Raw genomic sequence first — 141,245 nt, forward strand, 5'->3', positions numbered from 1 at the left:
TTCAGAAAATTCTAAAGAAAAAATCATAAAATTTTACAAAAAAGGAAAATCCTTTAAAAGTAGGGTTAATACCCTAAAAAACCCCAAACTGGTACACTTGTGACAAATTTACCTCAAACTGGTATACTTGTGATAAATTTACCCTTTGTTAATTTTCGTTAAATTTTATTATCAAATTATTAAGTTAAATGACACGTGACAATTTCAATTTAGGATTTTATGTTCTGTTTATCACAGTTTACAATTTTTGTGATTTTTTTGTATTAATCCAATTTAGCGGATGGTATATTAGTCACAAAATTACTAGTTTGAGATTTTTTTGTAGTCAAATAAATTAGTTTATGGTAAATTTGTCATATATGTACCGGTTTAAGGTTTTTTTATAGTTAGTCGGGGCAAATTTGTCACGGGTGTGCCCAGTTTGGGGTTTTCATAGTCAAAAAAATAGTTTTGGGTAAATTTGTCACAAGTGTGCAGTTTGGGGTTTTTCAATGTATTAACCCTTAAAAGTATTAAAACCCAAAATTTAGACAAGCCTTTAGAGCTTTACAATAGGATTCTTTATTTTGGATTATCTTTCTTTTCCGAATAATTTTAGGATGCTTGTGTGTTTTCTTTGTGATTATGCATGGTTGCCCTTTTCAATATCTTGGATGTCATATTCTTTTGTTTTATAATGGTTGGAACAAAACCTAAAATTCTTCGAGCGTTAATCTTAGGACTAACGTAATCAAGTTTTTGAGTCTAGAATCTCTAGTTGGATATTTTACTAGGTTTCCAGTCAACACCAAAATGCTAGTGGCCACTCTTCAGTCAAATTTCTTCAAAGTGAATGAAAATTCGAAAATGTGCGAGGTATGAACTCGGGAGATCTTGCATCAATGAAAGACTGTCAATCCAAGATTAATAATACCTCTAAATCTGAAACTCTTTCCCAGAGGAGTTAAGTTGTGACACTACTTTAACAAGACGAACGAGGGGCGTGAGTACTTACTGAGTGTTGCATTACATAATCGAATCAACTTGACGATGCCTCATTAACATGCACATATAAAAGCCCCTTTCTCTTCTTGACCCTTTCCTTTCTTCTTTCTTCCCTCTTCCTTTTTCCGAAATTGCTTGCAGCCACTCTAAGTGAGAGAACTCTCGCTTTATGCCATTTTCCCTTTTTTTTTTTTACTTTTCAATCATTTTTTTATTTAATCAATGAGTTTGTCAATGGCCACATTTCCAATATGAAAGGGGGATGGGAGGTGAGGTATTCGAATCCCCACATTTTCAGGAGTTGGGGTGGGAACAATTTAATTTAGTGTGGATTTCGACCCACCTTTTGCAAGAAAGTAAGACAAAAGTTTAAAAGTGAGAGTAGGAATATAATATGATCACAAAAAAATAAAAATAAAAACCTTTTTATTTATTTATTTTTAATAGAAAAGGCACCTCCTCTTTGACTTGGTCAAAGAAAATGTCCCGCTATTACAGGATCTAGTTTACTTACTTTTCCTGGTCCAGCTCACAATTTCCCATTTCCTCTTTCTTTGTTCCTCCTCTTCTTCCTTCCTGTTTATGTTGCGGCACGGTGAAGTCCAACGCCTCAAATCCAGTCGCAACCCAACAACGATGGCCACGGGATTTGCTTGGATGGTTGTTTTCCAGCAATGTCTGAGGCGGTAAAAGGATTAGTTTCGGTTCGTGGTGTTGGTTCATGGCCTTTGGCATCGCGGTCGGTGGTGGCTATGGATTCTTGATGGTGGTTCCAAGCGATGGTCATTGTGGTGGCGCGACGGATGGTGGACTGCAGCAGACGATGATGGCAGTCGAAACAATCTGGGTAGTGCGACAAATGGAAAATCCCATGGTGGCGGCAGCTTGTTTCTTTCATTTACGGTGGACGCTGGTTGTGGATGAAGAAGAAGATGGTGATGATGGTATGTGAGTATGGTGGTTCAATGATGAGTGGCGCCCGGCGATGGTGACGGCGCGGTGGTGGCATTGTGTGTTTAATGTTTACAGAGAAGACAGACGGTGGTGAACATTGGTGTGCCGCCATGGGAGAAATGGCAGCACTTCAGCTTGTTTAGAGAGTTGACAATCAATTTGATATGCACATGGTGCGCACAGCTGAGATGCAGAATTTATCCTCAACCACAAATGAAGTACGAAGGAGAAAAATATGCTTCGACACGTTTCGATTTGGAAAAGAAAAGAAAAGAAGAATTAATGCAATGACGGAGGTTTGCAGATTGAGAACACTTTCAGAAGAAGCTTCTCAGTTTGGTTTTTCACTTCCGGAACTGGAGAACGCTTTTAGCAAGAGTTTTTATTCCATTACAGATGACAACGAAGTACAAGGCATGGTAGTCCAACTGAAGATAAACTACAAGTGATCCTATATACAAAAATTAATCGAGAGGCTTGTATCACCAAGGCATGAATCTTTTGGTGAATTTGAAGGTTGAAGATTTGGCACTAATCTCTGCGTGGTTGCTTGTTGATCCAGCCAATGGAGTGGCTGAAATTGGTATCTCTCCGGCTGGTTCAGTCTCTCCCTGTGCTCATTGCTTTCTCCTCTGTGACTATATTGTATCACTCTAAAACCTTAGCATATTGTATCAATCCAACCAATACAATACTCCAAAAAGTACACGAGAGTATTACCTTTGATCTGGCTGTTGATTCAACCAATGGTGAACCTTCTGGTTTGATATCTCTCTGGCTGAAAATTCCTGCACCTTGAGCTTTTCTAACCTCGGATCTTTGTATTTGCAAGAAATTCCTGCATTCCCAGCCTTTTTTGGATGCTGTCTGTTTTGCAGAGACGATCTCCCATCCATCCAACTCACTCTCGGTACAGCCCTTTTATCCCTTCAGAACACCATCGAGTGATTTGTTTGTTGATGTCAGCCAGTTCTCCTCTAGAATAGATCCTTTATGCAAAAGGATGCGTTGGGCATAAGAACACCCGGAGGAAAAGACCACATGCTAATAAATAAATAAAAATGATTGCATGACGATTTTAATGTATTGTAAGAATAATAGTTTATTTTAAATCATAAATGTGACAGCCCAAGTGACGGTGCGTGGGGAGGAGAGATGATGGTGCATCCGCGTCTCGATCCCAGACGTGTGCTGGGAGGTGACTCGTTTTTTTGGGGTAGTATGATATGCTCCAAGAGGAACAAAACCGCATGGGTTGAATAAAACGGTGAGGACTTAGTATTCAAAACGGACACATTATGTTACAAGTGTCCATAATGTGTTCCATGCCCCTTTATCACGGAAATAAGTGCCAAATCCTGAACATGTTTCATGATTGAAGTACATGTAAATTTCGTTCTCGAAATTTTTTAAGGAGGGTAGAATGTAATATTAGGTTAGTGGGCCCCAAAAGAAGAAATAGAAAAAGAAGTTAAAAAGTCAATAAAGCAAAGAGAAGAGGGGAGAGGGCTAAGTTAAATAGAAGCTGAGGGATCTTTGACCAGAAAGAAAAGAAGAAGAAGAAGAAGAAGAAGAAGAAGAGAAAGGGGAAGAATGGAAAGGGGTTTTGGCACGTGCATGCCTCGGATGCCTCGCCAAGTCGACTTGACTCCATAACGCAGCACCTGGTAAGGAATTAGGCCCCTTGTTCGTTCAATTGAAGTAATTTTTTAGTTTATGGCTCAAATTCAGAATTTTTGGAAAATCAAGCGGCAAAGTCTGATTTTGGAGTTGTTGAGCCACATATTTTTGCAAGCATGGTAGTTTAGGGTGTTGTGGATTTTATGGATCATGATTTGAGCTTATGGTTTGTCCATAACAAAATTCCAAAGTTTCCCGCACACAATGAACAGTATGCGTACAGCAGCTTTGAGTCCATATTTTGTCATTTTTCGGCTTAATTTTAGGACGGTCAAGTTGAGATTTTTGTAATATGTGTCAATGGCTCTCTATTGACTATAAGTATGTTCGGATCAGGGTTCGGAGGATAAAGTTAAGGCGCAATCAAGTTTTGCGCTTAAATTCCGCGTTGCGAATGGCTTAAACAATTACCTTGGTTATGCGATTTGTTAACGTGTAGAAGCCTTAGTTGTTTAGATTTTAACATTATTCCTCAGCTATTTGATAGGGCCTTGAGTTTAACAATACGAGTATTGTTTGCCATTTGATTATAGACGACGAGGTGAGTGGTATTATATCTTCTTTGGTGTGTGTGTGTGTGTTTATATATATATATATATATATATATATATATATATATATATATATATATGTATATTGAATCGAGAAGAGCATTTTTATTGCATAAAAGCCGAATCGAGCAATTGCTACTCTTTGATTGATTTTGAATGTTTGAAAAGCGTATTATACAAAGTAAGTGGAGAAATATATATGAAATTACTTTGTAACTAATTTATGGAAAGGTTTATGATGATTTGAGAAATTGATATGAAATGAATGATGGGTTATGCTGCAAATGTTATTTGTTTGGTTTAAGATATTGATTTATGAATTGGATTTTTGGTATTGGAGAATGGTTATTTATACTCAATATAACTGTGAACCCAGTGAGGGGTTTTTGAAGTATGCATACCAAATTTAGGATATCCTTCTGGGCCGAGCCACCAACTTTCTAGGTAGAGACTTTGCCAACGGGAGAATCTTGGTCGTCTTGTCATAAGGCGTTGTGTCGTGATCATGGTTAGATATTGAGTAAGAGATTGATCGATGAATGGACCATCGACGTGTGTTTGATATGAGATGAATTAATCATGTATTTTTTTATGGAGATTATTCAATGGACTCGACCATTGATACTTGACTTTTGATGGTGATTTAAATGAGTTTTCCATATTAGTATAAAGCTTTGATGATAAAAAGAAAAAAAAAAACTCTTATATGATTTGATATGTATTTTAAATATTGAATTGATGCTATGAAGTTTGGTATTGCTTTGTATACATGCACAATGGTTATTCAATCTACTTAGAAGATATATACTACTCATTGTGCTATTGTTGCTCATCCCACTCCTCCTTTAATCTTTTCGGGTTCCTCGATTAGCGGCGAATAGAGTGAGTGCACCGTTGGTGAGAAACTTTTGGGGAGTTTTATTTTTATTTTCTTTGGTATGGTTTAAGAAAGTGGTGCACATGATCCTTGCTAGTGGTTGGATTGTCTGAGTTTTAAACGTATATCTCTATTTAGTGGATTATAGAAACTCTGATGTTGCAACCAATTTGTTGATTTATCTAATATGTATATATATGGTTTAAGATATATATATATATATATATAAGTTGATATCAATTTGTTGGTTGCGTTTGAGGTTGTGTCCTTCGTGTGGAAGGATGGCCACGCCATCCCCATTCTTTGTAGTTTTGGGGTGTGATAGTAAAAATATCAAATCATAAATAATTATAAATTATTTTTTTATGACCTAGAAAACCCGTCTTTCCGTACCAACACGGACAATGAGATAGGCTCGGGGTAACGGGGGTAAACCCCGGGGCGACGCTAGCGGAGGACCCACCACCCTAACGTCGCACTTAAAATCCCATGCGGCCAGCGGGATTCGAACTCCTCTCCTCTAGCAAAGGATCATAGGAGCACGATCCAACCAGCCACCGCGGGCGATGGTTTATAAATTGTTGTGAGACTCACTTTTTCAAAAAAAAAAATGTAGTGTTATTCTCACAGTATTCAGAAGTGTCATGCTAGCAAAATCTTGAAAAAAAAAATGGAATATAAGAGGGAGGAAAAAATAAAATAAAAAAGGCAATGAAAAGGAAAGAAAAAGACAAACTTAAGGAGAGAACGTCTTGGAATGCGGGGCTGAAGGAAAAAAAGGTAAGTGGGGGAGTTGGATTAATTGGGTTGGGTTTGATTTGGTCTCATGGGCTGGAATTTGAGTGGACTGCTTTAATCTTCATGGGATCAATTCAAAGTGGGCCTTGGCGCATTTTTTTGCCCAACCCGCACCGATAGGGTCCGGGTTGGTTTGGTTGGGCCGGGTCTCTTGGCCCGGTCCGAATTTCTTTTCTATTAATATTAAAAGTACTAATATTAATAAATAAATACAAAAAAAAAAAAAAATTTAAAATTCGGGAAAACGTTAAAATATTTGAAAAATAAAGAACTCATGAAGATTTATAAAATTCCGAAATCTATTTAAAAAATTTAGAAAATTCATAAAATCATTAAAAATCGAAAATCTATAAAATAACAGAAAATTAGAAAAATCATTAAAAATTCAGAAAATTCTAAAGAAAAAAATCAGAAAATTTTAGAAAAAGGAAAATCTTTTAAAAGTATTAAAACCCAAAATTTAGACAAGCCTTTAGAGCTTTACAATAGGATTCTTTATTTTGGATTATCTTTTCTTCTTCTTCTTTTGGATAATTTTAGGATGTTTGTGTGTTTTCTTTGTGATTATACATGGTTGCCCTTTTTCAATATCTTGGATGTCATATTCTTTGTTTTAGAATGGTTGGGTTCCAACCTAAATTCTTCGAGCGTTAATCTTAGGATTAACATAATCAAGTTTTCGAGTCTAGAATCTCTAGTTACATAAATAATAAGATATTTTAGTAGGTTTTCCAGTCGACACCAAAATGCCAGTGGCCACTCTTTAGTCAAATTTCTTCAAAGTGAATAAAAATTTGAAAATGTGCAATGTATGAGCTTGGGAGATCCTATGTGAACGAGAGGCTATTAATCCAAAATTAACAATACCTCTAAATCTAAAGTTCTTTCTCGGAGGTGTTAAGTTGTGACATTACTTTAACTAGATGAACGAGGGGCATGAGTATTTACTTAGTCTTGCATTACGTAATCGAATCAACTTGACGATGTCTCATTGACATGCACATATAAAAACCCCTTTCTCTTCTTGATCCTTTCCCTTCTTCTTTCTTTCCTCTTCCTTTTTCCCGAACCGCTCGCGGCCACTCTAAGTGTGAGAACTCTCGCTTTATGCCATTTTCCCATTTTTTCTAACTTTTCAACCGCTTTTTATTTATTTATTTATTTTTTTAATAGAAAGGGCACCTCCTCTTTGACTTGGTCTAAGAAAATGTCCCGCTATTACAGGATCTACTTTACTTACTTTTCCTGGTCCAGCTCACAATCTCCCATTTCCTCTTTCTTTGTTCCTCCTCTTCCTCCCTCTTTTTCTTCCTTCCTGTTTATGTTGCGGCCCGGTGAAGTCCAACTCCTCAGATCCAGTTGCAACCCAACAACGATGGCCACGGGATTTGCTTGGATGGTTGTTTTCCAGCAATGTGTAGGGCGGTAAAAGGATTAGTTTCGGTTCTTGGTGTTGGTTCATGGCCTTTGGCATCGTGGTTGGTGGTGGTTATGGATTCTTGATGGTGGTTCCAAGCGATGGCCAGTGGTGGTGGCGTGACGGATGGTGGACTGCAGCAGACGATGATGGAAGTCGAAACAATCCGGGTAGTGCGAAAAATGGAAAATCCCATGGTGGCGGCAGCTTGTTTCTATCATTTACGGTGGACGCTGGTTGTGGATGAAGAAGAAGATGGTGATGAACTGATGATGGTATGTGAGTATGGTGGTTTAATGATGAGTGGCGGCTGGCAATGGTGACAGTGCGGTGGTGGCCTTGTGTGTTTAATGTTTACAGAGAAGACAGACGGTGGTGAACGATGGTGTGCTGCCATGGGAGAAGTGGCAATCGCTTCAGCTTGTTTAGAGAGTTGACAATCGCGTCAGGTGCAATTTGATATGCACATGGTGCGCATAGCTGAGATGCAGAATTTATCCTCAACCACAAATGAAGTACGAAGAAAAAAAAATATGCTTCAACACATTTCGACTTGGAAAAGAAAAGAAAATTTAATGCAATGACGGAGGTTTGCGGATTGAGAACACTTCCAGAAGAAGCTTCTCAGTTTGGTTTTTCACTTCCGGAACCAGTGAACACTTTTAGCAAGAGTTTTTATTCCATTACAGATGACAACGAAGTACAAGCCATGGCAATCCAACTGAAGATAAGCTACAAGTGATCCTATATACACAAATTAATCCAGAGGCTTGTATCACCAAGGCATGAATCTTTTGGTGAATTTGAAGGTTGAAGAATTGGCAGAAATCTCTGCGTGGTTGCTTGTTGATCCAGCCAATGGAGTAGCTGCAATTGATATCTCTCTGGCTGGTTCAGTCTCCTCACAATGCTCATTCTTTTCTCCTCTGTGACTATATCAATCGCTCTAAAACCTTAGCATATTGGATCAATCCAACCAATTCAACACTCTAAAAGTTCTCGAGAGTATTACCTTTGATCTGGCTGTCGATTTGACCAAAGGTGAACCATCTGGTTTGATATCTCTCTGGCTGAAAATTCTGGCATCTTGAGCTTTTCTAACCTCGGATCTTTGTATTTGCAAGAAATTCCTGCATTCCCAGCCTTTTTTGGATGCTCTGTCTGTTTTGCAGAGACAATTTCCCATCCGTCCAACTCACTCTCGGTACAGCCCTTTTTTCCCTTCAGAACACCATCAAGTGATTTGTTTTTTGATGTCAGCCAATTCTCCTCTAGAATAGATCCTTTATGCAACCTAGATGCTTGGTCATGCTGCAATAACACATTGCACGAGATCAATTGTAAAGAGGGAATAAGCGAGCCATTCGCATTTTTGCAGGAATAACAAGGGGAGGAATAGTGAATCTTTGTTCCCTTTATGGTCAATCATTTATGGCAGCTTAAACTTTCAAGAAAAGAAAAAATAAACAATTTGTCTAACACGGTTAATTAGTCATTGCATTCTGCTAGTCTTTTCTATCTTGACAAGATAGGTGCCATTAACTCAAACCACCCAAGTAATTTTAAAAAAGCACAAAGTCAAAAAAATTAATACTTAGACACAATGGGTGTAGAAGCTTCTTTTACCTTTGCTATGGCTATTGATCCATCCAAAGGAATATATACTGATTTAATATTTCTGGCTGCCAGATCTTCCTTTCTAAGCTTTTCAAGTCTCGATTGTTCACCTTTGCAGTAATTTCTTACACCCTCATGCCTTCTTGGAAGCTCCGTATGTTTTGTGGAGGAGACATGTAAGCTGTCAAACCTATTCTTGTCGAAGCCTTTCTTTTTGTGTAGAGGAGCAACTCCATTGAGAGGTTCAACTATTCCAATTCGCACATTATCCACTAGCGCAACATGTTCATTATGCGACTGCAACAAGACATTGCGTGAATGAGATCAACTGTATCAGAAGAAATAACTGAGCTGTAGTGCACGCTCAATCTCCTGATGCATGGGAGGTTTCATTTTAAAAGTGCGTAGAGTCTGCTACATTTTGAGCTTTTCACTTCTCTGTGACGACATTCTTTGACATATCATGCTTCTTTAGTTTATGTTACAGGGAAGCAACAGAAAATGAAGAAACAAACAACATGGTTCTCTCACCTTTGCTTTGGCGGCTGAGTCATCCAATAATACACAATTTGGTTTGGTATTTCTGGCTGCAAGTTCCTGCTTTTTCACCTTGGAAAACCTCATCTTTTCATCTTTGCTATAAATTCTTACAGTTGCAGGCTTTTCCAGAGGATCCATACGTTTTGGGGGAAAGACATTTGAGCAGTTGGACTCATTCCCATCAAAGCTTTTCTTTTCCACTGGAAGAACTTCTCCACATCCACGGGGTAGTTCAATTGCTAGTGTTTGCCCAGTCTCCTCCAATGCATTTTTGTTCTGTGAGCTAGATGTTTGGCCATGGAGAGTTTCAATTGTTGGTGTCTGCCAATTCTCCACCATAGCACGAGCATTACGTGAGCTGGATGTTTGGCCATACTGCAATCAACATATTGCTTGAGATCAATTGAACCAGAGGGCTGACTAAGGCATGATCCTGGTCTTATGACAAACATTAGTGGTTTCATTTCTAAAATTGTCTGGAAGCTATATTACATTATGATTTTCCGCTTCTTTCCATGGTCTTGTTTGTTATTTCAGGGCATTAACAAGCAAATCCCAATAATCACGTTTTGCAAAACTAACCAGTGGAGGAACCATGGAAATCTTTGTGCAGTCAGTGATTGTTCCTCTCAAGTTAGGCATTGAATTTGGTTTCTCTATGGCTAGTTCAATTCCTTTGTTGTGATTGTTCTGTGGTGATTTTGATGCAGCACAGTGCTCTCTGCTTTTTCCTAACTCCCAATGTTTGTAAAACATTCTATCTTATATGCTTATACAGAAGCAAATAATTAAATCAACTGGAGACTCTTGAAACTCAGAATTGTCCTACTCTTTTCTTTTGAATTTCGCTAACAATATGAAAACCTTGCCATTAACTTTACCAGCAAACTCAATGCAAAAAATCCTAACTTGAAATTAATAATCAGATATTACGAGTGAATTTAGAAGCTTGTTTCACCTTTGCTTTGGCTTCTAATTCATCCAGAGTAACACATTCTGGTTTGATATTTCTGGCTGCAAGTTCCAGCTTCTCCACCTTTTCGACCGTCGATTCTTCATCAGTGCTGTAAGTTCTTGCAATTTCAGGCTTTTTTGGAGGCTGCATATGCTTCGGGGAGGAGATATGTAACCCATTGAACTTATGCTCAATGAACCCTTTCTTTTCATCTAGTGAAACTACACCATGGAGTGATTCGATCATTTTTGCTCGCTGACTCTTCATCAGAACAGCATGTTCATCATCTGAGCTACATTTTGGGCCATACTACAATGCAGGAGATGAAACACATCGAAAGAAAATGAATGGCTGAGGCATAATCTTAAACAGTAAAGCTCATGACAAACATCCAAATTTTCATTTAAAATGTGTCTGGAAGCTGTATTATATGTTGATATGTTCCGCTTCACTTCTCTGATGTGATATTATTTAATCTGGCAATATTCTTCTTTGGCTGTTTTTTTGCCATTCTGGTACATATCTAATTGAAGGTTAATAGGGCATGAGGAATTTCCCTGATATCTCTCTTTTCTATGTAAGTTTTTCTTCCCTATATATAATAAAGGTGAACAAGCTGTATAACCAACTGAAACTTCAGGAATAGAATTTTGACCTGTGTTTGCAATTGATCTCTGTCAATGTAGCTAACTTGCAACTCGTTGGATTCATCAATACAAACAAATACATCATCGTCCCATGAGAGGTCCGCAAAAGATGAACTTCCGAAATTTCTACCATGTAAGTCACGTTGGGAGTTGACATTTTCTGATTGGAAAGAAGTCTGCGGGAGAATTGATGTAATGACTTGAACTCGGTTGTCCCGCTGAAGTGAGGGCTCCGTTGCTGAGTCTACCAGAATCCATGTCTGTTTTGAAAAGTAAATAGGTTAATTATGGACATACTTCACAAATCATGTCCATGAACAAAACATTTTTTTCGTTCTCACTTCTGGACATGAGTTCTCATGTTCAGGTTGACGAAGGTCTGACTGCAAGTCAACCAAGCTAATTGATGAGTTTTCCACTGCCCGAATTGAAGGCTGTTTTCAAAAGTAAAAAAGGCTAGTTATGGACATGCTTCACAAATTATACCATGAACAGAACATTTTTTTCATTCTCACTTCCGGAAATAAGTTATTGGGTTCAGGTAGATGAAGGTTTGAATCCAAGTCAGCCAAGCTAATTGATGAGTTTCCAACTTCCTCACTCCACATCTGTTTTCAAAACAAGGAAGATTAGTATGGAACATGCTTCACAAATTATGCCCACGAACAGAATATTTTTTCATTCTCACTTCCGGAAATGAGTTATTGTGTTCAGGTTGATGAAGGCCTGAATCCAAGTCCATCAAGCTGATGGCTCCACCATTTAATTGCAGGGCTGAAAAATCAGACTCTTCAATTCCTTTGTGCTTTAAGTGACAGATGACGTAGTTCTTGGTCGGCTGTCAGACAATCATGTTATTGGAATCCATAAGACCTGATCTTATCCTACTTAATTTCCAGAATCCTACTCCATTACAAACTTCAACAATGGAAAATGAGGAGGAACAGAATCATTGCATTTGGCTAATCGAAACTTTTGAATTGGATGCTTCTGCAGATTATTACAATAATAATGAATGTAATAAACTAGAAGAAATAAACGAGGGACAGATTATGTACAGCGTGTGCAAACAATTCATTGAGATTGTCAGTCAGGAGATGATATTCGTGGATGACCCAGTTGGTCTTGGTGCCCTTAGAGCCCCGACCTTCATGAAAGACCAGTGTTTTCTTAGTACCAATCGCTCTGTTCCTGTCTCCAGCCTTGATAGTCCTATCAACACCAGTCTTTTTCCAAAATCCCAATGGAGTCGATCTTTGAATTCGTGGCGTTTGTGGACAGAAGAACCACCACTCTTGAACTTTGTCATCAGGAGGAACGATTGATTTCTCTGTCAAGTACAATTTGAATCTAATTAATGATGAACTTATCCCTTTCTTTTCCTACAGCCGAAAGATGCATAGTGAACTTGTACACAGTCAAACTTCGATTCCATCAGCAAATTCCGCAAAATATTCACTGATTCATAGACTATTTTACCGCAATCGTCACACAACTCTAGGACAACATGATGCCACATTTATAAGTACTAGATATCCATTACGATGCCATAACTGGCCAAAAACGGACAGGAAAAAATTATAGCAGCGTCTCGTTCTTTACCCTCGAATATTTTTGGTAATTCCCAAGGCTCCCACTTGCAGATATCGACCTCGGGAATGATGCAGATGTTGCCTCTGGATCCGAGCACTTTCAGCTTCAAGTAATGATCGACCAGTTCCTCATCGGTCGGGTGGAACCTGTATCCGATCGGCAGATTCTTTGGGATGATCACAGCTGCCATCTTCTTCTAGTTCTGTTACTTCCCTCGCGCGAGGGCGAATTTACCAAAGTTCTGGGAAAACAGAATGAACGAGCTTCAAGGCCTCGCGCTTTAAGTCTTCATCAAAGTCTTTCCCTTCTCTGAGAAGTTGCCTTACGTCATTCTTTTTTTTTTCTGCATTTTGGGGTTTGCCGTTGGAATTCCACCCTATCGCTTAAGGACTATTCAAAGATTCTCCTATCGCTCTCAAATGTCACACTATCCACTAAAACTCTGTCCTAACTTTCTGCATCACGTAGAAAGCCTGTGTCATTTATTTTCTCTTTATTGACAAAAGTATAAACGATGTAATTATAATACCTTGACCGAGTCAAGAGTGGTCCCGGAGAAAAAAAGAAAGAAAGGATAAGAAAAGAAATAGATTGAAAAGTCTAAGGAAGGGACCATTGGAGGTTCGTCTCAGTAACCACCCTTCCAACTTAGAAGGGGGAGATGAGGTCAAATCCTCACATTTTCATGAGGGATTAGGGTGAGGACAATTTCATTTCAGGGAATTCCCACGTTCTGTAAGAAGACAGGATAAAAGTTTGAGAGTGAGTGTTATAGTAGGATTATAGTATGACCGACTAAAAAAAAGATCTACAAAAGGGGAAAAATTAGTGCTTTGAGATGTCATTTTCAAGAAAAATAGTGATATCTTCAGGTGTTGGCTCAAATGGGTTGGAAATCCTTTCTCACCATTCAGTACAGAAATGGCTTTTTGCCTATGGATTTTACTTCGAAATGACTTGCTAGGCTGATGGTGGTTTTTGAGATCTAGTTTACTTACTTTTCCTGGTCCAGCTCACAATTTCCCATTTCCTCTTTCTTTCTTCCTCCTCTTCTTCCCTCTTTTCTTCTTCCTTCCTGTTTATGTTGCGGCACTGTGAAGTCCAACGCCTCAAATCCAGTCGCAACCCAACAACGGTGGCCACGGGATTAGCTTAGAAGTCGATCTTGATCTCTAAGGTGATTTCGATATATTAGCCTTATAAGTGTAGATCTTTGATATTAGGTATGTCTGAAGAGGAATAAAGCATTTCACGTTGATAGTTGGCTCATAACTCCTTTGAATTAGGGCTTCGACAATAGCCCCCGTCTCGGATGTATCCACAAGATGAGATATCGAATGCTTGCTGCTCATCCCAATATTGACTAGCTATAGCCATACGTAGCTGACCATGAGTAGTAGTACGCTTGATGGGCGTGTGTCGATCATAGACCACGGGCTCCTACATGGGCCACACTTCAATTGTTGACATTCATCTAATTTGGTAGGTAACATACGTCGACAAGAATTTCATGTCGCATGCATCATATTTGCCAATTCTCTTCCTTCAACATGTCTTGACCTGACAAAATTTTCACTTTTGCTCATTGTTATTTACTTAGCGTCGGCTTGGTTTGTTAAAAATTAGTGCTTCTGAAAAACATTTTCAGAGAACTCATTTTTTTTTATAAAAGTAACAATATTTATAGTGTTCGCATGAAATTGAGTTGGAAATCATTTCTCACCCTTTTTCATGGAAAATGGCTCTTTGCTTATGGATTTTCCTTCCAAATGACTCTCACTAGACTGGTGGTGGGTTTTGAGATTTGTCACACCCCAAAACCAACAAGGGGTATGACAACATGAGAAACTTTTAATCCAACTATTTAATATACATATATAATCATATATGTGTTATTTCATTTCAACAAATTTTATTCAATTTTGAAAATGCTCATTTAAATCATCCTCACAATTCAAGCATCAATGATCAAATTTATTGATTAATCTCTAATCAAAAACCATATAAATGGTCTATTCATAATCCATCTTATATCAAAATATACGCCGATGGTCTATCCATTAAATAATCTTTTACTTAATAGCAAACCATGATCACGACAGTGACAACACAACGCCTACTGACAAGGCAATCAAGATTCTTTCCTTGGTAAGGTCTCCACTTACAAATTCAATGGCTTGACCCAAAAAGATATCTTAAACCTGGTATGCATACTCACAAGCCTATCAATGGACCAACATCGATATTGAACACCAAACCTACATCCTCCAATATCTAGAAATACAATCCATAAATTAATCTCATAATCCACATTACATTTCACAAACCAATCATATAACCTTTGTAATTCAATTCATCTGAAATTAATAGTTTTTTTTGTAAAGCATTTACATATTATTTCATAAACCGAATTCACAAATTGATATGTACAACCTTTTGTAATGTTTTTCATAAAATGCTTCTTAAATTATCTTATAACTCATTCCATAAAACAATTCGCAAAGCTATACATATATATTATTTCACAATACCTTTCATAAAACCACTCTCGAATCATTCTCAAATATTAAAAGGTAGTAATTGTCTAATCTAGACTTTTAAACAATAAACATGCTTGATTACTCGTAAGATACTTAAATATTTATTTCTTTCAAGACATGAGTTTACAAATCCATAAAAGAGATAGCATTACTCATTTGGATGTGCCCTTAACCAAATAACAAGGCACAATCAAATTAACGAACTCGCAATCCTATCATATAAGCAAGAAATAACATCAAAACTAAGTGAAACGCTATATCAATTATGGCACGGCTAAACTAAGCCTAAATGCCAATAAAATAACTCTCACGCATCAACAAATCGCTTACTTGAAGCAATTATTCAAATCTAAATGTAATGTAAAACTTGCTCACAAACTCTAAAATTTCGTTTCGACAAAACCGTTGCTTCAAATGACCATCAAACCCACTACTAAAAAATTGGATTATACAGCTCAAGTTTCCCAAAATTCCGATTTCAAGCCCTAAACTCAAAAACTATTTGTTGACATCTGAATTTTTGTCAACGTTTTAAATATCCATTTATTTTTCAAAAATATAAAAATTTATATTAAAAAAAGAGAGTAATAAATGATAAAAAAAAATGATGAAGTCGTGTGGGCCGTTATGTCCGGCCCACTTAGCGACTTTCAGCCCTCTAAGGGTGCATTTGATCAGTATTCCCAAAGGGCTTTCGGCCTCTAAAGTCCTTTAAAAAATCTTTGGATCGTTTGGCGATCATTTTGAAATAACTTTTAAGTGAAAGTCAGTATTGGAAAATCTAAAAGCCCAATGCTAATAGGAACTAGTTTTGAGTTTTCAATATTTTGCCAAATGCTGAAACTTATTTTTTATTCCAAAATTATCTTTACTCATTCTTCAAATTTTTATTCTGCCATCATTATTATTTTTAAAAATACCAAATAATGCTAAAAAAATCACACACACACACAAATTCTAAAACAATTAAATATATTAGGTCTTCTAAAAATATTATTTATATATTTGATTTTTAGCATATGTATTTGATTTTTTTAGTATTATTGTCAAAATTTATATTTAAAAAGTTGCATACATTATTTTTTTCAATTCTAAACAAATAAAAATTAAAAAATTCCAATGAAGAGTTTGCTTTTTAGCATTATTCTCAAATTTATATTTAAAAAGTTACATACATTATTTTTTCAATTTTAAACAAATAAAAGTTAAAAAAATTTGATGAAGGATTTGATCTTTTTTTTTTTAATTATATATGTATTTGATTTTTAGCATTATTGTGAAAATTTATATTTAAAAAGTTGCATGCATCATTTTTTTTTCAATTTTAAGAAAATAAAAATTAAAAAATTCCGATGAAGGGTTTGGTCTTTTAAAAAAATTATATATGTGTTTGATTTTTTTAGTATTATTGTCAAAATTTATATTTAAAAAGTTGCATACACCATTTTTTTCAATTTTAAAAAATAAAATTAAAATATATATAATATTAATTATCCATAGAGCTTTTCAAATGTATTTTCTACCAAATAGCATTTCTCTCAAAGACACTTCTCAAAGCATAATTTATCAAACGACTTTTGTATTTGCCTAAAGTGCTTTAAGCTAAACTGTTTTGTATTTTCCTAATAAGCTTTCAAAATATTGAACCAAACGCATCCCAAGCCTGTTCGCCTCTCTTATCTTTATTTCTTTCTTGGAAAAAAAGTCTTAAATGGTCCCTAGACTTCTACTTCACGTGTAATCTCGTCTCTGAGCTTTCGATTTGCTCAATTTGCTCATTGAACTATCGATAAATGTCGATCTAGTCTCAACTATTTGAAAATTGACAAATTTCGCCATTTCGTTCGTTAAAGTTAATAGAATTGGACATTTTGGTCTTTTTCTTTTTCTTTTTTTTTTTCTTCTTCTTCTCTCTTCCCTCCGCTGACCATGGCGAAGCCAGCAGAGGGAAGAGAGAAGAAGAAGAAAAGAGAAGAAGAAAAAGACCAAAATGCCCAATTCTGTTAACTTTAACTAATTGAATGACGAAATTGGTCAATTTTTAAATAGTTTGGATTAGATTTGATATTTATCGATAGTTTAGGGACCAAATTGAGCAAATCGAAAACTCAGGGATGAGATTACACATTAAGTAGAAGTCCACCATTTGTGACATTTTCCCTTCATTTATATACATTTATAATGATATGCTGTTTATATTTAAAAAATGTACATGATATGATGTGAATATATCTAACTTTAATACTGCGACTCATCAAACAATGAATATGATATAAAAGAATCTCAAAATTTTATATCCTATCCTATCTAATCCTATCTCGATTAGAAATCCCTAGGACGACCAAATATAGTTTATGAGAGAATGTCTTGGGAATGTGGGGCTAAAGGAAAAGGGTAAGTGGGGTGAGTTGGATTAATTGGGTTGGGTTTGATTTGGTCTCATGGGCTGGAATTTGAGTGGACTGCTTTAATCTTCATGGGCCAATTGGGGATCAATTCAAAGTGGGCCTTGGCGCATTTTTTGCCCAGCCGCATCAATAGGGTCCAAGTTGGTTTGGTTGGGTTGGGTCTCCTAGCCCGGTTCGAATTTCTTTTATATTAATATTAAAAATACTAATATTAATAAATAAATTAAATAAATTTTAAAATTCGGAAAAACGTTAAAATATTTGAAAAATAAAGAATTCATGAAAATTTATAAAATTCCGAAAACTATTAAAAGAATTTAGAAAATTTATAAAATCATTAAAAATCAGAAAATCCATAAAATAACAGAAAATTAGAAAAATCATTAAAAATTCAGAAAATCCTAAGGAAAAAAATCAGAAATTTTAGAAAAAAAAAAGGAAAATCCTTTAAAAGTATTAAAACCCAAAATTTAGACAAGCCTTTAGAGCTTTACAATAGGATTCTTTATTTTGGATTATCCTTTTTCCGGATTATTTTAGGATGCTTGTGTGTGTGTGTGTGTGTGTGTGTGTGTGTGTGTGTGTGATTATATATGGTTGCCCTTTTCAATATCTTGGATGTCATATTCGTTGTTTTAGAATGGTCAGAACAAAACCTAAAATTCTTCGAGCGTTAATCTTAGGACTAATGTAATCAAGTTTTCAAGTCTAGAATCTTTAGTTGCACAAATAATAAGATATTTTCCTAGGGGTCTAGTCGACACCAAAATTCTAGTGGCCACTTTTTAGTCAAATTTCTTCAAAGTGAATAAAAATTTGAAAATATGCAAGGTATGAACTTGGGAGATCCTGTGTCAATGAAAGGCTGTCAATCCAAAATTAATAACACCTCTAAATCTAAAACTCTTTCCCAGAGGTGTTAAGGTGCGGCACTACTTTAACTAGATGAACAAGGGGCATGAGTACTTACTAAGTGTTGCATTACATAATCAAATCAACTTGACGATGTCTCATTGACATGCACATATAAAAACCCCTTTCTCTTCTTGACCCTTTCCTTTCTTCTTTCTTTTTCTTTTCCTTTCTTCTCTCTTCCTTTTTCCCGAACCGCCCGCGGCCACTCTAAGGGCGTGCATGACAAAATTTATGTTTTTCGATATCTCGTTTTTCTGTTAGGAACAAGTTTGGAACATAAATCCGTTTGGTAACGCAATTTGATTTTCTATTTTGAAACAGATTTATGTTTGAAATAGAGAAATTGAAGAAATGAAAATTTGGAATGTTTAACTTCTCGGTTTACGAAATAGAAATCGAAACTAAAATCAAACCATATAAAAAAATCTTGCACTTTCTTGCTAACTTAATTCACTCATAAACACAACTTCACAAATTATTGCTAATTTTCTTTTTCTTATTTTGCTCGTTTTTTTTTTTTGCATTTTTTTTTGATAACTTCCTCTTTATATATGAAAGGAAATTGAATGGGTCCCCAATTTTCAAAAACGACCAAAGTTCTTAAATGCTTACTTAAAAACAATGGGGCTCGTTCCTCCTAGAAAATGTACGCGCATGGTTAGTTGAAGAAAAAGTTTTTACGTAATAGATGAATAAAAAACGTGTCTATAAATTTAACCTTATTCTTTTACAGATTCAAGATTCTTGCAAAATCAAAATAATTAAATTGTTACACAATCTTGAATTTTAATTTAAAGGCAAGACATTCAAGAGAATCTCTCTCTTTGCTATGCAAGGGCCATTAAAGGTTCATTGAGCAATAATAAAGAAATTAGGGATGAACAACTGGATTGATTCAATTCGAGAATCAAAATAAACCGACCTTCCCCCGATTGGTTCCTAATTATAAACATTACTTTAAGGTAGAATTATCATATATTCCTTTACACCATTAATTTTATTTTATTGATAATCTTGTATAATACTAGTTTTTGATAAAATGACAAGGCTGTATATGCGTCATTGATGGCACCCATATTCATGCTTAGCATGATACACATCGAACCTATGCAAGATAGGCTTGCAAATGATACATTGACCGAGGAGGAAACCAAATAAATACGCTTAGAAAAACAATTGCTAATAAAATGGCAATGGATAATAATATGCCGGAAATTCCATAAAATTGTATTTTCAACTTTTGTAATGTATTAGTATTATTTCGATTATTATTTTGTATTTGAGGATTTCCCATGTTGTTTTAGTATTATTTCGACTATTATTTTGTATTTGAGGATTTCTTATGTTGTTATCTAATCAATTTCTATTCCTAGAAATAGAAATTTGAGTCGTTATCAAACGGGTTTCTTTCTTTTAGAAACTTGTTTGGGGAATAGAAATTAAGAAATTGATTTTGCCAGAAATCAATTTCTGTTTCAAAAATTTTGTCATGCGCAGCCTAAGTGAGAGAATTCTCGTTTTATGCCATTTTCCCATTTTTTTTATAACTTTTCAACCCCTTTTTATTTCTTTTCTTTTTAAATAGAAAAAGGTACCTCCTCTTTGACTTGGTCAAAGAAAATGTCCCGCTATTACAAGATCTAGTTTACTTAGGACGCGCATGAAAACTATTATATTCCAGAAATAGTTTTTGAAACAAAAATAGATTTTTTTTATTTCTATTTTTAAAAGAGTTTCTAAGCAAAAATAACTGTTTGATAACGGACACAAAATTTCTACTCTAAAAATAGAAATTCCTTTGATAATGACATAAAATTTATTCTTTTTGGATGGTGGCGGACCCAGCGGTGTGCAGCGGCGATCGGCGACAGCGACAAATTCTCATTTCTGTTCTAGAAATAGAAAGTATAAAATTTTTACTTTTGATTTCTACTCCAAATCTATTTCTGGAACAAGAATTTATTTCAGAAATAGAAAAATGAAATAATTTTACCAAATGAATTTTTATTCCAAAATTGTTTCTGGAATAGAAAAATTATTTCTGGAACAATTTTTTTTTTTTTTAATCATACACCCCCTTACTTTTCCTGGTCCAGCTCACTATTTCCCATTTTCCTCTTTCTTTGTTCCTCCTCTTCTTCCCTCTTTCTTCTTCCTTCCTGTTTATTTTGCGGCTCGGTGAAGTCCAGCGCCTCAAATCCAGTCGCAACCCAACGACGATGGCCACGGGATTTGCTTGGATGGTTGTTTTCCAGCAATGTCTAAGGCGGTAAAAGGTTCTTGGCGTTGGTTCATGGCCTTTGGCATCGCGGTCGGTGGTGGCCATGGATTCTTGATGGTGGTTCCAAGCGATGGTCATTGTGGTGGCGGCGTGACGGATGGTGGACTGCAGCAGACGATGATGGCAGTCGAAACAATCCGGGTAGTGCGAAAAATGGAAAATCCCACGGTGGCGGCAGCTTGTTTCTTTCATTTACGGTGGACGCTGGTCGTGGATGCAGGAGAAGATGGTGATGACGGTATGTGAGTATGGTGGTTCAATGATGAGTGGCAGCCGGCGATGGTGACGGTGCGGTGGTGGCATTGTGTGTTTAATGTTTACAGAGAAGACAGACGGTGGTGAACGATGGTGTGCTGCCATGGGAGAAGTGGCAGCGCTTCAGCCTGTTTAGAGAGTTGACAATCGCGTTAGGTGCAATTTGATCTGCACATGGTGCGCATAGCTGAGATGCAGAATTTATCCTCATCCATAAATGAAGTTTGAAGAAAGAAAAATATGCTTCAACACGTTTCGATTTGGAAAAGAAAAGAAAAGAAAATTTAATGCAATGACGGAGGTTTGCAGATTGAGAACACTTTCAGAAGAAGCTTCTCAGTTTGGTTTTTCACTTCCGGAACCGGTGAACGCTTTTAGCAAGAGTCTTTATTCCATTACAGATAAGTACAAGGCATGGCAATCCAAGTGAAGATAAGCTACAAGTGATCCTATATACACAAATTAATCGAGAGGCTTGTATCACCAAGGCATGAATCTTTTGGTGATTTTGAAGGCTGAAGAATTGGCACTAATCTTTGCGTGGTTGCTTGTTGATCCAGCCGATGGAGTAGCTGAAATTGATATCTCTCTGGCTGGTTCAGTCTCCTCCCTGTGCTCATTGCTTTCTCCTCTGTGACTATATTGTATCACTCTAAAACCTTAGTATATTGTATCAATCCAACCAATACAATACTCCAAAAAGTACTCGAGAGTATTACCTTTGATCTGGCTTCTGATTCAACCAAAGGTGAACCTTCTGGTTTGATATCTCTCTGGCTGAAAATTCCGGCATCTTGAGTTTTTCTAACCTCGGATCTTTGTATTTGCAAGAAATTCCTGCATTCCCAGCCTTTTTTGGATGCTCTGTCTGTTTTGCAGAGACGATCTCCCATTCGTCCAACTCACTCTCGGTACAGCCCTTTTTTCCCTTCAGAACACCATCAAGGGATTTGTTTGTTGATGTCAGCCAATTCTCCTCTAGAGTAGATCCTTTATGGAACCTAGATGCTTGGTCATGCTGCAACAACACATTGCACGGGATCAATTGTAAAGAGGGAATAAGCGAGCCATTCGCATTTTTGCAGGGATAACAAGGAGAGGAATAGTGAATCTTTGTTCCCTTGGTGGTCAATCATTTATGGCAGCTTAAACTTTCAAGAAAAGAAAAAACAAAACAATTTGTCTAACACGGTTAATTAGTCATTGCATTCTGCTAGTCTTTTCTATCTTGTCCTAAAGTACAAGATAGGCGCCATTAACTCAAACCACCCAAGTAATTTTAAAAAAGCACAAAGTCAAAAAAATTAATACTTAGACACGATGGGTATAGAAGCTTCTTTTACCTTTGCTATGGCTATTGATTCATCCAAAGGTATATATACTGATTTACTATTTCTGGTTGCCAGATCTTCCTTTCTAAGCTTTTCAAGAAGCTCCGTATGTTTTGTGGAGGGGACATGTAAGCTGTCAAACTTATTCTTGTCGAAGCCTTTCTTTTTGTGCAGAGGAGCAACTCCATTGAGAGGTTCAACTGTTCCAATTCGCACATTATCCACTGGCACAACATGTTCATTATGTGACTGCAACAAGACATTGCATGAATGAGATCAACTGTATCAGAAGAAATAACTAAGGTGTAGTGCATGCTCAATCTCCTGACCCATGGGAGCTTTCATTTTAGAAGTGCGGGGAGTCTGCTACATTTTGAGCTTTTCACTTCTCTGTGATGACCTTCTTTGATGTATCATGCTACTTTGGTTTATGTTACAGGGAAGCGACAGAAAATGAAGGAACAAACAACATGCTTCTCTTACCTTTGCTTTGGTGGCTGAGTCATCCAATAATGCACAATTTGGTTTGATATTTTTGGCTGCAAGTTCTTGCTTTTTGACCTCTAAAAACCTCATCTTTTCACCTTTGCTATAAATTCTTACAGTTGCAGGCTCTTCCAGAGGATCCATACGTTTTGGGGGAAAGACATTTGAGCAGTTGGACTCATTCCTATCAAAGCTTTTCTTTTCCTCTGGAGGAACTTCTCGACATCCATGGGGTAGTTCAATTGCTAGTGTTTGCCCAGTCTCCTCCATAGCATTTTTGTTCTGTGAGCTAGATGTTTGGCCATGGAGAGTTTCAATTGTTGGTGTCTGCCAATTCTCCACCTTAGCATGAGCATTACGTGAGCTGGATGTTTGGCCATACTGCAACCAACATATTGCTTGAGATCAATTGAACCAGAGGAGCCAACTCAGGCATGATCCTGGTCTTATGACAAACATTAGTGGTTTCATTTCTAAAATTGTCTGGAAGCTATATTACATTATGATTTTCCGCTTCTTTGCATGGTCTTGTTTGTTATTTCAGGGCATTAACAAGCAAATCCCAATAAGCACGTTTTGCAAAATTAACCAGTGGAGGAACCATGGAAATCTTTGTGCAGTCAGTGATTGTTCCTCTCAAGTTAGGCATTGAATTTGGTTTCTCTATGGCAAGTTCAATTCCTTTGTTGTGATTGTTCTGGGGTGATTTTGATGCAGCATGGTGCTCTCTGCTTTCTCCTATCTCCCAATGTTTGTAAAACATTCTATCTTATATGCTTATACAGAAACAAATAATTAAATCAACTGGAGACTCTTGAAACTCGGAATTGTCCTACTCTTTTCTTTTGAATTTCGCTGACAATATGAAAACCTTGCCATTAACTTTACCAGCAAACTCAACGCAAAAAATCCTAAATTGAAATTAATAATTAGACATTACGAGTGAATTTAGAAGCTTGTTTCACCTTTGCTTTGGCTTCTAATTCATCCAGAGTAACACATTCTGGTTTGATATTTCTGGCAGCAAGTTCCAGCTTCTCCACCTTTTCGACCCTCGATTCTTCATCAGTGCTGTAAGTTCTTGCAATTTCAGGCTTTTTGGAGGCTCCATATGCTTCGGGAGGAGATATGTAACCCATTGAACTTATGTTCAATGAACCCTTTCTTTTCATCTAGTGAAACTACACCATGGAGTGATTTGATCATTTTTGCTCGCTGACTCTTCCTCAGAACAGCATGTTCATCATCTGGGCTACATTTTGGGCCATACTGCAATGCGGGAGATGAAACACATCGAAGGAAAATGAATGGCTGAGGCATAATCTTAAACAGTAAAGCTCATGACGAACATCCAAATTTTCATTTAAAATGTGTCTGGAAGCTGTATTATATGTTGATATGTTCCGCTTCACTTACCTGATGTGATATTATTTAATCTGGCAATATTTTTCTTTGGCAGTTTTTTTGTCATTCTGGTACATATCCAATTGAAGGCTAATAGGGCATGAGGAATTTCCCCAAAATCTCTCTTTTCTATGTACGTATTTCTTCCCTAAATATAATAAAGGTGAACAAGCTATATAACCAACCGAAACTTTAGGAGTAGAATTTTGACCTGTGTTTGAATTTGATCTCTGTCAATGTAGCCGACTTGCAACTGGTTGGATTCATCATCCCATGGGAGGTTCGCAAAAGATGGACTTCCGAAATTTCTAACATGTAAGTCGGTTTGGGAGTCAATTTCTGATTGGAAAGAAGTCTGCGGGAGAATTGATGTAATGACTTGAACTTGGTTGTCCTGCTGAAGTGAGGGCTCCGTTGCTGAGTCTACCAGAATCCATGACTGTTTTGAAAAGTAAATAGGTTAATTATGGACATACTTCACAAATCATATCCATGAACAAAACATTTTTTTTTGTTCTCACTTCTGGACATGAGTTCTCAGGTTCAGGTTGACGGTCTGACTGCAAGTCAACCAAGCTAATTGATGAGTTTTCCACTGCCTGAATCAAAGGCTGTTTTCAAAAGTAAAAAAGGCTAGTTATGGACATGCTTCACAAATTATACCATGAACAGAACATTTTTTTCATTCTCACTTCCGGAAATAAGTTCTCATGTTCAGGTTGATGAAGGTTTGAATCCAAGTCATCCAAGCTAATTGATGAGTTTCCAACTGCCTCACTCCACGTCTGTTTTCAAAACAAGGAAGATTAGTATGGAACATGCTTCACAAACTATGCCCATGAACAGAACATATTTTCATTCTCACTTCCGGAAATGAGTTATTGTGTTCAGGTTGATGAAGGCCTGAATCCAAGTCCATCAAGCTAATGCCTCCACCATTTAATTGCAGTGCTGAAAAATCAGACTCTTCATTTCCTTTGTGCTTTAAGTGACAGACAACGTAGCTCTTGGTAGGCTGTCAAACAACCATGTTATTGGAATCCATAAGACCTGATCTTGTCCTACTTAAATTCCAGAAACCTACTCCAATACAAACTTCGACAATGGAAAATGAGGAAGAACAGAATGATTGCTTTTGGCTAATTGAAACTTTTGAATTGGATGGTTCTGCAGATTATTACAATACTCAAATGAATGTAGTAAACCAGAAGAAATAAACGAGGGACAGATTGCATACAGCATGTGGAAACAGTTCATTGAGATTGTTGGTCAGTAGATGATACTCGTGGATGACCCATTTGGTCCCGATGCCCCTTTTGCCGTGACCCTTATAAAAGACCAGTGTTTTCTTAGTACCAATCGCTCTGTTCCTGTCTCCAGCCTTGATAGTCCTATCAACACCAGTCTTCTTCCAAAATCCCAATGGAGTCGATCTTTGAATTCGTGGCGTTTGCAGATAGAAGAACCACCACTCTTGAACTTTGTCATCAGGAGGAATGATTGATTGCTCTGTCAAGTTCAATTCAAATCTAATTAATGATGAACTTATCCCTTTCTTTTCCTACGGCCAAAAGATGCATAGTGAACTGTACACAGTCAAACTTCGATTCCATCAGCAAATTCCGCAAAACATTCACTGATTCATAGACTATTTTACTGCGATCGTCACAGAACTCTAGGACAACATGATGCCTCATTTATAAGTACTAAATATCCATGACGATGCCATAACTGGCCAAAAACGGACAGGAAAAATGAATAGCAGCGTCTCGTTCTTTACCCTCAAATATATTTGGTAATTCCCAAGGCTCCCACTTGCAGATATCGACCTCGGGAATGATACAATTAACGCCTGTGAATCCTTGCACTTTCAGCTTCAAGTAATAATCGACCAATTCCTCGTCGGTGGGACGGAATCCGTATCCGACCGGCGGATTCCGTGGGATGATCACAGGTTCCATCTCCTTCTAGTTCTGTTACTTCACCCGCGCACAGGCGAACTCACCTCAGCTTCAGGGCCCCGTGCTTTGCGGGTCTTCATTAAAGTCTTTCGCTTCTTTGAGAAGTTCACTTGCGTCATTTTTATTTTTTTTATTTTTGGAGGTGCCGATATATTCCATCTTATCGCTTAAGGACTGTTTAAAGATTCTCGTACCACTTTAATTTCACACTGTTCACATAAACTTTCTTGCCTAACTTTCTGCAATACGTAGAAAGCCTTTGTTATTTATTTTCTCTTTATTTACAAAAGCATAATCAATGTAATAGTAATATTTTGACCAAGTCAAGAGTGGTCCCGGAGAAAAAAGAAAAGAAAAGAAAAGAAAGGAAATAGCTTGAAAAGTGTACAAAAGGGGAAAAATCGGTGCGTTGAGATGTCATTTTTAAGAAAAATAACGATATTTTCAGGTGTTGGCTCAAAGTGGGTTGGAAATCCTTCCTGTTTATGTTGCGGCATAGTAAAGTCCAACGCCTCAAATCCAGTCGCAAACGCGATTTGCTTAGAAATCGATCTTGATCTCTAGGATGATTTCGAAATATTGGTCTTATAATTTGAGTAATTGAAAGTTGTATTAGAGAGCTATGGTATACTAATTTATAGTGAAATCATTTATTGGATGTAACTCTAGCTTTAAAAGTAATCTAAGATAAAATATTATGTCTCAAATTTTCTTGCTCGTTTTTACTTTGTACTTTTTGGTAATTACACGTGGAATCCTAATACCCTTGAACGAGACTGAAGAGATGGACTTCCCTATAGAGAAGAAAAAGCCTTTCTATTAGTAAGGGCTTCATTAACATAACAGAATAACAGTCTTTTAAGGTGAGTCACAAATTTTTGAAAAAATGAGTCATACTATAATTTGATGATTATTTGTGATTTGATTTTTGGATGCAGAATAAATTATTATTGTTATAGTATATTGAAAATCTGTCATGTAATCATTTATCAATTAAAAGTATAAGTACAAGGCGATAGTTCCACTTTTGCCCTCCCCGGAGAGGAACGTGGGGTTCCAGGTCCATAAATGCTGCTGTCTTGGGAGCGAAATAAGATTTTTTTCTCTAATCGATGTGCTTTTCTTATTAAACTCTGGCCTCGTTTCGTCCCCTCGCAATCACAAATTTAGGTAGGGGTTGGTGAGGGATGGATTATCCAATCCGACCAGCGTGTCAACTGGTTCGGGTTCCGGTTCCGATTCCGATTCCGTCATCTCCAAACATTACATGGGACCCCAGCAACGGGACAAAAGGCCAAAGGGTGGAAGAATGGGTGGTGGTGGTTCATTTCCTCCTCATTCGCATTTTGTATCTTTGTGCTTTTTCACATACTGTCGTTTTGGCTCTCCTAAAAGAGCAAAAAAAAAAAAAAAAAAATCCTGACCAGGAACGCACTGGGAATCGCCACCCAAATGCCCGGATCCGAAGGCCCGGTTGCTCGGCCGGCGCGTGGGACCTACCCGGGCTCGGAGTGGATTGGAATTTTAGTAAGATATGAAATCCTCCGCATGTGGAAGGAAGCTAACGAATGTCTTTGTTCGGTTAATCACCAAACATAACAACGATGGATATATAGTGAAATCCAATCTCATGGCATGTTTGGTGAATCTAGAGTGGGATTATGTAAAAGAATGGATAAGAGTTTTGAATAAATTACTCGAAAAAGTGATAGAGGATTTAAATGGCGAGGTGCGGCTTTATCTAATAAGTTAAGTTTTTAAAATGATTAAAGGTTGTTTGACAATTTTTTGTAGAGAAAAGAGAATAATATTGGAAGTATGGAACGATGGCCACTGCCCTGATGGTCTCTATTAATGATTGCCACTACCACCATAGTAGATCACCTTTGTTCTGGCAATCACGTCACAACAAAAAATCTACAGAGACAGAGGGAGCAAGAGCCAAGAACGGGAAACAAAGAGAATCGTTACTACCGCGATGGTTGGATGAGTTATTGAGCAATGACATGCTAAATAGCACCGATACTAATATGTGATACATAACACGACACGCTGACAAATCATTTATAAAAAAATATAAAATTCCAATACGTTAGGATACATTGTATATTAAATATATATTTTTAAATATACATAATAAATTATCATTTTAATGATTATTTCAATCAAATTCACTAATAAATAAATAAATAAGCCTAGAATGAATTTAAACTAAAAAATTAATACATCATTTATTAATATCATTTATTGTTTTAGTTTGACAAATTCAATTCCATTCTAATAATTCATAAAATTTGAAAGGAAAAAAATTAATTCACATTCTAGACTTGCGTGTCAAACATGTTGAAAGAGAAGAGAAAAAAATTGAAGAGTGAATTGTGTATCACATGAAGTAAAAGTCAAAAGAGAAAAAAAAAATTACTAGGTTTTCATGCTTTCCCCATTAATTATTTTTGTTATTTTTTTTATTGTTCACACACACACACACATATATACATATATATATATATATATATATATATATATATATATATATTTGAAATTTTTTGAAATTGACTTCATGTGTCAGAATCACTTATTAGAAACTCACATGTTGGAATTCCAACTCAAGTGTTAGAGAGTATTGGGAAAGTTAACTAGATGTCGGATTTTCTGATATGTATTGACAGAGTATTAGAGAGTGTCTGAGAGTGTCAAAGAGTATTGAACACATGTCAGGGTATTCAAGACGATACGAAAGCTTTTGGAGAGTGTTGATGTTTCCTAGATGACATGTATTGTATATTCAGTGTCCACCAAGGACTAGCTGGTTTAAGGTCATTACATATACATTTGATGCGATAATGTTTCACTAATTTGTTGCGACAGTGAAATAACTTTTACCGAAAGTCTTTTTTGCTATATATAGAGGAGATAACATCTATGACAATTCCAAACAAAAAATATTACAGGTTTAGGAGGAAAGTAATTAACATATTTCAACGGAATTTAATCAATAGTGAAGTATATAGATAGAGACAAAATATCAAAAGTAAATCGATGACAAAACACCCATAAACTACAACAAAGATACATATTGGAATTTAACCGATGAAGAAGTATATGAAAACTACAGTAAATATATATGCCGTAATTTAATTGACAATGAAATATCTAAAGACTACATCTAAAACTATGATGCATTAATTGAAAGATAATGTATTTTGTTTGTTTTAGTGGGGTTCAACAGTACAATAAAAACTAGTATTTATTTGTTTCACAACATAACTAGCTATATGCAGCTTTTCATCAGTTTCTTTTAATTCAATATCTTCCTCTCATCACGAACTTCTCATCTCCAAGTAGTTATTAAATTCATATAAATGAATAACATCCTAATCATATATGTGATGCAACTAGCTACAACAACACTTAATCCACAAAAGCAGAAAAACCTTTCTATTAGTGAGGACTTTGTTAGCATAACAGTCCTTAAGATGAGTCACAAATTTTTGAAAAAAGGAGTACTATAACAATTTTATAATTATTTGTGATTTGTTTTTTTATGGGACAAAATAAATTATTATTCTCATTGTATATTGAAAAACTATCACATAATTATTTATCAATTAACAAGTGACGAGCACAAGGTGATAATTCCACTTTTGCCCTCCCCGGAGAGGAACGAAGGGTTCCGGGTCCAAAAAGGCTGCTGCCTCAAGAGCGAAACAACATTTTTTTCTCTAATCCATGCGCTTTTCTTATTAAACTCTGGCCTCATTTCTGTCGCGACCCGACCTCGCCGCCCTCGAATCCCTCATCATAAGGTCAGGTTTAGGGGTACTTGATCTCGAGATCGCAAGCTCTCCCAAGCTCGTACCCCGCGTGACAGTAGGTTTGTCGCGATCCATACCCACATAAGCGACACACCTAAAAAAAGGAGTCGAATGTGGATATCGAATTTAAGGGTACTTTTACCATGGTAGCCCTCTCGATAGTACGCTTCACCCATTAGGATGGCATCACTTCATCCTTTGGGCTACTCCCACATCAAGTATGCTAAACCATAGTGAATTTCATCGAAACTCATACCCCGCGTGACAACGGATTTATTTATACGATCTACTTATTTATGACAACCTAAAAATAGACGGAGTCGCCACTAGCCTTAACTTTGGGGGTCGGCTAGAAACCCAATCGAGGGTCGGGAGTGTTCCTCGATTCCTACGCAACCGAGATATCTAGGTTCGGGGACTTGGGTTACGCTAATATTGCTATTAGCGCCCTTTCGGTACCTAATCAGTATGTTGTATTTTTCCTAATATGTCAATGCGTTTCTCTTTACATTTTCGGGATCATCAATTCCTAGGCTAAGTGATCATGCATGGTTGATCATTTTCATTCAATTCTATTTCTAAAAAATGAAAAGAAAACAATCAATGAAATTGAAAGCACAAGACATGAAGTAAACAATCAAGAGAAATTAGTAAACCTAATCATGCAATTCTAAAGAATATAAAAGAGAAAACAATCGAGAAAGAAAGGAAACCCGCAACTCGTCGGGCTTTATACAATGCATAAAACCCGAGACATATGTCGGAAAAATGGGTATTACATGAAAATGGTCGGAATGGACATCGACCTTCACCCTCTTCGTGCTTTCTCCATTTTCGGGATCTTAAGCTAAACCTAATCTAATAAACCTATAACTAGGTATATGCAGTGGAAGGAAACAAACAAACATATCAAAACATCAAAACATCAAAGAACTGGACATTATTAGAGTTCAAAAATGGTGACTAAAGTCATGAAGTCTTTACACCAAATTCTAAGTGAAATCCCAAGATTTAGCATCATTATGTATTACACCTAAATTATCTATCTAACGATCACACACAAAGCATATAACATGACAAACATTCAAGCCATATGACCTTGGTCCTCAATTAACCCAAAACAATGAATGAACCAACTAAAGATCATTTATTCCAAAACATGCACCATTGAATTCACTTAACATATGTATTTAAGGCAAACGGAGCAATCAATGTGTAACCCACATGATACCTAAAACCGCTTTGTAGACAATTGATAAAGGATGTCATTCCATGAAGGAAGCACCTCAAGATTCCTAACGCATGAATTTCTAAAAATATTAAGAACATGAACAAGTCATTCAAGAATAGATCATAGTAGCATGTCACACCGTCATTCTACAACATATTGAAAGCAATTTGGACAAATCTACTATTTCATCTTAAGACTAACGACAACTAGCCACAGAAAGGACAGCATTGCAGTTCAAGACAAATTCCAAATTTCAAAGCTCAATTTGAAAAAAGGAAAGGCAGGGCAAATGATGGGCAAATTAGACAAACTAGGCATCGTTAGAAAGCTTAAGGTGTCCTTTACGAATTCCTATTAGGTGACAATTGCAATTTAGGTCTTTTTCTAGCTCAAGCAAAGCCATTTGTATAAATGGTCAGATCAGATCATAACAAGCAGAACACATCAGCAGATTAGTGCTCTTTGCAAGAAGCATCAGACAGGGCAAATGATGACCAAATCGCACATATAATATGTCATTAGAAAGCTTGAGAAGTCTCCTATGAATCCTTAGAAGGTCATGAACACAATTGAAATCATTTTCTAGCTCAAACGAAGACATTTAGCAAAGAGGTCAGATCAGTAACAGAAATAACCACACAGACCAGAACAACTTTTCAGATTCTGGAGTAGACTTTTAAAAAAGATTTCATGTGGCTAATGATATCGGATCAGGACGTATTATAGCTCGTTAGAAAGATAATCAAACCATCTTTGACTTTCATGAAGACATCGAGCACAGAAAACCACAACAACCAGCTCATATCAATTCATTTTGCACAGAAGGTCATCCGAAACAGAGAAACAAATATTTGGCAGATTCTGGACCTAACTTTGGACAGGCAAAAACCATATTAAATGAAGTCCGATTAGGGAATTTTATAGATCATTGGAAAGATAATCGAACCATCTTCAACCTATATGAAGACTTCGAACACAGACAACCACAGCAACCCACTCATCTAATGTCATTTTGCACAGAAGGTCAGATCAGAACACAGAACACAATAAACAACACAGGTTCAGTAACAATGGCACAATGAGTGGCATCAGATCTATATACTCGGTAAATCAACTTCTAAGAAATGTTTCATATCAACACGTTTTCAGATATGACATTATCATAACCTATTTCTCGCTCATGCTTTTGAGGTATTTCATCAAACACTTCACGTACAACAAAACGATTAACTGAAGCTATGGAACGGGACTGAAGCTATGTTCTCATCTAACATTCTAAAATCAATATTAAAATCACAGAGCCATCACAAGTCATCTAGTTACAGCTCAGATCTTAAGTGAATCACACCTGAACTACGTGAACGTGATTCTTCTACAAATCTTTTTGCAACAGAGCAGGAGAGAGGGGAATGAGTTTACCTGGTTTATTAGTGATACGGATACTGATCGAGCCAGAGACAGAGAGTTGAGCCGAGGCTTCCAACTTGGCGTGAACCCGAACCACTGTATCTCGAGCTCCGGAAGGGCGCGATTCACAACGAGGGCGTTAGATCCAACCGAGAGAGCGATTACCAGAGAAAACGAACGAGAGAGGGGAAGGTCAGAATCCAAGACCCGAACGGATTGAGAGAGAGAACGGAAATTGAAACCCTAACGGATCGAGAGGGATAGAAGAAGAGCTCACCGATCCCGTGAACCCGATCTAGAGAGAAAATCAGTTAACCGTCGTCGTCGTCGCAGCTATCTCCGATCCTCCCCGGTTGACTTCGGATCGAATCAGATCAGGCGAACAAAATCACGGGCGTCATTGCCGATGTCACCAATCCTCGACGGTTTGCTTTGGATCTAAATCCACAGTGCCGAGAGATCCAGCGAAAAACCAAAGAGAGTGCGAGCGAAAACAGAGCTTCCAATCTCCAAATCTTGAGAGCGATTGATCGAAGACCAAGAGAGATTCTTCTGGATTGAGCGTGAGAGAATCGATCAAGAGGGAGACCGATTCCGAGAAAGCCAGCCGTTGATCCAGCAAGAAAGAATCAAATCCTGCGAGCCTCTACCCCTCCGATCACGCGCCCAATGGAGGAAAACCCTCACTGTCCACCCCCAGCTTCAAAGAGAGAAGATCGAGCCAAAAAGGAATCGCCGGTCTGGCCAGAGGAGTTGGCCGTTGTTCCGTTCGGTTGCCCTCAGAGAATCCGCGAGGGAGCCCCCGAGAGTAGAGAGAGAGAGAGAGAGCGGGAACTCCCAGAAAAAAAAGAGAGCGAGCGCGGGAGGGAGAGAGTCCTTTAGCGAAAAAGAGATCCCCTTTTTATATTCTTTTTTTCTTCTTTCTTTTATTTTTTCTTTTTCTCTCCTTTTTATTTTTTCCGTTTTCCTTTTATTTCTATTTTTTTTTTTCTTTTCATTTCATTTTTTTCTTTTTGTTTTGTTTTGTTTTCTTTTTTTTTTTCTCTTTCTTTTTTTCTTTTTCTTTGTTTTCTTTTCATTTTCATTTTCATTTTTTATGTTTTCATTCATCCATTTTTTAATCTTTTTGGCTCTTTATTCTTTTTCTCTCTTTTTTTTTCGTTTTTCCTTATTTCTAATTAATTTTTTATCTTTTCATTTCAAACAATTTTTTTTTTTTTTTTTTTGCAGAAATGAATGTTTAAAACGTCGACAAAAATTTCGAGTGTCAACAATTTCGTCCCACGCAATCACAAATTTAGGTAGGGGTTGGTGACGGCTGGATTATCCAATCCGAATGGGGCGTGTCGATTGGTTCAGGTTCTGGTTCTGGTTCCGGTTCCGGTTCCGGTTCCGGTTCCGCCATCTCTAAACGTTACGTGGGACCCCAGCAACAGGACAAAAGGCCAAAAGGGGGAGAATGGGTGGTGGTGGTTCCGTTTCCTCCTCCTCATTCACATTTTGTATATTTGTGCTTTTCACGTGCTGTTGTTTTGGCTCTCCCAAAAGAGAGGGGAAAAAAGAAAATCCTGACTTGGAACGCACTTGGAATCGCTACCCGAATATGCTCGGATCCAAAGGCTTGGTTGCTCGGCCGGTGCGTGGGACCCGCCCGGGCTCGGAGTGGATTGGAATTTTAGTAAGATATGAAATCCTCTGCATGTGGAAGGAAGCTAACGAATGTCTTTGTTCGGTTAATTAACCGAACATAACAGCGATGGATATATAGTGAAACCCAATCTCATGGCGTGTTTGGCCAATCTAGAGTGGGATTATGTAAAAGAATGGATAAGAGTTTTGAATAAATTACTCAAAAAAGCAATAGAGCATTTAAATGGCGAGGTGCAGCTTTATCTAATAAGTTAAGTTTTTAAAATAATTAAGGGTTGTTTTTACAAATTTTTGTAGAAAAAGAGAATAATATTGGAAGTATGAAATGATCACTGCTGCTCTCTGATGGTATCTATTAATGATTGCCACTACCACCACAGTAGATCGCCTTTGTTCTAGCAGTCACGTCGCAACGAAAAATCAAGAGATAGAGGGGGCAAGAGCCAAGAAAGGGAAACAAAGAGAATCGTGACTACCGCAGGATGGTTGGATGAATTATTGAGCGATGACATGCTAAGTAGCACCGACACGTTAACAAGCCATCTTTAAAAAATATATATATAAAATTTGAGAATGAGTGTTATAGTAGGATTATAGTATGACTGACAAAAAAAAAAAGTCTACAAAAGGGGAAAAATTAGTGCATTGAGATGCCATTTTCAAGAAAAATAGTGATATTTTCAGGTGTTGGCTCAAATGGGTTGGAAATCCTTTCTCACCCTTCGGTACGGAAATGGCTTTTTGCCTATGGATTTTACTTCGAAATGACTTGCTAGGCTGATGGTGGTTTTTGAGATCTAGTTTACTTACTTTTCCTGGTCTAGCTCACAATTCCCGTTTCCTCTTTCTTTCTTCCTCCTCTGCTTCCCTCTTTTCTTCTTCCTTCCTGTTTATGTTGCGGCACTGTGAAGTCCAACGCCTCAAATCCAGTCGCAACCCAACAACGGTGGCCATGGGATTAGCTTAGAAGTCGATCTTGATCTCTAAGGTGATTTCGATGTATTAGTCTTATAAGTGTAGATCTTTGATATTAGGTATGTCTGAAGAGGAATAAAGCATTTCACGTTGATAGTTGGCTCATACCTCCCTTGAATTAGGGCTCCGACTATAGCCCCCATCTCGGATATATCCACCACAAGATGAGATATCGAATGCTTGCTCCTCATCCCAATATTGACTAGCTATAGCCATACGTAGCTGACCATGAGTAGTAGTACGCTTGATGGGCGTGTGCCGATCATAGACCACGGGCCCCTACATCGGCCACACTTCAATTGTTGACATTCATCTAATTTGGTAGGTAACATGTGTCGACAAGAATTTCATGTCGCATGCATCATATTTGCCAATTCTCTTCCTTCAACATGTCTTGACCTGACAAAAATTTCACTTTTGCTCATTGTTATTTACTTAGCTTCGGCTTGGTTTGTTAAAAATTAGTGCTTTTGAAAAACATTTTCAGAGAACTCATTTTTTATAAAAATAACAATATTTATAGTGTTCGCATGAAATTGAGTTGGAAATCGTTTCCCACCCTTTTTCATGGAAAATGGCTCTTTGCTTATGGATTTTCCTTCCAAATGACTCTCACTAGACTGATGGTGGGTTTTGAGATTTGTCACACCCCAAAACCAACAAGGGGTATGACAAAATGAGAAACTTTTAATCCAACTATTTAATATACATATATAATCATATTTGTGTTATTTCATTTCAACAAATTTTATTCAATTTTGAAAATGCTCATTTAAATTATCCTCACAATTCAAACATCGATGATCAAATTTATTGATTAATCTCTAATCAAAAACCATATAAATGGTCTATTCATAATCCATCTTATATCAAGATATACGCCAATGGTCTATCCATTAAATAATCTTTTACTTAATAGCAAACCATGATCACGACAGTGATGACACAACGCCTACTGACAAGGCAATCAAGATTCTTTCCTTGGTAAGGTCTCCACCTACAAATTCAGTGGCTTGACCCAAAAAGATATCTTAAACCTGGTATGCATACCCATAAGCCTATCAATGGACCAACATCGATATTGAACACCAAACCTACATCCTCCAATATCTAGAAATACAATCCATAAATTAATCTCATAATCCACATTACATTTCACAAACCAATCATATAACCTTTGTAATTCAATTCATCCAAAATTAATAGTTTTTTTGTAAAGCATTTACATATTATTTCATAAACTGAATTCATAAATTGATATGTACAACCTTTTGTAATGTTTTTCATAAAATGCTTCTTAAATTATCTTATAACTCATTCCATAAAACAATTCGCAAAGCTATACATATATATTATTTCACAATACCTTTCATAAAACCACTCGAATCATTCTCAAATATTAAAAGGTAGTAATTGTCTAATCTAGACTTTTAAACAATAAACATGCTTGATTACTCGTAAGATACTTAAATCTTTATCTCTTTCAAGACATGAGTTTACAAATCCATAAAAGAGATAGCATTACTCATTTGGATGTGCCCTTAACCAAATAACAAGGCACAATTAAATTAATGAACTCTCAATCGTATCATATAAGCAAGAAATAACATCAAAACTAAGTGAAACTCTATATCAATTATGGCACGGCTAAACTAAGCCTAAATGCCAATAAAATAAGTCTCACGCATCAACAAATCGCTTACTTGAAGCAATTATTCAAATCTAAATGTAACGTAAAACTTGCTCACAAAATTCTAAAATTTCGTTTCGACAAAACCGTTGCTTCAAATGACCATCAAACCCACTACTCAAAAATTGGATTATACAGCTCAAGTTTCCCAAAATTCCGATTTCAAGCCCTAAACTCAAAAACTATTTGTTGACATCTGAATTTTTGTCAACGTTTTAAATATCCATTTATTTTGCAAAAATATAAAAATTTATAATAAAAAATTAATAAATGATAAAAAAAAAAAATGATGAAGTCATGTGGGCCGTTATGTCTGGCCCACTTAGCGACTTTCAGCCCTCTAAGGGTGCATTTGATCAATATTCCCAAAAAGAACTTTCAGCCTCTAAAGCCCTTTTTTTTAAGAAAATCTTTGGACCGTTTAGAATCATTTTGAAATAACTTTTAAGTGAAAATAGTATTGGAAAAGCTAAAAGCCCAATGCTAATAGGAACTAGTTTTGAGCTTTCAGTATTTTGTCAAATGCTAAAACTTATTTTTTTCTTTCAAAACTATCTTCACTCATTCTTCAAATTTTTTATTCTACCATCGTTATTATTTTTAAAAATACCAAATAATGCTAAAAAAATCACACACACACACACATATATAAATTCTAAAACAATTAAATATATTAGGTCTTCTAAAAAAATTATTTATATATTTGATTTTTTTAGCATATGTATTTGATTTTTTTAGTATTATTGTCAAAATTTATATTTAAAAAGTTGCATACATTATTTTTTTCAATTCTAAACAAATAAAAATTAAAAAACTTTGACGAAGAGTTTGCTATTTTTTAAAAATTATATATATATATATATATGGGTTAATACCTTGAAAAACCCCAAATTGGTACACATGTGACAAATTTACCCCAAACTATTTTTTTGACCACAAAAAACCCTAAACTTGTATACCTTTGACAAATTTACCCTAAACTGGTACACTTGTGACAAATTTATCCTATGTTAGTTTTAGTTAAATTTTCTCGTTAAATTATAAAGTTAAATAACACGTAACAATTGACCGGTATATCAATTTGAGATTTTACACTCTAATTGTCACAGTTTATAATTTTTGTGATTTTTTTGTGGTATTAATCTATTTTTTCGGAGGGTATATTAGTCACAAATTTACCAGTTTGGGGTTTTTGTGGTCGAATAAATTTGTTTGGGGTAAATTTATCATAAATGTACCAGTTTAGGGTTTTTATAGTTAGTCGGGGTAAATTTGTCACAGGTGTACCAGTTTGGGATTTTTCATGGTCAAAAAAATAGTTCGGGGTAAATTTGTCACACATGTACCAGTTTGGAGTTTTTTAAGGTATTAACCCTATATATATATATATATATATATATATATATATATATATGTATGTATTTGACTTTTTAGTATTATTCTCAAATTTATATTTAAAAAGTTACATACATTATTTTTCAATTTTAAACAAATAAAAGTTAAAAAATTTCGATGAAGGATTTGATCTTTTTTTTTTAATTATATATGTATTTGATTTTTTTAGCATTATTGTGAAAATTTATATTTAAAAAGTTGCATACATCATTTTTTCAATTTTAAGAAAATAAAAATTAAAAAATTCCGATGAAGGGTTTGGTCTTTTAAAAAAAAATTATATATGTGTTTGATTTTTTTAGTATTATTGTTAAAATTTATATTTAAAAAGTTGCATACATATTTTTTTTTCTCAATTTTAAACAAATAAAATTAAAAATATATATATAATATTAATCATCCATAGAGCTTTTCAAATGTATTTTCTACCAAATAACATTTCTCTCAAAGACACTTCTCAAAGCATAGTTTATCAAACAACTTTTGTATTTGCCTAAAGTGCTTTCAGTTAAACTGTTTTGTATTTTCCTAATAAGCTTTCAAAATATTGAACCAAACGCATCCTAACCCTGTTTGCCTCTCTTATCTTTATTTCTTTCTTGAAAAAATGTCACAAATGGTCCCTAGACTTCTACTTCATGTGCAATCTCGTTTCTGAGCTTTCGATTTGCTCAATTTGCTCCTTGAACTATCGATAAATGTCTGATCTAGTCTCGACTATTTGAAAATTGACAAATTTCGTCATTTCGTTAGTTAAAGTTAACAGAATTGGACATTTTGGTCTTTTTTTTTTTTTTTTTTTTCTTCTTCTTCTCTCTTCCCTCTGCTGACTCGGTCAACGAAGGGAAGAGATAAGAAGAAGAAAAAGACCAAAATGCCCAATTATGTTAACGGAATGACGAAATTGATCAATTTTCAAATAGTTTGAATTAGATCGGATATTTATTGATAGTTTATGAACCAAATTGAGTAAATCGAAAACTCAGGGACGAGATTACACATTAAGTAGAAGTCCATGGACCATTTGTGACATTTTCTCTTCATTTATATATATTTATAATGATATGCCATTTATATTAAAAAAATGTACATGATATAATGTGAATATATCCAACTTTAATATTGCGATTCATCAAACAATGAATATAATATAAAAGAATCTCAAAATTTTATATCATATCCTATCCAATCCTATCTCGATTAGAAATCCGGACGACCAAATGTAGCCTATGAAAGAATGTCTTGGGAATGTGGGGCTAAAGGAAAAAGGTAAGTGGGGTGAGTTGGATTAATTGGGTTGGGTTTGATTTGGTTTCATGGGCTGGAATTTGAGTGGACTACTTTTATTTTCATGGGCCAGTTGGGGATCAAATCAAAGTGGGCCTTGGCGCATTTTTTGCCCAACCTGCATCGATAGGGTCCAGGTTGGTTTGGTTGGGTTGGGTCTCCTAGCCCGGTCCGAATTTCTTTTATATTAATATTAAAAATACTGATATTAATAAATAAATTAAATAAATTTTAAAATTCGGAAAAACGTTGAAATATTTGAAAAAAAAAATAAAGAATTCATGAAAATTTATAAAATTCCGAAAACTATTAAAAGAATTTAGAAAATTTAGAAAATCATTAAAAATCAGAAAATCCATAAAATAACATAAAATTAGAAAAATCATTAAAAATTCAGAAAACCCTAAGGAAAAAATCAGAAATTTTAGAAAAAAAAAAAATGAAAATCCTTTAAAAGTATTAAAACCCAAAATTTAGACAAGCCTTTAGAGCTTTACAATAGGATTCTTTATTTTGGATTATCCTTTTTCCGGATTATTTTAGGATGCTTGTGTGTGTGTGTGTGTGTTTTTTTTTTTTTGTGATTATACATGGTTGCCCTTTTCAATATCTTGGATGTCATAGTCGTTGTTTTAGAATGGTTAGAACAAAACCTAAAATTCTTCGAGCGTTAGTCTTAGGACTAATGTAATCAAGTTTTCAAGTCTAGAATCTTTAGTTGCACAAATAATAAGATGTTTTCCTAGGGGTCTAGTCCACACCAAAATTCTAGTGGCCACTCTTTAGTCAAATTTCTTCAAAGTGAATAAAAATTTGAAAATATGCAAGGTATGAACTTGGTAAATCCTGTGTCAATGAAAGGCTGTCAATCCAAAATTAATAACACCTCTAAATCTAAAACTCTTTCCCAGAGGTGTTAAGATGCGACACTACTTTAACTAGATGAACAAGGGGCATGAGTACTTACTAAGTGTTGCATTACATAATCAAATCAACTTGACGATGTCTCATTGACATGCACATATAAAAACCCCTTTCTCTTCTTGACCCTTTCCTTTCTTCTCTCTTCCTTTTTCCCGAACCACTCGCGGCCACACTAAGTGAGAGAACTCTCGCTTTATGCCATTTTCCCATTTTTTTTAAAACTTTTCAACCCCTTTTTATTTCTTTTCTTTTTTAAATAGAAAAGGCACCTCCTCTTTGACTTGGTCAAAGAAAATGTCCCGCTATTACAAGATCTAGTTTACTTTGAGCGCGCATGAAAACTATTATGTTCCAGAAATAATTTTTGGAACAGAAATAGATTTTTTTATTTCTATTTCTAAAAGAGTTTCAAAGTAAAAATAACCATTTGATAACGACACAAAATTTCTACTCTAAGAACATAAATTCGTTTGATAACAATACAAAATTTATTCTTTTCAGATGGTGGTGGACCACCAGGTGGCGGCAAGCCGGCGGCAATGGCAGCGACAAATTTTCATTTATGTTCTAGAAATAGAAAAGTATAAAATTTATACTTTTAATTTCTACTCCAAACTTATTTCGGAACAAAAATTTATTTCAGAAATAAAAAAGTGAAATAATTTTACTGAACAGTTTCTATTCTAGAATTGTTTCTGGAATAGAAAAATTATTTCCGGAACAATTTTTTTTTTTTTTTTTATCATGCACCCCCTTACTTTTCCTGGTCCAGCTCACGATTTCCCATTTTCCTCTTTCTTTGTTCCTCCTCATCTTCCCTCTTTCTTCTTCCTTCCTGTTTATTTTGCGGCTCGGTGAAGTCCAGCGCCTCAAATCCAGTCGCAACCCAACGACGATGGCCACGGGGTTTGCTTGGATGGTTGTTTTCCAGCAATGTCTGAGGCGGTAAAAGGTTCTTGGTGTTGGTTCATGGCCTTTGGCATCGCGGTCGGTGGTGGCCATGGATTCTTGATGGTGGTTCCAAGCGATGGTCATTGTGGTGGCGCGACAGATGGTGACTGCAGCAGACGATGATGGCAGTCGAAACAATCCGGGTAGTGCGAAAAATGGAAAATCCCACGGTGGCGGCAGCTTGTTTCTTTCATTTACGGTGGACGCTGGTTGTGGATGAAGGAGAAGATGGTGATGACGGTATGTGAGTATGGTGGTTCAATGATGAGTGGCAGCCGGCGATGGTGACGGTGCGGTGGTGGCATTGTGTGTTTAATGTTTACAGAGAAGACAGACGGTGGTGAACGATGGTGTGCTGCCATGGGAGAAGTGGCAGCGCTTCAGCCTGTTTAGAGAGTTGACAATCGCGTTAGGTGCAATTTGATCTGCACATGGTGCGCATAGCTGAGATGCAGAATTTATCCTCATCCATAAATGAAGTTTGAAGAAAGAAAAATATGCTTCAACACGTTTCGATTTGGAAAAGAAAAGAAAAGAAAATTTAATGCAATGACGGAGGTTTGCAGATTGAGAACACTTTCAGAAGAAGCTTCTCAGTTTGGTTTTTCACTTCCGGAACCGGTGAACGCTTTTAGCAAGAGTCTTTATTCCATTACAGATAAGTACAAGGCATGGCAATCCAAGTGAAGATAAGCTACAAGTGATCCTATATACACAAATTAATCGAGAGGCTTGTATCACCAAGGCATGAATCTTTTGGTGATTTTGAAGGCTGAAGAATTGGCACTAATCTTTGCGTGGTTGCTTGTTGATCCAGCCGATGGAGTAGCTGAAATTGATATCTCTCTGGCTGGTTCAGTCTCCTCCCTGTGCTCATTGCTTTCTCCTCTGTGACTATATTGTATCACTCTAAAACCTTAGTATATTGTATCAATCCAACCAATACAATACTCCAAAAAGTACTCGAGAGTATTACCTTTGATCTGGCTTCTGATTCAACCAAAGGTGAACCTTTTGGTTTGATATCTCTCTGGCTGAAAATTCCGGCATCTTGAGTTTTTCTAACCTTGGATCTTTGTATTTGCAAGAAATTCCTGCATTCCCAGCCTTTTTTGGATGCTCTGTCTGTTTTGCAGAGACAATCTCCCATCCGTCCAACTCACTCTCGGTAAAGCCCTTTTTTCCCTTCAGAACACCATCGAGTGATTTTTTTGTTGATGTCAGCCAATTCTCCTCTAGAATAGATGCTTTATGGAACCTAGATGCTTGGTCATGCTGCAATAACACATTGCACGAGATCAATTGTAAAGAGGGAATAAGTGAGCCATTCACATTTTTGCAGGAATAACAAGGGGAGGAATAGTGAATCTTTGTTCCCTTGGTGGTCAATCATTTATGGCAGCTTAAACTTTCAAGAAAAGAAAAAACAAAACAATTTGTCTAACACGGTTAATTAGTCATTGCATTCTGCTAGTCTTTTCTATCTTGTCCTAAAGTACAAGATAGGTGCCATTAACTCAAACCACCCAAGTAATTTTAAAAAAGCACAAAGTCAAAAAAATTAGTACTTAAGACACGATGGGTATAGAAGCTTCTTTTACCTTTGCTATGGCTATTGGCTCATCCAAAGGTATATATACTGATTTACTATTTCTGGTTGCCAGATCTTCCTTTCTAAGCTTTTCAAGAAGCTCCGTATGTTTTGTGGAGGGGACATGTAAGCTGTCAAACTTATTCTTGTCGAAGCCTTTCTTTTTGTGCAGAGGAGCAACTCCATTGAGAGGTTCAACTGTTCCAATTCGCACATTATCCACTAGCGCAACATGTTCATTATGCGACTGCAACAAGACATTGCATGAATGAGATCAACTGTATCAGAAGAAATAACTGAGGTGTAGTGCACGCTCAATCTCCTGACCCATGGGAGCTTTCATTTTAGAAGTGTGTGGAGTCTGCTACATTTTGAGCTTTTCACTTCTCTGTGATGACCTTCTTTGATGTATCATGCTACTTTGGTTTATGTTACAGGGAAGCAACAGAAAATTAAGGAACAAACAACATGCTTCTCTTACCTTTGCTTTGGTGGCCAAGTCATCCAATAATGCACAATTTGGTTTGATATTTTTGGCTGCAAGTTCTTGCTTTTTGACCTCTAAAAACCTCATCTTTTCACCTTTGCTATAAATTCTTACAGTTGCAGGCTCTTCCAGAGGATCCATACGTTTTGGGGGAAAGACATTTGAGCAGTTGGACTCATTCCCATCAAAGCTTTTCTTTTCCTCTGGAGGAACTTCTCGACATCCATGGGGTAGTTCAATTGCTAGTGTTTGCCCAGTCTTCTCCATAGCATTTTTGTTCTGTGAGCTAGATGTTTGGCCATGGAGAGTTTCAATTGTTGGTGTCTGCCAATTCTCCACCATAGCATGAGCATTACATGAGCTGGATGTCTGGCCATACTGCAACCAACATATTGCTTGAGATCAATTGAACCAGAGGAGCCGACTAAGGCATGATCCTGGTCTTATGACAAACATTAGTGGTTTCATTTCTAAAATTGTCTGGAAGCTATATTACATTATGATTTTCCGCTTCTTTGCATGGTCTTGTTTGTTATTTCAGGGCATTAACAAGCAAATCCCAATAAGCACGTTTTGCAAAATTAACCAGTGGAGGAACCATGGAAATCTTTGTGCAGTCAGTGATTGTTCCTCTCAAGTTAGGCATTGAATTTGGTTTCTCTATGGCTAGTTCAATTCCTTTGTTGTGATTGTTCTGGGGTGATTTTGATGCAGCATGGTGCTCTCTGCTTTCTCCTATCTCCCAATGTTTGTAAAACATTCTATCTTATATGCTTATACAGAAGCGAATAATTAAATCAACTGGAGACTCTTGAAACTCGGAATTGTCCTACTCTTTTCTTTTGAATTTCACTGACAATATGAAAACCTTGCCAATAACTTTACCAGCAAACTCAATGCAAAAAATCCTAAATTGAAATTAATAATTAGACATTACGAGTGAATTTAGAAGCTTGTTTCACCTTTGCTTTGGCTTCTAATTCATCCAGAGTAACACATTCTGGTTTGATATTTCTGGCAGCAAGTTCCAGCTTCTCCACCTTTTCGACCCTCGATTCTTCATCAGTGCTGTAAGTTCTTGCAATTTCAGGCTTTTTTGGAGGCTCCATATGCTTCTGGGAGGAGATATGTAACCCATTGAACTTATGTTCAATGAACCCTTTCTTTTCATCTAGTGAAACTACACCATGGAGTGATTTGATCATTTGTGCTTGCTGACTCTTCATCAGAACAGCATGTTCATCATCTGAGCTACATTCTGGGCCATACTGCAATGCAGGAGATGAAATACATCGAAGGAAAATGAATGGCTGAGGCATAATCTTAAACAGTATAGCTCATGACGAACATCCAAATTTTCATTTAAAATGTGTCTGGAAGCTGTATTATATGTTGATATGTTCCGCTTCACTTACCTGATGTGATATTATTTAATCTGGCAATATTTTTCTTTGGCAGTTTTTTTGCCATTCTGGTACATATCCAATTGAAGGCTAATAGGGCATGAGGAATTTCCCCAAAATCTCTCTTTTCTATGTACGTATTTCTTCCCTAAATATAATAAAGGTGAACAAGCTATATAACCAACCGAAACTTTAGGAGTAGAATTTTGACCTGTGTTTGAATTTGATCTCTGTCAATGTAGCCGACTTGCAACTGGTTGGATTCATCAATATAAACAACTACACCATCATCCCATGGGAGGTCCGCAAAAGATGGACTTCCGAAATTTCTAACATGTAAGTCGGTTTGGGAGTCAATTTCTGATTGGAAAGAAGTCTGCGGGAGAATTGATGTAATGACTTGAACTTGGTTGTCCTGCTGAAGTGAGGGCTCCGTTGCTGAGTCTACCAGAATCCATGACTGTTTTGAAAAGTAAATAGGTTAATTATGGACATACTTCACAAATCATATCCATGAACAAAACATTTTTTTTTGTTCTCACTTCTGGACATGAGTTCTCAGGTTCAGGTTGACGGTCTGACTGCAAGTCAACCAAGCTAATTGATGGGTTTTCCACTGCCTGAATCCAAGGCTGTTTTCAAAAGTAAAAAAGGCTAGTTATGGACATGCTTCACAAATTATACCATGAACAGAACATTTTTTCATTCTCACTTCCGGAAATAAGTTCTCGTGTTCAGGTTGATGAAGATTTGAATCCAAGTCGGCCAAGCTAATTGAATAGTTTCCAACTGCCTCACTCCACGGCTGTTTTCAAAACAAAGAAGATTAGTATGGAACATGCTTCACAAATTATGCTCATGAACAGAACATCTTTTCGTTCTCACTTCTGGAAATGAGTTATTTTGTTCAGGTTGACGAAGGCCTGAATCCAAGTCCATCAAGCTAATGCCTCCACCATTTAATTGCAGTGCTGAAAAATCAGACTCTTCATTTCCTTTGTGCTTTAAGTGACAGACAACGTAGCTCTTGGTCGGCTGTCAAACAACCATGTTATTGGAATCCATAAGACCTGATCTTGTCCTACTTAAATTCCAGAAACCTACTCCAATACAAACTTCGACAATGGAAAATGAGGAAGAACAGAATCATTGTTTTTGGCTAATAGAAACTTTTGAATTGGATGGTTCTGCAGATTATTACAATACTCAAATGAATGCAGTAAACCAGAAGAAATAAACAAGGGACAGATTGCATACAGCGTGTGGAAACAGTTCATTGAGATTGTTGGTCAGTAGATAATATTCGTGGATGACCCAGTTGGTCTTGACGCCTTCAGAGCCGTGACGCTTATAAAAGACCAGTGTTTTCTTAGTACCAATCGCTCTGTTCCTGTCTCCAGCCTTGATAGTCCTGTCAACACCAGTCTTCTTCCAATATCCCAATGGAGTCGATCTTTGAATTCGTGGCGTTTGCAGATAGAAGAACCACCACTCGTGAACTTTGTCATCAGGAGGAATGATTGATTGCTCTGTCAAGTTCAATTCAAATCTAATTAATGATGAACTTATCCCTTTCTTTTCCTACAGCCGAAAGATGCAAAGTGAACTGTACACAGTCAAACTTCGATTCCATCAGCAAATTCCGCAAAACATTCACTGATTCATAGACTATTTTACCGCGATCGTCACAGAACTCTAGGACAACATGATGCCTCATTTATAAGTACGAGGTATCCATTACGATGCCATAACTGGCCAAAAACGGACAGGAAAAAATGAATAGCAGCGTCTCGTTCTTTACCCTCAAATATTTTTGGTAATTCCCAAGGATCCCACTTGCAGATATCAACCTCGGGAATGATGCAGACGTCGCCTGTGATTCCGAGCACTTTCAGCTTCAAGTAATGATCGACCAATTCCTCGTCGGTGGGACGGAATCCGTATCCGACCGGCGGATTCCGTGGGATGATCACAGCTCTCATCTCCTTCTAGTTCTGCTACTTCACTCGTGCACAGGCGAACTCACCTCAGCTTTGGGGAAGCAAAGTAAACGAGATTCAAGGCCCCGTGCTTTGCGGGTCTTTATTGAAGTCTTTCGCTTCCTTGAGAAGTTCACTTGCGTCATTTTTAATTTTTTATTTTTTGAGGTGCCGATGGATTCCATCTTATCGCTTAAGGTCTGTTTAAAGATTCTCGTTCCACTTTAATATCACATTGTTCACATAAACTTTCTTGCCTAAGTTTCTGCATTACATATAGAAAGCCTTTGTTATTTATTTTCTCTTTATTTACAAAAGCATAATCGACGTAATTGTAATATTTTGACCAAGTCAAGAGTGGTCCCGGAGAAAAAAGAAAAGATAAGAAAGGAAATAGCTTGAAAAGTCTACAAAAGGGGAACAATTGGTGCGTTGAGATGTCATTTTTAAGGAAAATAACGATATTTTCAGGTGTGGGTTCGAAAGTGGGTTGGTAATCCTTTCTCACCCTTTGGTACGGAAATGGCATTTTGCCTGTGGATTTTGCTTCCAAATGACTTGCTAGGCTGATGGTGGTTTTTGAGATGTCAATTTCCCATTTCCTCTTTCTTTGTCTGCTTCCCTCTTTCTTCTTCCTTCCTGTTTATGCTGCGGCACTGTGAAGTCCAACGCCTCAAATCCAGTCGCAACCCAACAACAATGGCCACAGGATTTGCTTAGAAATCGATCTTGATCTCTAAGGTGATTTTGAAATATTGGCCTCATAATTTGAGTAACTGAAGGTTATAATAGAGAGATGCGGGATGCTAATTTATAGCAAAATCATTTACTAGACGTAGCTCTAATTCTAAAAGTAATCCAAGGTAAAACATTATATCTCAAATTTTCTTTTTCATTTTTACTCTTTTTTTTTTTTTTTTGTAATTACACATGGAATCCTAACACTTATGCCCTTGAACGGGACCAAAAAGATGGACTTCCTTATGGAGAAGGAAAAGCCTTTCTTATACCCATTGAATTAGCAAGGGATTTGCTAGCACAACAAATCTTGAAATAAGCCACAAATTTTTTAAAAAAAGTGAATCTCACAACAATTTTATAATTATTTATAATTTAATTTTTTATGTTTCCAAATAGAATGGGACACGTAATCATTTCTTAATTAATAGTACAAGCACGAGGCCATAATTCCACTTTTGCCCTCCCCGGAGAGGAATGAAGGGCTCCGGGTCCAAAAAGGCTGCTGCCTCAAGAGCGAAACAACATTTTTTCTCTAATCCATGCGCTTTTCTTATTAAACTCTGGCCTCATTTCGTCCCCTCGCGATCACAAATTTAGGTAGGGGTTGGTGACGGCTGGATTATCCAATCCGAATGGCACGTGTCGATTGGTTCAGGTTCTGGTTCTGGCTCCGGTTCCGCCATCTCCAAATGTTATGTGGGACCTGAGCAACGGGACAAAAGGCCAAAAGGGGGGAGAATGGGTGGTGGTGGTGGTTCCGTTTCCTCCTCCTCATTCACATTTTGTATATTTGTGCTTTTCACGTACTGTTGTTTTGGCTCTCCCAAAAGAGAGGGGAAAAAAAAAAATCCTGACTTGGAACACACTCGGAATCGCTACCCGAATATGCCCGGATCCGAAGGCTTGGTTGCTCGGCCGGCGCGTGGGACCCGCCCAGGCTCGGAGTGGATTGGAATTTTAGTAAGATATGAAATCTTCCGCATGTGGAAGGAAGTTAACGAATGTCTTTGTTCGGTTAATCACCAAACATAACAACGATGGATATATAGTGAAATCCAATATCATGGCGTGTTTGGTGAATTTAGAGTGGGATTATGTAAAAATAAAAATTAGAGTTTTGAATAAGTTGCTCGAAAAAGCGATAGAGAATTTAAATGGCGAGATGCGGCTTTGTCTAATGAGTTAAGTTTTTAAAATAATTAAGGGTTGTTTGACAAATTTTTGTAGAAAAAAAGAATAATATTGGAAGTATGGAACGATCGTTGCTGCCCTGATGGTCTCTATTAATGATTGCCACTACCACCACAGTAGATCGCCTTTGTTCTAGCAGTCACGTCGCAACAAAAAATCCACAGGGATAGAGGGGGCAAGAGCCAAGAAGGGGAAACAAAGAGAATCGTGACTACCGCGCGGGATGGTTGGATGAGTTATTGAGCGATGACATGCTAAGTAGCACCGACACGCTAACAAGTCATTTTTAAAAAAAATATAAAATTTCAACACGTTAGAATACATTGTATATTAAATGTATATTTTTATATATACATAATAGATTATCATTTTAATGATTATTTCAATCAAATTCACTAATAAATAAATAAGCCTAGAATGAATTTAAACTAAAAAATTAATCCATCATTTATTAATATCATTCATTGTTTTAGTTTGACAAATTCAACTCCATTCTAATAATTCATAAAATTTGAAAGAAAAAAAAGCAAACAATTCATATTCTAGACTTGCGTGTTAGATATATTGAAAGAGAAGAGGAAAAAAAATTGAAGAGTAAATTGTGTATCACATGAAGTGAAAGTCAAAAGAGAAAAAAATACTAAGTTTTTATGTTTTCCCCATTTATTATTTTTATTTTTTTATTACACACACACATATTTTGACTCCTCATTTATTGAAATTTTTTAAAATTGACCTCACGTGTTAGAATCTCTTGTTAGAAAGTCACATGTTAGAATTCCAACTCGAGTGTTAGAGAGTATTGGGAAAGTTAACTAGATGTCGGATTTTCTGACATGTATTGACAGAGTATCGGAGAGTGTTTAAGAGTGTCGAAAAGTGTCGAACACGTGTCAGAGTATCCAACACGATACGAAAGCTCTCGGAGAGTGTCAATATTTCCTAGATGACATGTATTGTACATTCAGTGTCCACCAAGGACTAGTTGGTTTAAGGTCACTACATATACATTTGATGCGATAATGTTTCACTGGAATTTGTCGTGACAGTGAAATACCTTTTATCGAAAGTCTTTTTTTGCTATATAAAGAGGAGATAGCGTCTATGACAATTCCAGACAAAAAATATTACAAGTTTAGGAGGAAAGTAATTAACATATTTCAATGGAATTTAATCAATAGTGAAGTATATAGATAGAGATAAAATATCATAATTAAATCGATGACAAAACACCCATAAACTACAACAAAGATACATATCAGAATTTAACCGATGATGAAGTATACGAAAACTACAGTAAATATATACGCTGTAATTTAACCGACAACTAAATATCTAAAGACTACATCTAAAACTATGATGCATTAATTGAAAGATAATGTATTTTGTTTGTTTTAGTGGGGTTTTACAATAGTGGGGTTCAACAGTTACAATATTAAAACTCGGGGATGGTATTTATTGTGTTGCCAGGGGTTTACGACGCGTTTGTTGGCTGCAAGTCGGTTCTTTCAACAAAAAAAAAAAAAAAACAATACAATAAAAACTAGTATTTATTGTTTTCACAACATAACTAGCTATATGCAGCCTTTCAACAGTTTCTTTTAATTCAATATCTTCGTCTGACCACCAACTTCTCATCTCCAAGTAGTTATTAAATTCATATAAATGAATAACATCCTAATCATATCCGTGATTGCAACTAGCTACAACAACACTTAATCCACAAAAAGTGGAAAAGCCTTTATATTAGCAAGGGCTTGCTTTGTTAGCATAATAGTCCTTAAGATGAGTTACAATTTTTTTAAAAAAATGAGTCATACAATAATTTTATAATTATTTGTGATTTGATTTTTTATGATACAAAATAAATTATTATTTTCATAATATATTAAAAAATTATCATGTAATCATTTATTAATTAACAGTATGTGCACAAGGCGATAATTCCACTTTTGCCCTCCCTGGAGAGGAACGTGGAGTTCCAGGTCCATAAAGGCTGCTGCCTTGGGAGCGAAATAAGATTTTTTTCTCTAATCGATATGCTTTTCTTATTAAACTCTGGCCTCGTTTCGTCCCCTCGCGATTGCAAATTTAGGTAGGGGGTTGGTGACGGATGGATTATCCAATCTGACCGACGTGTGTCGATTGGGTCGGGTTCCGGTTCCGGTTCTGGTTCCGCCATCTCCAAATATTACGTGGGACCCCAGCAATGGGACAAAAGGCCAAAAGGGGGAGAATGGGTGGTGGTGGTTCCTTTCCTCCTCCTCATTCACATTTTGTATATTTGTGCTTTTCAGGTGCTGTCGTTTTGGCTCTCCCAAAAGAGAGGTAAAAAAAAATAAAAAAATCCTGACCTGGAATGCACTCAGAATTGCCACCCGAATATGCCCGGATCCGAAGGCCCGGTTGCTCGACCGGCGCGTGGTACCTGCCCGGGTTCGGAGTGGATTGGAATTTTTAGTAAGATATGAAATCTTCCGCATGTGGAAGGAAGCTAACGAATGTCTTTGTTCGGTTAATTACCGGACATAACAGCGATGGATGTACAGTGAAATCCAATCCCATGGTGTCTTTGGCGAATTTGGAGTGGGGTTATGTAAAAGAATGGATAAGAGTTTTGAATAAATTACTCGAAAAAGCAATAGAGGATTTAAATGGCGAGGTGTGGCTTTATCTAGTAAGTTAAGTTTTAAAAATAATTAAGGGTTGTTTGACAAATTTTTGTAGAAAAAGAGAATTATATTGGAAGTATGGAACGATCGCCGTTGCCCTGATGGTCTATTAATGATTGCCACTACCACCACAGTAGATCGCCTTTGTTCTGGCAGTAACGTCGCAACAAAAATTCCACAGAGATAGAGGGGGCAAGAGCCAAGAAGGGGAAACAAAAAGAATCGTGACCACTTGGATGAGTTATTGAGCGATGACATGCTAAGGAGCACCGACACAGTACGCAATATGTGAGATGACACGCTGACAAGTTATTTCTAAAAAAATAGAAAATTTTAATACGTTAGGATACGTTATATATTAAATGTATATTTTTATAAATACATAGTAAATTATCATTTTTATGATTATTTCAATCAAATTCACTAATAAAAAAAAAACCTAGAATGAATTTAAACTAAAAACATTAATCCATCATTTATTAATATCATTTATTGTTATAGTTTGACAAATTCAACTCCATTCCAATAATTTATAAATTTTGAAAGAAAAAAAAAAAAAAAAAATACACATTCTAGACTTGCGTGTTGAATTTGTTGAAAGAGAAGAGAAAAAAAAAACTTGGGGAGTAAATTGTGTATTATAGAAAGTGAAAGTCAAAAGAGAAAAAAATACTAGATTTTTTTTGTTTTCCCCATTAATTATTTTTATTATTTTTGTTATTTTTTTACATATATATATATTTTGACTCCTCATTTATTGAAATTTTTTAAAATTGACCTCACGTGTCAGAATCACTTGTTAGAAACTCGCATGTCGGAATTCCAACTCGAGTGTTAAAGAATGTTGAGAAAGTTAACTAGATATTGGATTTTTAGCAAGAGTTTCCATTCCATTACAGATGACAACGAAGTACAAGGCATGACAATCCAAATGAAGACAAGCTACAAGTGATCATACATCCACAAATTAATCGAGAGGCTTGTATCACTAAAGTATGTACCTCGTTGTGATTTTAAAGGTTGAAGGATTGGCATAAATCTCTGCGTGCTTGGTTGTTGATCCAGTTAACGGAGTTGCTGAAATTGATATCTCTCTGGCTGGTTCAGTCTCCTCCCTGTGCTTGTTGCTTTCTCCTCTGTGACTATATCAATCACTCTAAAACATTAGCATATTGTATCAATCCAACCAATACAATACTCTAAACAGTACTCGAGAGTATTACCTTTGATCTGGCTGTTGATTCAACCAAAGGTAAACCTTCTGGTTTGATATCTCTCTGGCTGAAAATTCCGGCATCTTGAGCTTTTCTAACCTTGGATCTTCATATTTGCAAGAAATTCCTGCATTTGCAGCCTTTTCTGGATGCTCTGTCCATTTCGTAGAGACTATCCGCCGTCTGTTGAACTCATTCTTGGAACCACCTTTCTTTCCCTCCAGAGGAATAACAACATCGAGTAATTTGTTTGTTTGTATTAGCCCATTTTCCTCTATAATATGATCCTTATGCAACCCAGATGCTTGGTCATGCTGCATGAGCACATTGCACAATATCAATTGTAAAAGAGGGAATAAGCGAGCCATTCACTTTTTTGCAGGAATAACAAGGGGAGGAATAGTGAAAATCTCTGTTCTGTTGGTGGTTAACAATTTATGACAGCTTAAACTTTCGTGAAAAGGAAAAAGGATTTTGTCTAACATGGTCTATTAGTCATTGCATTCTGCTAGTCTTTTCTATTGCCTTGTTCCATGCGCCATTAACCCATCCAAGTAATCCACAAAAGCACAAAGTCGAAAAATTAATACTTTGATCCAATGTGTTAATTAGAAACTTCGTTTACCTTTGCTATGACTGCTGATCCATCCAAAGGAATATATACTGATTTGATATCTCTGGCTGGCAGATCTTCCTTTCTAAACTTTTCAAATCTCGGTTTTTCACCTTTGCAGTAAATTCTTACTCCTGGAAGCTCCATATGTTTTGTGGAGGAGAAATGTAAGCTGTCAAACTTATTCTCATTGAAGCCATTCTTTTCGTGCAGAGAAGCAACTCCATTGAGTGGTTCAACTGTTCCAATCTGTGGATTATCCACTAGCACAGCATGTTCATTATGGGACTGCAACAAGACATTGTTAGAATGAAATAAACTGAATCAGAGGAAATAACTGAGGTGTACTGTAAGCTCAATCTCCTGACACATAGGAGCTTTCATTTTAAAAGTGCATGGAGTCTGCTACATTTTGAGCTTTTCACTTCTCTGTGATGACCTTCTTTGATATATCATGTTACTTTGGTTTATGTTACAGGGAAATGACAGAAAATGGAAAACCAAACAACATGCTCCTCTCACCTTCGCTTTGGTGGCCGAGTCATCCAATGATACACAATCTGGTTTGATATTTCTGGCTGCGAGTTCTTGCTTTTTGACCTCTAAGAAACTCCTCTTTTCATCTTTGCTATAAATTCTTACAGTTGCAGGCTTTCCCAGAGGATCCATACATTTCAGGGGCAAGACATTTGAGCTGTTAAACTTATTCCCATCAAAGATTTTCTTTTCCTCCAGGGGAATATCTCCACATCCACGGGATAGTTCAATTGTTCGTGTTTGCAGAGTCTCCACCACAGCATTTTTATTCTGTGAGCTAGATGTTTGGCCTTGGAGTGTTTCAATTGTTGCTGTCCTCCTATTCTCCACTGTAGCATGATCATTACGCGAACTAGATATTTGGCCATACTGCAACCAACATATTGCTTGAGATCAATTGAATCAGAGGAGCCCACTAAGGCATAATCCTAGTCTCATGACAAACATTAGCAGTTTCATTTCTAAAATTGTCTGGAAGCTATATTACATTATGATTTTCTACTTCTTTGAATGGTCTTGTTTGTTATTTCATGGCTTCACCAATCAAATCCCAATAAGCACGTTTGCAAGAATTACCAGTGAAGGAACCATGGAAATCTTTGTGCAGTCGGTGATCGTTCCTCTCAAATTAGGCATTGAATTTGATTTCTCTATGGCTTGTTCAATTTCTTTTTTGTGATTGTTCTGGGGTGATTTTGATGCAGCACTGTGCTCTCTGTTTTTTTCTACCTGCCAATGTAAAACATTCCATCTTATAAGCTTATACAGGAGTAAATAATTAAATCAACTGGAGACTCTTGAAACTCAGAATTGTCCTAGTCTGTTATTTTGAATTTCACTGAGAATATGGAATCCTTGCCATTGACTTACCCATCAAACTCAATGCAAAAGATCCTAACTTGAAATTAATAATTAGACACTAGGAGTGAATTTAGGAGCTTGTTTCACCTTTGCTTTGGCTTCTAATTCATCCAGAGTTACACATCCTGGTTTGATATTTCTGGCTGCAAGTTCCAGCTTCTTAACCTTTTCGACCCTGGATTCATCAGTGCTGTAAGTTCTTGCAATATCAGGCTTTTTTGGAGGCTCCATATGTTCCGGGGAGGAGATATGTAACCCATTGAACTTATTCTCAATGAAGCCTTTCTTTTCATCTAGTGGAATCACACCATACAGTGATTTGATTGTTTGTGTTTGCCAACTCTTCATCAGAACAGCAAGTTCATCATCTGAGCTATGCATTGCACCATACTGCAATGCAGGAGATGAAACATATTGAAGAAAGATAAATGGCTGAGGCATAATCTTAAACAGTTAAGTTCACGACAAACATCCAACTTTTCATTTTTAAATGTGTCTGAAGCTGTATCATATGCTGATATGTTCTGCTTCACTTCTCTAAGGTGATCTTATTTGATGCGTAACAGCGCGTCACCTCCAATATTCTTCTTTGATAGAATTTTTGCCATTCTGGTACATATCTAATTGAAATTTAGGGTATATTTGTTTGAGTGAAAGAGTTTTCCACAAATTAGTTTTCCGGACTTTCACTCGTTTGGTTTGCCGAAAATGATCAGTCAATGCACTATTTATGGTCAAAGAAAATATACATGCTTAAAGTTAGGAAAGTTAATTCCCTGACCTGAAATGGGGAAAATATTTTCCTGGAAAAGAATTTGTCGTAAAACATTTTCTTTTGTCAGAAATGTTTTCCCAAAACAAACATACCATTAATAGTACAATAAAAATTTCCCAGAAATTTCTGTTTTCTGAATCTGTTTTTCCCCTAAATATAGTAAAGATGAACAGGCTATATAACCAACTGAAACTTCACGAAAAAAATTTCTAACCTGTGTTTGCATTTGATCACTGTCAAAGTAGTCAAATTGCAACTGGTTGGGTTCATCAGTAATAGCAACTCCATTGTCCACTGAGAAATCTGCAAAAGATGAACTTCTGATGTGTGTAAGCTCCATTGTTTGCATTTGATCAATGTCAAAGTAGTCAAATTGCAACTGGTCGGATTCATCAGTAAAAGCAACTCCATTGTCCACTGAGAAGTCTGCAAAAGTTGGACTCCTGATATGTGTAGGCTCGTCAACCCATGTTGTTGCTTCTGAAAACGAGTTCCCATGTTCAGGTTGCTGAAGGTCTGAGTGCAAGTCAACCGAGCTAATCAGTGAGTTTCCCACTGCCTGAATCCAAGACTGTTTGCAAAAGTAAAAAGGTTAGTTATGAACATGCATCACAAATTATTTCTATGAACAGAACATTTTTTTCATTCTCACATCCTCAGTAGAGTTCTCGTGTTCAGGTTGATGAAGGTCTGAATCCAAGTTGACCAAGCCAATCGGTGAGTTTCCCACTGCCTGAATCCAAGGCTGTTTTCAAAGTAAAAAGGTTAATTATGGAGATGCTTCAAAAATTATGTCCATGAACAGAACATTTTTTTGGTTCTCACTTCCGGAAACGAGTACTCATGTTCAGGTTGATGGAGGTCTGAATCCAAGTCAATTAAGTTAATCGATGAATTTCCCATTGCCTGAATCCAAGGCTGTTTTCAAAAGTAAAAAAGATTAGTAAGGAACATGCTTCCCATATTATGCCCATGAACTGAAAATTTTTTTCGTTCTCACGTCTGGAAATGAGTTGTGTTCAGGTTGATGAAGGTCTGAATCCAAGTCAATCAAGCTAATGGCTCCACCCTTTAATTGTAAGGATGATATGTCGGACTTCTCATTTCCTTTGTGCTTTAAGCGGCAGAGGACGTAATTATTGGTCTGCTGTCAAACAACCATATTATCTGAGTCCACAAGACCTGATCCTATCCTACTTAAATTCCAGAATCCTACTCCATTACAAACTTTGGTAGTGGAAAATGAGGAAGGACAGTATCATTGCTTTTGTTTAGTTGAAACTTTTGAATTGATGGTTATGCAGATTATTTCAATACTCAATGAATGTAGTAAACCATAAGAACTAAATGAGGGACAGATTGCGTACACTGTATGGAAACAGTTCATCCAGATTGTCGGTCAGTAAATGATATTCGTGTACAACCCAGTTGGTCTTCATGCCCTTAGAGCTCCGACCTTCATGAAAGACCAATGTTTTCTTAGTACCAATTGCTCTGTTCTTGTCTCTTGCCTTGATAGTCCTATCAACACCAGTCTTCTTCCAATACCCCAGACAAGTCGATCTTTGAATTCGTTGCATTTGTGGACAGAAGAACCACCACTCTTGAACTTTGTCATCAGAAGGAATGACTGATTGTTCTGTCAAGTTCAATTCAAATCTAGTTAATGAAGAACTTATCCCATTTTTTCCTACAGACAAAAGATACATATCTTATAAAGTGAGACATCACCATTTATAACATTAAACTTAGATTCCATCAGCACATTCTACAAAATATTCACTGATGCATACACTATCCTACTGCAATTATCGTAGAACTTTTGGATAACATGATACCGCATTTATAAGTATAAGGTATCCATCACAATGCCATAACTCGCCTTAAAGGACAGGAAAGATGATAGTAATATCTTGTTCTTTACCCTTAAATCTTTGTGCTAATTCCCAAGGCTCCCACTTGCAGATATCAACCTCAGGAATGATGCAGATGTTGTCTATGAATCCGAGCACTTTCAGCTTCAAGTAATGATCAACCAATTCCTCATCAGTTGGGTGGAATCTGTATCCAACTGGCAGATTCTCTGGGATGATCACAGTTACCATCTTCTTCCAATTCTTTTACTTCACTCGTGCACAAGCGAACTCACTTCAGTTTGTCAAAGCAAAGGAATGAGCTTCAAGACTTTTGCACTTTGGGGGTCTTAATTGAAGTCTTTCCCTTCTTTGAGAAGTTGCCTTACTTTTTGTCCTATTGCTTTGTCTGCTTTTTGGTGGTACTAGTGGATCCCATCCTATCACTTAAGGACTATTTAAAGATTCTCATATCACTCTGAATTGTCACATTGTTCCCTAAAACTTTCTTGCCTTATTTTCTGCATTACATAGAAAGCCTTCATTATTTATTTTCTTCTTATTTACAAAGTATAACGGATGTAATTGTATGAGAAACCATATCTTTAGAGCCATCTGAATGCATTCACAGTCCAATAAAAAATAAATTCATTTCTATGAAATCACAGGATCTTTCTTGGGGGATATGCAAAGAATTTATCACTAACTACAACAGAAGACTTTTCACTTTTATTTAGACATACCTAATTTAAATTGAGCTCACAATCAGTTTCTGCCAATGGAAGTCCCAAATGAACATCAAACAAATGAACAACGCACCATATTCTTACCAAAACCAAAAGAAAAAAGAGGGCTACACTGTACAGGGTCTCCAAGTGCCAAAGCACAACTACCACATCCAAGTGGTATTTATTAGTTGAAAGATATGCCAGTTTATGACTGATTGTAATTGTAATTACCTTCCTCTAAACCTCGAACAGAAGAAAACCAACAATATACATTATCAATATGATCGCAGGGAATTTGAGAATATACAGTCTCACTCTCATCGATGAGTAGATTATTCGCGATGCTTCTGATTAAAGAGATCATGGTCATCAACTGGAGAAATTGGAAAGATTGGGATGTCCAAAAAGACAGCTTCAGCACAAGGACAAATGTAAAGTCACTAGATATGAGCGTTATCTATTACTGATATGTGCATAAATTCTTGAAAAGTGTTACGATGAGGTGAACTTCAGCAGCAAAAAATCATATTTTGTTATGCTCTTCTCAGCTGACTTGAAATATCATCATCAACTCGCATTACAGATTCTGGGCCAAAAGAAAATGATAAAGTAGCGTGACAGATACCGTTGTAGAATTACATTACAAGAGAGATAAATGAGAACATAAGATAATGCTACCGGGGAGAACTGGAAATATAACTGATCTTCAAACTTCAAGGTTGAGTCTGACTTTTTCTACTGTATATTCTTGAGCTGAGAACAGAAGGTCTTCATGTGACTATGCCCTGGAGCTGAGAACTCTTCATTAGATACTTGCATTCTTTCATCAGCATCCCCACAAGAAAGAAAGATGCTCATCATACTACGTTGTTGGACTAGTCGATGTTGTTATGATAATTAAGGTGAAATAGCTATGACCTATTTGGGGGAGGAATAATAGAGAGGTAAAATTTAGCCTCTAATGCAAAGCTCATTGTGTTTACAATAAGCGTACTGCCTTTGTTGAAATTATCTTCAACAATGTAATCAAACGTAGGTTGACTTCTCTGCAGTATATTAATCTTTTCATAATAGTATGATCTATCCCTCATATCCAATGTCACCTCAGAAATATTCAACATCATTTATTATCAGCCTTCTCATCTCGTATTCCATAGGAAGGGCAAAGACAGATTATCTGATCACATGAAACAAGGAATCAAATATTAGTTTTGGCCATTGTGGAAATGTAGCAAAATGCATCAATCATGCTCCTCCATGTCAGTATAGTATCCAAAGCATTGACAACCATATCGTAATCTACTAAACCTAAGACAGTATTGAGGTCAAGTACACCAGTATCACCCAATGATTGATCAAAATGGAGTACTCATGGAGCAAATATATTGTTTTGCTTCCCACTATAGCTCAGGTGATGAGGACTAAGAACATAAGAGGTTTTTCAGAAGAATCAAACAGAAAAAGGACTCAATATGATAGGAAAAACTGGAAAAAAAGAAGAAGAAAAAAGAATATGATTACCGGTGTAAGGAAGTATGCCACAGAAAAGTAGCATTTAGGTGATATTCGTGCATGATTCCTACCCGTGTTTTCTACAGAAAAAACACGGGTAAATCGGGAATCTGCTATTTGTTCTTCGTTTTGGCTTCAAGTAATGATTGACAAGTACTTTGGTAGTGGCCGGCTTAACAGCGAATCCTGCAGAGGAACACTCCATGGCTATCTCAGTTTCTTCCATCTCATGTTCTCCGCAACAAGGAAAGAAGCAGAGATAAACGTTTGAGCTAGGGTGGGGAAGTTTTGATGTCCAGTCTAAGAGGAGAAGAGATGAATTTATACTGTACTGGCATTATGGTTTGAGAGCCATGCCTGGGTCGGTCTGATGCCGTCCTTTTCGACTTCTTTTCCCTTTCTTTGAAAGTTACCTACAAGCTTTTTCTTAGATATTTATCATTTTTTATATTTTTATTTACTTATTAGGGCTCTTCATCTTCAACTTGCTTCTCAAGTCCGAGAACTTGCTGAAGAAGTTAGAGATTCAGTGCTGGCCCTACCATGTCACGCTTCAGGTCAATTTATTCGCCTACTTTATTCCATTCTCTTTTGGCCCCCTCTCTCTTGTCTTTTACACATGGCTGCAATGAGAGCACGGCTTTCGATGGAAGGGAACTTGAGCAACAATAATAAAAATATTAAAAAAAAAAATTAAAAATATTATATTTAAGGAGCTTATTTTATAAAAAAATCAAATAATATAAAAATAATTTTTAAGAAATAATCGTATATATCACTCACAAAATTTAAAAGACAGTTTCAAACAAGCCATTGCCTACTTGTGATGAGGGTCACTTGTAATGTGAAGAAACCCGTGCATTCTCTTTCCTTTGCGATCTTTCCTCTCTGCATTTGGCGTTTTTCTTTATGTTATTCTCCATTTTTACTTTTCATTTTATTTCTTATATGTCAAAAATAATATTAACATGCATTGTGTCATATTTCAAAGTGCCAAATTAATCAATTTACCTAAACAATTATTGAAATGACTTAACTTTATTGATTTGAGTATGTTTAGGATTTCATTACACATTAGGTAAATGATTAACAAATTACACTAGTGAATATATCATGATAAACTCTTAATTGTATTTGCAAAACTTCAAAAAAGTCGTTACTTTTCCTAGTAGGGATGGTATTTTACTAACCATCCATGTAAATTTTCAAACAAATTGTTAATAATTTTATAACATTGATAGTTTACTAACAATAGTTGAAAAATGCAGAAAAAAGTTGGTAATTTACTAATTTATTGAGATGCTTGGTAACTTCGTTATATGGTTGGCATTATACTAACCACGCATGTAAGTAATTTACTACTTGAACTTATAACATGTTGAAGAAGTGGGTCGCTTGTTAATTTAATGGAGCTTTGGTAAACTTCTTATAAGACTGATATTTTATTAGAATTTTAGAGAAGCTACTAGTTTACAATATGTTGCCATTTTACTAATTAGAGGAGTTAGAAATTTAAGTGCAATTTTATAAATCTACCAACTACGAAAATTTTTCCAACTTTTCCCATGACTCAACGTTAGACTCGATCCTCTATAATGTGCTTAATCATAGGTTTGGCAAGGCTTTAAATTTCAAAATTGCCTTTCATGCATAGTGGAAAGCTTTAATGAAATGGTCCATGGACTTAAATTAGTTTATTTCAATGAAGAATGATTGTAATTTTTTTAAAAAAACTATTTTATTGTGCAAAAAAAAAAACATTTTTATTATCAATAATAATTTGAAATAAATATTTTTTGTGAATAATGAAAAAATTTTTGTTTATTTTTATAAATGATACAAATAATTATTTTCAAAAAAATAATTTATAAATTATTTATTTTTCACTAAATAAATCAACCTTACTTTACTTTCCTTTTTTACTGTTCAATGTGTTCATCATCTTCAACCTGCTGTTCTGTGTCTCTCTAAACCTCTACGGGAACTCTCCATGGTCCCTTCCTCACCCATCAATCAGATCAAGACCCTACGCCGGTCGATCCACCACCCGACTTACCAGTGTTGGAACCAGGGAAATCTTTATGCAGTTGGTGATTGTTCCACTCAAATAAGGCATTGAATTTGATTTCTCTATGGCTTGTTCAATTCCTCTGTTGTGATTGTTCTGGGATAATTTTGATGCAGCGCTGTGCTCTCTTCTTTTTTCTATCTGCCAATGTAAAACATTCTATCTTACAAGCTTGTACAGAAGTAAATAATTAAATCAACTGTAGACTCTTGAAACTCGGAATCGTCCTAGTCTGTTCCTTTGAATTTCACTGAGAATAAGGAATCCTTGCCATTAACTTAACCATCATACTCAATGCAAAAAATCCTAACTTGAAATTAATAATCAGACACTACGAGTGAATTTAGGAGCTTGTTTCACCTTTGCTTTGGCTTCTAATTCATCCAGAGTTACACATTCTGGTTTGATAATTCTGGCTACGAGTTCCAGCTTCTCAACTTTTTCAACCCTCGATTCTTCATCAGTGCTGTAAGTTCTTGCAATATCAGGCTTTGTTGGAGGCTCCATATGTTGTGGGGAGGAGATAAGTAACCCATTGAACTTATTCTCAATGAAGCCTTTCTTTTCATCTAGTGGAATTACACCATGGAGTGATTTGATTGTTTGTGTTCGCCGACCCTTCATTAGAACAGCAAGTACTTCATCGCTACACAGTGGGCCATACTGCAATAAAGGAGATGAAACATATTGAAGAAAGATAAATGGCTGAGGCATAATCTTAAACAGTTAAGCTCATGACGAACATCCAACTTTTCATTTCTAAATGTGTCTGGAAGCTGTATCATATGCAGACATGTTCTGCTTCACTTCTCTAAGGTGATCTTATTTGATGCATAATAGCTGCGTTACTTCCAATATTCTTCTTTGCTAGAATTTTTGCCATTCTGCTGCATATCTAAATGAAATTTAGGGTGTATTTGTATGAGTGAAAGAGTTTTCCACCAATTAGTTTTCTGGACTTTCAATCATTTGGTTTGCTGCAAATGATTAGTCAACAGAAAGCTGTCTACAGTCAAAGAAAATATGCAAGCTTAAAGTTAGGAAAATTAATTACCTAATCCGAAAAGGGAAAAATATTTTCCTGGAAAAGAATTTTTTGTAAAACATTTTCTTTTATCAGAATGTTTTCCCAAAACAAACTCACCCTTACAAGAAAAGTTTCACCGAGATTTCTCTTTTCTAAATCAGTTCTTCCCCTAAATATGGTAAAGGTGAACAGGCTATATAACCAACTGAAACTTCACAAAAAGAATCTTGACCTGTGTTTGCATTTGATCACTGTCAAAGTAGTCAAATTGCAGCTGGTTGGATTCGTCAGTAATAGCAACTCCATTGTCCACCGAGAAGTCTGCAAAAGGTGGACTTCTGATATGTGTAAGCTCGTTGAAGTAGGGTTGGAATTTGACTTTTTCTGATTGGAAAGTAGTCTGTGGGAAGATTAATGAAATGGCGTGAACTCGGTAGTCCTGCTGAAATGAGTGCTTTCTTGCTGAGTTTACCCCCGCCTGAATTGAAGGCTGTTATCAAAAGTAAAAAGGTTAGCTATGAACATGCTTCATAAATTATGTCCTGTCCCTGTACAGAACAATTTTTTTTGTTCTCACTTCTGAAAATGAGTTCTCATGTTCAGATTGATGAAGTTCTGATTGCAAGTCAACCGAGCTAATCAGTGAGTTTCCCTCTGCCTGAATCCAAGACTGTTTGCAAAAGTAAAAGGGTTAGTTATGAACATGCTTCACAAATTATGTCCATGAGCAGAACATTTCTTTTTCGCTCTCACATCCTCAATAGAGTTATCGTGTTCAGGTTGATGAAGGTCTGAATTCAAGTTGACCAAGCCAATCGGTGAGTTTCCCACTGCCTGAATCCAAGGCTGTTTTCAAAGTAAAAAGGTTAATTATGAACACGCTTCAAAAACTATGTCCATGAACAGAACTTTTTTCGTTCTCACATCCTCAATAGAGTTCTCGTGTTCAGATTGATGAAGGTCTGAATCCGAGTTGACCAAGCTAATCGGTGAGTTTCCCACTGCCTGAATCCAAGGCTGTTTTCAAAAGTAAAAAGCTTAACAATTATCATGCTTCAAAAATTATGTCCATGAACAGAACATTGTTTTCATTCCCACTTCCAGAAATGAGTACTCATGTTCAGGTTGATGAAGATCTGAATCCAAGTCAATTGAGTTAATCAAAGAGTTTCCCACTGCTTGAATCCAAGGCTGTTTTCAAAAGTAAAAAGATTAGTAAGGATCATGCTTCACAAATTATGGCCACGAACAGAACATTTTTTTGTTCTCACTTCCGGAAATGAGTTGCTGTGTTCAGGTTGATGAAGATCTGAATCCAAGTCAATCAAGTTAACGGCTCCTCCCTTTAATTGTATGGATGATATATCGGACTTCTCATTTCCTTTGTGCCTTAAGTGGCAGAGGACGTAATTCTTGATCAGCTGCCAAACAACCATCTCATCTGAGTCCACAAGACCTGATCCTATCCTGCTTAAATTCCAGAATCCTACTACATCACAGACTTCGGTAGTGGAAAATGAGGAAGGACAGTATCATTGCTTCTGGTTAGTCGAAACTTTTGAATTGGATGGTTCTGCAGATTATTTCAATACTCAATGAATTTAGTAAACCAGAAGAAATAAATGAGGGACAGATTGCGTACAGTGTGGAAACAGTTCATCCAGATTGTCGGTCAGTAAATGATATTCGTGTATGACCCAGTTGCTCTTGATGCCCTGAGAGCTCCTACCCTTGTGAAAGACCAATGTTTTCTTAGTACCAATCGGTCTATTCTTGTCTCTAGCCTTGATAGTTCTATCAACACCAGTCTTCTTCCAATGTCCAAATGAGTCAATCTTTGATTACCACCACTTTTGAACTTTGTCATCAGAAGGAATGATTGATTGCTCTGTCAAGTTCAATTCAAATCTAGTTAATGAAGAACTTGTCCCTTTCTTTTCCTACAGACAAAAGATACATACCTTATAAAGTAACACTTCAGCATTATATACCATTAAACTTTGATCCCTTCAACACATTCCACAAAATATTCACTGATGCATACACTATCTTACTGCAATTGTCGTAGAACTTTGGGATAACATGATACCACATTTATAAGGCATCCATTACAATGCCATAACTTGCCTAAAAGGACAAGAAAGATGATAGTAATATATTGTTCTTCACCCTTAAATCTTTGTGCTGATTCCCAGGGCTCCCACTTGCAGATATCGACCTCAGGAATGATGCAGATGTTGTCTATGAATCCGAGCACTTTCAGCTTCAAGTAATGATCGACCAATTCCTCATCAGTTGGGTGGAATCTGTATCCAACCGGCAGATTCCCTGAGATGATCACAGTTGCCATCTTCTTCTGATCCCTTTACTTCACTCATGCACAAGGGAACTCACTTCAGTTTGTCAAAGCAAAAGAATGAGCTTCAAGACCTTGCACTTGGGGGGTCTTTAATTGAAGTCTTTCCCTTCTTTGAGAAGTTGCCTTACTTTTTGTCCTATTTCTTTGTCTGCTTTTTGGTGGTACTGGTGGATCCCATCTATCACTGAAGGACTATTTAAAGATTCTCATATCACTCTGAAATGTCACATTGTTCCCTCAAACTTTCTTGCCTTATTTTCTGCATTACATAGAAAGCCTTCGTTATTTATTTCTTCTTATTTACAAAGTATAACTGATGTCTTGTATGAGAAACCATATCTTTAGAGCCGTCTGAATGCATTCACAGTCCAATCAAAATTAAATTCATGTCTATGAAATCACAGGATCATTCTTGGGGGATATGCCCAGAATGTATCACTACCTACAACAGAAGACTTTTCACTTTTAGTTACACACCTAAGTTAAATTGAGCTTGCAATCAGTTTCTGCCAATGGAAGTCCCAAATGAATATCAAACAAATGAATAATGCACTATATTCTTACCAAAACTAAAAGAAGAAAGAGGGCGACACTGTGCAGGGTTCTCCAAGTGCCAATGCACAACTACCACATCCAAGTGGTAGTTGAAAGATACGCCAGTTTATGACTGAGCATAATTGTAATTACCTTCCTCTAAACCTCGAACAGAAGATAATCGGCAATATACATTATCTATATGATCGCTCGGAATTTGAGAATATACGTGTGACTCTCATCAATGAGTAGATTATTCGCGATGCTTCTGATTAAAGAGATTAATGTCATCAACGGGAGAAATTGGAAAGATTGGGAGGTCCAAAAAGACAGCTTCAGCACAAGGACAAATGTAAAGTCACTCAAAATGAGCATACCATCCAGCACATTCCAAGAACCCAATTTCAGCTTATCTATTACTGATATGTGCATAAATGCCTTGAAAAAGTGTTACAATGAGGTGCACTTCAGCAGCAAAAATCATATTTCCTTTTATGCTCTTCTCAGCTTCCTTGAAATACATCATCAACTGGCATTACAAATTCTAGGCCAAAAGAATGAAAAAGTACAGTGAGAGATACCGTCATAGAATTTCATTACAAAAAAGATGAATGAGAACATAAGATAATGCTAACAGGGAGAACTAGAAATATAATTAATCTTCACACTTCAAGGTTGTGTCGCTTTTTCTAATGCATATTCTTGAGCTGAGAACAGGTCTTCATATGACTTTGTCCTTGAGCTGAGAACTCTCCATGAGATACTAGTTTGCTTTCATAAGCATCCCCACAAGAAATAAGACACTCATTATAATACATTGTTGGACTGGTCGATGTTGTTATGATAATTAAGGTGCAACAGCTATGAACTACTCAGGGGAGGAAAAATAGAGAGGTAAAATTTAGTTTCTAATACAAAGCTCATTGTTCTCCACAATAAGCGTACTGCCTTTTGTTGAAATTCTCTTCAACAATGTAACTGATGTTAATCTTCTCATAATCGGTCACCATATCCGACGTCATTTACTTATCAGCCTTCTCATCTCGTATTCCATAGGAAGATCAAAGATAGATTATCTGATCACATAAAACAAGGAATCAAAGAAGCATTGTGGAAAAGTAGCAAAATGCATCAACCATGTGAGTATAATATCGAAAGCCTTGACAACTATACTGTAATCTACAAAGCCTAAGACAGTATGGAGGTCGATTCCACCTGTATCACCCAATGATTGATCAAAATGGAGTACTCATGGAGCAAATATAATGTTTGGCTTCCCACTACAGCTTAGGTAATGAGGATTAAGAACATCAGAGGGTTTTCAGAAGAATCAAACAGAATATAGACTCAATACTATTGGAAAAACTGGAGAAAAGAAGAAGAAAAAACAAATATAATTACCTGTCTAATAACGTATGCCATGGAAGAGTAGCATTTAGGTGATATTCGTGCATGATATGCCACGAAAGAATAGCATTTAGGTGATATTCGTGCATGATCACTATCTGCGTTTTCGATAGAAAAAACGTAGATAAAGCGAAAATCTGCCTTTTGCTATTCATTTCGGCTTCAAGTAATGATTGACAAGTACGTTCGTGGTGGTCACTGGCAGGCGAACTCTCCTGGGCTATCTCAGTTTCTTCCATCTCATGTCCTCTGCAACAAAAAATGGAGCAGAGATGAAAGGTTTGAGCTAGGGTAGGGAGGATTTGATATCCAGTCTAAGAGAAGAAGAGATGAATTTATACTGCACTGGCATTATGATTTGAGAGCCATGCCTGAGTCGGTCTGATGCCGTCCTTTTTGACTCCTTTTCCCTTTCTCTGAAAGCTACCTACCGGCTGTTTCTTAGATATTTATCATTTTTTTACATATTTATTTATTTATTTATTAGGGTTCTTCAGCTTCAACTTGCTCCTCAAGTCTGAGAACTTCCTGAAGAAGTTGAAGATTCAATCCTGGCCCTACCATGTTACGCTTCGGGTCAATTTATTCGCCTACTTTATTCCATTCTCTTTTTGGCTCCTCTCTCTCATCATTTACACATGGCTCCAGTGACAGCACGGCTTTCGATGGAAGGGAACTCGAGCAACGCCAATATAAAAAAGTAAATTTTAAGGGGTTCATTTTGAAAATAAATAATATAAAGAATATTTTTCTAAAAATAATATTTTGTATCACTTTATAAAATTTGACAAACAGTTTCCAACGGGCTATTGCCTACTTGTGATGAGGGTCGCTTGTAATGTGAAGAAACCCGTGCATTATCTCCCCTTAGCAATCTTTCTTTCTCTGTATTTGGCTTTTTTCATTTTGTTATTCTCCATTTTTACTTTTCATTTTATTTCTTATATGTCAAAAATAATATTAACATACGCCCGTGTCAGATTTCGGAGTGCCAAATCAATAATTTGCTTAAATGATCATCGAAATGACATACTCTATTGATTTGAGTTTGTTTAGGACTTCCTCAAACATTAAACAAATGATTAATAAATTACACTAGTAAATATATCATAAAAAATTCTTAACTATACTTGTAAAAATTCAAAAAAGTCAATACTTTTCCTAGTAGGGATGGTATTTTACTAACCATACATGTAAATTTTCGAAGAAATTGTTAGTAATTCTTATAACACCAATAGTTCACTAACAATGGTTGAAAAATGCAAAATAAGTTGGTAATTTACTAATTTACTAGATGCTTGGTGACATCATTATAAGGTTGGTATTATACTAACCATGCATGTGGGTAATTTACTACTCGAACTTGTAACATGTCAAAGAAGTGGGTAACTTGTTAATTTAATAGAGCTTTGGTAAACTTCTTATATAATTGATAATTTATTAGAATTTTAGAGAAGCTAGTAATTTACTAATATGTTACATTTAGAGAATGTTGCTATTTTTACTAAGTGTAGATATTTATGAACAATTTTATAAATCTACTGACTACGAAAAAATTTCCAACTTTTCACATGACTCAAACCCTAGACTTGATCCTTTGTGATGCGCTTAATCATGGATTTGGGAAGGCTCCTAAATTTCAAAATTGCCCTCCATGCGTAGTGGGAAGCTTGAATTGGATGATTATGGGCTTAGCTTTTTTTAATTCTCGAAGAATAAATAATTATAAAAATATTTCTAAAAATAAATGCTTATAACGTGCGAAAATACATTTTTATTACCGACATCAACTTATAAATAAACATTTTTATAAATGATGAGATTTTTTTATTTAATTTTTATAAGTGGTAAAAGTAATTAATTCACCCTACTTAACTTTCCTTTTTTTACTGTTCATCATCTTCAAGATGCTGTTCTCTGTGTCTCTCTAAACATCTATGGGAACTCTCCATGGTTGTCCCTTCCTCACCCATCAATCAGATCAAGACCCTACGCCGTTCGCTCCACCACCCCATCTCCCTGCATCGTCCGAGGCTCACTCAGCCCCCTACAACCCTCGACCCGTACCCTTCAATGCTGCTGGACCGAGCTTTTTTCCACACGTTCGGTCGCTGGAATGGATCTCCGTTGAGCTAACCAATTTCTGCTCGAGGTGGAATCTCTTGATGTGTTGCTGCCGCGTGGGGGTTTAACTCGTTCCGAGGCCGTTGAGGGAGAAGCTCGGTTCGAACCTGGCTGAGCTCGACGTGGGTTTGGGTCGCCGGAGAAGTCTTTCTTCTCGATTGGTTCGGATTCGGAGGCGTGTGCAGGATCCCAGACCTTACTTCTTGCATTTCTGAAACGACGAAATGGGGCTGATAGGTGTCCGAGGAAATGCCTGAGAGGAGTGCAGTTTCGTGGAATGTCGTGATCGGTGTGCCATGGTCCTGTTTGGAGAAGTAGTTTTAGGCTGCGCATGGTAACCTTCCCCAGCCCAAAAATTTCTATTCTTCTCTTCCCCGGAACAAAAAAAGAATAGAAAACCTATTTGATAACGGCGAGTTAATTTTTGTTCCCGGGAAACAAAAAGTTAACCGGGAATGGTTTTGGAATAGAAATGAGAAGTAAAAAAGTTGCTTCTTGTTAGGGGAACAAGTTTAAGAAATAAGTTCATTTTTTTTTCTTTTATTCTTCTCTTGCCGACCGCCATTCACCACTGTTGACCGCTGCCGCCGCCGCCCGCCCGCCCGCCGGCCGCCGCCGCCGCGAGGCCGCCCGCCGCCGCCGCCGCCGCCGGAGGCCCGCCGGCCGTCATCGCCCGTCGGTCGCCGCCGTCGCCGGAGGCCGACCGACCTCGCGCCGCCGGTCGCCGCCGGCCGATGGTTCTTTGCCGCCGCCGCCGGAGGCCGATCGGCCACCACCACCGCCGCCGCCGTCGCCGCCGCCGCCGCACGCCCCGCCGGCCAACCGCCGCCCGGCCGATGCGCCGCGAATTGCCGCCACCGATTGCACGCCGCACGCCATCGGCCGCCGTCACCGCCGCCGGACGCGGCCGCCGGAGTCCGGCGGTTGACGGCGGGCGATGGGCCAGGCGGCGGTAATCGGCGGCGATCATCCGGCGGTCGGCGGGGACGTGTAGTGGCGGCGGCGTCCGGCAGCGGCGGTCTACCAAGCAATAATAAAAAATAAATAAATATAAAAAAGAAACTGTTTTTTATCAAACACATTTCTATTCTTTTTATATTTCTAGAGTAAAAATTTTGTATAGTTACCAAACGGGTTTTTTACATAGAAATTGTTTCCAGAATAAAAATAGAAAAGAACTATTTATGAAAGAAATTGTTCCCCAGCCAAGAAATGTTCTCAAAATGATGTGGTTTTAATCAAAGGAAAAGATGAACAGTAACAAGGAAATCAAAGGAAAAAAGAAGAAGAAAGGAACAAAATCAGAAAAAATTACGAACTTAATCAAAATGATGTGGTTTTAAGGAAATTTGTCTAGTTAAATGGCCGACCATGACATGATGGCTAGCAATGATTAAATTGTGGTATTAGTAATTTTTAATAAAATTTGACCAGAATGATATATTAAAATTTCACGTAAAAATTCAGACTTACGCTATATTTGACAAGTTTGGAATTCGGTTTAGACTACATTGGTTTTTCTTTCCATTTTTTCTTCATTAAGATACAAATTGCTTTCTATTTTCAATTGATACTCATAATCAACAAAGTCACGCACATAAACAACAAAAAAAGTTGCATGCTTTATCACTTGATTGTGGTCAAAATCATGCTTGATTTTATATAAAGATGGCCTGCTAGTCACGTTCTTATGATTGAAATCATGCTTTTATTTTGTGAGAAATTGCTAGAAATCCTACCGCCCACATGCCCATTGATGGCGAGGTCATGGTACTAACTGCCTTTTATGTTCTATTAATACTCATGATCAAATCATACACATAACAAACAACGAAAGCCACACACTTTCTTGCTTATTCTTTTATCTGTTGTGATAATGGTGCAGTGTAGCATTTTCTTTTTATTGGTTGAACAATATCGTCACTTGAACCTGGACAGATTTTTAAACTGTTTATCGGAGTCAACCCCAAATGTAAAATGGGGTAATGATAAACTGCTGGGGGAGAATTAACCAATTTGGGAAATTTCCCCAGGCCTGATCCTTGCAATGAGGCTGCCTGGCATGTCGCCAACACTTGAGAAGAGAGAAGGGGCAGCAAGAAAGAATTAGTTTGCTTTACTATCGTCATGTTGGGGTAGCGCTCGCAGTTGAGGAGAAAGGAGAGGCGAGGAGAAAGAGTAACAGACGATAAATTGAAAGAGACTAAAAAACCCTTTGGGAGTACTCAGGGCATTGATGAGGAAGAGGTTTTTACTTACAAATCACTTCAAAAGTCATACGTATGGAATTGGGATGTTACAACTATGGAAAAATAATCTCATGCCAACAGCCTTCTCAACTATTAGACGAGTTGTTGCGGCAAAGAAGAGACATAACAATACAATAAATTGATAGAGAAAATAAATCGAATATCAAATTTATGTGATTCAGTTGACTGGACTTATTTTGCAACGAGAGCAACATAGATCAAGCGATAAATTATAACTATACTTGAGTCATTCAAACACTTTTAATGTTTCCTAGCTCCCAATAATTCACATAGTGTTTGGTCCCTCCAAATTCCTCACAAAATAATCTATTAATCTCACATAATAATTAGTAAATGACATGGGATTTTTAGAGCTTTAAACACTTGGGATGTAATTCAAGAGCACGGGCTCAGCTTGGATGCTCTTCATGTAGAAAAGCCCTCACTTCTTGTATGGGAGAGAACTAGATCAAATATAGGAAACATACTTAAATTAGGAAGCCACTTAAAGTTGAAACCAACTCAAATTAGGAATCCTATTGAATAAGAAAAGTTTCGTTTCTGAGTTCAAACTGGGGACATATTTTTAATATGAATAGTTTTGTGATACATGACCAGTGTTAAGTAGATAAAATCAAGATAAATATACAAATGTTGGGAAAGAAAAATAATAGTACAATATAAAAGTGTGCAAGATTGATATAATGTCCTCTCCTAGGAGAAGCATAATCAATACACAACATTATCACTGACATAATAAGCAAGGTTGAGATTAATATCTACGAAGGACCTCAAACATTGGCAAACCATTATCACAATTCACAACTAATCTTTGCAGCATAATGTAATCACACTTTGGCACACTAATCCTTGTTCTCATCGAATTTGAAGAGATCCGAGAGATCAATATAGCCGTTTGGAGAATATGGCATATGATAATGTCCATCGCTAGGTTCATCAAAATGCCAATGCTGATCATGCGACAAAAGTTGCTCTTCACTCATTTGAGGTTGCTGATCAGGAGTGGGCACATTCTGGTCTGATAAATTAGAATTCGACATCTCGTTCAAATGGTCGGATTCCATAGTAAATCCTGTAGATGCCTGAGCAGAAAAAAAGGAAAAAAGAAAGAACAAACAATACCCAAGCTTTAGTATGGTTAGATGTATTTCTAGATCAGATGTTGCTTTGTATCAATCTAAAGCAACACTTGCTCACCTGCGTACTAATTTCTTGTGTTTCTTCGTTTTCGTTATCATTCAGATTGCTAGGGCCGCTTGAATCTGTTGATGTACTCGCTGTTGCTAACTGTTCTTTCTTACCTTTCCTGTTAATAAAGCGACAGAGAGCCAACGCCGTCTACAAAGACAATGAGATCCGGATGAGTTTCAGGGTTATGATAACCAAAACTCCATTGTCGCACCGGAAGTATTTTATGCATCAAATACATCACTTATCAAAATTGAAGTAACCTAAATTTCAAGAACAAATGGTCCCTTCTTGCTGCAGATTCACCCTATTTTTGGTAGTATAACCTTCAGTAGTCTCTGGAACTAAAACATCGGTCATGAATCTATCACTTAAAATGATTATTGCTAAGTTTCGTTTCTGAATCTCCCTCATGAAATTATACGAAAAACAGTAGGAAAAGTTCTGACTCGTGAATGCTAACGTTTGGAGTAGAGCTGGATTTAAAGGCAAATCGATCTTAAATCATGGGACAGACAGAAGAACTAGCTAATCATGAACTCACAAAGCTAGAAACCTCAAGAAGCTGGATGAATGTAGAGAAATGATGATATCAATTTTACCTGCACTTGTAAGCATATTATAGATGGTCAATTAGGGAAAGCAAAAGAAGAAAAGTCGAGTACCGGGTCTGAAATTTCACCATCTGAAACATTCAAGTTTAGGAGATATTCGTGCATGGCCACATCAGTCTTGTGGCCATGTGGTTGTCGACCTTCATAGTAAACCAAAATCCTCTTGGTCCCTATTGGCTTACTGGTGTCCGGTGCTCGTATAACACGTTTTTTACTTGTCTCTTTCCAAAATCCATGCTCGGTCTTCCTCTCACGACCACGAGGACAAAAGAAGAAACACTCGCGTCCATCTGAGGGTATACTTGATAATGCTACAACCAAAGATCGGTTTCATGTCACTTCCCTAAGGTCTTATAGGCAATTACCAATTAAGGTCAAGCCATAAGAAAATAGAGAAACAGAATACTGAGGACTAATTGTAAGTTACCATCGTATAGGAGAAACAAATCCAGAGGCTCCCAGTTGTAGATGTACAGCTCCGGAATTAGGAAATAGTTTCCAATTCTCCTCTAAGCTTTTTTGTCAGGTAATGATGGACGAGTTCCTCCTCCGTCGGTTTGAATCTGAGTCCCACCGGCCATGCCTCTGTTGATTCTGCCATGCTATATGCTTGCTAGCTCACATTCACTTCTGCAATCGACAAAGAGGAGAAGAGTAGAGAACGGCACCAGCGAAATAAGCAGAGGAAGAAAAAAAGAAACATGGAGGATATAGAGTTTACTCTTGGCTTGGCCCTGCTTGAGAGTGTTGCCTCCAAACGCTGCCAGTTCGGTCACTTTATAAACACAGAAAAGAAGTAACTTTCTTCGGCCTTCTTTGAGAAGGCAAACTACTGTTCAAGTGGATCCCACCTCAAGCTCAAGACGACGACGTTTTCACCAAGAGCAACTTCTTTGACATGGTTAATAGGACCTTTCTGTTTGTTTCAGCCAATGAGAACATTCCAAGTCGTGGATAGTTTGAGAAATGATGCCGAAAGTGAGAGATAATAAAAATTCGTGTTAGTACGATTCCAAAGCACAGCCGATTCTCTTTTTCATATTATAAAGTGTGTTAACTTCAAGAGGAGTGTGGACTTCATGGGGGGCAAAGATATTCAAGGGTAGAGTTGCTATTGGATGTTACTAATTAGTTCTCATGTACCCATCCCGTCTTTTCGATGTCATCAACACAATTCATTATTGATGGATTCGATAATTGAAGAAATCTACCGGATATTTGATTACCAACTTTATAATTATTACTAGATGTTGTTCAAAGGAACATGTTAGTAACTTTTCTATGGGTGTAGGTAAATCTGACAACAAGGTAATAAACTTTGGATTTGATATATTTCCATAAATTATAGTAGATTAGATTGTGCCTTGAAATTAGAAGAGGGTTGATAATTTTCCATTTTCTTGTGGCTCCTCACTTTTATGTTTTATCCATGCCTGCACACAGACACATGTATAAATTTTATAAATTGGAATTTTATTCATATCATTAATCTTATCTAATCATATAATTCGCAACCTTGATGTAATTACTTACTTCAAAATATTGTGCTATAAATAAGTATTTTCATCGATAATCATTGAAACATTAGTAAATTCATTGTAATGTTTTTAACTTATTAAACATTATGTATAGTGTCAAAGAAAATTGTTTACACTCGTTTGTACTTTCATGATACTTGTAAGAAATTGTATTGGTTATAGAGATTAACAAGGATACATTTATATATTAAAAACAGTTCACCAACATCCAATTAGACATTTATAGATTCATTATAATGTTGTTTAAATTAGGCAAATTTATACCAAAAGTTCTTCAAGTCTTTTGCCCAATGTGCAATTGAATTTTAAAATGTTTTTGAATCCAATGAAATCAACTCCTTCCGATAATTGATCATGCAAATTTGTTTGACATGGCATGCCGGAATTCAATGTGTCCTTCTCTAGTATTTTTTATGATACTATCACCACGCCAAAATAGTCAAATTTTCTTTTAGAAAAAGAAAAACCAATAAAATAATAGGTCAAAACTTTGGAAAAAAAATCGAAGAAAAATCAGCTAACCTAAACTTAAGAGACGGAATGGTCCGCTTTATTGTAATCTTTTTGAATATCTAACCTATTTTTTGAGGTGGTCCCCACAATGGTGCCAATTCAATGCTACATATGCCTAAGGTATTATTAAAATGCTCCACATTAGATTCCGACATGTTGCATCGGCAAATTTGCCTGAATGTTTTCCAGAGGACTTAAGCACACCAGATTTGACTTTCTTAAAAATTGGACAACCAATTAGGATTACATTTGCGATATTTGAAAAGTTTAGGATTATATTGAACTCCATGCAATAGGTTTAAATTGAATCGGTCATTGTTCCCAGCTTTTCCTCATTAAGATAAAAATTGCTTTTTATTTTCAATTGGTATTCACAATCAACAAAGTCGTACACATAAAAACAACAGAAGTTACATGATTTATCACTTGATTATGGTCGAAATCATGCTTGATTTTATATAAAGATGGCCTCTAGATGCGACTAATAGCAAGGTAGTAACTTTCTTGCGGTTGAAATCAGGCTTTTATTTTGTGAGAAATTGCTAGAATCCTACCACCCACGTACCCACGGATGGCGAGGTCATGGTACTAATCCCCTATTATTTTCAATTAATACTCATCATCAAATCATAAACATAACAACCAACGAAGGCCGCACACTTTCCTGCTTAGTCTTTTATCTTTTGTGATAATGGTGCAATGGAATATTTCTTTTTTGTTTTGGGGTCGAATAGTATCGTCATTTGAGAAGAGAGAAGAGGCAACAAGAAAGAATTACTTTGCTTTTATCTATCGTCATGTTGGGGTAGCGCCTGCCGATGAGGAGAAAGGAGAGGCGATGAGAAAGAGTATTCAGGGCAGTGATGAGGAAGAGGTCTTTACTTACAAATCACTTCACAAGTCATACGTATGGAATTGGGATGCCACAACTATGGAGGAAAATCTCACGCTGAAAGCCTTCTTAGCAATTACACGAATTGTTACAAAAAAGAAGTGATCACCTAATAAAATAAACCGATAGAAGAAATAAATCGAATACAGATTTATGTGACTAGTTGGTGGGACCTACTTTACAAGAAGAGCAATATAGATCGAGCGATAAATTATAATCATACTCGAGTCATTCAAACATTTTTAATGTTTCCTACCTCCCAATAATTCATACAATGTTTGGGCCCTCCAAATTCCTTACAAAGTAATCTATTTATCTCACAAAAGAATTAGTAAATTAACAAGGGAATTTTAGAGCTTTAAACACTCATGATGTAATTCAAGAGCACAGGCTCATCTTGGATGCTCTTCATGTAGAAAACCCACACTTCTTTGATAGAAGAGAATTGGATCAAATATAGGAAACATACTTAAATTAGGACACCACTTAAAGTTAAAACCAACTCAAAATAGGAATCCTATTGAAATAGAAAGTTTCATTTTCAAGCTCAAACTCTAGAATATTTTCAACAGAATAGTTTTGTGATACATTACCAGTGTTAAATAGATAAAATCAAGAAAAATAAAAAATGTTAGGAAAACAATTAATAGTAAAAGCGTGCAAGATTGATATAATGTCCTCTCTTTGGAGAAGCATAGTCAATACACAACATTATCACTGACATAATAAGCAAGGCTGAAATTAATATCTATGAAGGACCTCAAACATTGGCAAACCATTATCACAATTCACAACTAATCTTTGCAGCCTAATCTAACCACATGTTGGCATACTAATCCTTGCTCCCGTCGAATTTGAAGACATCCGAGAGATCGATACAGTCACTTGGAGAATATGGCATATGACAATGTCCATCACTAGGCTCATCACTATGCCAATGATCATCATGAGACAAACGTTGCTCTTCACTCATTTGAGGTTGCTCATCAGGAGTGGGCACATTCTAATTCGATAAATTAGAATTCGACGTCTCGTTTAGATTGTCGGATTCCATAGTAACTCCTGTAGATGCCTGAGCTGAAAAAAAGAAAAAGAAAGAACAAACAGTACTAAGCTTTAGTATGGTTAGATGTATTTTTAGATCAGATGTTGCTTTGTATCAATCTAAAGCAATGCTTGCTCACCTGCGTACTAATTTCTTGTGTTTCTTCATTTTCGTTATCGTTCAGATTGCTAGGGCCACTTGAATCTGTTGAAGTACTCGCTGCTGCTGACTTTGCTTTCTTACCTTTCTTGTTAATAATGCGACAGAGAGCCAAGGCCGTCTACAAAGACAGTGATACACGGATGAGTTTCAGGGTTATGATAACCCAAACTCCATTGTTGCATGGGAAGTATTTAATGCATCAGATACGTCACTTATCAAAATTGAAGTAACCTAAATTTCAAGAACAAATGGTCCCCTCTTGCTGCAGATTCACCCCCTTTTTGGTAGTATAACCTTTAGTAGTCTCGGGAACTAAAACACCAGTCATGAACCTATCGCTTAAAATGATTATTGCTAAGTTTCGTTTCTCAATCTCCCTCATGAAATTATACGAAGAACAGTAGGAAAAGTTCTGACTCGTGAATGCTAGTGTTTGGAGTAGAGGTGGATTTAAAGGCAAATCAATCTTAAATCATGGGATAGATATAGGAACTAGCTAATCATGAACTCACAGAGCCAGAAACCTCAAGAAGCTGAATGAGGATCATATGTAGAGTAATGATGATATCGATTTTACCTGCACTTGTAAGCATATGACAGATGGTCAATTAGGAAAAGCAAAAGAAAAGTCGAGTACCGGGTCTGAATTTTCACCATCTGAAACATTCAAGTTTAGGAGATATTCATGCATGGCCATATCAGTCTTGCGGCCATTTGGCTGTCGGCCTTCATAGTAAACCAAAATCCTCTTGGTCCCTATTGGCTTACCAGTGTCCGGTGCTCGGATAACACGAGTTCCTCCTCTATTGGTTTGAATCTGAGTCCCACTTGCCACGCCCCCGTCAATTCTGCTATGCTATGTGCTTGCTAGCTCACATTCACTACTGCAATTGAAAAAGAGGAGAAAACTAGAGAATGGTGGAAGCGAAATAAGCAGAGGAAGATGAGAAAAAACAGAGGAAACAGAGTTTACTCTTGGCTTTCCCCTGCTTGAGAGTGTTGCCTCCAAACGCTTTCAGGTGGGTCTCTTTATAAACACAGAAAAGAAGTAGCTTTCTTCAGCCTTCTTTAAGAAGGCAAACTACCATTCAAGTGGATCCCACCTCAAGCTCAAGACGACGACGTTTTCACCAAGAGCAGCTTCTTGGAAGTCCGCAATGCGTATTTTGGCAGGTTAATAGGACCAATCTGGTTGTTTCAGCCAATGGGAACAAATGACAGCTTATAGCTCCATGATGGTAGGATGAGTAATTTTTCCTCAGTGAAGAAAATTCTAGAATTCCAAATGACATGGATAGTTTGAGAAATGCTGCCGAAAGTGAGAGATGGTAACATTCCTGTTAGTACGATTGCAAAATGTAATCGACTCTCTTTTCATATTATAATGCATGTTAACTTCTAGAGGAGTGTGGAATTTCGGGGAAAAGAAATTCAAGGATAGACTCGCCATTAGATGGGATACAAGTGCACATTTTTAGTTACATAATTAATTCTCATGTACTCATCCCATCTTTTTGACGTCATCAATATAAGAGTTTATTCATTAACGATGAATTCAATAATTGAACGATTCTACCGGATATTTGATTAATATTTATTAGTAGGTGTTGTTCAAAGGAACGTATTAGTAACTTTTCCATGGGTGTAGGTAAACTTGACAATGAGGTAATAAACTTTGGATTTGATGTATTTCCATAAATTATAGTAGATTAGATTGTGCCTTTGAAATTAGAAGAGGGTTGATAATTTTCCATTTTCTTTTGGCTCTTCACTTTTATCTTTTATACATGCCTGCACACTGACACATGTATATATTTTTTAAATTGGAATTTTATTCGTACCATTAATCTTATCTAATCAAATAATTTGTAACCTCGATGTCATTACTTACTTCAAATTATTGTGCTATAAATAAGTATTTACATACTAAAAACAAGTTCATTAAATATCATTAAAACACTAGTAAATTCATTGTAATGTTTTTAACTTATTAAACATAATATATAGTGTCAAAGAAAATTGTTTACACTCGTTGGTACTTTCATGATACTTGTAAGAAATTGTATTGGTTATAGAGATTAACAAGGATATGTTTATATATTAAAAACAGTTCATCAACATCCAATTAAGCATTCATAGATTCATTATAATGTTGTTTAAATTAGGCAAATTTGCACCAAAAGTTCTTCAAGTGTTTTGCCCAATGTGCAATCAAATTCTAAACTTTTTTGAATCCACTGAAATCAACTCCTTCCGGTAATTGATCATGCAAATTTGTTTAACGTGGCATGCTGGAATTCAATATGCCCTTCTCTAGAATTTTTTATGATACTGGCACCACGTCAAAATAGTCAAATTTTCTTTTGAAAAAAAGAAGAAGAACCAGGTCAAAACTTTGAAAAAAATTGAAGAAAAATCAGTTAAACTATATCTAAGAGACAGAATGGTCCGTGTTATCGTAATCTTTTTGAATATCTAACCTATTTTTTGAGGCGGTGCCACAATGGCGCCATTTCAACGCCATATATGGCAAAGGTATTATTAAAAAGCTCCGTGTTAGATTTCGACATGTTGCATCAGCAAAATTGCCCAAATGTTTTCCGAAGGACTTAAGTACACCAGATTAAGCATGTTCATGACCTTCTTAAAAATTGGACAACCAATTAGGATTTTGGTGCAATTTTCCCTTTACAATATGAATGACACTAGTAAAGTATATGACATACTTATCTTTTGCAAGTTTATAAATTTATCATGGTAAATTATTAACCATACTTTTAAAACTAGGAAGAAGTTGATAGCTTTTTCATTTAGTGAGATATTGGTAAATTTAAGTGTACTTTTTGAAAATTTTAATATTTAAGTGTCCTCCTATGCCACAACCGTCAAGTTATAACATTTGGGGTTATTCTTTGCCACTAGAAATCCTTCCATCTAGATACCACCGTACCCATAATCAAATCATACGCCTAAGAAACAACAATGGCCACATGTTTGTTTGTTTGTTTGTTTTTTTATTCTTTTATGGTGAAGGCGTTTTGTCGCCGTTTGAGGAGAGAGGGGAGTCAGCGAAAAATAATTACTTTGCTTTATTTATCGTCAGGGCGGGGTGGCGCTGCCATTGCAGTGAGATAGCGGCGGCAAGAAAGGGTAAGAGTTGAGGAATTGAAAGTGACCGAGAAGCCTGTCGTGGGGAGTAATCAGGGCATTGATGAGGAACAGTCCTCTACCCACAAATCACTTCACAAGTCTAACGTATGGAGTTGGGATATTACAACGACGAAGGAAAGTCTTACTCTACAAGCCCTCTCAACGGTTTGATGAATAGATATTGATGCATGACCAGTATTGAGTAGATAAAATCAGGATAAATATACAAATTATAAGGAAACAATAATAACAATACAATGAGGATAGTTATTCAAGAACATGGGCAAGTGATGCTTGCAGGAGTAAAGGAGTATCGGTGAAACCACTGGAAATAACTAAGAAAAACACAAGCATTGAGCATAGCCGATGAGTGGTTACTACACCTTCACTATAAAATACCACCAACTATCTACCAAGAAAACCCCCCACACAAATCAAACAAAATGTTATTTTTCAATTATATTTACTTTTCTTGTACCGTGCTTTAATTTTCCTTAGCTATATTCCTCATATTCTTATTGTCGATTAAACTATAGCGTGTGTCTTTATCTTGATACCTCGCCATCAATTAAATTCTAACATTATGTCCAAATATCTTTAATATGTGTCATTGATTGGATTTCGGCATAGACTAATGCTGATCTTGTAACTTTTGTATCTTGTTGTTGATTGAATTCTGACTCGGTCTAAAATCTTATAGTGTTGTTTGGATTAAAGAAGTTCGAATCCTTTTTGCATGAGATATCCTTTGTTTGTAGTTGGTTCCCTTTTAAAAAATCACATAATGAATTTCGGTGAAAGATATTTAACTGCAAGAATAATTCTAGCGAAACACTTTTGTAAGACGAGGAAGTTGAGTGTTCGTTGACACCATGATCCCAAATTGTATGTTTTGATGCTAATTTAATAAAAAAACCTTGATCAAAACTTTAAACTTGTTTAACAAAATTTGAAGATGAAAAACTTTGACAATGCTCGCAACTCACACTACTCAAGTGAAGGAGATGAGGTTTTATGTTATTTCACCTTATCACCCCTTACAAAACGATTAAAAGACTTCCCTATAGATACACTTGTTACATGACCGTCACTCTTATGCTTAAAGGACTCATGAATGTATCTAGCATTCCAAGGAGATAGATTCCTGCGAATTTATAAAACATTGATTAGACTTAAATAATGAATCATGCATTAGTTTAAATGCTTAAACGGTTAGATTAAGGCATGTTTTATTATTTAAATATTCTAACATTCCCCCTCATACTTAGTTTGATCTTTTGTCTAGTACTAAGTGTGGACATTAATGGGGTTAGGAAAGATTTGAATTTAAGACCTCTAGCTCTAATACCATATTAGAATAAAACAGAAAAGAGAATTTTTGTATATTTCTATGTGTATAATATCAATTATACAAGAGCCTATTTATAGGTTCTTCTAGACAACTATTTAAAGTAATAAAATATTACTATATCAAATAAAATCAATCAAGGTAGATCGCAACTCTCCAATAAAGATTCTTCTTAACTCAATGCACTAGTGTTGGAGTCCAACAATCTGCATCAAACTTGGTAAATCAACAACCGGTTAGGATCAACAACCCTTAAAATCGACAACTTGCTTAGTGAATTGGTAATATTTATGAATTTAGTTTAATTACTAACAGCCTCCATCGAGAAGAAATTAGAGGCGGCAAGAAAAAGTAAGAGACGAGAAATCGAAAGAGACTGAGAAATCAATGACCAGGAGTAATCGGCGCATTGTGGAGGAATAGGTCTTTATTTACAAATCATTTCACAAGTCGTTAATATGGACTTGGGATATTACAACTATGAAGGAAAGTCTCATACTGCAAGTGCTTAGACAAATAGATATTTATGCATGACCAGTATTGAGTAGGTAAAATCGACATTAATATACAAATTGAAAGGAAACAGAAGTAATACTGCATACAAGCGCACAAGATTGATATAATATCCTATCCTAGGAGAAGCATAGTTGGTACACGGCATTATCACTGATACAATAAGCAAGGCTGAGATTAACATTTATAAATGTCCTCAAACACTGGCAATATCACTCAAGTTTGGCATACTAATTAATGCTCTCGTCAAAGTTAAAGAGATCCACGAGATCAATATAGTCACTTGAAGAATATGGCAGAGAACAATATCCGTCACTGGGTTCATCGTGCTCGTAAATATCATGAGACAAACATTGCTCTTTGGTCGTTTGAGGCTGCTGATCGGGAATAGGCACATTCTGGCCTGGAAAATTTAAATTTGACGTCTCATTCAGAGGGAATTCAACAGTAACTCCAGGAGATGCCTGACGGACCAAAAAAGAAGAAGGAACAATCAGTACTCAGAGCTTTAGTAGTTAGTTGTATCTCTAAATCACATTTTCCTTTGTATCAATCTGACGTAACACTTGCTCACCAGTTCACTAATATCTTGTGTTTCTTCATTTTGGGAATCATTCAGATTGCTAGGGCCGCTTAAATCAGTTGAAGTACCTGCTGTTGGTGACTTTGCTTTCTTACTTTTCCTGTTTATTATGTGACACAGAACCATCGCCGCCTACAAAGACAGAATGATACCGGGGATGAGTTTCAGGGTTACATAACCGAAACTCCATTGCTGCACGAAAGTACTTTATGCACAAGATACACCACGCGTCACTAAAGTAATTCTTCTTTCAAGAACAAATTGCCCCCTTTGTTGCTATAGAATCACTCTACTTTTGCCAGTATAACCTTCGGTAGTCACTGGAACTGAAGCACCAGTCAAGAATCTAACACTTAAAATGATGATCTGTAAGTTTGCTTTCTCGATCTTCCTCCCAAAATTCTACGAAATACTGTAGGAAAGGTGCTGACTCACGGATACTATGTCCGAAGTCCAACTAGAATTGAAGGCAAATCGCGCTTAAAAATTAATGGGATCAGATGGAGGAACTAGAAAATCATGAACTCAGAAAGCGAGAAACTTCAACAAGCTGAATGAGGAACATATGTAGAGAAATTATTAAATCAATTTAAACTGTACTTCAACCATGTTAGAGATGCTAAATTAGGGGAAGCAAAAGAAGAGAAGTCGAGTACCGGGTCTGAAATTTCACTATCTGAAACATTCGAGTTTAGGTGATATTCGGTCATGCCCAAATTGGTCCTTTGGGAATTTCTTTGTCGACCTTTGTGGTAAACCAAGCCTCTCCTGAGCCCTATCTCCTCACCGGTGTCTGGTGCTTGTATAACACGTTTGGAACATGTCTCTTTCCAAAATCCGCACTCAGTCTTCCTCTTCCTCTTACGACCATGGGGACAAAAGAAGAAACACTCGCTTCCATCCGATGGGATACTTGACAATTCTACAACCAAAGATTGGTTAGATGTTAATCCACCAAGATCTTACGGCATAACTACAAATTACCATCAAACCATAAGAAAATACAGAAATAGAGAACACTAAGGACTAAATGTAAATTACCCTTGTATCGTGCAAATAACTCCGGAGGCTCCCAGTTGTAGATGTATAGCTCGGGAATCACGCAAATAGTTTCCATTTCTCCTTTGAGCTTTTTTCTTAAGTGATGAACGATGAGTTCGTCCTCCGTCGGTTTGAATCTGAGTCCCACCGGCCACGCCTCGATCGATTCTGCCATGCTATATGGTTGCCGTCTCACATTCACTTCTGCAACAGGATAAAAAAAGGGAGAACAGTAGAGATTGGGGCTATTGAGATAAGCAGAGGAAGAGAATACAAACAGAGGAAAGAGAGATTACTCTTGGCTTGGCTTGGCTTTGCTTTGAGAGTGTTGACTCCCAAAAACATCGATTTGGGTCAATTTATAAGCAAAAAAAAACAAGTAATTTTACGACCCTTGTTTGAGAAGGCAAACTACTGTTCAAATGGGTCCCACCTCAAGCTCAAGACGACGACGGTTTATCTAAAAGCAGCCTCTTCGAAGTCCACAACGCGTATTTAACTGGGTTAGGCGGACCCATCTGCCTGTTTTAGTCAATGCGAAGACGTGACAGATAGCTTCACGACCAGGTATATGCAGAAATAAGCACGTGATGGCATGAAGTAAAGCACTGTTTCTTCAGTGAAGAAGACTCTGAATTTCATGCAGATCATGATGTCAAGTTGTCTCAAGCGTTTTCTCAGCAAGGAAGATTCTAGAATTCCCAGCGACAATAATAGTTTAAGCAGTGACGTAGAAAGTGGAAAAGATAAAAAAAAATTCCAAAGCACGATCGATTCTTTTTATATATTATATGCATATTAATCTTCAAGAGGAGGGTGAACTGTGGGGGAAAGGAAATTCAAGGGTGGACTCCTTTACTGTAGCAAAACTCAGATGCATGTTATATTCTCATGAATATTTAGAACATTTATCATTGTAAAACTGTTCTATATAGTCGCTATTGGAAGAGATGTAAGTGCAAATGTTTAGTTTCGTGAGCAATTCTTAGGTACAAATGTTGTCTCTCCAATGATTTTCATTAGAAAGAAAATAGGTTGGATTTGATATTTATTTATTCTGCTAGACATTTAGGCTCGGTTTGTTTTACGGAAAACGTAACATATATGGAAAATGTTTTTTAGGGAGTCATTTTTTAGGAAAATGACGATATTTTCCGGTGTTTAGCTTAAACTTGAAAATAAAAAGGAAAATATTTTCTGTCATTAGGGATGGAAAATATGATTTGATTTTTCTAAAGAGACGTATACTATTCAAACACTAGTAAATTACATATGGACAATTGGGGACTAGGTACAAGCATTGGAGTCTTACGTTTGGTTGCAATGGACCACGCCTCAAGCGCCAAGGATTAGAACACGAGCACTTGATCCCATGTCCGACCTTGATGGACCCAAACACAAGCACCGGGGTCCTAGGCCTAGCCTCAATGGACTTAAGCATGACCTTTGTGGACTTGGGTCCTAGAGTGAGAGATTTGAACTTGGGTACCAAGATCCCATGCTCGGCATATTTGGACCCTGGCTCGAGTCCTGAGGCATCAAGCATGGGCACTGGGACTTCAGGCTCAATCTTGATTGACCCAAATGTGAGTGTTGGGGCCTCGGCCATGGGTAGCAGTGTCTTGGGCCCTGCCTCGATGGACATAAGCAAGGGTGTGAGGATCCAGGTACGGGCATTGAGGTAATGGGCTCGGCCTCAATGGTCTTGAGCCCGGACGCCAGAGACCTAGTCTTGGATGCTTAGGACCCGAAAATTCAGCTTTGGGGTTTCCATGTGCAAGAGTAGAGTTTTAGGTCAAGTGTTAATATATAGTTATATTTTGAAAAGTGAAGTCTTATTTTTTGAAAATGAAATCATTTTCTTGAATTTAAGCATAGGTTTTTCGTTAACTAGGTAAAACGTTTTCCGTAAACTAGGACAATATTTTCCATCGACCTATTCTTTTAAGCATGTTAAATGCTGGAAAATAAAGAAAATGTTTTTGTTGAATTTTTTTCTGTGTAACAAAGAGAGCCTTAATTACCTTGTATTAACTCGTAGGCATTGTTTGGAGGAATGTAAGTAGTTAAATTTGACATCAAGGTACAAAAAATTTTGGATTTGAAATATTTTCATAAATCGTGGTAGATTAGATTGTGCCTTTGAAATTATAATATGATTGATAATTTTCCATTTTCTTTTGACTCCTCTCTTTTATCTATTATACATGGTTGCACACACACACCGATATATATATTTACAAACACTCATATATGTATATTTTATAAAATAGAATTTTAGGAAAAATTTCAAAAAAGGGCCTCAAGTGTCCTTATTTTCTTAAATAAGGGCCTGAAATGGATCTTATTCCAAATAAAGGCCTATAGTGGTCATGGTTGTTTCAAATAAGGCATAAAGTGGCCATGGTTATTTCAAATAAGGGCCTTACCTCGCTAGTCATTGGCTGACTAACTTTTCCAACCGATTACGGGCATTATTGTCCAAATATTTCCTTTCTTTTTTCTCTTTTCTTCTTTTTTCATTTCCAACATTGGCCAATGGCCACTAGTAAAGGCTTGTGAGGGCTTGGTGCCGGTTGTTGGGAAGGGCTGGCGAGGGCTTTGTGACCCTCATCGATTGCTTATAAGGGTTGACGAGGGCCTACAAGCACTCATTGTAGCGGCGACGGCTTGCAAGCCCTCATCGGCCACAAGTGAGGCCACCCTCGCCAAATCTAGGGAGGGTCAACCTTAGTTGTGGCTAGTGAGGACTCGATGACCATCACCGATAGCGAGGAAGGACCGTTGAGCCCCACTGAGCGCAAATGAGGGCTTGTAGGTTGACCCTCACTAGATTTGGCAAAGGTGGACTAGCTCACGACTAGTAAGGGCCATCAAGCCCTTGTTGGTTGTGGGTGAGGGCTTGTAGGCCCTCATTGACCATGGGCAAGGCCACCCTCGCCTGCTGACCTTGCTAATAGGGGCGGCCTGCCCCCAAGGGGAGGGTAGCTCTTGCCTATGGTTGGTGAGGGTGGCCCTCACTGGATCGAGCAAGGGTGACCCTCGCCTAGCCCTCTAGGGGCATTGCCGCTAGCCAATGGCTACTAGCAAAGAAGGAAGAAGACCAAAAAAAAAAGGAAAGAGAAAAGAAAAGTGGAAAAAAAAAAGGAAGAAAAAGGAAAATGAAACATTTCTTGATTGCAAAAAGAAAAAAGTCAAGCCCTTATTTAAAATGGCCACCAACAAAGAAGGAAGAAGACTAGAAAAAAGGAAAGAAAAAAAAAAAGAGGACTAACAAAAGGGAAAATGACAAAAAATGTCATTGACCACTAGAAAGTTAAGCCCTTATTTGAAACAATATAATCGCTTCAAGCCCTTATTTCAAATAAGATTTATCTCAGGCCCTTATTTGAGAAAGTGATCACATTTAAGGCATTTATTTGAAATAATGTTCACTTCAGACCTTTATTTAAGAAAATAAGGGCACTTGAGGCCCTTTTTGAAAATTTTCCAGAATTTTATGCATACATAAAATGAAACCTCTTTTTGACATTAATCTTATCTACTCAAATAATTTGCAATGTCAATGTCATTACCCACTTCAAAATATTGCACTATAAATAACTATTACATAGTGAAAAACAGTTCATCAATAAACATCGAAACATTGGTTAATTTTTAATTTTCTCTAATGTTCAAAGTAAATTGTTTAACATTCATAACCAAGAAATATAATATATTGTCAAATTTGAAACATTGTTTATCTTCATAAACTCATATAATATAGTGTTAAAGAACATTCATGATACTTGCAAGAAATTATATTGGTTATATAGATCAATATATTTAGATATTAAAAACCAAATCTATCAACATCCAATATATTCATTTTAATGTTGTTTAGATTAGGCAAAGTTTGCACCAAAAGTATTTGAAGTGTTTTGCCGAATGTATAATCAAGTCCTACAGGTTTAGAATAAAATAAAATCAAGTCCATCCAGCAATGGATTAGGCGAATTTGTTGACCTGGCCTTCTGGAATCCAGTATGTCTTTCTCTAGTATTTTTTAGGATACATGTCACCAGAAAAGTCAAACTCTTTAAAAAAAAAAGAAAGAAGAAAAAATAAAATGAAAGGTCAACATTTTTAAGAAAAAAATGAAAAATCAAATAAACGTAAACCTTGAGATGATATAGACCATGGAGACCCTCCCCAGTGAGTGCAAGTGTCCATATGCCCTCACCTACCTATGGTGAGGGTCATCAACTATGAAGAGTAGGGGTGTCAACGATTTGGTTCGTTTCAGATTTTTAGAAAACCCAAATTAAATCAAACCGTTTGGAATGTGCATTGACTTTGAATCGAGTCACGCTTCAAACCAAATATAACTTGAACCAAAAACTTAGTTCCGATCGATTTAGTTATTCTTTTTGAAATATTAAAAAGAGGTTTAATGGAAAATGAGAGAGATTGTGTGAATTGTAATTCTAAGAATATGGGCAATTTTCAAATCAATTTGTTTAACTGAACCGAAATGAAACCACCTGAAACAAACTAAAAAACAGTTATTTTTTCATTATCTAAACCGAATAAAAATGCACAAAAATTCGGTTCGATTCAGATCCATTCCAATTTTGGTTTGGCTTTCAGTTCTATTCTGACACCTCAACTGAAAAGCCCTTGCTGCCGCTGCATTCTCTCTATTTGCTTTTTTACTTTAAGTATTTGCCTTTTTTTTCTGAGGTGGTGCCCATAGCAACCCCAATTTAGTGCTAAGTATGACAAAAGTAACATTAAAAATTGCTACCTCGAATTTTGACGTGCCTCATCAGCACTTTTGCCGGAACAATTACCGGAAGGACTTAAGTCAATCATATCGAGTATATTTATGACTTGCTTAAACATTGGATAAAAAATTAGAACTTTTGGTGCAATTTCCACTTTATTATACGAACGACAATGGAGAAGTATATTAAATACTTATTCTTTCGCACATAGATAAATTCATCATGGTAAATGATTGACCATGCTTTTTAAAACTTGAAAGAAGTGGGCAACTTACTTATTTAATGAAATGATAGTAAATTCCTTGTAGGGATGATATTTTACTAACCATACATGTTAACTTTCAGAAGTTGGGCTATTCTATTGGGATGTTAATGAAAGCCTTATACTGTTTGTGGTTTACTAACCACACTTGAAAAATGTGAAAGAAGTTAGTAATTTACTAATTCATTAGCAACGGAGCCATCATGGTACTTTTTTAATTGGGATGTTTGATAAATTCGTTATAAGGTTGGCATTTTACTCAGCACATTTAAAAAATTTGCAAGAAGCTGGTAATTTGGATAAATTCTTTATAGTGTTGATTTTATGGACAGATGGCGACTTCATAATGTTTGAAATCATGCTTCATTTTGTGAGAAAATCCTACCATCCAGATACCACCATCGCGATAATCAAATCGCACATCTAACAAACAACCTGCCGCCAGTATGCTTTTTTTTTTTTTCCTTTCAACCTTTCATGGTGATGGCATGGTGTCGCCATTTGAGGAGACGGGAGTCGGCAAGAAAGAACTACTTTGCTTTATCTATCGTCATGGTGTGGTGGCGCCGCCGAGAGGCAGTGAGAAAGAGCGAGAGGCAAGAAGTCGAAGGAGACTGAGAAGCCCATCATCAGGAGCAATTGGGGCGTTGATAAGGAATAGATTTTCACCTACAAATCACTTCACAAGTGGTACTGTGGACTGGGGGTATTGCCACTATAGAGGAAGTCTCACACTGCAAGCCCTCTTAGTGGTGAGACGAATAGATACTAATGCATGACCAGTATTGAGTACATAAAATCGAGATTAATATACAAATTTAAGGATACAAAAGTAATACTATACAAGCGCAAAAGACTGATATAGTATCCTATCCTCGGAAAAGCATAGTCGTACACTGCATTATCACTGATACAATAAGCAAGGCTGAGATTAACATTTACAGAAGTCCTCAAACACTGGCAATATCACTCTAGTTTGGCATACTAATCAGTGCTCTCGTCAAAGTTAAAGAGATCCACGAGATCGATACAGTCGCTTGGAGAATATGGCATGAAACCATGTCCATCGCCAGGGTCGTCATCGTGCTCACGATTATCATGAGACAAATGTTGCTCTTCAGTTGTATGAGGCTGCTGATCAGGAGTAGGCAAATTCCGGTCCGGTAAATTAAAATTCGACATCTCGTTTGGTGGGAGTTCAACAGTAACTCCAGGAGATGTCTGAGTGACAAAAAAGCAAAAAAATAGAAGGAACAATCAGTACTCGAGCTTTAGTGTAGTTAGTTGTATCTCTAGATCACACGTTCCTTCGTATCAATCTAAAGCAACGTTTTCCCACCTGTTCACTCATATCTTGTGTTTCTTCAATTTGGGAATCATTCAGATTGCTGGGGCCGCTTAACTCGGTTGACGTACTCGGTGTTTCTGGCTTTGCTTTCTCTTTTTTCCTGTTTATTATGTGACAGAGAACCAACGCCGTCTGCAAAGACAGAATGATCCCAGGGATGAGCTTCAGGGTTGCATAACCGAAACTCGATTGTTGTACGAAAGTACTTTTTGCACAAGAAAAATCACGCGTCACTTATCAAAATTGAAGTAATTCTTTTTTCATGAACAAATTGCCCCCTTTGTTGCTGCAGAATCAGTTTTGGCAGTATAACCTTCACTAGTCACTACAACTAAAACACCAGTCACGAATCTCTCTTAAAATGATTCTCTGTAAGTTTGATTTCTCGATCTTCCTCATGAAATTCTACAAGATACTGTGGTAAAGGTTCTGACTCATGGATACTAGTGTTCGAAGTTCAACTGGAAATTAAGGCAAATCAAGCTTAAATAATCATGGGACAGAGGAAGGAACTAGAAAAGAATGAACTCAGAAAGCCAGAAACTTCAAGAAGCTGAATGAGAAACATGTGCAGAGAAATGATGATGATGTCAATTTTACCTGCACTTGTAACCATGTTAGAGATGCTCAATTAGGGGAAGCAAAAGAAGAGAAGTCGAGTACCGGGTCCAATATTTCACTATCCGAAACATTCGAATTTAGGTTATATATGTGCATGCCCAAGTTGGTCCTACGGGCATGTCTTTGTCGACCTTTGTGGTAAACCAAGCTCCTCCTGAGCCCCATCTCTTCAGCGCTGTCCGGTGCTTTTATAACACGTTTGGTACTTGTCTCTTTCCAAAATCCACACGGGGTCTTCCGCTTACGACCACGGGGACAAAAGAAGAAACACTCGCTTCCATCCGATGGTATACTCGACAATTCTACAACCAAAGGTTGGTTAAATGTCAATTCACAAAGGTCTCATAGGTAACGCTCAATTACCATCAAACAATAAGAAAATAGAGAAATAGAGAACACTAAGGACTAAATGTAAGTTACCATTGTATCGTGCAAATAACTCCGGAGGCTCCCAGTTGTAGATGTGTAGCTCGGGAATTACACAAATAGTTTCCATTTCTCCTCTGAGCTTCTTTGTCAAGTGATGACCAACAAGCTCGTCCTCCGTCGGTTTGAATCTGAGTCCCACCGGCCACGCCTCCATCGATTCTGCCATGCTATATGCTTGCTATCTCACATTCACTTCCGCAATGGAAAAAAGAGGAGAAGAGTAGACAATGGGGCTGTTGAGATGAGAAGAGGAAGAGAGTGCAAAGAGAGGAAACAGAGGTTACTCTTGGCTTGGCTTTGCTCTGGGAGTGCTGACTGCAAACACTTCCAGGCAAGTCAATTTATAATCACAAAACGACAAGTAATTTTCTCGACCCTTGTTTGAGAAGGCAAACTAGTGTTTGAGAGGATCCCACCTCAAGCTCAGGACGATGACATTGTCATTACAAGCAGCTTCTTCGAAGTCCACAACGCGTATTTAACTGGGTTAATAGGACCCATCTGCTTGTTTTAGCCAATGGGAAGATATGACGGACAGCTTCTTGACCTGGTATATGCAGGAAAAAGCACACGATGGTACGAAGTTGAGTAGTGTTTCTTCAGTGAAGAAGACTCTAGAATTTCATGCAGATCATGATGTGAAGTTGTCTCTAGTGTTTCCTCAGAGAGGATGATTCTAGAATTCCAATGATGGTTTGAGCAGCGACATTGAGAGTGGAAGAGATGCAAAGAAAAGATTCTCCCTAGCACGATTCCAAAGCACTATCGTTTCTCTTAATATATTATATGCATATTGATCTACTGCAGAATTGTGAACTTTGAGAAAGTATTCAGTGATCACTTACTGCCACATCGTAGGCTGATGTGGTATGCATTTCTTTGTTGAAAGCCAATCATAAGTTGCCACCTATTGATGAGATGGACATAAATTAAAAAATTTGAAAACTCACTCCCATTTTTTTTCTACTCCGTTCACTGCGCTCCGCCGGTGGCCTTGGACCTCGGATTTCCAGATTTTCCCGAGCGCCGATAACTCTGCCGGTGGCCTTGGCCGAGCCACTCCGTCTGCTGTCGAGTTGGCTCGCTGCTGCGCCACCCACGAGCGCACATCGTCGCGGCGGCTCATCCATGGCTAGATCTAGAGCCATGAGCACGCGAAGCAAGAACAGCACGAGCAGTACGAGGTGTAGGAAATCTGGGTTCATCTTCTCTCTGCTGTACAGGTTGATTGTTGCAGCAGTAGGATGTGGAGGTAGCTGGACGGTGAGAAGGATCCCAGGGCAGCGTCGTTTGGGGCTCCAGATCTGGAAATCTGGGGTTGCAGCAAGGTACCATTTTTATTTATTTTTTTAATATAATGTTAATATCATAAAATTTCTAAACTAATATATTTAGATAAATTTACTTCAAACTAATTTTTTGTATTACGAAAAACCCCCACCCAAAATAATACATAAATGACAAATTTATCTTAAATGATTACTTAAAAATCACAAAAAACGGATATATTTATGATAAATTTATCCAAAACTAATTTATTCAACTCAAAAATTCATCAAACCGACATATTTGTAACAAATACACCACCTATTAAATTGGATTAATATCACAAAAATGATAAATAATTATAATGCAAAAACATAAAGTAAAATTATCAAATTAAGCAATTTGATGATAAAATTTAACTATCACGTAAATTTATTAAATTTAGCAATTTAATTTAAAATGATAAAAAATTAATTAATGATAAATTTGTCACATATATATCAATTTAAAATTTTCACGATAACAACTTTTTTTTTTATATATTTGTCCAAGTCATCCACATGTGTCAAGTTGTGATTGGATTTCGCTAAAATATACATACCATGTTAGCCTATAATATGACAATAAGTGACCATTGAATACTTCCTTATAAAGTTAGGGGAAAATAAATTGAAGGGCAGAGTCGTACATTGTAGTAAAACTTATATGCATGTTCTTCTTAACTAAAGATTTTAGATTCTTATGAATATTTAGAACCTTTATCATTGTAAAATTGTCCTATATAGCAAATGTTTAGCTCCGTAAGTAATTCTTAGGTACACATGCCGTCTCTTCGATGATTGTCATGAAAAAAAATTCCATTTGTTATCGATTGGATTTGACTTTTACTAATTCTATCACATACGTTTAGACTCCATTTGTTTTGCAAAAAATGTGATATTTCTAGAAAATATTTTTTATGAAGTTATTTTCAGGAAAATGATAATATTTTTTAGTGTTTGGCTAAAACTTGAAAATGAAGTTAAGAATATTTTTCATTATTGGATATGGAAAATCTAATTTGATTTTTCTAAATAAAAATACACTAGTAGGGTGCTAATAACTTGCATATGGATAGCTGAGAACCAAGTATAGGCATTAGAGTATCTAGTTTGGCCGCCATGGACCTTGACTTAGGCTCTAGGGATTGGGGCACAATCACCTAGTCCCTTGCCCAACCTTGATGGACTCAAGTGCAGGCACTAGGATCTTGGGCTTGGACCCTGGCTTAGGTTCCAAGGCATCAGGCACGGGCACCAAGGCTTCATGGTTGGCCTCCATTGACCTAGGCATGAGCTTTAAGGAGGTCTTAGGCTCTACCTTGATGGACCTAAGCGAGGGCTGGGATCTAGGCATGAGCATTGGGTCTTGGGCATGGGCACTGAGGTGACAACCCAGCCTTGATGGACTTGAGCCCAAATGCTAGAGATTTAGTCATTGACGAAGGGGACCTAGGAATTAGCATTGGAATTTTGGTGCCTAAGCATAGAGTTTTGAAACAAGCATTAATACCGAGTTATATTCTTAAATATCAATTTTAGTTTTTTAAATTCAAAATCATATTCTTGAAATTAAGCATAGGTTTTCTGTTGACTAGAAAATTTTTTTTCGTTGACCCATTTTTCTAAGTGAACCAAATGCCGTAAAATGGGGAAAATGTTTTTTCTAAAAATAATTTCCACCAAACAAATGAATCCTTAATTACCAACATTGTATTAACTTTTAGGATTGCCCGAAGGAATGTATTGGTAACTTTTCCATTAAAGTAATTAAATTTGACATCGAGGTAAAAAAAAAACTTTGAATTTGATATGTTTTTTTAAATCATAGTAGATTAGATTGTGCTTTGAAATTATAAGAAGATTGATAATTTTTATTTTCTTTTGGCTTCTCTCTCTTATCTGTTATAAATGGCTCGCATGTGCGGGCTTTGTAAGATGAAATTTTATGTATGCAAAAATGGAATTTTTTTATGCCATTAGTCTTATCTACTCAAATAATTTGCAACCTCAATGTCATTACTCACTTTAAAATATTGCACTATAAATAACTTTTTACATGGTGAAAAACAGTTCATCAATAATCATCGAAACATAAATTAATTTGTTATAATGTTTGTAACTTATTAACCATATTGTATAGTGTCAAAGTAAATTGTTTACACTTGTTAGAACATTCATGATACTAGTAAAAGTTATATTAGTTATGTAGATCTATAAATTTAGATATTAAAAAACATATCCATCAACATCTAATAGATTCATCATAATGTTGTTTAGATTAGGCAAAAGTTGCACCGAAAGTGCTTGAAGTCAATGTGCAATCAAGTCCAACATGGTTTGAATAAAATAAAATCAAGTCCTTCTAGCAATGGATCAGGCAAATTTGCTGACTTGGCCCGCTGGAATCCAATGTGTCGTTCTCTAGTATATCTAGGATACGTGGAACCACGTGATAAAGTCAAATTTTCTTTTCAAAAAAGAAAATCAATAAAATAAAAGGAAAAGACCATCAAAAACCCCAAATTTTACCTAAAGTGACAATTTTACCTCATTTTTTTTTTTTGTAACATGAAAAACCCCAAACTTCGCCAACCGTGGTACATTTATCCCAAACTTTTTTTCGTGACACAAAAAATCATGAATTTCTATTCGTGTAACACATTTACCCTAAACTATAGGGCATTTTGATCTTTTTTCTTTTTTCTTTTAAAAAAAATTCTTTTTTTTCTTCTTCTCTCTTCCCTCCGCTGGTGTCAAGCGAGGGCGGCCCTTGGCTGAGTCAAGTTAGGGCACCCCTCACCCAATGTTGGGGAGGGCACCCCTTGCTCGAGTCTGGCAGGGGTGCCCTTGCTAGGCCCTCGTCAGCGTCGGGTGAGGGCACCTCTCGCCCAACCTAGCCAAGGGCCGCCCTCATCTAATGTCGGTGAGGGCGGCCCTAGCCAACCTAGGCAAGGGCGACCCTCACCCAACACTAGCGAGGGTAGTCCTCACCAGACGCCGGCTTCCTTCCACCATGGCTGGCGGAGGGAAGAGAGAAGAAGAAGAAAAAAAAGAAAAAGAAAAAGAAAAAGGAAAAACAGAAAAATTAAGATGAAAATGCCCTTCGTGGGGGTAAATGTGTTACAATTTATAAAGTTTGGGGTTTTTCATGTCACAAAAAAAAAGTTTTGGATAAATTTGTTACTTTGGCAAAATTTGGGGTTTTTTGTGATCTTTTTCCTAAAATAAAATGTCAAAATTTTGGGAAAAAAAATTGAATAACCTAAACCAAGGAGATGAAATAGACCATGGCGACCCTCCCCTTGCAAGAGCAAAGTGCATGTATGCCCTCACCTGCCTATGGTGAGCGTTGTCGGCGATGTGAAAAGCCTTGCTGCCATGGCATCTCTCTCTTTTGCTTATTTACTTTTTTTTTTTTTTTTGCTTATTTACTTTAAACATTTGTCTTTTTATTCTTTATATTATTTTTTTAATAATAATTAACCTATTTTATGAGGTGGTGCCCATAGTGGCACCACTTCAGTGCTAACTATGACAAAAGTAACATTATAAAGCATGACCTCGAATTCGAACATGCCGGATCAACAAATTTGCTTACACGGTTACCAGAAGGACTTAAGTCCATCATATCGAGTATTTTTATAATTTGCTTAAACATTATATAAATAATTAAGACTTTTGGTCCCCTTTATTTTACGAATGATACTGGTGAAGTATATTACATACTTGATCTTTTACACATAGATAAATTCCTCATGGTAATTGACTAACCATACTTTTAAAACTTGAAAGAAGTTACTCTTTCAATGAAACGTTAGTAAATTCCATACAGGGATGATATTTACTAACCATACATGTAAACTTTCAAAGTTGGTAATGTACTAATTATTTTAGTGTAGGTAATCTTTTGTTAATTGGTGCTTTACTAATTATACTAGTAACAATTCAAGCTGATTAGTTACCAACTTATTAAAATGTTGGTAAATTATCACAATGTTCGTAGTTTGCTTACCATATTAGTAAAAATTGAAAATTACTAATTCGTTGGAATGTTGGTAAATCTTTGATAGTGTTAGTAATATACAAACAAGTTACTTGGCATTCGAGTTAACCGGTTACAATCTGATCACCGACATTGTTAGAATTTACTAGCAATTTCATAAATATATTAACTATGGAAAATTTTCCAGCTTTTCCCATGACTAGACCCTAGACTCGTCCCCTTTAATGTGGTTAATTACAGGTTCATCAAGGCTTCTAAATTCCAAAATTGCCCTCCATGCATAGGAGAAAGCTCAAATAGGGATGGCCCATGGACTTCTCCCTTTCAACTCTAGATTTCTCACACGGCCAGACATTACAAAGCATGCCCATATGAGTATAGCTGATTCAATGAATCGCGTGTAGAACTCAATTCTCAGCATTCGTGTCTGGTGGAAGATTGATAATCAAGAAAGGAGAAGGGTCCATTTAGTTGTTCTTTTGATATACTTATGAGATTATAGAGATTGAAGTGTCGGCTCTACTGGGTGTTATTTTAAATTCACTTTCTCCTCAATTATACCCAAAATTTGCTTTTAATTTTAAATTGATACTTATAATCAATCAAGTCATGCACATAAATTATGACAAAAGTTACATGTTTTATATCTTGATTATGGGTCAAAATTTTGCTTGATTCTATGGATAAATGGCATCTAGATGCCACTCGATGGTGAGATATTGACTTGATTATGTTTGAAATCATGCTTTATTTTGTGAGAAATTGCTAGAAATCCTACCATCCAGATACCACTTATGGCTGAAGCCTTATGGGAAGCCCTCAACCATTTTTTTTTCTAAAAGGCACAAAGAACTTGTACTTGAGTCGGACAACTTGCAATTAGTCAAGGCCATGGACAATTCGAAATAGTTGAGTTGGGAGACTCAACCGCTTGTCTCAAAGTGCAAGGACAGATTGAGGGCTTTCTCAAATGTTCAAATTGTGAATTGCTCTAGAGATGCCAACCTTATTGCGGATTGGGTAGTCAAAGCTCATAAGAGAAATTACTTATCTTCAAATTGGGTCTTGTCCTCTCCTCAAATTCTTTGGGAGCTTTACGTAATGATGCCCATTTAATGGGCCTCTCATCTTTGCTAAGTAAATGAAATATTTCCATTTCTGGCAAAAAAAAAAAAAAAAAAAAAAGATTCCACTAATGGCGAGATCATGCTACGGATCGCCTTCTATTTTCTCTTAGAACCCATAATCAAATCAAACACCTAACAAACAACAATGGTCACCGTTTGAGGAGAGAGCGGAGCAGCGAGAAAGAACAACTTTGCTTTATCCATCGTCATGGTGGGATGGAGCCGCCATCGTGGTGAGATTAGAGGCAGCGAGATAGAGTAACGAGAGAGAAATCGAAAGAGAATGAAAAGCTTATCATTGGGAGTAATCAGGGCATTGATGAGGAATAGGGTTAAAATATTAAAAATAATAATTTTAAAAATAAAAAATAAAAAATAAAAATTTGAAAATTAGATTTAGTTAAAATATTTCTTTACCCTAAATCTAATTTTAAAATCTCAATTTTTTAAAGTGGCTAAATCTAATTTTGCACTTGCCACGTTTTAAAATGCAAAACGGCGTCGTTTGGGTTGACTTCCCAAGTCATACGTATGGACTTAGGGATATTACAACTATGGAGGGAAGTCTCATACTGCAAGCTCTCTCAACAGTTAGACGAATAGATATTCATGCATGATCAGTATTGAGTAGATAAGATCAAGATAAATACCCAAATTGTAAGGAAACAACAACAACAATAATAATACAATGTAAAAGGGTACAAGATTGACAAATGTCCTATCCCAGGAGAAGCATAGTTGGTACACGGCATAATCACTGATAAAATAAGTGAGGCTGAGATTAACATCTATAAAGGACCTCAAACACTGGTATTATCCTCTAGTTTAGAATACTGATCAGTGCTCTCGTTAAAGAGATCTGCGAGATCAATACCATCGCTTGGCGAATATGACTTACACCAAAATCCATCACTAGGTTTGTCATCATGTTGACAATCATCATGAGACAAATATTGCTCTTCGCTCATTTGAGGCTGCTGATCAGGAATTGGCAAATTAGAATTCGACATCTCGTTCGGAAAGGGGAATTCAACAGTAACTCCAGGAGATGCCTGAGTGACAAAAAAGGAAAACCGAAGGAATAATCAGTACTCGAGCTTTAGTATGATTAGTTGCATCTCTAGATCACATGTCTCTTTGTATCAATCAAAGCAACACTTGCTCACCTGTGCACTAATATCTTGTGTTTCTTCATTTTGGGAATCGTTCAGATTACTAGGGCGGCTTAAATCAGTTGAAGTACTCGCTGTTGCTGACTTTGCTTTCTTACTTTTCTTGTTTATAATGTGACAGAGAACCCACGCTGCCTACAAGGACAATGATACCAGGGATGAGTTTCAAAATTACATAAACGAAACTCCATTGTTGCACGAAAGTACTTTTTGCACAAGATAGATCAAGCGTAACTTATCAAATTTAAGTAATTTTTGTTTCAAGAACAAATTGCCCCCTTTGTTGCTGCAGAAACACTCTACTTTTGGCATTATAACCTTCACTAGTCACTCGAACTGAAACACAAGGTCATGAATCTATCACTTAAAATGATCTTCCGTAAGTTTCGTTTCTCGATCTTCCTCATGAAATTCTACAAATATTCCAGGAAAGGTTCCAAGTCGGGGATACTATTGTTCAAAGTTAAACTGGAATTGAAGGTAAATTGCGCTTAAATCATGGGACTGAGGGACGAAACAGAAAATTAAGAACTCAGAAAGCCAGAAACTTCAAGAAGCTGAATGAGGAACATATGTAGATAAATGATGCTATCAATTTTACCTGCACTTGTAACGACGTTAGAGATGCTCAATTAGGGGAAGCAAAAGAAGAGAAGTCGAGTACCGGGTCCGAAATTTCGCTATCCGAAACATTCGATTTTAGGTGATATTCGTACATATGTGAGTTGGTCCTATGGGCATCTCTTTGTCGACCTTTGTGGTAAACCAAGCTCCTTCTGAGCCCTATCTGCTCACCGGTGTCGGGTGCTTGTATAACACGTTTGGCACATGTCTCTTTCCAAAACCCGCCCTTGGTCTTCCTCTTCCTCTTATGACCACGGGGACAAAGGAAGAAACCCTCGTTTCCATCCAACGGGAGACTTGACAATTCTACAAGCAAAGATTGGTTCAATGGTAATCCACTAAGGTCTTACGGGTAACTACAAATTACCGTCAAACCATAAGAAAATAGAGAAATTGAGAACACTTGAGGACTAAATGTAAGTTACCATTGTATCGTGCAAATAACTCTGAAGGCTCCAAGTTGTAGATGTCTAGCTCGGGAATTTCACAAACAGTTTCCTTTCATTTGAGCTTTTTTGTCAAGTAATGACCGACAAGCTGGTCCTCCGTCGGTTTGAATCTGACTCCCACCGGCCATGCCCTCGCCGATTCTGCCATGCTATATGGTTGCTATCTCACGTTCACTTCTGCAATTGAAAAAAGAGGAAAAGAGTAGAGAATGGGGCTATTGAGATAAGCGAGGCATAGAATAAAAACAGAGGAAAGAGAGTTTACTCTTGACTTGACTTTGCTTAAGAGCGTTGGCTTTGCTTGAGAGCGTGGTATCCCAAGCTCTTCCAAGTGGGTCTTCTCAACCCTTGTTTGAGAAGGCAAACTACTTTTCCAGTGGATCCCACCTCAAGTTCAAGACGACGACGTTTTCTCTAAAAGTAGCTTCTTCAAAAGTCCACAACGCGCATTTAACTTCGTTAATCGGACCCATTTGTTTGTTTTAGCCAATGGGAAGATATGACAAATAGCCACATGACCTTGAATATGCAGGAATAAGCATATGATGGTATGAAGTTCAACAGTGTTTTTTAGTGAAGAAGACTCTAGAATTTCATGTGTGTTACCATGGTAATCATAATATGAAGCTGTGTGAAGTGTTTCCTCAGTCAAGAATATTCTAGAATTCCATGTAACACGCATAGTGGGAACAATGACGTTGAAAGTGAAAGAGATAAGATTCTTGTTAGTACAATACATGCAAAAGCACAACCAATTTCTCTTTACATATTATATGTATAAACAAAACTTAGATGCATGTTCTTGACAAACAAGTTTAGCTTCTCATCAGAATTTAGAACTTTTTGTCATTTTAAAAAAAAAAAATTATAAACTCACCATCGGATGTGATATAAGTGTAAATGTTTAGTTACATAACTAATTCTAACACATGCCATCTTTCCAATCATCATGAATATAAAAGTTGGTTCATTATCAATGGATTCAATGATTTACCAATTCTACCCGACATTTGATTGCCAACCTTATATAAGTTACTAGGTGTTGTATGAAGGAACGTATTAGTAACTTTTCCAATTAAAGTGGCTAAGTTTAATATTGAGGTAATAAACTTTGGATATTATGTATATTTTCTTAAATCATAGTTGATTAGATTATGCATGTAAACTTAGAAGAGGAATGATCAATGTTGAAACAAAGTTAGTGTATCCATATGTGTATCGGTTTAAATTGTTAAAAAATATATCTCGAGTTTAAGATTGTGAAATGAAAACCTAATTAAATATAAATGTTTCCAAACGTCCAAAAGTTGAAGTTATATTTCCGTCTTTAGAGGAATTCGATCATTCTATGCCCAAAAAGTATGGATTTTTTTTTTTTTTTTGGGCCCAAAATTCTTGTATTGAACTCCGCCAATGGCAAGACCAAGACTTTATTACATAAATTTCAAAACCTTTATGACTTGATTACACTTTTTAGATATTTAGAACTTGATTGCTTTTTTTTTTTTGTACTTAGGACAATACAATTTTCACAAGAAGAAATTTAAACTGTGCACATGTCTTTGCGAGCATAATTCATTGCTTAAAAACATATTAGAAATTTACATTAGTTAATTATTGATCTTTTCAGAAATCTTGTGATTTTTATAAATACATCTCCTCCCCCAAAATCATGCGAGCAATGTATATTGACTTTCTCTTAATTGGCAACACCTAAAAGTTCCACAGGGTATAAATGTTGATACATAATTTTAGAGTTAGTTTGTTTCACAAAAAAATGAATACTTTAAAAAATATTTTTCTAAAAATGATTATTTGTGTCGCTTACAAAATTAAATGAATGAAAATATTTTCATTGCCCACATAAATATTTAAATTTAAATTATTATCAATAATGAAAATATCTTTTATCGACTATTTATTTTAATAAATTATTTTTTAAAAATATTTTTCGAATCATTCATTTTTTTCCAAAACAAATGAAGCCTTTAACGGTAAACTATTGATTTTTGCTTTATAAAAAGCACAAACAAGTTTTCTAACTTGTGGAAACGCTGTTCGTGGTCATGACAGAAAAACAGTTGTTTTATTATTATTTTTTCTCTCGCAAGCCATGATCTATGACTGCCGATGTTGTCTGTGGTTGACCGGTTTATTGCGCCCAGCTTGTAAATCCTCGATAACCTGTTCCGTGATCACAGTCCATTTAGCCTATTTAACCCGTTTTGAAACTCAAAGCCATTTAGGAAATTAATCTAGTTAGTCATTAATTTTCAGAAATCCCAAGATTTCATCTTTTGTTCTATCGTTCTCTGCCCTCCAACTCAAGGTAGCCTGATTGAGCAGGAGGGTTGACGTCGATGCCACTCACGATGACTCCATCATCCAGCATATTCTAAAGTAATACAGAAAGTGAGTAGTGGAATCGTATTCGGTTCTGTTCTGTTCCCGTTCCATTTCCAAAGTGAAAGAAAATACGTTAATCAAACTGATTACAAAGTTACAGACATTGCAGACCCACTATGCAACAGACAATACTTAAACAAGCACAAAGCACAAAGACTGAACCATATTCATCTCAATACATCATTAGTATAATATAAGACATGTTCATGGCTCACAGGAGAGGAAAAGAAGGTACGATGGCATCCTGTGGTAAAAGAAGACAGAGCATCTAAGAACGTAGGACTGATTCTGGGGTTTTGCAAAAGGGGTTTTCATTTATCGATGTTTGGGCTCAGAACCCTGTGATTTTATATACTCTCTTTTATACAATCTTCGGAGGAGATGAGTACTGATTAGCATATTGTAGGCGATCATCATTTGAGAATATGCCATTATCTGCTCATACTGACTGTATTGTCCATATGTCGTAATTCGGATCGAAAATCGACTGTGGATAAAAAGAAGAGGAAATTTGAAATGAGGAACATGCCTTCTTGACAAGAAAAAAAAAGTTTCCTTGATTCTTTCAGAAAGTTCATTGTGCTCTACAATAAGCGAATGAAAACTAGGTTGCATATGGCTTTATAGATCGCTTGTTGACATATCTTCAAATTTTGATTAGAGATACATGGATAGCCTCTTTTGAGATATCTTGACATTCTCAAAACTGCTTTGGTTGAGGTGTCACATATGTTGATGAAGAAGATTATCAGCCTTCTCATCTTGTACTTCTTTCAAGAGGCCAAGAACAAATTTCCTGTTCAGAATTTAAGAACCCAATATCAGTTAATATGAGAGTAGCGAAAGGCAGCAACAATCAAATCCTTACAGAACTCAGATGCCCACTGATGTATATCTATTAACAGAGGATCAACAGAATGCAACATGGGATTATCACAAACTCATTTTCTAAACCTCGGCCAGTTATACAGCCTAGAAGGGCCTAGCAATCAAGTTCTTCAGCTGTCGCTATTGTTACCCACGAATCAAAATTCTCATAAACACCAATTATTGACAACCAATGTTTTGTCTACCCAGTAAGGCTCAGGTTTATGAAGAATCAAGGAAAGCACTTTCGCTTATTGGGATCTGAACAATTCAATTATGGTGAAAACAATAAGTACTGGAAATGGCACCAAAAACCTATATACAGCTATCTAAAATGCCTCTGGGATGTCATTGGTGAGCAAAGATGTGCTCTACCTGTGGAAGAACAGAATTGAGAATGAAGAAGAAGAAGAAAATGATTACCTGGCCTCTCGAAGCATTCTACTAGGGAACGGGTTTAGGTGATATTCGTGCATGACCCATGCCCGTGTGTTCCTAGCCAACACCGGGACTGATTGGGGCACCAATACACGGCCCGTTCTTTCAACTTCAAGTAATGATTGACGAGTACTTCTACAAAGGGCTTCGACCCTGAACCCCGTCGGCAAAGACTCCACAGCTTTGTTGAAAGGTTTTCCATTTCGCGTTTTCTGCACCAGAAACACAATGGAGATGAAGTTTCTGGACTTCGCTTGGAGATGAAGTTGTATACACACTTACATGAGAAGGGATGGAAATATATAACAGCACTCACACGGAATTTGAGTCCTGCCTGTTTCATCTGACCCTTTGGTGGATTCCACCTACTTTTTCCTTTGCTGTCCTTATCTTCTTTTCTTTTTTTCTTTTTTAACTTCAACGTGATTCTCAAGTGCTCCCAACTTCATCCGGAAGTTGAGATGATGGAGACCCAATTGTTGGTCCCTACCAGGATGCTTGTAGTCCATATATTCGCTTTCTTTATTTGGGTCTTTTTCTTTCTTTTTGTTATGTTTCCGTTGTTTTCTCTTTCCTCTTTCTTTGACATTTCCCAATCCTTTTCAGTGGGCATAACATTCCAGTGACCGTTGATGTGAGTGCCACCCAAGCAAGGGGATTTTTTTCTTTCTTTCTTTTTTTTTTAAAAAAAAGGGTAAAAAAGTAAGCAAGAACTCCACCAGAGGTTACGCCTCTTTTCTTATGGCTAGGAAGACGTTACACCTCCTAGCACTACTTTTTATCGCTAGACTAAAAGGTTCTTGATTTAAAACTTGGGGAAGCCATTATCAGAGGTGCGGGGCTCAACTCCCACGCTCTGCAAAGAGAGGAAAAAAAATTCTAAGAAAAGAGAGAGTTAGAGGTAGGATAGAAAAAAAAAATTATTGATTTCATTTAGTGTATGTTTGTAAATTTAAAATGCATTATTTAAACCAAAAAAAAAAAAAAATTATTATTTCCTCGAGTTCGAACAAGATTTGTTAACATTTATATAATGTCATTTTTTATATACAAGAAAATATATGTTTAGTTGTAACTTATGTTGATGACTCATCCTAGAGTAAAATAGTCAGGTAAATTTGATGAAATACCAAAGACGATGATTTTGTTTCTTTTCCAAGTATTATACATATTGGAGTCGCAAGATTTTGAGAAGTGATCCTTCCCTCTTAGAAACAAGCATCTTACTTGAGTGATGAATTGGCCGGTCGGTGAGCTTGGTGTCTTATTTGAGATTAAATTTGTCACTTTAAGTCCTTATTTGAAACAATTGCCACTCTAGATCCTTATTTGAAAAAAAAAAAAAAAGTCCCACTTCATGCCCTTAACTGAAATTTCCCCAAAAGTGATGGAGCAGGAGGGACTAGAGAGGAAATATCCGTACCAATATTAGTGTCTAAAAGATCGAGATATTACACAAACTGAGAGACCAAGTTAATAATACAAAGCTTATGCACGATTGAGAATTTTCACTAGAACATGATAAAAAACACTGGAACACTTATATAGTAGCAAAGCACTAGCAATCCATAGTAATATCTACACCATAATCTCTTCCCATAGTATGACTTGCAATAAGGCCAACAAGTGGCGATGCCGTTCTATACATGTACGAAGAAAGCGGGCCAGTCCATGTTAGTTTTAGCTCCAGAGATCAGAGAGGAAGATAACATCATCGCTCGGAGGACACGACAGCGCAAAATGTTTGTCACTAGCTCCGTCAACAAACCAGTTATCATTGCGCAACGAGCTTTCCATTCCGAGCATGTCAGGCTGCTGAGGAACATACGCACTGTGGTCCGGTAATCCATGATTCAACATAGTATGGTTCGAACTTTCGGATTCAACAGTCACTGCTGGAGATGCCTGAGGGAGACAATGGAAAGAAAACAACATATTCAAGCTTTAGTTTGCTTCATCATGTCAACCTAGACCGATATTTGCTTACCTGCAAGCTAAAATCTTGTGCTCCTTCACATTCGGAATTACTAAGAGTACTGGAAATGGTTAGATTGGCCCTGGTACTCATAATTGCTGACTCCGATCCTGCTTTTTCACATTTCCTGTTTGTTATGTGACAGAGGACAAATTCCCTCTGCAAAAAAAAAAAAAAAAAAAAAAAATGATGTTGGATCTGAGTTTTATGCTGTGTTTGGAAGGTGAAAGAAAATAGAGGGCAAGAAATTTTGGGTGAGAACATAAAAAGCAAGATTAACATTTTTGTGAGAAATATGAAAAGGGAAATTAGATTTTCAAGAGTTAGAACCGATAATAGGAAAATAATTACTGTATTGCTTGACTCTATAATGAGTTACCATCAAGGGGTATTTATACCCTACAGATAAAGACGTAATCTTATCTATCAAGGAAACTATCCTAGGAACTAAGGAAAAGTACAGAATTAATTACAGTTTCCAAATATTTTGACAATATTATCAACACACACTATTTTAACCTGCATTTTCCACTCCTAGCATTTGCAAACAAAGCAATAGAGTTACATCGAAGACTAACGCCAATATTACCTGAATATATTGAATCTTGTGGTGTATGCACTTCAATTTTTTTCAAAGCTTATAGCCTGAAACTTTCACTATATGCAGATGTTGACACACACATTCATATCACTTATTATGAGTTTCTACAAGCAAACCTAATAAGGTAAAGGTTCTCTTATTTGTTCAAAAAATGGGGAAAAACAGAAAGAAAAGTGAGCTACGTTTAGTATGCAAGAGTGGAATGAAATTGGAATTCTTATTCCACCTTTCACTACTATTCTTGCATTTTGTTGACCTTCTAAAGGTTTGAATGGGCATTCCATTTCAAATTTTGAAGGGATGGGCATTTCTTTAAGTACACCTATGCAATGCCCATTTCATTCCCTTCCCTTATCAAAATAATTCCATTTTAGATGTATAGCTTATTGGTTTAAAGTCAATATATATATATCTTACCTTCTACCAAAAAATAAAAATAAAAATATTATGGTACATTATAATTGTGATATAAAAATATATATTTTGTTAAATGCAAGTCTTTTAATAAATCGAAAGTCTAATTTACAGAAATGTCATTCCATTTCATTCTGACACAACCAGACAAAAGAACTGCCAATCTATTTCATTCCAATTATTGTCTTTATGACAACCAAACAAAGAAATTGGAACTCAGTTCCATTTTACAGTAATTTCTTTTCGGTTCTGTTTCCCATTCCAGTCCATACCTTTCCATCAAACCAAATGCAACATAAAAGGTTTCCATGCACACGGCAGGTGCGCTCCATGGAAAAAATTTTAGGCACGTCTATAATAATTTTTTTTTATACTGAAAATTTAATCCGGACAATCGATTTTGATTTTTGAGTGGTTTCCATTATTCTATTTTTCTAAAAATGATAATAATGATTGCTTATGTAGTACCAATTACTTAAGAGTTACTCCGGATTGCTGTGCTTGACGGTCCACACCGGGGAAAAAAATCCCTAATCATGGATCAGCAAAGCCAGAAAACGAAGACAATAGAAATGATCGGGCAATAATCCACAAGAAGCAGAATTGAGGAACACATGTAGCATGACAAGGAAGGCATATGCACATACTCAGACTACTATATTCTTTACTAGAACAATTAGAAAAATAACATTGAACTGCATTGATAAAAATGTTAGAGATGCTCAATGACAGGAAGCCAAAGAAGAGAAATTGAGTACCGGGTTGGGAATTTCACTATTCGAAACATTCGATTTTAGGTGATACTCATGCATGCTGAAGTGGGTTCTGCGGGCGTCCCCTTGTCGACCTTCGTAGTAAACCAAGATCCTCTTGAACCCTATCTCCTCACCGGTGCCCGGTGCTTGCACACCACGTTTCTTACTCGTATCTTTCCAAAATCCGAACTCCGTCTTCCTACTCGAACGAAGGCTATTTGGGATCTTGTTATCACGGGGGCAGAAGAAGAAACACTCGTGTCCATCCGACGGTATCCTTGACAGGGCTATACAAAAAAGCAATTGGTAAAGTGTCGATTCACCAAGTCTTAGGAACAACCAACATAAAGAACAATAAGGAAAGATTAAATCTGCTCGATATGAACTGCACAGTTACCATTGTATCTGGCAAAGAGATCCTGAGGCTCCCACTTGTAGATATTTAGCTCCGGTATTACGCAGATAGTTTCCTTTTCTCCTTTCAGCTTTCTTCGCAAGTGATGGTCGACGAATTCGCTCTCCGTCGGCTTGAATCTGAGTCCCTTTGGCCATGTCTCCGTCGGTTCTTCCATAATCCAATCCTGCTTACTGGGAAAGATAAGAGAAGAGTGGAGAATGGGACTAAGGAAGCAAGTAGAGGAAAGAGATTTACTCTTGGCTGGACTTTGCTATAGACCATCGACTCCAAACAGGTCATTTTCTTCGAAGACGACGACGTTTTTACAAGTAGCAGCTTCTTCGAAGGTCGAGATATGAAGTTGCTTAAGCGTTTCCTCAATGAATAATGTGGAATCTCTTGTCAATGCATACTTTGAGCGATGATGTGTAAAGTGGTAAAGATGAAAAGATTCTTATTAGTACGATTCCCGAAGCAAAGTCGATTCTCTTATATATCCTTAATATTATATCTTCCGGACGAGTTTAGAAAATTAAGTTCTATACTTTTGGCAAAATTGTTGTTCTTGACTTAAAGCTATATCAAATGTATTATGTAATCATTGTGGGATGTGAAATAATGGTATATTTGTAATTACATGACTAATTTTAATGTTGCCCAAATCTAGCGAGGGAGCCACGCCTGGGCAAAGCCTCCTCTCCCCAAATTTGGGCATGAGGTGGCCAGCAAGCGTGGCTCTTGCCAACCTTTGAGACCGGCTATAGGCGAAAAGAAAGGAAAACAAATCAGAAAATTAAAAGAAATTACAAAAACTATCCACGTTAGCTTCGGCCGTTCCACGTAGAAGGGCTCTGGCCATATTGCCATAGAGAGATTGAATTGACAAATTTTCGAAAGGTTTAGAATTAAATTAACATAATTGAAATGTTTATAACTAAATTGGCAATTGTGCAATAAGTTTATGACTTTTTGAATAATTTTCCATCTTTCCAATGATTATTGCAATCAATTTTGGTCATCATGAATGGATTTGCTAATTTATCAAAAGTTTGTTTGTTGGTATTTATGAATAGAGCAAAGTAACTACTTTTTACTTTGCTTTCAAAATTTAAAATATTATTTAAATTTCAAAAATTTTCAAAAAAAATAATATATGAATCTACTTGTTGGTATTTACAAATCATAAAAGTTCTAGTTGTTTCATAATTGAAAAAAAAAAAAAATCTTATGTTCGCGTCATAAGATTTGAAAATAAAGTTAAAGTGAAAGCAACTCCAAACAAATCCTAATTTTGTTCGACATGTATCACCTTGACTATAGGTATTTTTTATTATTGGGAACAATGATAAGTATTGATCGATGCAAGTGTAGAAAAATTATCAATTCAATTATAAACCTATTTTATGAATTTTAATTTAATGATCAACAATTTTATTTTGTCAATATAGTCTAAACCTTTATGTAAAATTCCAATATAGTCATTTTGGACATTTTTGTTTGAAATTGTTGACATGGTAGTCAATCAACTATCCTATGTGGCACATCAACGATTGAAGTAAACAAATTTACTCAAAATGAAGTCAATTTGTTTTTTTGTTTTTTGTTTTTTGTTTTTTTGTAACTTTCTAGATTTCTTCAATTTTTGGGTTAAGTGCATTAGAATTTCTAAAATCTGTCACAAAAGTACAATTGAATCCTAAAAATTTCAATAAACTTTCTAGATTTCATCGAGCATTTCGCATGATTCTATATAAGATCATAACAAAATAATAATAAAGCTTGACTTGAAAATTATCATATGTCAAATAAATATAGAATAAAAACTAAGGCATGACACGGATTACATTGTCAAGCATTATAAGTAGGCCAAGTTTCTGTAAAGATATTAGTTGAGAATTAAAGTTACAATAAGTAGTGTCCACTCCCATATCTCATACAATTGGGTGCGCAATTTTTTGTTTCATACTACAATTATGTCAATACAGTCATAATCATTTTAATTTTACCAATTAAGTCATAAGTCTTTTGACGATTTACTAATGTAATCTTATTTGCCAATTTTGGCAAGAAATCGCCTACATTGTCGCTGCAATACAACATGGCATAACAAACATTGATGTAAACAATTTTTTTTTTTTGTTTTTTAAATTTTTCTGAATTTTTTTATTACATTTTTCTTTTCTTCTTTTCTTTCCTTTCTTCTTTTCCCTAACCGTGAATCGACATGGTTGCCAATCGGCCATCATTGGCCACAAGCGAGGTCCGAGCGAGGGCCTTTGTGCCCTTACCTAGATCCAAGAGAGAGCCGTGATTGGATAACGACGCCCTCACTTGGTTTGGGCAAAGGCCCAATATCTTTGGCTAGATCTTGAAGAGAGTGCGGAGATCCTTGCCCATGGCTAGTAAGGGCCACAACACACTCACCTAGACAAGATGAATGTCGCTAGCCCTCGCTTATGGCTAGCAACCTCACTAGCCCATAGTTGTAAAGAAAACAATGAAAGAAAAGAAAAAAAAAAGAATAATAGAATTCAAAAAAATTAGAAGAAATTTAAAAAAAAAAAATGTAAAATTTGTGCTTATCAACATCAATCGTATCACGTAGGATGGCTGGCATACATATAAATGATTTCTGGCCAAAGTTGATTGCATAGATGATATTGATAAATCATTGAAAAGTTTTGAACTCAATGGTTATAATTAGAATATTTAAAATTAATTTGGCACAAATACAATAAGTTTAGAACTTTTTCCCAATTGTGTTGTGTCATAATCATTCTATATCGAGTTCATGTTAAACACAAACTAGTCACAAATCTTGTCGTGAATTTGAAATTTGACCAAAACTTGATTATCAAACAAGGTAGAAAATACAGTCTCATCTAGTGTGAGCTTCTCTACCCATTATGTGGTAGCTTCTTCCTTCTCCAAATCCTAGATACCCATAACTGACCTCCCCTCCCATGGCTGCATCAATCCCACCATCTTTAGACTGGGGATTTGGCTGATCTTCCACCGAAATTGCTATAACTAGAATTCTTTGGTTCTGCCGCCACCCCCTTCCTTGCTGTTTCTTCCTTTTCCAAACCCCAAAAACCCAAAACTTGTTTCCCCTCCACCATTCCCCCCATACACAGACTATGGATTTGCCAATACTAGTTGCAGTAGAAATTATTCACAATTCAACACTTCCCTCCTTGTAACGAGAGTCCACTACCTTCGTCCCCCCCCTCCCCACCCACCCTTTCCCCCTTCTTCCCCCAAAAGAAAATCTACAATGGGGATCACCTAAAACCACCTTCTACCCATACATGAACCCAAAACCCCTTACAAATACACTTTTCATAACCACCAAAAAAAAAAAAAAAAATCACTCAAACCAGAAACCCTAAGTACAACTTTCTAAGCTCTATCAAGAGCTCCCTTCACTCCATAACTTGGGCAAAATCTAACCTATCTCCACCACATCTATCTCATCATACAATCAAATTACAACAAGATATATATGGCTAGGAATTCTAAGAACCAGCTGAGGCTAGCGACATTATGCAGGAAAATGGACAATCTGTAGCCTGAAGAAGATGTCACAAAGTTGGTAGCAGAGGCCACTGAAGAAGAGAAATAGGAAAGTCAACTACTCCTCTATGGAAAACTTTATTTTAAACCCAACATTAATTTTCAAGTTTTTCTAAGTACAATGAGGAAAGCTTGGGAGCTAGATTCAGTAAAATGTGAGCAAATAGAACTTGGATTTTTCTCTTTCATTTTTAGCTTTGTTGAGGATATAAAAAAAAAAAAAAAAGAGTTCTAGAAATAGGACATTGGTCGTTTGCCAGCAATCTCCTCGTTCTACAGGAAGGAGACCCAAATATTCCAAAACATTATTATGAATTCACACACTATGCTTTCTGGGTTCAGATCTTTGGGCTCCTTTGAGCTCATACCAATGAGACATCTGTGCATCAAATAGCAAAAAAAATTAGGAGGGGTTGAAGAAGTAAAAATTGAAGCAAACACAGCAACTCGCGCAATGCTGAAAAAGCAAAAGTGTGCGTAAATTTGGCAAACCCACTAAAAACCGGCACCATTATCAATATGGAAGATGAAAAAAGGCAGTTAGATTTCAAATACGAGAGACTTCCACATTTTTGCTACTCATGTGAGCGGATAGGCTATTATGCTAACTATTGTCTAGAAATTCCTCATGAAGAAACCGGCCTACCCCAAGATCTTCCTAGAAGATATAGGTTGTGACTTGAGGAGGAAGTGAGAGAAGAAAACCCATTTTGGAAAGTCTTTTATGGGAAAATAGAATTATTCTTTAAAGAAGGGGAGACAAGGCCGGCCATGCCAAAACTTTCTGTTGATGGCACTGTAAGAAAGGAAAATGCAAAACCAAGTGAGATGGTAATAGTCTCATGTAATGCAGAACATGATTTTCTGGAGGAGGACGACATAGTAACAAACATGTCAACAAGCTAGGGAAAGAGAACGCAATAACTGTAAATCCAACCACTCAACTTAGCAAGCCCAAAGAAGTTTACAGTACTGCTGAAGGAGGAAAAAAAGGGGGCACGAAATCTCGATAGCCAAAAAACATAAACATATCCAACCTTAATTACTGAATGAGGAGCACCTCTCGGATGCTCTAATCTAGGTGTGGGAAGGGGTTTAAGAACAAGCTTTGGTGGCTAGCCCTAATAAGCACCCATGCATACATGAAGTTATTGAGCTGGAACAGTCAAAGGTTGAGCACACCCTTGACAATCTAGCATTTTAGAGCCCTAGTGGCTCTAGAGAGGCCCGATTTGGTTTTCCTTATAGAAACTAAGAACAAAAACAGCATGGTCACTCGTATCAAACAATAACTGAAATTCACACATTCAGTCATCATTGATCCTCTTGGAATTGTGAGAGGACTAACCCTTATGTGGAATGAGTTGCAAGGACCTCAATAGTAGATACTTAATGAGGATAACTTTCCTTCATGCCCCCACAAACTACCATCGAAGATTATAATTATGGCAAGCTATTTGTTCTATTAGTACGTCGAATACCCTCCCATGGCTTTGTATAGGGGACTTCAATGAAGTATTGTACAAATGGAAAAAAGGTTGGAAAGCGCAAGGCGAACTGATATATGATGGTGGCGTTTCGGTAATTCTTGAATACATGTTCACTTATGGACATTGAAAGCAAAGGATGCTCCTACACATGAACAAATAACAAGGAAGTTGAGGAGTTAGTAAAAAAGAGGTTAAATAGAACCTTATACAATCTAGAGTAGAGAGTTTTATTCCCAAATGTTGAGACCTTTGCAATTGCCAACAATAGAGTCAGATCATTGTCCTATCCTACTTTCCTTAGACTCTAATGGGGTGAGAAAAAAGAAAATTTTTAGATTTGAGGCCTTTTAGCTAGAATATACATAATGTTGAGATGTAATACGTAGAGCTTGGGAGAATGAATCAATTACCTGAATATTAAAGCCAAGACAAGGTAGGTTGCAACGGCCCTAGGAAAATGGAGCAGGAAGAAATTTCAAAATGTATCTAGACAAATCTAATCACTCAGGAATAGACTTACTGAGCTGTCCAACTATGTAGAAGATGTGTAAAATTTGTTTAGAAGTATCTAAACATGTCTAAATACAATTAAACACGTCATTCTAATAGGTTTAACATGTTAATAGGTATTAATTACATGTGTCTAAAGCATATTGAAAAAACATTAAAGAGTCAATCCGCATGCAACCCATTTATCATCCTGTATAAAATAGATTAATTAAGCTTAGCTCAAACACGCTCAATACATGTTAGAGAGTTGCTGGTCTGATTCCGTCGGATGCGCCAGGGACACTATAAAGACTACTTATTATTTGAACAGGAAATTAATATTCTGATTTTATGTTGGATGAGAAAAGCCATAGAGGTATCATTTCTATTTCTTTTATGTCCCGCTGGGTTCAGGTGCTATAAATAGTCTTGTTATAAATGTGAATTTTTGAATCGATTAATTTTCTCTAACTTTAGAAGGGAAAGATTGTCGCAGCAAAAATTTAGTGGGGTCAAAGGGTCACATTATTACTAATATAGAAAAAAAAATGTATAACAGAAAATATTTTGAAAATCTGCAATTACCCCCGCCCCTGTACTCACACGAACAATTAGTCCGACATGGCTTGCCGATTGATTTAGATGAAAGCATCTGATGTTGAATTGTAACTAATACATATAACATAGTCTCGACATGGGTCACTGCAAAATGCCCCGACTGTTGGAAACGGAAGGCCGCTATCGCAATCAGCATCTTCATTTATTAACTAAAGCTTCATATCCACAATTTTGTCCAACAATTTCGTTGAAACAAGTGCAATACGGAATGTGCAGTACAATACATCTCAAAATATATATTTAGGTACCAAAAAGAAAAAAAACCACAACCCTGAAAAGCTTTCTAAAGCGTGATCCTGCAAGGCCAGCTAATGGTGTTACTCTTCAGGTTCCAAGGCTCACCAAAAACCATCGCCCTGCTGTACCAAACATAGTGATCATTAGTTTAATCAGGGATTACTAAATGGTCAATTTGTTCCGCCCAGTGAGTAAAACTATCAGCTCCGTGCCTCTTACCTGGCCATCGTTGTACATGTGGGGCTGCGGATGGAAAGAGCGATACGAATTGTAGTCCGGCAGGTTGCTCTCGAGCGTCTGAAATGGAACGAGCGATTCCATGGTTGCTTGAAATGATGACTGACGTCAGACGAAAAGTTTCGTATTAAAAAACACTCGAAACTACTCCGGAATTTTCAGCAAACATTATTTTGATCGAAACAGGTGAGACTAGGGAAGGAAAATCCGGAAAAGAGGTTCGATCCTTTCATTTATTTACCTCCTGATCTGAGTCCTCTGTCTGCTCATGTTGAGAAATAACCGGAGTGTCCTCGGTTACCCTAAAACCTCTTTCAAAACTGGGCGAAATATCCAAGCTTTCACTTGGTTTCCTCTTCAAGCGACAAAGGATATAGGGTATCTGCAAATATTTATAATTTGTTAATGTAACAAAGATTAGAGCCAGTAGAATCCGAAAGTTTCACTTTGATACAATGCGGAAAGTAAATGAAAGACAGAACCTGAAAAGTATATGTCACATAGTCAAAACAGAAACAAATAATAATGACAAGATACAAGAGTGCAATTGGCTCATTCTTTTCATTTTATCATCCCCGCACAAGGTGGGGCTAAGCTCATGGAAAATTGTGCAAGTCCCATGAACAGCTTAAATGAAAAATGTCGACCTATGTGGAAGCTCCTAATCTAGAGCAGTTTATAGGCAAGTGGCTGGATTTGAATGGGTGACCTCTAATTCCTAGACTGAAAACCATTGACACCCCTAAACAATTGTGCCAATCATGAGTAGTTAATTGGCTCGTTGCACTGAAAGTCATTGATGTTATGTTATAGTTCAAAACAACCATCAAGTTACTTTCTTCAGCACAGCCTAATGCTCTATTAATTCATTCCTCACTAATTTATTTTGCAAATGAAAAATATAAGAGAAATCTTAGATAGATCAAATGGGGAACCTGAAAAGTTGAGGAGTATCCGTTAAGAAGTTTCGGATTCAAATGATATTCATGCATGACCCATCCAGTCTTGACGCGACCCTTGTAAAAGACCAAAATCCTCTTGGTTCCTATTAAAGCCTTGGTGTCTCGAGCTTTTATCTCATCCTTTTGACAAGTGATCTTCCATTTACCGCTTGTTGTTTGCCTTTTGATGCGCTCGCTATTTTGGGCTAGGTAAGGAGAAGGACAAAAGAAGTACCAATCCCACCCATCAGATGGAATATTTGATATATCTGCACACATACACGGCAAAAGACTTTAGAACGACTCCTCAAAACACTATAAGTGCATATGATGTAAGAGCAATTTTTCATCACCTAATACGATAAAAGAAATTGATGCTAGAACCAAAGAAAAATGGAAGGGAGTGGGCGCATAAAACTCACGTTGATACAATTCGGGTAATTCCCAAGGATCCTTAGCATAGAAATCCTCAAGCTCGGGAATGACGCAACCATTGGCATAACCAAGTACCTTGCTCATCAAATGTCCTTGAAGGAGTTCTTCCTCGGATGGAAGAAATCTGAATCCCACCTGAAATCGCTCCATACAGAGCTTTGAGTATGGCTAATTAACTAAGACAAATGATGAACTTGAGTGTGGGAGTGAATTTGTGAGTTCATATGTCAATCGGAGATGGCAATTTATAGCTGGACTCAGCACTGACTCAGGCTTCTGGGTTTTTGCTGCTTGCGGGTCCTCCCTTGCGCCACAAGCCCCTTTTTCCCTAAGCTCTTGCTTATGAAGGGAAGCTCGATGCATTTTCTAACTTCTCTGCTGAGGGTTACACGGTTACACCTAAGAGAAGCTACTGGTCAGATTCCCAATCTATATATTTTTAATATTATATCTTCCGGATGAGTTTATAACTTTGGAAAATCAAGTTCCTCATACTTTTTGGCAAAATTGATGTTCTTGGCGAGGAGGGTCATGCCTGGGCAAGCCTCGCTTTTGCCAAATTTGGGCGAGGTGTGGCCGATGAGCGTGACCTTGCTGACCTTTGCAACAAGCTATAGGCGAAAAACAAGAAAAGGTGAAAAGAAATTAGAAAATTAAAAGAAATTGTAATAATCGTTCAAGTCAGTACCAACCATACCACGCAAAAGGGTACTATTTACATTGACAAGAGAGATTGAATTGACAAATTGTCAAAAAATTTAGGACTAGATTAACGCAATTCATGACTAAATTGGCTGTTGTACGATAAGTTTAGGATTTTTTGGATATTTTTTTTCACTTTTCAATGATTATTATAATCAATTTTGTTCATCAAGAGTAGATTTGATAATTTACTAAAAGTTTGTTTGTTAGTATTCATGAATAGTGCAAATTAACTACTTTTTAATTTCCTTTTAATTTTTTTTTCAAAAAACTTATATATAGATCTACTTATTGGCACCCACCAGTGAGCAACTGAGTCGGTTGGATTTTGAGCACTTCACCGCAGAGGTCCTAAGGTCAAAACTCCGTAGATGCTATCACATCTAGGGGACCATGGTGGTGGGGTATTGACGCTTAGTCCGAAGTGTACCATGGGTTGCCGATTAGCGTAAGTGAAAGGCGAGCTCGGTGGATTCTTGATTACCAAAAAATATAAAAAATCTACTTGTCGGCGTTTACAAATCATAAAAGTTTTGGTTGTTTGAGAATGTATATATATATAATGGGCACCTAATGAGATTTGAAAATAAAGTTAACGTGAAAGCGCTCTAAACAAACCCTAATTTTATTTGACATATGTCACCTCGACTAATAGGTTCTTTGTTTCTTTTTTGGGTAATAAGACACACTTTTCCAAAAAAAATTACGAATTCAATTCTAAACTTATTTACAAATTCTAATGTAATGATAAAAATTTCAATTTGCCCAATGTACTCTAAAGCTTTTGCATAAAATTTCAATGTAGTCATTTCAGACATTTCCACTTGAAATTGTTGACGTGATGACCAATGGCACACCGACACTTTGAAGTAGATAAAGTTACTTAAAAAGAAGTCATCTTATTTATTTTTATGAACTTTCTAGATTTTTTTCCTTTTTAGAATAAGTGTATTAGAAATTAAACTTGTCATAAAAGTGTAACTAATTTCTAAAACTTTCAATAAATGTAAATAAGTTCTATAAGTTCAATTGAATCATAAAACTTTAAATAAATAAATAAAATGCAATCAAAGTCCACGGATTGTCAAGTTTGTCTATTCAAGTTTTTCAGTTGATTGCATTTTTTGAAAAAATTTAGGACTCGATTATACTTTTTTGATAAGTTGTAAAACTTTATGGCACTTTTTAAAGTTTTAACACTTAATTACAAGTCAGTAACATTTATTACTTCTTCTTTTTTTTTCTTTTCATTGTTGTTACTGTTCATCTTCTTCCTCAAGTTTCTCGGTTGTCGCTCGTCCTGCCATGGTCGTCGTCTCCACCCCGCCACCAAGCCCTGCATCTCCCCATTACTTGAATTCAACCCTCGCCACGCCTAATACAACGAGTTGCTCCTAGATTTGGATGGCTCGATCTCCTTTCCTCATCGAATTTGATCAACAACTGGGCCACGGCATCCTTACGAGGATCCTAAGGAAGCAGAGGGCTTTGTAGCCAACTCCCTTCGATTTACAGCAGTATCACAGCGGACTCTGCAGCCAGTTTCTCTCCATGGATGAGCACAGTGATCTTCTTGTGAATCGGATAGCACCGCAACAACACATCCCTCTTCTACTCATACTTCACTCCCTTCAGCATGAGCGCCCACATGAATTTGCAGCTGAAGGGGCTAAGCCAAGCTCTTAGCAGTCTTCACTCCCTCCAGAAATCCTAACTTATCAGAACAATTTCCTTCTTTTTCCTGAGTCTAAGCAAAACGAAGACCAGAAAGTCCTGAGTCACTACGGCGACCAAGCTTAAGCCATCCAGATCTCAGGGCAGCTTGTCATATTGGCGGGGCGGACGTTGGATGTCGAGCAGTGGGGAAACGCACAGCTTGGCGGCGATGGCGGACACTGTGACAAAAGTGGATAAACAGTAACGCGGAAACCCAAGGAAGAAGAACAATAAGGAAAGAGAAGGAAGGAAAAGAAAAAGGAAATGTGGAAAAGTCAAAGAAAAATAAGTAAAGCAACATCATTTTGAGTAGATTTATCCCGGGCAAATCGCGAGCGTGCCACGTAAAATAGCGGGTGATGACTAGACTTTCACATTAATAATTCTAAATAAAATTTAATTGAAATTTTATGTAAATATTAGAATTAAAATCAATATAATATATTTACGATTGAAACGATATTTTCCCTCACTTTTATGTGGAAGTTGGTAGATTTTGATGGTAAATTCGTATAATTGAAATGTTTAACATTGAATTGATACAAATGTAATAAATTTAAAAAAATTTCCCCAATTATGTCACATCATATTCATTATATGTCAAGTTCATGCTAAACATAACTTTTTAACGAATAGTATCGTGAATTTGAAATTTGACCAAGACTTGATTATCTAACACATTGAAAGATACAACATGGTTAACACAATTTAAAAAACATATATATATATATATATATATATATATATATAAAAGCTCTTCTGCATAAACATGTAAAATATGTTTGGAAGTATATGAACATATCTAAATACAATTAAAAACGTTGCTCTAATAGGTATAAATTACATGTGTCTAAAGCATATTAAAAAAAAAATATTAGGACCTTAGCATGTCCTTAAAAAGCTATGACATCCTAAAAAGGGGCCAATTCCATAAAAAAAGCACGAATTTTAGGGTTTGGGACAAATATGGCCCGAACTTTATTTTGTCTAAAAAAAAAGCATAAACTTTTATTCGTGTCCCAAATCTGGCCTGCCGTTAACTCTCCCTCACGGTAATCCGACCGGATCCGAAAACGTCTCCTGCCCCTCCCCTGCCTATCCTCCCTCCCTCCACACGAGAACGCCTCCTGAACCAGAAGAACATCAATGGCTGGATCACTGACGAACGAGAGGAGTCCGTCAATGGCCGTCGCCTCATGATCTTCTCGTGGCCATCCTCCGTCTAGAGGGAATTCCGAGGAGCGGATTACGATCAGCCGATTTGCCCCCCGCCCGATGGCGCGCCCGCCTAAAGATCCCGAAACCCTAGAACCCGGCTTCCTCTTCGAGTGGTACATCAACCCCACCTTCCCCTTGCCCTTCTACGTCGCCGGAGGCTCCGGCGTCACCCCCGCCGCGGCCGCGCGCTTGTCGGCCTGCGATTCCGATTCCGATTCAGATTCGGGATCCGACGGTTCCGGCTCGGCCCGCGGCGTTGAAGACGCCGTCGGGGTCGGACCCGGAGCCGCCGCTGGTGGTGGTGCGGAATCGAGGCCGAGGGTCGATTCGGATCAGCGGGAATCGGTCTCCGAATCCGCCCGACGCGCCGCAGCTGACGAGGCGGATGCGGCGCGCGGGATTGCGAGTGGTGAGCATCGATTCGGATTCGGATTCGGAGTATCCGGAATCCGAGAACGTGTGCTCGTTCGACTTGGAATCGCAGAGGAATCGGCGGCGGAGCTCGAGTGGGAGGAGGTGAGCAAGCGGGCGCACGATCGGGACGAAGAAGAGGTGACGGTCTCGTCGGAGAATTTTACCAAGGAGTTAGAAGGAGGAGAAGAATTATCTGACGTGGAAGTGCTAGGTCGGATGATCTTGAAGGAGAGTTAACGGCAGGCCAGATTTGGGACACGAGTGAAAGTTTGTGCTTTTTTTCGAGACAAAATAAAGTTCGGGCCAGATTTGTCCCAAACCCTAAAGTTCGTGCTTTTTTATGGAATTGGCCCTCCTAAAAAGACGGGATAGAGGTCAGGAACCGGGCCTCGAAAAAGATACCGGCCCACTGGGGTATCCCACTACAACCCAATTCGAAAAAGTGGGTAGGGACCCTCCTCAGATCCTCGCGATGCCGGGCCTTGTAACCAACCGGGGGAGGTACAAGGAAATGAAGAGGCCCCGAAAGGAGAGTGGATTAAAGAGTCAATTCACATGCAATACATTTACTATTTGTGTATAAAATGGATTAATTAAGTTTAGCTCGAACGCGCTTGATACATGTTAGAGAGTTGTGGGTCCGATCCTGTCGGGTGCACTAGGGGCACTATAAAGACTAATTATCATTCGCAAAGGAAATTAACTTTTCTGATTTTATGTTGGACAAGAAAAGCTATAGCAGTACCATTTCTATTTCTTTTACGTTTTACTGTGTTCGGGTGGTCTAGGCTTGTTACAAGCATAATTCTTAAATCGATTACAATTTGGATTTGACTAACTTTAGAAGGCAAAGATTGTGGTGGCAAAAAAATAGCAAGGGTCAAAGGGTCACACCATTATTAATTTAGGAAAAAAATGTGTAACGGAAAATATCTTGAAAATTTGCAATTAGCCGCCACCCTTATATACAAACCAACATTATTATAACGTAATTTGATATGGACCGCCCGATCGATTAAGGTGACAGGTGTGGATTTGAATTAATACATATAACATAATCCTCACATGAATCACCGCAAAATGCCTGAAACGTTGGAAAGGGATGGCCAATATGACAATCAGCATCTTCATTTATCAACCGAAGCTTCATACTCAAAATTTTTGTCCAACTATGTCGTTGGCACAAGTGCAATACAGAATACGCAGTACACTACTTCTCAAAATATATATGTTAGTACACACAAAACCCTGAAAAACTCTATAAAGCGTGATCCGGCTAGGCCACAATGTTGCAGAGCAGACGGTGGTACTCTTCACGTTCCTAGGCTCATCAAAAACCACCGCCCTGTTGTACCAAACATGATGATCATTAGTTTAAATTAGGAATCACTGAACGGTCAATTTGTTTCGCTGAGTGATTACAACAATCGGCTCTGTGAGCCGTACCTGGCCATCGTCGTACAAGTGGGGCTGCGGATGGAAAGAGCCATACGAGTTGTAGTCCGGCAAGTTGTCGTCGAGCCTCTGAAATGGAAGGAGTGATTCCACGGTTGCTTGAAACGATGACTGACATCGGACAAAAAAATCTCATGTTAAAAAACTCTCGAACTACTCCGAAATTGTCGGCTAACAATATATTGATCGAAACCGGTGAGACTTGGGAGGCAAAATCCAGAACAGAGGTTCGGTCCTTTCAGTTACTTACCTCCTGATTTGAGTCCTCTGTCAGCTCACGTTGAGAAGCAACTGGATTGTCATAAGTTACGCTTGAACGTCCTTCAAAACTTGGGGAAATATCCAAGCTTTCACTTGGTTTCCTCTTCAACCGACAAAGGATGTACGGTATCTATAAATATTCATAATTTGTTAATGCAACAAAGATTGAAGTCAGTAGAATCTAAAAGTTTCACTTTGGATACAAAGTGGAATGTAAAGAATAATAATGACATGGTACAGGAATATAATTGGCTCATTCTTATTTTTATTTTATTTTTTATAATCCACGGCACAAGGACAAGATCAGACTAAGCTTATGAAATATCATGCAAGTCTCAATCTTAATTCAGAGCAGGCAATTGATGGGATTTGAATGCGTGACCTCTAGCTCTTAGACTGTACACTACTCACGTCACAACCACCCTAAATAGTTAATTGGCTCATTGTATTGAAAGCCATTGGTGTTATATTATGGTTTAAAAGAACTATCATTTTCATTTCTTCAGCCTGCCCTAAAACTTATTTATTTTGCAAATGAAAAATATAAGAGAAATCTTAGATAGATCAAATGGGGAACCTGAAAAGTTGACGAATATCCATGAAGAAGTTTGGGATTCAAGTGGTACTCATGCATGACCCATCCAGTCTTGGCACGTCCCTTGTTAAACACCAAAATCCTTTTGGTGCCTATTAAAACCTTGGTGTCTCGAGCTTTGATTTCATCCTTTTGGCAAGTAATTTTCCATTTACCGTTTCTTGTTTGTCTTTTCACTCGCTCGCTATTTTGGGCAAGGTAAGGAGAAGGGCAAAAGAAGTACCAATCCAACCTGTCCGATGGAATATTCGATATTTCTGGACACATACAATGCAAAAGATTTAGGACAATTTCTCAAAACACTATAAGTGGTAATAATGCGCGAACAACTTTTCAATGTGTAATTACTAACATGATATAAGAAATTCATACTACAACCAAAATAAAAGGGGAGGTAGAAGGTGCATGAAACTCACGTTGATACAATCCGGGTAAATCCCAAGGATCCCACGCATAGAAATCATCAAGCTCCGGTATGATGCAACCATCAGCGTATCCAAGTACCTTGCTCGTCAAGTAACCATTAAGGAGCTCTTCCTCAGTCGGAAGAAATCTAAATCCCACTTGAAATCGCTCCATAGAGAGAATGAGTATGGCTAATTAGCTAAGGTGAGTTATGATGTAGTTAGATGTTGTGTGTTCGAGTGAATTTGTGAGTTCATATGTCAATGGGAGACCACAATTTATAAATGGACTCAGCGCTGACTCAAGCTTCGGGGTTTTGCTACTTGTGGGTCATCCCTTGTGCCACAAGCCTCCTCTTCCCCTAAGCTCTTGTTTCTGAAGGGAAGCTAGATATATTTTACTTTGACTTCTCTGCAGAGGATTACACGGTTACACCTAGAAGAAGCTATTGGTAAAATTCTGATTCTATCCCTCCCTAGGGAAGTGCGCCAAAGATTGAGCCAAAGCATGGCAGCCTAATGACCAAAGGTATAAGCATGTTAAAGCGCATCAGCTCCATTGGTAACGTTCAAACCCATTCTAGGAAAAAGAATTCTGTCCTAACTGATTCTTCCTCTGATGAAGGTATCCGCTCGTCGGGGTCACTGGGGCATCCAATCAGCTCTTCAACTTTCACCACAAGGAATCAGGGCTGGGGCGACGACATGTAAGGGCGTGCTAACTAAATTGCCATCCGGATGCCATCATGAGCAAGTTAACAGCTAAAGAATTGAAATGAACCGATAAATGAGGGAATTCCATGAAAAGAAACGAAGAGGAGCGGTTTTTTCTTGAAAATCAATGGAAATTACCAAATCAGTTCTAAATCAATTTTGCAGATATCAATTTAATCGGAAATTTTTCATTTTTGTCAATTTAATCCAGTCTTTTCGGCTAATTTTTGCCAAAAATCATTAATGTGACAACAACTAACTAAGTAATACCGACATTGACACACCGTACGCCGCACGACACGACACGCCAACTCGTTATTCAAAAAAAAATAAAATAAAGAATTTCATCATGTTATGACATGTTGTATATTAAATATATGTATTTTTATATATACATGATAAATTATCGTTTCATGATTATTTCAATAAATTTATTTGATTCAAATTCACAAATAAATAATAATAAAAATAAAAGAGCTTAAAATGAATTTACACTAAAAATATTAATTTAACATTTGCTAATATTATTCATTATTTCAATTTGATATATTCAACTCAATTCCAATAATTTATAAAACTTCGAGAAAAAAAATAAGCAATCAATATTATGGACTCACGTGTCGAGCGTGTCGAAGAAAAGAAAAAAAAACTGAGGGTGAATTGTGTATTATGGAAAGTAAGAATCGAAGAGAAAATAAAACTAAGTTTTTCTTCATTCCCCCTTTATTTTTATTTTTATTTTTATTTTTACATATTTACATTTTGATCCCTCGTTTATTGAAATTTTTAAAAATTGACGATATACATGTCGGAATCATGTGTTAGAAATTGATCAAATGTTGGAATCCGAGAGTGTCTAAAAATGTCGGATATGTGTCAAAATGTGCAATGAAGGCTCTCGAAGAGTGTCAATACTTTCTAAATAACTAGACCACACCGCTTCAGTCATTTTCAACCAAAATTAAGTTAACAAAATTAAAAAAATTTAAGACTCAATTGACATCAATATGATATATTTATGACTTGATTGGATAATTTTCCTAATAATTAACAAAAAGGTTGGTCTATTTTGACAATCATACATTTCACTTCACCAGAAATCCCTTTTTTTTTTGTCAGTCTTATTCTATGCCTACTCTACACTCACTCTCAGACTTTTGCCCTGCCTCTTGCAGGGCGTGGGAGTCGAAACCCACTCCAGAAACTTACTCGTCCCCATCCCATCCCCATCTAAGAATGTGGGGATTTGAACCCCTCACCTCCCCTTTTCGTGTTGGAAGGGTGGCCACTGGGGCGAATCCCAGTGGTTCACCAGAAATCCATTTGAATCGTTAGTTTCTCTTTCTTCCAATTAAGAGTACCATTACAACGACAGTCTCCAAGCTATTAAAGGACGAGTTAGCATCATAAAAATCTCACATCATTTGGTCGAATCATCGAATCAATACCTACATTAGTAATTAGAATAAAATGAAAACCAATTCCATCACCCCTACGGTTGATGTCAAAAATGATGAATCAACACCAGTGCCAATATTGATCAAATATTGACCTAGAAAATGGGAGAAACCATGATTGCACAAGAACCTCCATCGGGTTGGACAGTGAAATCACCAAGCCTAAGCTACAGACTCTAACGAAATCTAATCTATGATCTTAACAGTATTAAAAATACATACTGTGAAATTTTTCAGATCTGTCATTAAAATGAAACCTCACACCGCATCTAGTAAAAAAACATAGGTACAACAGATCGTACAAATTACAAGATAACTAATCGAAGAACTCGATGTGATGCCACAACAGTCAAGTAGAATCTAGCTCCAGGTTCAAAATAAATACTAAATCACGGCAAACCTCCTACGGCATCCTCTTCTAGTATTCGTTCTTTTCTATCTTATTTGTCCTCTTAATCTTCAATTTGCCAAAATCGAAATAAACAACTTTCTCCTCTTGCCACTCAACACTCGCCTCACTCGCTTTGGGTCACTCGTGCCGCTCGCCACTCGATGTTCGCTTGGCTTATTGCTCCCCTCTCAACATTTGATACTTATTTTATTCGATGCTCACCCCACTTGATCATCATCGCTTGCATTTCTTAGCTGACATCGCTCATCATCGAACCCATTGGGTCGGTACGGTCATCGGTTGCCCTTTCAAGGAGTACAAAAAATGAAATAAAAAATTATTTGTTAGTCCTGAGTTGACCTTGAAACAAGACCAAACCCATTCTAGTCCTCAATCATTTTTTTAAGGAGTACAAAAATGAAATAATCTTACCCAAAAAAATGAAAAAAAAAAAAAAATTTATCGGTTGGTCCCGGGTTGATCCCGGAATTAAACCAAATCCATTGGGTCAATCCGGTCTTCAGTCCCAAACTCAATAAAGTCGGTCCTCGGTTCCAAAAATTAAGAATCAATACTGTGTGAGTTGATCCTAGGGTTATAGGGGAACCGGCCTAACCCGGACTATGCTCACCCCTATATATGAATCTACTTGTCGGCATTTACAAATCATAAAAGTTTCGGTTGTTTGAGAATGAATATATATATATATATATATATAATGGGCACCCAATAAGATTTGAAAATAAAGTTAAAGTGAAAGTAACTCCAAACAAACCCTAATTTTGTTTGACATATGTCACCTCGACTAATAGGTTCTTTTTTTCTTTTTTGGGTAATGAAACACACTTTTCTAGAAAAATTACAAACTTAATTCTAAACTTATTTACCGATTCTAATGTAATGACAAAAATTTCAATTTTGCCAACGTACTCTAAACCTTTTATATAAAATTCAAGGTAGTCTTTTTGGACATTTCCACCTGACATTATTGAGGTGACGACCAATGGCACATCGACATTGTGAAGTAAATCAAGTTACTTAAAAAGAAGTCAACTTATTTATTTTTATGAACTTTCTAGATTTTTTTTTTTTTGGGATAAGTGAATTGGAAATTAAACTTGTCATGAAAATGTAATTAATTTTTAAAAATTTCAATAAATGTAAATAAGTTCTAAAAGTTCAATTGAGTCATAAAAGTTTTTAAAAAGAAAAAATGCAATCAAAGTCCACAAATTTGTCAAGTTGATCTAATCAAGTCTTTTTATCGATTGCATTTTTTGACAAGTTTTAGAATTCAATTATATATTTTTAATAAATTTTAAAATTATATTACAAAAAGTTTTTAGCGCTTTTATAACGAGTTTTAGAATTTCATTTCATTACATGTATCTCTTCTTCTTCTTTTTCTTTTCATTGTTGTTACTGTTCATTTTCTTCCTCGAGTTTCTCGGTTATCGCTCATCCTGCCCTGGTCGTCGTCTCCACCCCGCCACCAAGCCCTGCATCTCCCCATTACTTGAATTCAACCCTCGCCACGCCTAATACAACGAGTTGCTCCTAGATTTGGATGGCTCGATCTCCTTTCCTCATCGAATTTGATCAACATCTGGGCCACGGCATCCTTATGAGGATCCTAAGGAAGCAGAGGGCTTTGTAGCCAACTCCCTTCGATTTACTGCAGTATCACAGCGGACTCTGCATCCAGTTTCTCTCCATGGATGAGCACAGTGATCTTCTTGTGAATTGGATAGCACCGCAACAACACATCCCTCTTCTACTCATACTTCACTCCCTTTAGCTTGAGCGCCCACATGACTTTGCAGCTGAAGGGGCTAAGCCAAGCTCTTGGCAGCTTCACTCCCTCTATGAATCCTAACTTATCAGAAAATTTTCCTTCTTTTTTCTGAGTCTAAGCAAAACGAAGACCAGAAAGTCCTGAGTCACTACGGCGACCAAGCTTAAGCCATCCAGATCTCAGGGCAGCTTGTCATTTTGGCGGGGTGGGCGTCCGAAGTCGAGCAGTGGGGAGACGCACAGCTTGGCGGCGATGGCGGACACTGTGACAACAGTAAATAAACAGTAACGCGGAAACCCAAGGAAGAAGATGAACAGTAAGGAAAGAGAAGGAAGGAAAAGAAAAAGAAAAATGTGGAAAAGTCAAAGAAAAATAAGTAAAGCAACATCATTTTGAGTAGATTTATCCCGAGCAAATTGCCAGCGTGCCACGTAAAATAGTCGGTGATGGCTAGAGTTCCACATTAATAATTCTAAATAAAACTTGACTGAAATGATTAAATTGAAATTTTATGTAAATATTAGAATTAAAATCAATACAATATATTTACGATTGAGATGATATTTTCCATCACTTTTCCGTGGAAGTTGGTAGATTTTGGTAATAAATTTGTATAATTAAAATGTTTAATATTGAATTGGTACAAGTGTAATAAATTTAAGATTTTTCCCCAATTATTTCATGTCATATTCATTTTATGTCAAGTTCATGCTAAACATAATTTTTTAACGAATATTGTCATGAATTTGGAATTTGACCAAGACTTGATTATCAAACACAATTAGAAGATACAACATGGTTAACACAATTTAATATATATATAGGCTCTTCTGCATAAACATGTAAAATATGTTTGGAAGTATATGAACATATCTAAATACATTTAAACACGTCGTGCTAATAGGTATAAATTACATGTGTCTAAAGCATATTAAAAAATATTAAAGAGTCAATTCAAATGCAATACATTTACTATTTGTGTATAAAATGGATTAATTAAGTTTAGCTCGAAGGCGCTTAATACATGTTAGAGAGTTGTGGGTCCGATCCTGTCGGATGCACTAGGGGCACTATAAAGACTAATTATCATTCGAAAAGGAAATTAATTTTTCTGACTTTATGTTGGACAAGAAAAGCTATAGCAGTACCATTTCTATTTCTTTTATGTTTTACTGTGTTCAGGTGGTCTAGGCTTGTTACAAGCGTAATTCTTAAATCGATTACAATTTGGATTTCACTAACTTTAGAAGGCAAAGATTGTGGTGGCAAAAAATTAGCAAGGGTCAAAGGGTCACACCATTACTAATTTAGGAAAAAAATGTGTAATGGAAAATATCTTGAAAATTTGCAATTAGCCGCCACCCTTATATTCAAACCAACATTATTATAACGTAATTTGATATGGACCGCCCAATCGATTAAGGTGACAGGTGTGGATTTGAATTAATACATATAACATAATCCCCACATGAATCACCGCAAAATGCCTGAAATGTTGGAAAGGGATGGCCAATATGACAATCAGCATCTTCATTTATCAACCGAAGCTTCATACTCAAAATTTTTATCCAACTATGTCGTTGGCACAAGTGCAATACAGAATACGCAGTACACTACTTCTCAAAATATATATGTTAGTACACACAAAACCCTGAAAAACTCTCTAAAGCGTGATCCGGCTAGGCCACAATGTTGCAGAGCTGACGGTGGTACTCTTCACGTTCCTAGGCTCACCAAAAACTACCGCCCTGTTGTACCAAACATGGTGATCATTAGTTTAAATTAGGAATTACTGAATTCTCAATTTGTTTCGCTGAGTGATTAAAACAATCGGCTCTGTGAGCCGTACCTGGCCCTCGTCGTACAAGTGGGGCTGCGGCTGGAAAGAGCCATACGAGTTGTAGTCCGGCAAGTTGTCGTCGAGCCTCTGAAATGGAAGGAGTGATTCCACGATTTCTTGAAACGATGACTGACATCGGACAAAAATAATTCAAGTTAAAAACTCTCGAACTACTTAGAAATTTTCGGCTAACAATATATTGATCGAAACCGGTGAGACTTGGGAGGCGAAATCCAGAACAGAGGTTCGGTCCTTTCGGTTACTTACCTCCTGATTTGAGTCCTCTGTCAGCTCACGTTGAGAAGCAACTGGAGTGTCGTAAGTTACGCTCGAACCTCCTTCAAAACTTGGGGAAATATCCAAGCTTTCACTTGGTTTCCTCTTCAAGCGACAAAGGATATACGGAATCTATAAATATTCATAATTTGTTAATGCAACAAAGATTGAAGTCAGTGGAATCTAAAAGTTTCACTTTGGATACAAAGTGGAATGTAAAGAATAATAATGACATGGTACAGGAATATAATTGGCTCATTCTTATTTTTATTTTATTTTTTATAATCCACGGCACAAGGACAAGATCAGACTAAGCTTATGAAATATCATGCAAGTCTCAATCTTAATTCAGAGCAGGAAATTGATGGGATTTGAATGTGTGACCTCTAGCTCTTAGACTGTACACTACTCACGTCATAACCACCCTAAATAGTTAATTGACTCATTGTATTGAAAGCCATTGGTGTTATATTATGGTTTAAAAGAACTATCATTTTCATTTCTTCAGCCTGCCCTAAAACTTATTTATTTTGCAAATGAAACATATACGAGAAATCTTATATAGATCAAATGGGGAACCTGAAAAGTTGATGAATATCCATGAAGAAGTTTGGGATTCAAGTGGTACTCATGCATGACCCATCCAGTCTTGGCACGTCCCTTGTTAAACACCAAAATCCTTTTGGTGCCTATTAAAACCTTGGTGTCTCGAGCTTTGATTTCATCCTTTTGGCAAGTAATTTTCCATTTACCGCTTCTTGTTTGTCTTTTCACTCGCTCGCTATTTTGGGCAAGGTAAGGAGAAGGGCAAAAGAAGTACCAATCCAACCCGTCCGATGGAATATTCGATATTTCTAGACACATACAATGCAAAAGATTTAGGACAATTTCTCAAAACACTATAAGTGGTAATAATGCGCGAACAACTTTTCAATGTGTAATTACTAATATGATATGAGAAATTCATACTACAACCAAAATAAAAGGGAAGGTAGAAGGTGCATGAAACTCACGTTGATACAATCCGGGTAAATCCCAAGGATCCCACGCATAGAAATCATCAAGCTCGGGTATGGCGCAACCATCAGCGTATCCAAGTACCTTGCTCGTCAAGTAACCATTAAGGAGCTCTTCCTCTGTCGGAAGAAATCTAAATCCCACTTGAAATCGCTCCATAGAGAGAACGAGTGTGGCTAATTAACTAAGGTGAGTGATGTAGCTAGATGCTGAGTGTATGATGAGTGTTCGAGTGAATTTGTGAGTTCATATGTCAATGGGAGACCACAATTTATAAATGGACTCAGCGCTGACTCAAGCTTCGGGGTTTTGCTACTTGTGGGTCTTCCCTTGTGCCACACGCCTCCTTTTCCCCTAAGCTCTTGTTTCTGAAGGGAAGCTAGATATATTTTACTTTGACTTCTCTGCAGAGGATTACACGGTTGCACCTGGAACAAGCTACTGGTAAAATTCCCATTCTATCCCTCCCTAGGGAAATGCGCCAAAGATTGAGCCAAAGCATGGCAGCCTAACGACCAAAGGTATAAGCACTCAAAGCTAGATATGATCAATATGCGGGGCCTAGGTAGATCGAGTCTAGTTCCGAGCGCCACTCGATTTTTGAAAAATGGGAGGCGAGCGGCATCCAAAATGCGTTCCGACACTTGGATGGGATTTTGCCACTAGATCCATGATCAGGTCTAGTTAAAGTCAGGGCATGCACGCAATTGCAAATGAAGGGTAGAGATGGCCCCCACTTCCCTAGATGGAAACAAATTTTGGAAAATTAAATAATAAATGGAATTCCTTGGATTGCCATTGCACGTATTAACAATATTAAAGAAGGTGATCCTCATAATAACTTGAATTTAGCTTACCAAGTTACATGGAAGTAAATAATAACTTACAGTAAGTATGTTCTGTTATTTTTCATACCTATTAGAAAACTACATATGTTTGATGAGTAAATTTAGAGAACAATCAAGAACAATTGACTGTACTTATGAAACACCGAAATTGTTTCAAAATGAGTCATATTCTTTTCTTTTTTATGTGAAGTTAAAATAAAATTAAAGTATCGACAGGAAAGTTGATTTATTTACATACTTTTAGTCCTTGTGGTTTTGATTATTCCAATTCGCTTCCTTGTAATAAAATGGACCCTATGTCTTATGTTATAATAATGTTAAGGGCTTTCCCACCAATTTAAGCCCTAAAACTTATGCTCAAAGTGAATCTTGATAGGATTGTACTCTGTAATTGAGTTTTTCGCCCATGTCGGCTGCGACCCTCCCATGTCAATGAGCTGAATAATAGCCCCCTTCGCCCGTCTCGTGACTTATCCAATTATAGCATCGCGGCATTGTGTTCGGTTCGACGCAAACAAGGACATGAACACGCTGCACCATATTATCCTACGTTCAAACCCATTCTAGGAAAAAGAATTCTGTCCTAACTGATTCTTCCTCTGATGAAGTTATCCCGCTCATCTGGGTCACTGGGCCATCCAATCAGTTCTTCAACTTTCACCACAAGTAATCAGGGCTAGGGCGACGATATGTAAGGGCGTGCTAGCTAAATTGCCATCCGGATGCCATCATGAGCAAGTTAACAGCTAAAGAATTGAAATGAACCGATAAATGAGGGAATTCCATGAAAAGAAACGAAGAGGAGAGGTTTTTCTTGAAAATCAATGGAAATTACCTAATCAGTTCTAAATCAATTTTACAGATATCAATTGAAAAAATTTAAAATTGACCACATACGTGTCGAAATCATGTGTTAGAAATTGACCAAATGTCGAAGACTGTCTGAGAGTGTCTAAAAATGTCGGACACATGTCGACGTATCTGATACGACATGAAGACTCTCAGAAAGTGTCAATACTTTCTAAATAACTAGACCACACCGCTTCAGTCATTTTCAACCAAAATTAACCAAAATTCAGTTGACAAAATTAAAAAATTTAAGACTCAATTGACATCAATATAATATATTTATGACTGATTGGTAATTTTCCTAATAATCAACGAAAAGGTTGGTCTATTTTTGACAATCATACATTTCACTTCACCTGAAATCCATTTGAATCGTTAGTTTCTCTTTCTTCCAATTAAGAGTACCATTACAACAACAGTCTCCAAGCTATCAAAGCGCGAGTTAGCATCATAAAAATCTCAGATCATTTGGTCGAATCATCGAATCAATACCTACATTATTAATTGGACTAAAATGAAAACCAATTCCATCACCCCCACGGTCGATGTCAAAAATGCTGAATCAACACCCGTGCCGATATTGTTCAAATATTGACCTAGGAAATGGGAGAAACCATGATTCCACTAGAACCTCCATCGGGTTGGACAGTGAAATCACCAAGCCTAAGCTACAGACTGTAACGAAATCTAATCTATGATCTTAACAGTAATAAAAATGCATACTGTGAAATTTTTCAGATCGGTCATTAAAATGAAACCTCACACCGCATCTAGTAAAAAAGCATAGGTACAACAGATCATACAAATTACAAGACAACTGATCAGAAGAACTCGATGTGATGCCACAATAGTCAAGTAGAATCTAGCTCCAGGTTCAAAATAAATATTAAATCACAGCAAACCTCTCACGGCATCCTCCTCTAGTATTCGTTCTATTTTATCTTATTTGTCATCTTAGTCTTCAATTTGCCAAAATCGAAATAAACAACTTCTCCTCTTGCCACTCAACACTCGCCTCACTCACTTTGGGTCACTCATGCCACTCGCCACTTGATGCTCGCTTGGCTTGTTGCTCCCCGCTCAACATTTGATATTCATTCTATTCGATGCTCACCCCACTTGACCCTCATCGCTTGCATTTCTTAGCTGACATCGCTCATTATCTAACCCATTGGGTTGGTACGTTCATCAGTTGCCCTTTCAAGGAATATAAAAAATGAAATAAAAAATTATTGATTAGTCTTAAGTTGACCTTAAAATGGGACCGAACCCATTGGTTGTGTTCGGTCCTCAATCATTTTTTTTAAGGAGTACAAAAATGAAATAAAAATTATCGGTTGGTCCCAAGTTGACCCTGGAACCGGACCAAACCCATTGTGTTAGTCCGGTCCTTGGTCCTAAACTCAATAGAGTCAGTCCTCGGTCCCAAAAATTAAGGATCAACACTGTGTGGGTTGGTCCTAGAGTTAAAGAGTGAACCAGCCCAACCCGGACCATGCTCAACCCTATATATGAATCTACTTGCCGGCATTTACAAATCATAAAAGTTTCGGTTGTTTAAGAATGAAAATATATATATATATATATATATATATATATATATATATATATATATATATATATATATATATATAATGGGCACCCAATAAGATTTGAAAATAAAGTTAAAGTGAAAGTAAGGGTGCGTTTGGGAGTAACTTTGGAAGGGGCTTTGGGCATCAAAAGCCCTTTGGGCCAAAAAATGGGTGTTTGGGAACCAGCTTTCGAAGTCTCTTAATGGGAAAGCAAGTACTTGGAAGGCTGAAAGCCCAAGGCGGCTGGGCTTTTCAGCATTCTCGGCATCTTTGGGAGCTCCTTTGTTCATTTTTTTTTTTTTTCCGAAATTGTCCTCACGAATTTTTTTGTTTTTTCGGTGCGTGCCCTTGTACGAGCACTTTGTTCATCTTCTCCGGGATGCCGTGAGCCTCAAGGTCGGGCGACCTCCGCCGAGGGTCCGCCGAAGGTCGCAAGTCGGCCCGGAGGTCGCAGGTCCTCGCGGTGACCCAAATCTGGGTCGCCAGAGGTCGCGCGACCTCCGACGAATAGATCTGGTCGCGCGACCTTTGTGCAACCAGATCTGGTCGCCGGAGGTCGCGCGACCTCGCGGTGACTAGATCCGGTCATTTGGACTAGTCACCACGAGGTCGCGCGACCTCTGCGCAACCAAATCTGGTCGCCGAAGGTCGCGTGACCTCTGCGCAACCAAACCCGCCTCCCGCGACCCAGATCCGGGGTCGCCGGAGGTCACGATGGCGAAGCGCAACCTCGCCGGCCCAGATCCGGGGTCGCCGAAGGTCGCCGGAGGTCGCCGGAGGTCGCGGTGGCCCTTGCCCTTGCCGATCAATTTATTTTTAATTTTTCTTTTGATAATTTTTTTTACCACAAAACTCCTTTGTAAATGTAATTCCCCAAACACCATTTTGCTCAAAGTATTTCACAAAGGGCTTTCAAAGTACAATTTGCCAAACACAATTTGCATTTTGGAAAACACCTTTAACTCAAAAGTCTTTGCATTTTCCTAAAGACTTCCCCCAAAAGTGATTCCCAAACGCACCCTAACTCCAAACAAACCCTAATTTTGTTTGACATATGTCACCTCGACTAATAGGTTCTTTTTTTCTTTTTTGGGTAATGAAACACACTTTTCTAGAAAAATTACAAACTTAATTCTAAACTTATTTACCGATTCTAATGTAATGATAAAAATTTCAATTTTGCCAATGTACTCTAAACCTTTACATAAAATTTCAATGTAGTCCTTTTGGACATTTCCACCTGACATTATTGACGTGATGACCAATGGCACATCGGCATTATGAAGTAAATCAAGTTACTTAAAAAGAAGTCAACTTATTTATTTTTATGAACTTTCTAGATGTTTTTTTTTCCTTTTTGGGATATGTGTATTGGAATTAAACTTAGCGTGAAAATATAATTAATTTTTAAAGCTTTCAATAAATGTAAATAAGTTTTAAAAGTTCAATTGAGTCATAAAACTAAAAAAAAAAAAAATGCAATCAAAGTGGTCTAATCAAGTCTTTTGGTTGATTGCATTTTTTGAAAAGTTTTAGAATTTTTTTTTTTTTGGTCTATAAAAGTTTTAGAATTCAATTATACATTTTTGATAAGTTTTAAAATTATATTACAAAAAGCTTTTAGCACTTTTATAACGAATTTTAGAATTTCATTTCATTACATGTATCTCTTCTTCTTTTTCTTTTCATTGTTGTTACTGTTTAAATTATTCCTCGAGTTTCTCGGTTACCGCTCGTCCTGCCATGGTCGTCGTCTCCACCCCGCCACCAAGCCCTGCATCTCCCCGTTACTTGATTTCAACCCTCGCCACGCCTAATACAACGAGTTGCTCCTAGATTTGGATGACTCGATCTCCTTTCCTCATCGAATTTGATCAACAACTGGGCCACGGCATCCTTATGAGGATCCTAAGGAAGCAGAGGGCTCTGTAGCCAACTCCCTTCGATTTACTGCAGTATCACAGCGGACTCTACATCTAGTTTCTCTCCATGGATGAGCACAGTGAACTTCTTGTGAATTGGATAGCACCGCAACAACACATCACCCTCCTACTCATACTTCACTCCCTTCTATGTTAGAAATGTGGCCATTGAGGCAAACTCCAATGGTTTCCTCCGCCCCTATATTCAAACCAACATTATTATAACGTAATATGATATGGACCGTTGATCGATTTAGGTAACAGGTGTGGATTTGAATTAGTACATTTAACATAATCCCCACATGAATCACCGCAAAATGCCTGAAACGTTGGAAAGGGATGACCAATATGACAATCAGCATCTTCATTTATCAACCGAAGCGTCATACTCAAAATTTTTGTCCAACTATGTCGTTGGCACAAGTGCAATACAGAATACGCAGTACAATACTTCTCAAAATATATATGTCGGTACACACAAAACCCTGAAAAACTTTCTAAAGCGTGATCCTGCTAGGCCACACCGTTGCAGAGCTGACGGTGGTACTCTTCACGTTCCTAGGCTCGCCAAAAACCACCGCCCTGTTGTACCAAACATGGTGATCATCAGTTTAAATTAGGAATTACTGAACGGTCAATTTGTTTCGCCAAGTGATTAAAACGATCGGCTTTGTGAACTGTACCTGGCCGTCGTCGTACAAGTGGGGCTGCGGATGGAAAGAGCCATACGAGTAGTAGTCCGGCAAGTTGTCGTCGAGCGTCTGAAATGGAAGGAGTGATTCCGCAGTTGCTTGAAACGATGACTGACATCGGACAAAAAAATCTCATGTTAAAAAACTCTCGAACTACTCCGAAATTTTCGGCTAACAATAAATTGATCGAAACCGGTGAGACTTGGGAGGCGAAATCCTGAACAGAGGTTCGGTCCTTTCAGTTACTTACCTCCTGATTTGAGTCCTCTGTCAGCTCACGTTGAGAAGCAACTGGACTGTCATAAGTTACGCTTGAACCTCCTTCAAAACTTGGGGAAATATCCAAGCTTTCACTTGGTTTCCTCTTCAACCGACAAAGGATGTACGGTATCTATAAATATTCATAATTTGTTAATGCAACAAAGATTGAAGTCATAATAATGACATGGTACAAGAATATAATTAGCTCATTCTTATTTTTATTTTTTTATAATCCACGGCACAAGGACAAGATCAGGCTAAGCTTATGAAACATCATGCAAATCTCAATCTTAATTCAGAGCAGTTTATAGGCAATTGATGGGATTTGAATGCATGACCTCTAGCTCTCAGACTGTACACTACTGACATCACAACCACCCTAAATAGTTAATTGGCTCATTTCTTCAGCCTACCCTAAAACTTATTTATTTTGCAAATGAAAAATATACAAGAAATCTTAGATAGATCAAATGGGGAACCTGAAAAGTTGACGAATATCCATTAAGAAGTTTGGGGTTCAAGTGGTACTCATGCATGACCCATCCAGTCTTGGCACGTCCCTTGTTAAACACCAAAATCCTTTTGGTGCCTAATAAAACCTTGGTGTCTCGAGCTTTGATCTCATCCTTTTGGCAAGTAATTTTCCATTTACCGCTTCTTGTTTGTCTTTTCACTCGCTCGCTATTTTGCGCAAGGTAAGGAGAAGGGCAAAAGAAGTACCAATCCAACCCATCCGATGGAATATTCGATATTTCTGGACACATACAATGCAAAAGATTTAGGACAATATCTCAAAACACTATAAGTGGTAATAATGAGCAAACAACTTTTCAATGTGTAATTACTAACATGATATAAGAAATTCATACTACAACCAAAATAAAAGGGAAGGTAGATGGCGCATGAAACTCACGTTGATACAATCTAGGTAAATCCCAAGGATCCCACGCATAGAAATCATCAAGCTCGGGTATGACACAACCATCAGCGTATCCAAGTACCTTGCACGTCAAGTAACCATTAAGGAGCTCTTCCTCTGTCGGAAGAAATCTAAATCCCACTTGTAATTGCTCCATGGAGAGAATGAGTGGCTAATTAACTAACGTGAGTGATGTAGTTAGATGCTGAGTGTTTGAGTGAATCTGTGAGTTCATATGTCAATGGGAGACCACAATTTATAACTCGACTCAGCATTGACTCAAGCTTCGGGGTTTTGCTACTTGTGGGTCTTCCCTTGTGCCACAAGCCTCCTTTTTCCCTAAGCTCTTGTTTCTGAAGGGAAGCTAGATATATTTTACTTTGACTTCTCTGCGGAGGGTTACACGGTTACACCTAGAAGAAGCTACTCGTAAAATTCCCATTCTATCCCTCCCTAGGGAAGTGCGCCAAAGATTGAGCCAAAGCATGGCAGCCTAATGACCAAAGGTATAAGCGCTCAAAGCTAGATATGATCAATGTGCGGGGCCTAGGTAGATCGAATCTAGTTCGGAGCGCCACTCAATTTTTGAAAAATGGGAGGCGAGCGGCATCCAAAATGTGTTCCGACGGGATTTGGCCACTAGATCCATGATCGGGTTTAGTTAAAGTCAATGCATGCACGCAATCACAAATGGGGTAGAGATGGCCTCCACTTCCCTAAATGAAAACAAATTTTGAAAAAATAAAAAAATAAATGGAATTCCTTGGACCGCCATCGCACATATTAACAATATTAAAGAAGGTGATCCTCATAATGACTTTAACTTCATAACTTTAACTTACCAAGTTACATGGAAGTAAATAATAACTTATAGTAAGTATGTTCTGTTATTTTTCATACCTATTAGAAGAAAAAAAAAACATATGTTTGATGAGTAAATTTAGAGAACAATCGAGAATGGTTGACTATACTTATGAAACACCGAAATCGTTTCAAAATGAGTCATATTCTTTTCTCTCTTTTTTTGTGAAGTTAAAATAAAATTAAGGTATCGACAGGAAAGTCGATTTATTTACATACTTTTAGTCCTTGTGGTTTTGATTATTCCAATTCGCTTCCTTTTAATAAAATGGACCGTCTATCTTACGTTATAATAATGTAAGGGCTTTCCCACCAATTTAAGTCCTAAAACTTATGCTCAGAGAGAATCTAGATAGGATTGTACTCTCTAATTGCTTTGGTCTAGCGTAACTCGCCCAGCATTAACCCAAGATCATTTTTCGCCCGTGTCGGCTGCGACCCTCCTATGTCAATGAGCTGAATAATAGCCCCCTTCGCCCGTCTCGTGACTTATCCAATCATAGCATCGCGGCATTGTGTTCGGTTCGACGCAAACAAGGGCATGAACATGCTGCCCCATATTATCCTTCGTACTTTGCCTCTCAGGGTATGCCCATGTTAAAGCTCAGCGCATCAGCTCCATTGGTAACGTTCAAACCCATTCTCGGAAAAAGAATTCTGTCCTGACTGATTCTTCCTCTGATGAAGGTATCCGCTCGTCGGGGTCACTGGGGCATCCAATCAGTTCTTCAACTTTCACCACAAGTAATCAGGGCTAGGGCGACGATATGTAAGGGCGTGCTAACTAAATTGCCATCCGGATGCCATCATGAGCAAGTTAATAGCTAAAGAATTGAAATGAACCGATAAATGAGGGAATTCCATGAAAAGAAACTAAGAGGAGAGGTTATTCTTGAAAATCAATGAAAATTACCTAATCAGTTCTAAATCTATTATATAAACATCAATTTAGTGTAAACTTTTCAATTTTGTCAATTTAATCCAATCTTTTTGGCTGATTTTTATTCTTGAAAATCAATGAAAATTACCTAATCAGTTCTAAATCTATTATATAAACATCAATTTAGTGTAAACTTTTCAATTTTGTCAATTTAATCCAATCTTTTTGGCTAATTTTTGCCAAAAATCATTAATGTGACAACAACTAACTATGTAACATCGACATTAACACGCCGCACGTTGCACACGACACGACACACTAACGCGTCGTTCATAAAAAAATAAAGAATTTAACATGTTATGACACGTTGTATAATAAATATACATATTTATATATACATGATAAATTATCGTTTCATGATTATTTTAATAAATTTTTTTGATTCAAATTCACAAATAAATAATAATAATAAAAAAAGAGCTTAAAATGAATTTACACTAAAAATATTAATTTACCATTTGCTAATATTATTCATTATTTCAATTTGATATATTCAACTCCATTCCAATAATCTATAAAACTTTGAGAGAAAAAAAAATAAGCAATCAATATTATGGACTTACGTGTCAAAGCGTGTCGAAGAAAAGAGAAAAAAATAATCTGAGGGTGAATTGTGTATTATGGAAAGTAAAAATCAGAGGAGAAAATAAAACTAAGTTTTTCTTCATTCCCCTTTATTATTTTTATTTATTTATTTATTTATTTATACATATTTACATTTTGATTCATCGTTTATTGAAAATTTTTAAAATTGACCATATACATGTCGGAATCATGTATTAGAAATTGATCAAACGTTGAAGACTATCCAAGAGTGTCTAAAAATGTTGGACACGTGTCGAAATGTCCGATATGACATAAAGACCCTCGAAAAGTGTCAATGCTTTCTAAATAACTAGACCACACCGCTTCAATCATTTTCAACCAAAATTAACCAAAATTAAGATTACAAAATTATAAAATTTAAGACTCGATTGGCATCAATATAATATATTTATGACTAATTTGATAATTTTCCTAATAATCAAGAATAAGGTTGGTCTATTTTTAATAATCATACATTTCACTTCACCTGAAAATCCATTTGAATCGTTAGTTTCTCTTTCTTCCAATTAAGAGTACCATTACAACAACAGTCTCCAAGCTATTAAAGCACGAGTTAGCATCATAAAAATCTCACATCTTTTGGTCGAATCATCGAATCAATACCTACATTATTAATTGGACTAAAATGAAAACCAATTCCATCACCCCCACGGTCGATGTCAAAAATGCTGAATCAACACTAGTGCCGATATTGATCAAATATTGACCTTGAAAATGGGAGAAACCATGATTCCACAAGAACCTCCATCGGTTTGGTGGACAGTGAAATCACCAAGCCTAAGCTACAGACTATAACGAAATCTAATCTATGATCTTAACAGTATTAAAAAAGCATACCGCGAAATTTTTCAGATTGGTCATTAAAATGAAACTTCACACCGCATCTAGTGAAAATGTATAGGTACAGATCGTACAAATTACAAGAGAATTGATCAGAAGAACCCGATGCAATGCCACAACAATCAAGTAGAATCTAGCTCCAGGTTCAAAATAAATACTAAATCACGGCAAACCTCCCACGGCTCTTAATAACTACACCATTGACTTGTACACAAGCTGCAGGTATATGAAACCCTTCATGTTTAGTGAGTACTAAATGGTTTCAGTCGACCTATCCATGATAATCAATATAAAGCTGCGGACCAATCCAAACAAGATGATCTGTCCCATGGGATTGGAGAGCTAAATGAGATCTCTACGTCCTCCAGAGTTGTTTATCTGCAACAATAAGCTTAAGGCAAATGGCAAATATGTATCGATAGATGCTCTGCTCAGATTGTTACACCAGTTAGCCATCTAAGTAGGAAAAAAAGATCTGTGCATGCACCACATAAGAGACTCTCAAGTGCTAGGTCACCTTATCAATTACCTTTGAGATTTATTGAACAGTCAGTCTATTAGCAAATTACAGTAACAAATTCCAACTGTATGTCAGCAAACTCAATCCACCCTCCGCCAACAATTTTATCACGATCAAGATAG

General features: G+C 36.9%; 11 protein-coding genes and 4 long non-coding RNA genes across 35 annotated transcripts; 1 reads left to right on the top strand and 14 right to left on the bottom strand.

Annotated features, from left to right (window-relative positions):
• Positions 1 to 2,736: 2,736 nt before the first annotated feature.
• Positions 2,737 to 26,303, bottom strand: LOC108961078. 8 transcript variants are annotated; one of them, XM_039317064.1, is made up of 11 exons: positions 26,014 to 26,303; positions 25,471 to 25,742; positions 11,709 to 11,858; positions 11,536 to 11,628; positions 11,362 to 11,454; positions 11,029 to 11,280; positions 10,377 to 10,682; positions 9,410 to 9,793; positions 8,888 to 9,175; positions 8,517 to 8,572; positions 2,737 to 2,899 (listed from the first exon to the last, which is right to left on the bottom strand). In XM_039317064.1, exons 1-11 carry the CDS (start codon positions 26,192 to 26,194, stop codon positions 2,860 to 2,862), a joined length of 2,115 nt encoding a protein of 704 aa, XP_039172998.1. In that variant the 5' UTR covers positions 26,195 to 26,303; the 3' UTR covers positions 2,737 to 2,859. The 8 variants fall into 8 exon arrangements, with proteins under 8 accessions (XP_039172998.1, XP_039172999.1, XP_039172994.1 ...); XM_039317065.1 differs by lacking the exon at positions 2,737 to 2,899 and adding an exon at positions 7,852 to 8,193 and having other exon boundaries at positions 8,274 to 8,572; positions 8,888 to 9,008; positions 9,675 to 9,793; XM_039317060.1 differs by lacking the exon at positions 2,737 to 2,899 and adding an exon at positions 7,852 to 8,187 and having other exon boundaries at positions 8,274 to 8,572.
• LOC104453257 (protein NTM1-like 9) lies at positions 21,272 to 47,079 on the bottom strand. Of its 5 annotated transcripts, none has more exons than XM_039317068.1 (11): positions 46,802 to 47,076; positions 46,258 to 46,529; positions 45,886 to 46,035; positions 45,713 to 45,805; positions 45,543 to 45,632; positions 45,212 to 45,460; positions 44,560 to 44,865; positions 43,592 to 43,975; positions 22,356 to 22,592; positions 21,732 to 22,030; positions 21,272 to 21,643 (listed from the first exon to the last, which is right to left on the bottom strand). In XM_039317068.1, exons 1-11 carry the CDS (start codon positions 46,980 to 46,982, stop codon positions 21,493 to 21,495), a joined length of 2,412 nt encoding a protein of 803 aa, XP_039173002.1. In that variant the 5' UTR covers positions 46,983 to 47,076; the 3' UTR covers positions 21,272 to 21,492. The 5 variants fall into 5 exon arrangements, with proteins under 5 accessions (XP_039173002.1, XP_039173000.1, XP_039173004.1 ...); XM_039317066.1 differs by having other exon boundaries at positions 21,272 to 21,649; positions 46,802 to 47,073; XM_039317070.1 differs by lacking the exons at positions 21,272 to 21,643; positions 21,732 to 22,030; positions 22,356 to 22,592 and adding exons at positions 42,036 to 42,407; positions 42,496 to 42,794; positions 43,121 to 43,357 and having other exon boundaries at positions 46,802 to 47,075.
• A 5,346-nt stretch (positions 47,080 to 52,425) lies between these two features.
• LOC108961079 lies at positions 52,426 to 57,714 on the bottom strand. Of its 4 annotated transcripts, none has more exons than XM_039317133.1 (12): positions 57,508 to 57,714; positions 56,951 to 57,222; positions 56,584 to 56,727; positions 56,409 to 56,501; positions 56,236 to 56,328; positions 55,798 to 56,154; positions 54,896 to 55,198; positions 54,524 to 54,676; positions 53,933 to 54,316; positions 53,423 to 53,698; positions 52,807 to 53,111; positions 52,426 to 52,725 (listed from the first exon to the last, which is right to left on the bottom strand). In XM_039317133.1, exons 1-12 carry the CDS (start codon positions 57,686 to 57,688, stop codon positions 52,572 to 52,574), a joined length of 2,715 nt encoding a protein of 904 aa, XP_039173067.1. In that variant the 5' UTR covers positions 57,689 to 57,714; the 3' UTR covers positions 52,426 to 52,571. The 4 variants fall into 4 exon arrangements, with proteins under 4 accessions (XP_039173067.1, XP_039173068.1, XP_039173066.1 ...); XM_039317134.1 differs by having other exon boundaries at positions 52,426 to 52,719; positions 56,584 to 56,730; XM_039317132.1 differs by having other exon boundaries at positions 56,584 to 56,730.
• On the top strand, positions 53,624 to 57,687 carry LOC104452974. Its single transcript, XR_001989084.2, has 5 exons — positions 53,624 to 53,752; positions 53,889 to 55,260; positions 56,088 to 56,174; positions 56,262 to 56,300; positions 57,549 to 57,687. It is a non-coding gene; the product is annotated as an uncharacterized LOC104452974 (long non-coding RNA).
• A 929-nt stretch (positions 57,715 to 58,643) lies between the features above and the next one.
• Positions 58,644 to 60,366, bottom strand: LOC108961081. Its single transcript, XR_001989083.2, has 2 exons — positions 59,686 to 60,366; positions 58,644 to 59,341 (listed from the first exon to the last, which is right to left on the bottom strand). It is a non-coding gene; the product is annotated as an uncharacterized LOC108961081 (long non-coding RNA).
• Positions 60,367 to 61,571: 1,205 nt separating this feature from the next.
• Positions 61,572 to 64,207, bottom strand: LOC104452973. The gene is made up of 8 exons (XM_039317602.1): positions 64,043 to 64,207; positions 63,870 to 63,962; positions 63,696 to 63,788; positions 63,525 to 63,617; positions 63,349 to 63,441; positions 63,004 to 63,261; positions 62,105 to 62,407; positions 61,572 to 61,885 (listed from the first exon to the last, which is right to left on the bottom strand). The coding sequence occupies exons 1-8, from the start codon at positions 64,205 to 64,207 to the stop codon at positions 61,703 to 61,705; spliced, it is 1,281 nt and encodes a 426-aa protein (XP_039173536.1). The 3' UTR covers positions 61,572 to 61,702.
• A 1,923-nt stretch (positions 64,208 to 66,130) lies between these two features.
• Positions 66,131 to 67,360, bottom strand: LOC120295628. Its single transcript, XR_005552998.1, has 2 exons — positions 67,066 to 67,360; positions 66,131 to 66,740 (listed from the first exon to the last, which is right to left on the bottom strand). It is a non-coding gene; the product is annotated as an uncharacterized LOC120295628 (long non-coding RNA).
• A 4,681-nt stretch (positions 67,361 to 72,041) lies between these two features.
• On the bottom strand, positions 72,042 to 74,013 carry LOC104452972. 2 transcript variants are annotated; one of them, XM_039316854.1, is made up of 5 exons: positions 73,989 to 74,009; positions 73,695 to 73,897; positions 73,319 to 73,578; positions 72,663 to 72,803; positions 72,042 to 72,547 (listed from the first exon to the last, which is right to left on the bottom strand). In XM_039316854.1, the coding sequence occupies exons 3-5, from the start codon at positions 73,370 to 73,372 to the stop codon at positions 72,308 to 72,310; spliced, it is 435 nt and encodes a 144-aa protein (XP_039172788.1). In that variant the 5' UTR covers positions 73,373 to 73,578; positions 73,695 to 73,897; positions 73,989 to 74,009; the 3' UTR covers positions 72,042 to 72,307. The 2 variants fall into 2 exon arrangements, with proteins under 2 accessions (XP_039172788.1, XP_039172787.1); XM_039316853.1 differs by having other exon boundaries at positions 73,695 to 74,013.
• An 8,311-nt stretch (positions 74,014 to 82,324) lies between these two features.
• LOC120295477 (protein NTM1-like 9) lies at positions 82,325 to 84,412 on the bottom strand. Its single transcript, XM_039316664.1, has 5 exons — positions 84,349 to 84,412; positions 84,053 to 84,256; positions 83,668 to 83,933; positions 83,003 to 83,143; positions 82,325 to 82,892 (listed from the first exon to the last, which is right to left on the bottom strand). Exons 1-5 carry the CDS (start codon positions 84,395 to 84,397, stop codon positions 82,659 to 82,661), a joined length of 894 nt encoding a protein of 297 aa, XP_039172598.1. The 5' UTR covers positions 84,398 to 84,412; the 3' UTR covers positions 82,325 to 82,658.
• A 5,453-nt stretch (positions 84,413 to 89,865) lies between these two features.
• LOC104430414 (protein NTM1-like 9) lies at positions 89,866 to 92,795 on the bottom strand. 5 transcript variants are annotated; one of them, XM_039318306.1, is made up of 5 exons: positions 92,429 to 92,795; positions 91,470 to 92,025; positions 91,092 to 91,351; positions 90,420 to 90,560; positions 89,866 to 90,301 (listed from the first exon to the last, which is right to left on the bottom strand). In XM_039318306.1, the coding sequence occupies exons 2-5, from the start codon at positions 91,642 to 91,644 to the stop codon at positions 90,065 to 90,067; spliced, it is 813 nt and encodes a 270-aa protein (XP_039174240.1). In that variant the 5' UTR covers positions 91,645 to 92,025; positions 92,429 to 92,795; the 3' UTR covers positions 89,866 to 90,064. The 5 variants fall into 5 exon arrangements, 4 of the variants coding, with proteins under 4 accessions (XP_039174240.1, XP_039174241.1, XP_039174243.1 ...); XM_039318307.1 differs by lacking the exon at positions 92,429 to 92,795 and adding an exon at positions 92,324 to 92,391; XM_039318309.1 differs by lacking the exon at positions 92,429 to 92,795 and having other exon boundaries at positions 91,470 to 91,711; positions 91,895 to 92,149.
• A 5,743-nt stretch (positions 92,796 to 98,538) lies between these two features.
• LOC104452970 lies at positions 98,539 to 100,529 on the bottom strand. 2 transcript variants are annotated; one of them, XR_005552765.1, is made up of 4 exons: positions 100,137 to 100,529; positions 99,689 to 100,017; positions 99,082 to 99,222; positions 98,539 to 98,967 (listed from the first exon to the last, which is right to left on the bottom strand). XR_005552765.1 is itself a non-coding variant. In XM_039316521.1 (4 exons), the coding sequence occupies exons 2-4, from the start codon at positions 99,803 to 99,805 to the stop codon at positions 98,716 to 98,718; spliced, it is 447 nt and encodes a 148-aa protein (XP_039172455.1). In that variant the 5' UTR covers positions 99,806 to 100,017; positions 100,137 to 100,511; the 3' UTR covers positions 98,539 to 98,715. The 2 variants fall into 2 exon arrangements, 1 of the variants encoding a protein (XP_039172455.1); XM_039316521.1 differs by having other exon boundaries at positions 99,752 to 100,017; positions 100,137 to 100,511.
• Positions 100,530 to 102,718: 2,189 nt separating this feature from the next.
• Positions 102,719 to 104,191, bottom strand: LOC104452967. Its single transcript, XR_727033.3, has 2 exons — positions 103,857 to 104,191; positions 102,719 to 103,362 (listed from the first exon to the last, which is right to left on the bottom strand). It is a non-coding gene; the product is annotated as an uncharacterized LOC104452967 (long non-coding RNA).
• A 1,096-nt stretch (positions 104,192 to 105,287) lies between these two features.
• Positions 105,288 to 108,360, bottom strand: LOC104452982 (protein NTM1-like 9). The gene is made up of 5 exons (XM_018876932.2): positions 108,269 to 108,360; positions 108,014 to 108,197; positions 107,620 to 107,903; positions 105,859 to 106,005; positions 105,288 to 105,776 (listed from the first exon to the last, which is right to left on the bottom strand). Exons 1-5 carry the CDS (start codon positions 108,311 to 108,313, stop codon positions 105,552 to 105,554), a joined length of 885 nt encoding a protein of 294 aa, XP_018732477.2. The 5' UTR covers positions 108,314 to 108,360; the 3' UTR covers positions 105,288 to 105,551.
• Positions 108,361 to 114,455: 6,095 nt separating this feature from the next.
• On the bottom strand, positions 114,456 to 116,186 carry LOC120295969 (protein NTM1-like 9). The gene is made up of 5 exons (XM_039317603.1): positions 116,024 to 116,186; positions 115,596 to 115,870; positions 114,902 to 115,042; positions 114,643 to 114,762; positions 114,456 to 114,545 (listed from the first exon to the last, which is right to left on the bottom strand). The coding sequence occupies exons 1-5, from the start codon at positions 116,184 to 116,186 to the stop codon at positions 114,525 to 114,527; spliced, it is 720 nt and encodes a 239-aa protein (XP_039173537.1). The 3' UTR covers positions 114,456 to 114,524.
• Positions 116,187 to 136,862: 20,676 nt separating this feature from the next.
• On the bottom strand, positions 136,863 to 137,560 carry LOC120295970 (protein NTM1-like 9). Its single transcript, XM_039317604.1, has 2 exons — positions 137,351 to 137,560; positions 136,863 to 137,191 (listed from the first exon to the last, which is right to left on the bottom strand). The coding sequence occupies exons 1-2, from the start codon at positions 137,511 to 137,513 to the stop codon at positions 136,863 to 136,865; spliced, it is 492 nt and encodes a 163-aa protein (XP_039173538.1). The 5' UTR covers positions 137,514 to 137,560.
• Between the last annotated feature and the right edge of the window lie 3,685 nt (positions 137,561 to 141,245).

This window comes from Eucalyptus grandis, chromosome 7 (assembly GCF_016545825.1).
Source record: "Eucalyptus grandis isolate ANBG69807.140 chromosome 7, ASM1654582v1, whole genome shotgun sequence".
In the NCBI taxonomy this organism is placed as follows: Eukaryota; Viridiplantae; Streptophyta; class Magnoliopsida; order Myrtales; family Myrtaceae; genus Eucalyptus; species Eucalyptus grandis.

Coding starts and splice junctions, on each gene's coding strand:
- LOC108961078 (XM_039317058.1), bottom strand. CDS start 26,194: ATGGAACCTGTGATCATCCCACGGAATCCGCCGGTCGGATACGGATTC. Junction 11,629..11,708: donor ACAATAACTCATTTCCGGAA/GTGAGAATGAAA, acceptor TTTTGAAAACAG/ATGTGGAGTGAGGAAGTTGG. Junction 8,573..8,887: donor GATCAATAGCCATAGCAAAG/GTAAAAGAAGCT, acceptor GTGTTATTGCAG/CATGACCAAGCATCTAGGTT.
- LOC104453257 (XM_039317066.1), bottom strand. CDS start 46,982: ATGAGAGCTGTGATCATCCCACGGAATCCGCCGGTCGGATACGGATTC. Junction 46,530..46,801: donor ATTACCAAAAATATTTGAGG/GTAAAGAACGAG, acceptor TGAACTTGACAG/AGCAATCAATCATTCCTCCT. Junction 45,806..45,885: donor AAAATAACTCATTTCCAGAA/GTGAGAACGAAA, acceptor TTTTGAAAACAG/CCGTGGAGTGAGGCAGTTGG.
- LOC108961079 (XM_039317132.1), bottom strand. CDS start 57,688: ATGGTAACTGTGATCATCCCAGAGAATCTGCCAGTTGGATACAGATTC. Junction 57,223..57,507: donor ATTAGCACAAAGATTTAAGG/GTAAAGAACAAG, acceptor TGAACTTGACAG/AACAATCAGTCATTCCTTCT. Junction 53,699..53,932: donor ACTCGGCCACCAAAGCGAAG/GTGAGAGGAGCA, acceptor GTCTTGTTGCAG/TCCCATAATGAACATGCTGT.
- LOC104452973 (XM_039317602.1), bottom strand. CDS start 64,207: ATGGTTGTTTGGCAGCTGATCAAGAATTACGTCCTCTGCCACTTAAGG. Junction 63,262..63,348: donor ATGAGAACTCATTTTCAGAA/GTGAGAACAAAA, acceptor TTTTGATAACAG/CCTTCAATTCAGGCGGGGGT. Junction 61,886..62,104: donor AATTAGAAGCCAAAGCAAAG/GTGAAACAAGCT, acceptor TTACATTGGCAG/ATAGAAAAAAGAAGAGAGCA.
- LOC104452972 (XM_039316853.1), bottom strand. CDS start 73,372: ATGCACGAATATCTCCTAAACTTGAATGTTTCAGATGGTGAAATTTCA. Junction 72,804..73,318: donor ATGGTGAAATTTCAGACCCG/GTACTCGACTTT, acceptor TTGTCTTTGTAG/ACGGCGTTGGCTCTCTGTCG. Junction 72,548..72,662: donor CACAAGAAATTAGTACGCAG/GTGAGCAAGTGT, acceptor TTTTCTGCTCAG/GCATCTACAGGATTTACTAT.
- LOC120295477 (XM_039316664.1), bottom strand. CDS start 84,397: ATGTTTTTGGGAGTCAACACTCTCAAAGCAAAGCCAAGCCAAGCCAAG. Junction 83,934..84,052: donor GTTATTTGCACGATACAAGG/GTAATTTACATT, acceptor CTTTGGTTGTAG/AATTGTCAAGTATCCCATCG. Junction 83,144..83,667: donor ATAGTGAAATTTCAGACCCG/GTACTCGACTTC, acceptor CTGTCTTTGTAG/GCGGCGATGGTTCTGTGTCA.
- LOC104430414 (XM_039318306.1), bottom strand. CDS start 91,644: ATGGCAGAATCGATGGAGGCGTGGCCGGTGGGACTCAGATTCAAACCG. Junction 90,561..91,091: donor ATAGTGAAATATTGGACCCG/GTACTCGACTTC, acceptor CTGTCTTTGCAG/ACGGCGTTGGTTCTCTGTCA. Junction 90,302..90,419: donor CACAAGATATGAGTGAACAG/GTGGGAAAACGT, acceptor TTTGTCACTCAG/ACATCTCCTGGAGTTACTGT.
- LOC104452970 (XM_039316521.1), bottom strand. CDS start 99,805: ATGTACGAATATCACCTAAAATCGAATGTTTCGGATAGCGAAATTTCG. Junction 99,223..99,751: donor ATAGCGAAATTTCGGACCCG/GTACTCGACTTC, acceptor TTGTCCTTGTAG/GCAGCGTGGGTTCTCTGTCA. Junction 98,968..99,081: donor CACAAGATATTAGTGCACAG/GTGAGCAAGTGT, acceptor TTTGTCACTCAG/GCATCTCCTGGAGTTACTGT.
- LOC104452982 (XM_018876932.2), bottom strand. CDS start 108,313: ATGACCTGTTTGGAGTCGATGGTCTATAGCAAAGTCCAGCCAAGA. Junction 108,198..108,268: donor ATAGCAAAGTCCAGCCAAGA/GTAAATCTCTTT, acceptor CCCAGTAAGCAG/GATTGGATTATGGAAGAACC. Junction 107,904..108,013: donor TCTCTTTGCCAGATACAATG/GTAACTGTGCAG, acceptor TTTTTTGTATAG/CCCTGTCAAGGATACCGTCG.
- LOC120295969 (XM_039317603.1), bottom strand. CDS start 116,186: ATGGAGCGATTTCAGGTGGGATTCAGATTTCTTCCATCCGAGGAAGAA. Junction 115,043..115,595: donor GATACTCCTCAACTTTTCAG/GTTCCCCATTTG, acceptor AAATATTTGCAG/ATACCCTATATCCTTTGTCG. Junction 114,546..114,642: donor ACATGTACAACGATGGCCAG/GTAAGAGGCACG, acceptor TGTTTGGTACAG/CAGGGCGATGGTTTTTGGTG.
- LOC120295970 (XM_039317604.1), bottom strand. CDS start 137,513: ATGGAGCAATTACAAGTGGGATTTAGATTTCTTCCGACAGAGGAAGAG. Junction 137,192..137,350: donor TTTACCTAGATTGTATCAAC/GTGAGTTTCATG, acceptor GTATGTGTCCAG/AAATATCGAATATTCCATCG.